General features: G+C 36.5%; 1 protein-coding gene and 1 non-coding gene across 2 annotated transcripts; both read left to right on the plus strand.

Annotated features, from left to right (window-relative positions):
- Positions 1 to 18,620: 18,620 nt before the first annotated feature.
- Positions 18,621 to 104,890, plus strand: LOC106669168. Its single transcript, XM_024229323.1, has 4 exons — positions 18,621 to 18,701; positions 46,279 to 46,383; positions 54,101 to 54,208; positions 104,765 to 104,890. Exons 1-4 carry the CDS (start codon positions 18,621 to 18,623, stop codon positions 104,792 to 104,794), a joined length of 324 nt encoding a protein of 107 aa, XP_024085091.1. The 3' UTR covers positions 104,795 to 104,890.
- Positions 83,952 to 84,025, plus strand: Trnan-auu. Its single transcript has one exon. It is a non-coding gene; the product is annotated as a tRNA-Asn (tRNA).
- Positions 104,891 to 144,179: the final 39,289 nt, after the last annotated feature.

The raw sequence follows: 144,179 nt of genomic DNA on the forward strand, positions 1-144,179 counted from the left end.
ACGGAAATATTGATTTTTTTGTGTGAGTTAGATTGATTAAGTAGGAATTGGGAATGATAAGCAATATCAAACTTTTGGAGGATCCTGCTATCCGGATTGCATTGATGATATAGTTTTACGTGATATTTAATATTTCAGCTGATAGTTATATAGAAAGAATGTTAGCAATCAGATTTTAATTGTTAGTATTTTGTTTATGGATTGTTTTGGCTTTGAGAATTAGTTTGATTATGTAGGAATTAGGAATGATAAGCAATATCGAATTTTTGGGTGATCCTGCTATCCGGATTACATTGATGATGTAGTTTTACATGATAATTTATATAAGCTGATAATTATATAGAGAGAATGTTAGCAATCAGATTTTAATTGTTAGTATTTTGTTTTTGGATTGTTTTGCTTTGGGAGTTAGTTTGATTATGTAGGAATTAGGATCAGCAATATGGAATTTTTGGATGATCCAGCCATTGTTAGATACATGTTAGATATCGGATTTTACTTATTTGTATTTTTTTCCTTTGAGAGTTAGTTTGATTATGTAGGAATTAGGAATGATAACCAATATCGAATTTTTGGGTGATCCTGTCATCCGGATTGCATTGATGATGTAATTTTACGTGATAATTAATATTTAAGCTCATGATTATATAGAAAGAATGTCAGATGTCGGATTTTACTTATTTCTATTTGATTTTTGGATTGTTTTGCTTTGAGAATTAGTTTGATTATGTAGGAATTTAGAATGATAAACAATATCGAACTTTTGGGTGATCCTGCTATCCGGATTACTTTGATGATGTAGTTTTACGTGATAATTAATATTTAAGCTCATAATTATATAGAAAGAATGTTAGATATCGGATTTTACTTGTTAGTATTTTGTTTTTTGATTGTTTTGCTTTGGGAGTTAGTTTGGTTATGTAGGAATTAGGATGATAAGCAATATCGAATTTTTGGGTGATCCTGCCATCCGGATTACTTTGATGATGGAGCTTTACGTGGTATTTAATATTTCAGCTCATAATTATTTAGAAAGAACGTTGTTTTCCTTTGAGAGTTAGTTTGATTATGTAGGAACTACGAATAATAAGCAATATTACTTATTAGTATTTTGTTTTTGGATTGTTTTGCTTTGGGAGTTAGTGTGATTATGTAGGAATTAGTAATGGTAAGCGTCACTTATGATTTTTAGCATATTGCAAACAATGATTTACATGTTCTGAATATATTAAAATTTACGTATTGTACGGATAGTATTTTTTTTCTAGGCTAGCGCATTAGGAGCCGATTGTTAACGGAGTTTCAATTGAAACATTCATACCCTACGATCGGCCGGTTATTATTTTCAAAGCGGCCGCGTTTTTTTCCACGTTGAAATGGGCAAGGGTCGTAAAGAGCTATCGATATAAACTAGTTCGCCCGCTAAGTTAATGAGCCGGGGGGGCTTTTGTTATCAGGCTGCCATTGTCCAATATGCAAAACGAGCGAGCGGACAAAAGGAATAATTATTATTTTGCAAGCCGACTCGGACAAGCCGTCGGAGGGGCCGGGTACAGGCGCTAATTGTTGATTGTCTGGACTTTTCCCCAAAACGCCACTCCAGGCTTGGATAAGTTGCCAATAAGAAAATTAAAAAAACACCCTGTTTCTATTTATAAAAAAACGATATTCGAAAACACCCTTTGACGTGAACTAAAGGGGTGTTCTAAAGAATTTTCATATTTACAGAATTTAAACCAATGCTTTAACCGTGGGAATATATGTTTGACGTTCAGTTGAAACTGCGAGATTTTCCATTAGGATCAGCAGAGTGAAGAAGTTCGGCGTTTCGGTATGTCAGAATTCTGCCAACTTCAGGGTTGTGGTATGAAATGACACTTTGGGCCCACCAACCTCTGAATAGCTCGAAACTCGTCTGACAACAAGGGAATGCCAACGAAAATGATCATATTAAACTATCTGACGGAAGTGATCTGAATTTGAGAAATGTCCGCTAATATAAATTTGTAGTATTGATCATTAATGACTTTTTTTAAGCATGGACTTTTCATGCTTCAGTGGGAATATCCTATTTCAATGTGATCTAAAGTGTACTTGCTGGATATTTTATATTTTTCATTGTTCTTTTTTCTTATTTCATAGTAAAATATTGGTTCATTTTCCATAAAGGGTAGTTTGGCTGTTATTCAGTTAAATTCGTCCGCTTTGAGTGACGGTGCTCGTGATTCCCCCTTGCCCAAATCGGCGACTGTCCTGCAGGCCTAACCTCGTTCCGTTAGGGATTGGAAAGTCGGGCCGGGGACTGAAAACCGTCCGGCAGGAAGTGACGCATGATTAAAACAATGGAGCTACGTGGGCCAATTGGCATTCAGGTGTGGGTACGGGAGCGTGAGCGACAACTTGGAATCCGAGTCCGCCGTCCAAAGGATCCCCGCCAGTTCGACTTCTCGAAAACACAAGTCTTTCGTTCCGATAATATGTAGAACGGGATGGGAAAGCCGGGGTGAAATCAGAAAGCGAGAGCTGCAAATTCGGAAACGGACGGATACCTGCTAGCTACGCTGCTGAATCGTAACAGCGGACAGCAGCTGTCACATGTTCAGTGGTACAATCGGTAGGGGGATGTGAAATTTAAGTCTTGATGGATAAAAAAGTCCTAAGAACCTTGATTGCCGATATCTCTAATATACATCTTCTACAGCAGCATTTTCAATTTTTTGCTAGACCAACTACTGTACTGTTGAAGCTGCAGTATCCAGACTGCCAACACAACATCACAACCTGCAGTAAACCTTTACTTGTAGTTGAAAATTGGTCTAAAGTAACTACAGCAAGGAATAAGTCCTAATAATCAAGACAATACCGTAAATTCTGCACCTTTGTTTAAATCTCTGGTTGTTTCGATATCTCGTTATTGAATAATACCTGTTGAAGCAGCATTTTTGACATGCAGAACATTTGTGCAAAGTAGCTAGACCGTTGAGGACGTCCTGGCTGCCACGGCAACGACCTAAATCCTGAAATAAAACTTAACGTTTTTCAAACCACTGATTCTCGCAAAGGAAAAACCATGGTAAGTAGGATTCGTGTAATGCAGACCATTGGACTAGAATCGCGATAAAAGTCCAAACTTTCAAGTCATCATCCTAAATCTTGCAATGAATCCTGGACCTTTTTTAAACGTCAGCGTTTTAGACACGCAGAGCCTTGAGCCGACTAAAGTGCTAAAGAGTTCCTACCAATCGTAAATATGACAGTAAAACCAGTACCCGTTTTAGTCCTCAGCTTGTAGTTACATGTCTCTCAAATGCCAAACCATTGAAGCTGTTTTTTAATAGGACAAAAATTATGGTAAAATAGCTAGAATCGTTGCAAAATCAATAAACTAGCATAAATCTGCCAAAAACTCAAAAACTTTTTAGACAGTTTTTAAAATATTGGGCTAAGGTAGTAGCAGAGCACAGCCCAGGCATCGTTAATTTTGTAGAAAAACAAGAAATTTTCTTTTAAACCTTTGCTTGTGGATGAATGTTTCACAAATTAGACACAAGTCTAAACTTTGGACTGAAAGAGCACTGAAAAGTCCTAGCTGTCCAACAACGTCCTAAATCCTGAAATAAAACCAGTTCTTCTTTAAACATTTGCTTGTGGTCGGACACCGCACAAATAGAAAACTCTCGTTGACGATATTTTCTCAACAGAACAACATTATGATAAACTGCTACAGAATTCTTGCCATAAAACCAGCGGATTTTTTCAAATTATTATTAATGTTCCAGAGGACAACAAGAACTAATGCTTCTCTACCTTTGTACCTAAATCCAGACTGCCAAAACACCTTGCAGATTCTGCAGTAAAAGGAAAATGTCTTTCTAATTTATGGTAATGATACAAAGCATACAATCGGATAAAGTTTGTTCGCTTGAGCAGGTTGATTAGCTGCTAACTTTAATGCTATAAGCATGAGGTTCAAAATCTTGCATTTCAACAACTGCTCTTCAAATTGTTTCCCTGTGTCTAGTTAACCCAAACTAGTTATGTTAAGCAATGTTGAGCATGAGCTTGACAATTTATGTATAATGTACTGTTTAATTCTTGTCATTAGAAGAATCGATAGCTTAAATATTAGAAATTCCGTTAGATTATATAGGACATTGATCTCATGTCACGAACAGATGGTTAAGACACTAGTTTAAAACTTTGTTTCTGTCAAATTCTGCTTTTTGCTACGACGGTTATTAAGAATAATAATAATAAAGTGGGAAGTTTATGGGACGACAAACAGCTGAGGTCGTCGCCGGCCCTCTGCGTGTTTTCCTTCTTTTTCTCTTATTTCGGGCGTATTTTGTTTTAAACTGCACCCATTTGAGCGTCTCGATCTCGTTTCTGACACTCTGGTTTTTAAATGTGTACCACGTCGATATCCTAAAATGCTAACCTCTCGAGTGTACCTCTGTTTGTCGAGCATAGAATAGAGACAAAACATACAATACATTTGTACACCACAAACATGTCTGGTATATTCACTTTCCTAAAGTACTCGATATTTCTCCGGGCGGTATTGAAACCTACTCGCTAATAACTTACTTTTACTCTCCAGACGTCACCCACGCACCCCAGAGTACTCGTTATTCCTCAGGGCGTGATTATAAGTAGCCCCTTCCTTTTACGCTAATAATTACATTCATTTCAATGAATTAACACAGACACAACTCTCGATAGAAACAGAGAAGTCTGGTCACATTCCCTCCCCCAGAGTATTCGATATCCCTCAGGGCGTGGTTATAAGTAGCCCCTTCCTGTCGCGCTAATAATTACATTCATTCCAATGAATTAACACCGACACAACATTCCATGGAAACAGCGATGTCTGGTCACATTTACTCCCCCAGAGTATTCGATATCCCTCAGGGCGTGGTTATAAGTAGCCCCTTCCTGTCACGCTAATAATTACATTCATTCCAATGAATTAACACCGACACAACACTCCATGGAAACAGAGAACTCTGGTCACATTTACTCCCCCAGAGCATTCGATATCCCTCACGGCGTAGTAGTAGCCCCTTCCTTTCGCGCTAATAAATTACATTCATTCCAATAAATTAACACAGACACAACACTCGATAGAAACAGAGAAGATTGGTCAGATTCACTCCCCCAGAGTAATCGATATTCCTCAGGGCGCGGTTATAAGTAACACCTTCCTTTCACGCTAATAAATTACATTCATTCCAATAAATAAACACAGACACAACACTCGATAGAAACAGAGAAGTCTGGTCACATCCTCTCCCCCAGAGTACTCGATATCCCTCATGGCGTGGTTATAAGTAGCCGCTTCCTTTCACGCTAATAATTACATTCATTTCAATGAATTAACACAGACACAACTCTCGATAGAAACAGAGAAGTCTGGTCACATTCCCTCCCCCAGAGTAGTCTATATTCCTCGAAGAAAACCTCTATTTTACGAAACATTCAGCTAGATGACCTAAATTCACTGAATGAACTTTTGGATGCTGACATTGTTCATTTTAATTAATTGTGTGATCAACAAACTGGTTGGCCATTTGACCTTCTGATTTTAACGACATTTTAAGGGAGACTCTCTCGTTCATACCTGAAGATTCCGAAAGACATGCGTAAGAGGTTTTCGTTTTTATTTGCACCGTCACGGAGAAATGGACAACGGGTGGATTTCACGATTTGCTGAAATCACGTGGAGGGAAACGGCGATCGAGGCGAATGACAGAATTGCCCAACACCTTTTCCTCTGGAAATTGGGAAAGGGGTAGAAAACTGGCCCACCGTCTTCTTAAATTTTTCAAACAACTGAGCCACACAATCAGGATCGGCCTTTTGTCGGGTGTTTTATCATTTGGCGAACATCTGCCTTTCCACCCTGTTTGTGTTGTGGCTGTGCCGAGGGGCAGACTGCGAGACAGCACGGATCCAAATATTCGCATCGAACCAAACCCAATGTCTTTGGGAAACTCGATGTTCAATTAAAAATGAGAGAGTACAAAAGACAATCGTTTAATTCTTTTGGATTACAGCCAAATCGGTTGTCAACCTCTTAGAAGGTTAACCTTAAAATTGCCTCATAGAGTGTGCTACATAAATAAACAACAAATCTTCAACCATTTCATTATTTTTAATTGTATGTTAAATTAAGAACTAACTAAGTGGCTCACCAAAGCTAATTTTTCAAGAAATTATGTCATTCTAAGCAAAAATAATTCTAGTAGTCATTGCAACTAATACTTATTTATTATTTTATGTACTGTTATAAATAAACCATTATATTTGGTGGTCTGATTGACCAAATTACTTTTTTCAATTAATTAATCTTTTTATGTAAGGTTCTGGTTGAAATAAAAAAGTATCACGAGCGGGATTCGAACCTACGACCTTCGGCTCAATACGCCGATGCAACTTGAGCTATCGTGACTATCGTTAAAAATAATATTGTTTATTTTAGCCCATTTGATATTTTGCGGCGAGGAAATTCCTTTACAAAACTCATCTGTCGCCACTTTGAAATCGACAGAAGAACTAATGAAGATGCCGTGTCGACCCATTTTTTTTATTTTATTTTAATGAAATTTGCTTCTTCTTCAACTATATTATACTATAACTATAATATAAATAATAACTCAGGATTTATATAAAATTTGACACTTTTAGGTTTAATGGAATATGTCTTTGAAAACGACTTTCGTTGATATAAACTAATGAAAATGACATACTTGATAAAAAAAATGTCTTCTCTAAATTAGTTCTAGAGGTTTTTAATTTAGTTCTAAAGCCTGTATTTTTCATGCTTTATGATGAAGAGGAGTTTTGTTATCTTACCCTTGACGTTTTGTGAAAAGATGAATTAGTTCATCAATGTCCTTCTTTCATTTTTGTCTGTATTCCATGTAGTTTAATTTTTGTGTTTAGTAGTTTATCGATGACTTTTGGTGATTTCAACAGTGGTCAAACTAAACCTCTATGTGATGAAATGCTTTCTGGGCTGGATAGTTGCCAGTACAGCCTGAGGGGAGACTTTTAATTAAGAGCCGAGATTTTTGTTGAACTGCACTAATGAAGATGCCTAGGTAGTTATACTATTATTGTATAAAGTTGCATTATTAAAAACGGTGGTTTCAAGATTTTTTTAAAATAATTTAGTTCTACAATTGGATTTTTTATGTCTTTGTGATGAAGACGACACGACTTTTTTTATTGCTGTTAATGTTAATATATTTTATTTGTCTTTTGTTGATGTGGTGGTATGGTGAAGAATGTCGTTTATAAACTGATGAAGATGTCATGTTGACATTTTTTTAAACGTGCTTCTGTCAGAAGCTCATTTTATTTAAATGTTTGTAAAAAAAAGTGGACACTTATAGGTTTATTGTAAGGTTTATCAAATTTAATTAAGACCCGATAATTTTGTTGATATGCACTAATGAAGATGGCATACGCGGTGGCAAAATTTGTTTTATTTTTGCAAGTTTTGTTTGTATTATTTTCGTGTTGAAATCGTGAGATGCGGTCTGGTGTGACGTAGGTTTCAGAAAAACATTTTCTGAAGATGTTCTCAATAAAGATCGAAACATTGGCACGATAAAGAAAATGTTTTTCTGAAACCTACGTCACACCAGACCGCACCTCACTATTTCCGAATAATTATTATTAATCTTTCCACTTTTCAACTCACGAATACTTACGGATTAGATGTTGTGGTCTTGATGAAAAAGCAAATTCAGTCGTTACTGCCAAGCTTTCAACTATCATCATCAGTGGAAAATATCTTCACATTGACATAATTGTTTTTCATAGACGATTTCCAAACGTCTATACCATGATCAAGAGTATTCTTGTTTTATTAATGATATGTTTTACTTTTTATTATTATTATTGATTATTCGGAAATCGTGAGAGCGGTCTGGTGTGACGTAGGTTTTAGAAAAACATTTTCTTTATTGTGCCAACGTTTCGATCTTTATTGAGATCATCTTCAGGGCCTGGGATTTACAAACACCAGACCGCATCTCACGATTTCCTAATAATCATCGACTAACGGTCACTAATCACCACACATTATTATTATTTTTTTTGTGTCTTGTGGTGAGGAATTCCAATAATAAGCTAATTAACCAATGACGATGTCACGTTGACATTTTTTGCTGAAAAATGCTTGTTTGCCAACAAGCTAATTTTATTTCAATATTATTTTTAAAAAAGTGGACTTTTTTATGTTTAATGGAAACATACATTTATTTTTACATTTAAAAAAGAGTGAAGACTATCCTTGATATTCAGTAATAAAGATGTCATACGTCATGCAAAAAGATGTTTTCATTAAAAATGGTTTCAGTTTTTTTTAGAATATTTATATCCCAAAATAATTCCTTTTATAATGAAGATGACGTATCATTCAGCCCAGACTTCATTGGTGTCTTTTTACCGATTAATGTAGATAACAGTCGCTAACTCTTTAGGTTTTTTTTTTTTTAAAGACCATTTGTAAGTATGTCGGGTTCGAATGCAGGACCGCTGGATTCGAACCCAGGACCTTTACCTTACAGTGATAAGCGCCGTGTCAACGCGTTGCTGCCACCGACGCCCCCCCTCTCTTGACTTACAAATGTTTGTTTTTTATGTTCTTATGTCCATAGTATCAGTGCTAAATATATAATTTCCATTTTTTAGCCATTATTTTTACCAAACTATCTTCGATGTTTTCAAATAAGATAGGTTAGTTACAAATTTTTGGCTGTAATCTGTCGTTTGAGATTTTTGAATCTGATACTGTTTTATTTTTCTCAATGAAGATGACAGCTTTGTTTCCCTTTCGAAGATTTTGATAGGATTTTTCTATTTTAATCTATATATTTTGGATATTATTTACTCTTATTTTCCGGTTGTTGACGTTTTATATCTCATGGGATTCTATTCAGGAACTAGACAACCATAGAACTAATTTTTTTATTGAAATTGATTTCGAGGTATCAGCGTCCCAGTCGAGTTTTCTATTTTGATGATATATTTTCGATGTGTTATGATGAAGATGGCGTTGATTGGTGCTTTTAATGAACCCATGAAGATGACATTCGTTAACTCTTCTTAAACTGTTATAGATTTTTATTTTTTTACCATGAAGAAGATGAATTGTCGTTGAAAGCATGGCGTTGGTACAAAATTTGTTTTTCTGACCACAAACCTAATTCACTCTGTTACATAGTAAAGGTTGGTCGATTGCATAGAAGATATTGTTTATTTTTATGTTGGTCATTAACTCTACCAAACTACCTTTGAGGATAGGTTTACCTATCGATGGTTTTACTTTCATTTTTAGCAGCATTAATTTTTTATGTCTAGTCCTATTGAAAAAAAAATCTAGTCTTTTTATGATTGGTAGGTTTGTCCTAATATTTGTAATATGTTTTAAATGATAAATTTTGAAATAATAGTATGTACTTTATAGCTCAATTACTTTTTGGTTACGACGTGATTACCTTGGTTTAGTCGACCAGCCGTTTTCAAACTGAAACTCATTGTGCTGCAATTTTTTTCCTGGGTTGGATAGCTGCCGTGATAAGTCCTGCGGCGGGGACTTTTTTTTCAGACACTTTCGGTTGATTCCGTAGCTTGCGCTCCCGATCTCATTGTATTTGAGAGGGCAGCTGGGCAACAAGCCTCGGGGGCCAACTATTGTCCTCTCTCCCCACATCATAGCGTCAACAATGCCACACATCACCCTCTATATGTTACATTCCCTTTAAATTAGGCTCACTTTCTCGGTTTCCAGGACGATGTTAAAACTGGACTTTCAGGGACGGAGGCGCGAGACAAACGTTTTAAACGGTATTGTAAAGGGGGCCAAAACAAACAGACCCCTTCGTTATTCCAAGACGAGAAAAAGTCAGGGTTTTGGAGCGGGTTTTGTTTTTTACAAGGTGTCAAAAACTCAACGTTTCGACCAACGAGCACTTTTATTTTTAAAATCTTGAGGATTCCTACTTGTTACCGACCTTTTCCGTCAGTCATAAATTTAAATCTATGGAAGATATACTGTCAATTAAGATAAAAATGATATGATAAAGCGATTAGTTCTTATCGATGCATTTGAGGACAATAGATTTTTAACTTCTACGGATCATTTTTACGTCATGAAGGGTTTTTATTGTCTTCATGGCCAGTCGAACTCCCTCGTAGGATTAAGTAGACAGGGGTCAATTTAAGCAAAAACGGATCTTGCGAGAGAATCTCCTCCCCCATTGTCCCTTACATGGAGGACCCCTTGTATCCACCGATAATTAAAGACAAGGTCCGGGGATCGTCCGTCTGTCGTCAATGGACGTTGAAGTCTCCACCGCGTCCTCCAGCCATGACAATGGACCCGATCCGCGTTTTCGTATTCCGACCTCACATCGCGCTTTACCATTTCGGGAGAGATGGTCCGTCTCAAATTGGCCGGCCCACTCCGCCGGCTGGAAACAGAGAAATCCCTCAGCCCCATGAATAATGTATTCGGAGGCCCTAACCGACCACCCCGCGCCCGCGCCGCGCCCCCCTTTCCGAAAAAAAATTAAATTATACTGTTCAACCCAGTTTTGACATCATAACAAACCATTACGGTGCCCTGCGCGTGGGGGGAGGGGTGCATTGAATGTAAATTTACGTTTTCGTCCTGAACTTTATCTCCCTTAAGGCTACGCCCCTGAATCCGTTCAGAAAGGATGCACGAGCCTTTCATTTGTCTATTATTACTTAATTAATGATAGATCATTTCCATGATTACCCTTAAACATAAAAATATCAAAAAAACCCTCTTACAGTGTATTTCCAATTTTTCATTTTATTATACAAGTGATTGCCATTAAAAATATTCCAAATTAATATTCACGACAAAATGTACTTAAGAATCCTCAACCTGATGGGGACGATCTGTCCGCATATATTCAACAACTCACAAACCAGCCAACAAACTTTGCAATTTAACAATCTCAACTGTCAGAACTATGTAAAGCGACAATTTCAACATCCTAACCATATTTACAAAATAATATAAAAAACTCTACAATATCTATAATTTGTAATTATTATTATTACCATCTTCTCTCTCTCTCTCTCTCTCTCTCTCTCTCTCTCTCTCTCTCTCTTCTCTCTCTCTTTCTTTCTTTCTCTATTATTTTCCTTCTCCCTTCTCTCTCGCTCTCTCTCTTTATCTCTCTCACTCACTCATTCACTCTCACTATCTTTTTTTCTCCTTTTCTTTCTCCCTTTCCTCTTTCTCTTTCTCTCTCACTTACTCTCTCTCTCTCTTTCTTTCTTTCTCCCTTCTCCTTCTCGCTTTTTCTCTCCTTTCGTTTCTGTCACAATTCCAACTTTTTCACTCTTTTCTTTGTAATGCTTGCTTAAGTAATTTAATTTTAGCTAGGGTCAGTGTTAATCTAAGAGATGACTCCCTCTCTCCACATTCCCAAACTCTTTTTTTGTCTCCCTGCATGCAGCAATGTCAGGTAGCAGTTACGCTAACATAATATTTTTTAAGAGTAGCGCAAGGGTGTCTGTTGAGTCTTGTATTTGTCAATTTTTGCAAACCATATCGCTCTAATTAGTGTTCCTCTACTTGTTCTCCTTCCTCAATCTATCACACAGTCATCCAGCAATTAGAAATAAACGGATTTGTAATTTTGGAGTAACTCAAGGATGTCTGTTGGGTCTTATTTTATCCAACTATATTTTTTATACCTTCTCATTCACTCTCTCTCTTGCTCTCTCTCTCTCTCTCTCACTCTCTCTCTCTCTCCATCTCCCTTTCGCTTCTCTCACAATTTCAACTCTTTCACTGTTTTCCCTGCAATCCTTACTAAAATAATTTATTTTTAGCTCAAATGTTATTCTGAAATATGACTCTTCCTTTTTCTCTCCAGGTACAAAAGCTCTTTTTTTTTGTTTCCCTGTAAGAATCTCTTTCTGGCACCATCTACGCTAACATAATGTATGTTTTAGGAGTAGTGCAAGGGTGTCTGTTGAGCTTTGTCGCATTCGTCAAATTTTCGCAAACTATCTCTCTCTAGTTAGTGTTGCTCTTCTTCTATTCCAATCGATCACACTGTCACCCAGCGGAATGGAATATATAAGTTTGGAGTATCGCAAGGATGTCTGTTGGGTCTTACTTTATTCAACAATATTTTTACGCTCTCTCACTCTGTCTGTCTTTCTCCTTCTCTTCTTCTCTCTCTCTCTCTCTCTCTCTCTCTCTCTCTCTTTCTTTCTCTCTTTCTCTCCCCTATCTATCTATCTATCTATCTATCTATCTATCTATCTGTCTGTCTGTCTGTCTGTATCTCTATCTATATAATTTTTTCACACTTTCCAATTTTTTCAAATGCAAAAAAAATCAGGAATAGTTCTAAAATTATTTTGATAAGGATTTAATTAATCGATTGTCATAAATTTTTCGTGTTACCCGGGTTGTAACCTTATCGGCTGAATAGCTTTTAATTGAAAAAATATTTAGTAATTAAAACTATCAATATTTAGTTTGTATATATTAATTTAATAAAGTATACACAGAAGAAATATATATCTTAGAATTTTACTGGTCAGAAAATCAGGTTTGTAAGTTTCACTATTCGCCATTATGCTGTTCACTCAAAACCATGTTCATAGAACGTTAAATGTCTATGACTCTATGCTATAGAAGTTGTCTCTTATTCTCTCAGTATTTTCTAATTTAAATTTAATCCAGACTAACCGGAGGAGTAGAAGTCCAATTTTTCTCGTGTTCTAAGCACCGTTCCGTTTCTCGTCCTTCGCCTCAACGAAATTTATGGTTGTCCGGGATGTTTTTTTTTCCTTCGCCCTTTTTTCCTTTTTCTCTCTGCTATTTGACGACTGCCGACCCGATTCCCCTAGAGACCAAGCGCAACAATTGCCATTAATTGAAAGAACAGGATTTGACAGGAAGGTCAACCGAGAGCGTGTCTATTATACTTTTAATTAATGCCCAGTCAGACATACTTTGTCGCTCGGGAACATTGTGCGCCTCTGGTAATAAAAACTGAGAAAATTAAAAATCAAATAACTCATGACAGAAAGACATAATTTCTTCTGATACGACGAAGAACTGTAATGATATTAAAATAATCTGTTGCATTAAAAATTAATATAGGCTTGTCTATGTAATAACAAAAATTTCCTAACTTCAAAAAGTATGTGTTTATATGTTTTATATCTTGTCTCCAAATACATTAAAAACAATAAAAATTTATGCTAGGCGTTTATAAAGTTTAATGCATGATCGAATCGACCGTGCTTCCTTTGGAGATGTTTTTCGATGTATTATTTCAAGGTTTTTCATTTTATATTAATTTTAATTGGTTGCATGCCTGCTCTTGTAGAAAAAGTCTTGCCCTGTTTGCCTCAAAGATGGAAAAAACCACATTACCGTCTTTTCTTCAACTGGAGCGCGAATTTATTCCAACCAGTTAATAATTCGACTAATTAGTTTTTATTTCACCTGTAGGCAAACAGGAAATGTCCGTTGAAATATCCCGAAGGCCGATAGTAAAACTGGTATCCTCTGAGACGTGGATGTCGTTTGCCTAATTGGAGAGCGTGATGCAGGCCATAGGAAGCTAATAAGACGTTGGCGATGGTCCATTAGAAATCCATTAGTTTGCCCTTTTCTCATTGTCTCTACAGTACATTGTCGGTCGGTGGATTGTTTTTTTTTATATACGACCTCACTCTTTAACGATCTGATTGACGGAAAGTTAAACACAAGGACATCAACGGGATACCTGGGTTAGTTTCTGTTAAAGATTGACTAACTGATTGATACGATAGTGGTTCTTTATCCCTCTATTAACATTGTTTTGGTCGAACACCATAATGTTGAATAATGAAGCTTAGAAACCTGATTTTCTGGTCATAAAGTCAGTAAAATAATAATTTTGAGGTTACAAACCGGGCAATATGAAAAATTAATACCATCGATTAAGTAAATCCTTATCAAATGTGATTTTAGAAAACAATTAACGTTTTCTTTAAACTCTGACAATGTTAAATAGCAGTAAAACGTAGTAGAAGTACAGTTAATTTGTGAGAATTTGACCAACTGTCAATATGAGCTAGGTTATTCTATTAAAAATGGAATCATGCCTCGCTCAACTTATAACCCTTGAGATAAATAGATAGGTAGATGGATAGTTAGATAAATAGATAGATAGATAGATAGATAGAGAGAGAGAGAGAGAGAGAGAGAGAGAGAGAGAGAGAGAGAGAGAGAGAGAATGAGAAATGAGAAAATGGAAATTGAGAAAATGTAGACAGACCGAAAACCAGTCAGGCAGAAATAGAAAGGGAGCTATATACATAAACAGAGAGAGAGAGAGAGAGAGAGAGAGAGAGAGAGAGAGAGAGAGAGAGAGAGAATGAGAAATGAGAAAATGGAAATTGAGAAAATGTAGACAGACCGAAAACCAGTCAGGCAGAAATAGAAAGGGAGCTATATACATAAACAGACTAAAAGAAAAGCAGAGAAAGAAGAAAGAGGGAAGGGAGAGAGAGAGAGAGAGAGAGAGAGAGAATGAGAAATGAGAAAATGGAAATTGAGAAACTGTAGACAGACAGAAAACCAGTCAGGCAGAAATAGAAAGGGAGCTATATACATACACCGACTAAAAGAAAAGCAGAGAAAGAAAAACAAAGAGTGGCTGAGAGAGAATGAGAAATGAGAAAATGGAAATTGAGAAATTGAGAAACAGTAGACAACAGAAAACCAGTCAGGCAGAAATAGAAAGGGAGATATATACATACACAGACTAAAAGAAAAGCAGAGAAAGAAATAGAAAGAAAGAGAGAGAGAGAGAGAGAGAGAGAGAGAGAGAGAGAGAGACAGACAGACTGACAGATAGAAATAACGAGCTGCTATTCAATTATAAATTAATTTAGTGTTAAAGGTTTGAAATTGTTCGAGAGATGAGAAGAAGTGTGAGAGAGAGAGACAGAGTGAGAAGGAGGTCAGGAGGGAGAAAAAGAGAGGGAGTGTTTGTACAGATTGATAAATAAAAACGGCTGAAAAGACATCCTTGCCCTACTCCTAAACATAAAGTATATGTGGGAGGGTGGAAAAGAGTGAGTCAGAGAGAGAAACAGACAGGTAGAAAGAACGAGCTGCTACTAAATTATAAATTCATTTAGTGTGAACGTTTTGAAATTGTGCGAGAGACGAGAGGGAGTAGGAGAGAGTGAGAAGATAAGATTTTTCCAGTGGTTTTTGTCTAAAATGTGGTCATTGCGACAAGAATCCTTTGGATATTTCAACATGTTATAAGTGTTGTTTTTAATGATAAAAACGAAAAAAAATTCAAGATTTTTGTATTTGTGTGGTGTTTAATAAAATTATTATTTGGAGATCGTGAGGTGCGTTCTGGTGTGATGTAGGTGTTATAAAAACATTTTCTTTTCGTACCAACGTTTCGATCTTTATTGAGATCATCTTCTGGGCCTGGGATTTATACACATTGTTTAAATTTTACAAATACATGTAGGATGTGAAAAAAACACATTAAATTTGTACAATTTATACAATGTGTAATCTTCCCAGGCCCTGAAGATGATCTCAATAAAGATCCAAACGTTGGCATGATAAAGAAAATGTTTTTCTAAAACCTACGTCACACCAGACCGCATCTCACGATCTCCAAATAATCATTTTTATATTTGTTGGCAACATTTTACACGTTACAGAAACCATCATTTATGAAGTGATAATTTGTTATTTTGCCTTAAATACTCTTGTTTAAGCATAAAAATGAGCCATTTTTGACTATTTATCCCAGCCTACAAACATACAAGAAATTTCATTTCAGAGGGAATTTTACCTTTTACAATTTTTATTTAGTTGTATTTTCGGAAAAAGTTATTAATTTTTGAGATATTTGCAGAAGATATAGGGGAAAACTTGTTTTTGCCCTGTGGAAATTAAATGTAGCGTTTTTGACCCTGCATCATTTCAATCACTAAGATCGCAAAGTTTAAGCCGGAACGTTTTCGAATCATCCTGTATATAAATGGTGAGAGTTTTGTTTATATTATGCTATAATAATATTCTGACGTTTCCACCCGTGCCGTAGAACCCTCTGAAGTTTGGGCCCAACTTTGCAAATTGAATTAATACGAATTTAAGCCGGCACTTCCCCCCGCAAGCCCAGAAGTACCGAGACGGTCCGTGTTTTCTGTCATGGCAAATTTGAAGTGAAACAACGTCTATAATTAGACCCAAAGCTGACTTCGTCTGTGTTTATAACGCCTGACAATCTTAATAAGGGGGCTGCTCGGACCTTGTAGGGCCTCCGAGTTCCTAATGTACTCCGTACCCGTCCTGACATGGGACAACGTCCAAACTTCGTCCAAGGACCCCTCCCCAGGTGTAAAGTCATTTAACACCATCATGTCGAAAATCCATAAACACACCTCGTCTAAATGCAGCGGTTACGTCAGGCATCAAGGGCGAGCCCGACATGGCTCTTCTATTAGCCAATGGCTTATGACTTCATTTCGCTCCTACCGTTAGGATTTCGTCTCTGTGCTTTCACCTGTAAAAGTCAACTTATGGTTATGAGCTTTATGAAAATAAGTTTCGACTTATATCGAATTTAAAGCGTGGAGGAGGGTCGCAACTCTCTGATGAACTGACAGCCCCTATTGTAACATTGTTTGACCTTAACTTAGAATATTTTTGGCTATTTACATACTCTGACTTTTAGGTTACAACGTCTCAACACATTTTTTTATTTATTAGACATGAGATTTGAACAATATTTTTCACCAATGCTACTGTCTTCTCTGTTTACCCTCCTTTCTTATTTTCATGATTGTTTATGGCTAATCATTGTGAGAAATTTCGATCTTATCTTTTCGTTCATGAGGAACTGAAGGCTTGAAGGCTAAAAGTCAAATAAGGCAAAAGGAGCCGGAAAGGAAGTGTGAAGTGCTTTTGCAGTTTGGCTGAAACTCGGCCGTGAAGCGCGTCTACACGGAAGGCGGAACGCATAAAGCCCCCCGAGCACGCCTGTTGCTTCATATCCACACAAGATAAACAGCAAAGGACAAAGTCAACAAGCTTGTTCTTCTCGGTGTAAGTTTCTTTGTTGGGTCCGCTTGTGATAAATGATGCCAAGGTCGCCGATGTTTAGATCCACGGTGGGAAGCCCCTCCTCGTCTTAATGGCAAAACCATTAACGCACTATCAATCATCCCGTTAATCAGAACGGAAGAAGGAGAAAGAATATTCACCGGGTGGCTCTAACCGGCGAAACGGGCCTCCTAATGGATTTCTAATGCTGGAAAAAAATTATAAAACGTACAATTTGACTTTAGCTCTTTTTTTACGAAATGTAAGAATACTTAAAAACAACCTAGGCATTGAATGAAAATACCACACCAAAATTGGCAAGATGTCTTATTTTTATTGTACCTACTTTGGAAAGGGGTTTTCCGTATACCGATGTCAGTATAACAAGTAGCATATAATTTTCTATTAATGCCTGGCTATAAAAACTTGGGTTATAAGCAGGGCGAGGCATGCCTCGATTTTTTTCCGAATTTGCAGTATTTGTTTATGTTGTTAATGTTTGGCTGCACAGAGAGTCGTCTATTATAAACCGTGTTCCAATGTCAATAGTCAGATGGGGCGATGTATGGGTTATAAGAAGGGCGAGGCTCAACTCAATTTTTGCGAATAGGAACCCGGGACTTTTTATACTGCCAATGCCTAACTATAGAAAGTCATCATTTAAAAACCGTATTTAAATGGGAATACTCTGATAGGGCGATGTGAGGGTTATAAGCAGGGTGAGGCACGACCCAATTTTTGCGAATAGGAACCCGGGAATTTTTATACTGCGATTGCCTAACTATAGAAAGTCAACATTTAAAAACCGTACTCTAGGGAGCGTTGACACCCATATGTGGAAAAATATGGAATCCTCATCTTCCTTTCTTGCGCCAAACTATGATTCATTTTTAATTGTCATAACATGCGCCCGAAATTGGTCCTTTGTGATAATTCTAGACGATATAAAGTGTTGGTGGAATTTTTTTGGTTTTGTTTACGAGGGTTCGCAACAGCAGAGGTCATATCAAACTTTTATTTCTTATCCTACTGTCAACAATTTAGACGTTTTGTACCAAAAATTATGTACTCAGAGTCCAGTATGGTCAGTCATAAAGGCCCAAATTTTTTCATGACCATGCAGAACTCTCGTTTCAAAAATGACATCAAAGAACCCACAGCTGGGGCGTCGGTGGCCGCAAGGTTTAGTCTTTGACACGGCGCTCATCACTGTAAGGTAAAGGTCCCGGGTTCGAATCCAGCGGCCCTGCATTCGAATCCGACATACATACAAATGGGCTTTTTTTCAAAAACACCGGCACCCTGAGGGTTTATATGATCTCTGCTGTTGCGAACCCTCGTAAAAGAAAAAAAAACCGTACTCAAATGCGAATACTCTTATGGGGCGATGTGAGGGGTATAAGGAGGGCGAGGCATGACCCAAATTTTGCGAATAGGAACCCGGGAATTAATTATGCTGCGAATGCCTAACTATAGAATGAGTCATATTTTAAAAGCCGTGATCAAATGGGGCGATGTGAGGGTTATAAGCAGGGCGAGGCACGACGCAATTTTTCCGGTTTGCATTTTTTATATTTTATCTATATGCTAGGCACACAAACACACGTAAAAAAACAACATGCTCGACACACTAGGTTGTTGCAAAAGGACTATACAAAAGAGGTACATATAAAAATAAGTTATAATAAATAATCAGATCGATGAATCAGTTTCTACAATTTTCTCCAATAAACATTTACAATATCTACACAATCATGTCGGTTTGTTTTATGATTGTGCATATAACAACATATCAAACAGTCATAGCCCTTGTGCTTTATGAGATATAAAATACCCGACATACATTCATAGTGAGGTTTGATGACGATACAAAACTTTCGATTTATCGGGTGATACTTAGATTTACATATTAGTGTGGAAAGAATCGTCTGTTCATAAAACGTGTTCTATTGGCAGTAGTCAGGTGACGGCGCGATCTAAGGGTTATAAGCAGGGCGAGGTACAACTCGACTTTTTCCGGTTGGCATTTTTTATATTATAACTTTGTGCTAGCTATAAAAACGCACATATTAGGCCTTCATCTCTGTAAAAATATACATATACAGTTTCAGTATAAGTTGTCAGAGTTATAAGAAGGGCGTGGCATGCTCGCCGCACTAGGTTGTTGCAAAAGGACTATACAAAATAGGTACATATATTGGGACAGTTCAAGTTGTCAGAGTTATTAGCAGGTGGTGGCGTGAATCGATTTCCACAATTTTCTCCAATAAACATTTACAATATCTATACAATCATGTCGGTTTTTATGATTGTGCATGAAAACGTGTCTATTGGTAGCAGTAAGGTGGGTGGCGTCGCGATCTAAGAGTTATAAGCAAGGCGAGACATGACTCATTTTCTGCACATTTCTCTATTAAAAACGCGTATATTTATACTACTTACACAATCGTACTGGTATGTAATGTTTGCACATTAGAACAACATAAAACACTCACACGACTTGTGCTCTTCAAAATATAGCTTTCGGTTTATCGGATGAAAAAAAATATCTTTTGACATATTTGTAGCATATGCAGATATTTATACAATCTTGCAGAAATTTGTTGATTATACCCCGTTTTCAGTTTATAAAACAACTTTTTTTTAGTTTTACATATATATAGTGTAGAAAGTAAAATAGTAATAATAAATGAAAATGTCTATTGGTAATAGTCAGAAGGTGTAACGTCAGGGATATAAGCAGGCCTAGGCATGCTTTCATTTCTTCAAATTAGAATATTTACTCCGTCTTACTGATTTTTTAGGGATTGTGATTGAACATTTATTGTTATTGATTAAACATTTATTTTTTGTTGTGATTGAACAATTATAATTTGTTACAGCTGTGTTCTTTCGTATCTACTCCATACCCGACTCACAGCAGTGTAGAGGTTTGGTGATCAAGCCAAATTTTCAGTTTGTAAAGAAAAACTTCTTAGTTTTGTATACGTTTATACTTAGTTTTATATAGAAAACGTCGTATAGTTAAAAAAAAAACAGTTTTCCATTGCCGATTGTTAAGATGGTGCAACGTCAGGGTTATAAACAGGGAGAGGCACGATGCCAATTCCGCAAATTTCGATAAGTTTATACAATCTTCCTGCACTTTTTAATATTTGAAAAAGTATATAATACTATTATTTGAATGTTCCTCTCCAATAAAAAACCCATAATGGACTCAGCCATATAGAAAATTGGAATGATACCAAACTTTCGGTTTTTTAGGTAAAATTTCTTATTTTACCATAAAAGTTGTATATTTAGTGTTGTCTATTAAAAACGTCTTTCATCGGTTATATTCACACGGTGATACGTGTTTTTTTTTAGTAATGGTACATTAAATGACTTGCTCAAGGTATAAGCCATACCCGACTTACAGCCAAAACCTGAATATGGTGACGATGCCAAACTGTCAGTTTAGAAGGAGTTTTTAATTTAACATATATTCCTAGTTAGAAATTGTCATCCTTTAAAAAAAATGAATGTCTTTGGCGAGAGTTAGACTGGATCACAACGTCAGGGCTGTAAGCAGGGCGAGGCATGAATATTCAGTTCAAGCCTCCACCTGATTCTAAAGTTCTCAATGTAGAAATTGGATGTCGGCACCAAATCTTTACTTTAGAGGCGTTTAATGTTTTACATACTGCTAGTTTGAAATTGTCCGTTTTTACAAGTGTCAAGAGGCCTATGATGCAACATCTGGGTTATAAGCAGGGCGAGTCACGAAGCTTCAGTTTAAATGATATTTTCAAGCAAAACCTATGCTCAGGATCATTTTCTTCTTGAAGCTTTAAGATTTCTAAGAAATAGAGTAAAAAAAAACATTTACTTTAGCAAACCGTAGATTCAAGTTCAATCCGAAAGAACCTTTAAGCCGTACCGACTGGCCTTCTGGCGCTCATACTGTTTATTAATGTTTTCATTCTAAATTAGGCCGAACGGTTGCACACATGGACCACTGATGATGATGATGTAATCTTGAATTATCAGTTCAAATTTCATTCTAGCTAAAGAGACGTCCAATATCAAATTGGGTTTGGTTTTAAATGAATCCTTAATGATTCTATAGAAGATATATATAAAGAAATGTTTCACTATAGCTAAAAGGTGTAAGATTTTATCAGCCAATAAGAAAATATTACTAAAATAAATTTTCAAGTTAAAAGCTGAATGATGTCGCCTATCTAGTAGGTTTTGAAAACGACTGCCCCTAATCCGGTTCAATTCAGAAGCTTAAAATCCTCTACGCTGTTCTGTATCATTAGATGACCGTTGTTTTTTGTTTTTTTCTCAACCTATTAAAAAGCGCCGAGATTAAGTTCAGGGAGTGTAAGCGCCCTTGTGTTCGGCACTAATGAGCGTGTTACAGTCCGAAACTCCTTGCTAATTAAAAGCAATTAACCAAAAGACATTTCCGAAGAGTACCCGGCCCGATAAGGAGTTATACGCCCGTTTCAACACTTTCACGACCCCCTCGCTTTTACAACTTTCTTCTCATGCGTTTTCAAGTTTTGACAAGAAGTCATTTCTCAGAAAGGCGATCTGCGCATGGAAAACAATTTTGAATCGTTCCCCTACGGGAAAAATCACCTTCCAATCATCCCGTGGTCCAGCTTCTAGAATTTTCACGGGGTGGACGTCGCTTACGGTTAATTCTAAAAAAGGCATAAATCAATCGGGTACGGACAGACCCGCACCGCCTTAATTGTATTGAACGCCCTGAGGAAGTAGCCGGTGTATATTCAGAGATGAGATTGCCATCTACGAGACGTGCCCGTTATTAAAATGTATCCCACTTAGGTGTCAGAGATAACTCGGAATTTAAAAGAAACAAAACAATATAATTCATTCAGAAAATATTGGTTTTGTTTTGACATCTTTCGCTGATGACTTACACTCACTTATAAATTATTCGTAAAACAAATTAATTAATTCAAGATCAACAATAGGAATCAGCATCTTTTAATGAATGCATTTATAATAGGCATTTTTTGTATTCATTTAATTTAGCAAACACGTGCGCGTAAGCGAAAGGTTTATCCACTGCTTCTGTTCGTTCAGGTATCAAAAATGCTCAGAAGTCCTCGTCTAAGCCGTGTTTTGGCGGTGTAAAACGTCTTGTTTGCCCAATCGGTTAGAACTTATTAACGTCTCTTTGACTCCCTGTTTTCGACGTCTTTAACGCTCTTGTTTTCTTCTGTCGTTAAATTGACTCATATCATTACAACGAATTTGAGGAATGCACGAAAGGAAAAGAGAGAGAGAGAGGGAGAGAGAGAGAGAGAGAGAGAGAGAGAGAATGAGACAGAGGGAGAGAGAGAGAGAGAGAGTGAGAGAGAGAGAGAATTGAATTGAAACGCTTTATTTATAATACTCGCACATTTAGGTCATATTGACCATTTTAACAGTCAATAGTTCGGTTTTACAAAAATAAACAAACAAATGATTATCGAATATATACTTATTTTTTAGTTAATTAATCTGTATTTAAGGTATTAGTTGAGATAAAAAATTCAGTGTCACAAGCGGGATTCGAACCCACGACCTTCAGCTAAATAACCACTTCAGTTATCGTGACTTCGAACGAAAAATGGCAAAAAGGAGGGAAAAATTCAAAAAGGTGAGGTTGAGATGGGAAGTCAGTGTCTGAGTGGTTCGAAGTCACGATAGCTCAAGTGTTAGAGCAGAGGAGTATTTAGCCGAAGGTCGTGGGTTCGAATCCCGCTCGTGACACTCACTTTTTTATCTTAGCCAATACCTTAAATACAGTTAATTAATTGAAAGATATTATTTGGTCAAGCGGACCACGAAAACTAGTGAATTTATTTTTTTAGCTTTAATCACTATTACAAAATTTAACATGCAGTGTGTAATTTACAATATACCTAACTTAACTGTGTTATAAACAATACAAGATTTCAACTTACAATAATTACAATTAAATAGGAAAAAATTGTGAATAAACATAAAATTTTGAAGTAGATGCATAACAGAAAAAAATTAAAAAAGTGAAAAATATTTTTTTTTAATAATTTGAAGTACATTACAACCACTTTCAAGTAGGTAACAATTTAAAACCTTTAGAATCAAAATCTAAAAAAAAGTTAATAATTTCATTCAAAATTTCTTTAAGTATTTTTTATTTATTTTCCACCTCACCAATCCTTCAACCACAGTTTTTTCTTTTCCTTGATAAATTTCTTCATCTTTGAAAAAAGTAATTAAAAAAGTAGTTGCACCACTAAAAAGGATATAAAATTGAGTACGATTTCTGAAATTTGCTGGTTTCTAGGTTTGGAAATAGTATTTTAGAATCACCAATAGTAAGTTTTAAAAAAAATATATATATAAATTTTTCTATTATATATTTAAGTTCTGACTACTAAAACGCTTATTTTACCAACGTCTACAAGTTTAGTATTGATGTCATCTTGTTGGTAATTTAACTTCAATTTTAATGGTATCAACTGATTTATCCAAAACCTTTTAGTTTTGAAGTAATCATTATTTATTTGAAGCAAGGTCGTCAAATCTTAAAATATCAGAAAAAGTGGAATAACTCCGCAACTGCTGAGATTCGGACCATAGCTAATTAGGACTTTTTGGTTCCATTTTGAATGTAGAACTATGGTCAGTCAAGAGTAGCCGAACTCCCTGTATATATATCAAGTAGTACATGGTAGAGAAAAAACTATTAAATTAAAAAACAAAATAGCAGAAAATTGAGAGAGAGAGAGAGAGAGAGAGAGAGAGAGAGAGAGAGAGAGAGAGAGAGAGAGAGAAAGAGAGAGAGAGAGAGGGAGTGAAAGCGAGAGACTGATAGATTGATAAAAAGATAAAGAGTGTGAGAGTAAGTCGGATGTAAATAGAGCACAACAAAGTCTGAGCAAAATGAAATATTCAAAAGATAAATATAATCTTAAAAATAAAGATGGGAGTGAACAAGAGAGATTGATATAGAGAGTGGCACAAATATAAATAAAGAGAGAAAGAGAAAAATAGAGGGAGAGCTGAAAACTAAATGGGAGAAAGGGGACGAAGGAATATAGAACTGAGAACGCGACAGAGACCGAGCAAGACTAGATAATTAATGTATAGATAAATTGATAAAGACTGGATTGTGTGATATAGAGACAAGCTGAGAGAAAATAAGTGGTGAGAGAGTGAGAGCATGGGAGAGGGAATGGGACGGAGAGGGAGAGAGAGCAAAAAAAAGAGAAATATATATAGAGGGAGAGGGAATGGGAGAGGGTGAGAAATAAAGAAACAGATTGATAGAGGACTGAAAGAAGAAAAAAGATGGAGAGATGAGAAAGTGAGTAAGTGAGTGAAAGAGCGGTGGAGAGAGAGAGTGAGAAATATAGAAACAGATTGAGAGATAATTGAAAAAAGCAAAAAAAAAAGAGAGAGGTGAGTGAGTGGGAAATAGAGACAGAGGGAGAGAGGTGGGAGAGAAAGAAAGAGAGGAAGTGGGAGAGAGAGAAGGAGAGGGTGAGAAATAGAGAAACAGATTGACAGAGGGTTGAAAAAAAGCAAAGAGAGAGAGAGAGAGATGAGAGATCGAGTGAGTGAGAGAGAAAAGTAGAGAAGAGAAATAATATGAAGATAGTAACTCACAAACCAGTTTGTTATTTTTCCCTACCAAATGAGCAGTTTCTGTGCCAATTACGCTTTGAAATTTGATACTTAAACATAAAATGTAAATTAGGGAGTGATTATTTCATTTTAGGGTCAAGTATGACTTTTTTCGTTCTATTTTTGCCGGTGATCTGATACCTCAGCGGATTCGTTTCGGACTTAGCTCCAGGGCGACAAGTCACCGGCCTAAGCGTACTAAGCAGGCACTGAGTGATTGGATATGATTAGTTTAAGCGGGGCGAAGTGAATGGAACGGGAGTGGAGATGGGTTCCATGTTTATCCCCGGCAGACTGTGGATATCGACCGGAGAGAGACGTCGGACGTGAGGTGACTCCGAAGAAGGTCTAACCCCCGCCGAGGATACCAATCAACCCTGCTCCAACCCCTCACCTTCACTTTTATCACAAAACTTGAACATTTTAGCAATAATACAAGTCTGGGCTAGGGGCTAGAAGCAGATCTGATGTAAGGAAGAAAGGACCTTTACAGGACACTAGGTTTTCACTTCTATAAAACCTTATTTCTTTTTTTTTATGAGATTTACCTGACAATTAACAGATAGTTTATTTGTTAGTTTAAATATAACAAGTACTTCATAGTTTCTAATAGTTTGTAATTTATTGAAAATGAATGGATAATTTTTTAGGCTAGCATAACCAAGGTGTATTCAAACCGTGGAATTTTTGTAGTTTGATCGGTTTTGGTGATCCTTCTTAAACAATCCTCTATTGTAGTCAATGAAACGCATTTTGTCATCTTCAGTAGTGAATTTGTGTGATCGACCTATTCACACGAATTTTTCGATTAGACAAAACCCACGTAAAGCTAATTATCATTATATCTTCTGGATTCATTATACCCAGAGCTTAAAGTTTGGTCTGTCCGTTGAACTTTGGCGTTTCGACAGCAAACCAAACAAGAGTGATGATCGGAAACGACGAAACAAGAGTTGCATCACCCTGAATGTAAAGAGAAATCTTCCTATTTATTTTCAATTAATTAAGGTTTGGGTTGAGATAAAAAAGGCAATGTTACAAGCGGGATTCGAACCCACGACCTTCGGCTAAATACGCCACTGCTCTACCACTTGAGCTATCGTTCGATCCACTCGGACACCAACTTCCCATCTAAACCCCACCTTTTCCCTCCTTTTTGCCATTTTTCAAATGTCGTGTAATCTATTTGCTTCTCGGCGACAAATGAAATGGACACGAAGAGCTTTAGTGAAGTATACTTGATTTTGCTTACTACATTTTATTAGGTTTTGTGGTCCGCTTGACCGAATAAATTATTTTCAATTAATTAAGGTTTGGGTTGAGATAAAAATTTAAAATTTATTTAAAATTTTTTATCTCAACCCAAACCTTAATTAATTGAAAAAAATTATTTGGTCAAGCGGGCCACGAAACCTAATAAAACTTACTATTTCTTCTGATTGCTTAAACCCTATTTGTAGTTTGGTCCTTTACGACCATTTTGGTCTGGCAATCGAGTTTCATCATTTCTCCACCAACCAAGGCAGCTGATCGGAAACGACCAGACCACAACTACATCACATAACAAACGTAAAAACAAATCGCACTCCAGCTTCTACTGATTCTCAATGGCGTAAATCCTTTTTTGCAGTTTTGTCGTTTAATTTGGTCAGCCTATTAGTTTTGGCATTTCGACATCGACCAAAACAAGGCAGATGAATTGAAACGACGTAACGACAGCTACATCACCCTTTGGGAAAAATCTTACACGTGCATCTTCTAATTCTTAATAATGAAATATTTTTTGTAGTTTGGACTTTTACGATCATTTAGGTCTGTTTGATGTTTCACCATCGATGAAAGAAGACTAAAATGAACGGAAATGGGCAAGCTAAAGTCCATCACCCCCTCAGGTGTCATGATGAAATTTCATAATTAAATGCTTCCGTTTAAGACCCTGCTTATCGTATTTCCTTATATTTTATTTGCACGATTCACCCCTAACAGGCCGAGATAGTTCTTTGCCTTACCAATCGCTAACAAGACGCAAGAACGGAAAAAGAAGGGTTGCCGTGAGTGGTCCATTGTCCTCGACCCCTTCGAAAAGTCCACCCTGCTTTATTTAAATTACCTCCCTTCCCGTGTACAGCTCAAAACGAATAAGTTTGATAACAATAATAGTAGAGATGAGGGGTGAAATATTATCCTTGAAGGTTGGTTTTGACAAAAGATGGAGAAATTAACCGAGACGGTTTTGGTAGCAGAGGAAATAGTAAAATTGCTATTTCTGTCGGGTTTAACCTTAAACTTTTCATAATTTTCCCCCCTTCGGCGTAGCTGTTTTTAAGGCTTTTTTTGCTATTAAACGTATAAATCTTTTTTTATAGCGTGACAATGGATGGTTTAATTGCGCTTCGCCAAGGCGTACCGCCGAAATTGGTATTCATTGACGGTTGCCATTAAAGCGTAGGGCACCGCAAGGATAAAATTGGGGATATGGGAAGTGTGTAGGCGAGATTCGCTATGGAAATATCGCAGATAATAAAACGTAAAGCTCGCAAAGCAAGCCGAATCGGGGCATTATGCCTCGGGGCACGGATCCCTCCATCCTCCGACTGGGAAAAACTTTATTTAAAATATCCTTTATTTTTCAACCAGCACAACACCCTCGGTGATTCCTTTTTTCCCTCTCATGCGTGCGCTGTGCCGATTTGAATTTCCGTCTAAAAATATCAGCGCATTTTGTCGAACATTTATCCGCGATTATGTTGGCCTTTTTTCGAACCCGTTCTACATGTTTATGCGCGTTGTTTGATTGGGTAAATAATGCAAAAGATGATTCAGTATCAATCAAAGAATAGTGAAAATTCCACGACCTAATATTATTTTCACTTCCTCCTTATATTAGAAACAGAAAATAGCTCCTAGTTTGCATATTCTGCCAGCATTGATAGCAATCTATTAGGTTTCGTGGTCCGATTGACCAAATAAATTATTTTCAATTAATTAATGTTTAATTAAGTTTTTCGTTGAGATGAAAAAGTCAGTGTCACCAGCGGGATTCGAACCCACGACCTTCGTCTAAATACGCCGCTGCTCTACAACTTGAGCCATCGTGTCTCCGATCACTCGGACTTCCCATCTCAACCTCACCTTTTGAATTTTCCCTCCTTTTTGCCATTTTTCAAATGTCGTGTAATCTATTCGATACTCGGCGACAAATGATATAATTAATAGCAATAGTAGGTTTAATTATCAAGTTGACAATAGATACTAATTATTCCAACGTTTAAAGGAAAAAGGTAAATCCAGTTAAAAACTGCTGCCATTGTTTTCAACTATCTCATCTCCTCATATATACATAGTGGTCGGCTACTCGTGCTACAAACTTTGCCAGCAGATTCTACATTCAAAATGGAACCAAAAAGTCTTAATTATCTATGGTCTGAATCTCAACAGTTGAGGAGTTATTCTACTTTTTCTGATTTTTTAAGATTTCAGGACCTTGCTTCAAATAAACGATGATAACTCCAAAACTAAACAGTTTTGTACAAAACCGTTAAGACCTTTCAAAAAAGCGTTAAATTTTCTTTAAGATGTAATCAATTTCAAACTTGTAAACGTTAGTGAAATAAGCGTTTTAATAATGAGAACTTTAGAAAATAATTTTTTTTCAAAGTTAAAAACTTACTATGGTAATTCTAAACTACTAATTTCAAATTTGGAGACCAGTAAATTTCAGAAAACATACTCCACTTAATATCCTTTTTAGTGATGCGATTGCTATTTTAATTACTTTGTTCAAAGATGAAGGAATTGACCAAGAAATACAGTGGTTGAATGATTGGTTAAAAAGGAAAAGTAAAAAAAATACTTAAACAAATTTTGAATGAAATTATTAAACTTTTTTAATTTTGATTCTAAATGTTTTTTTTTAAACTGTTTTCCCTGATGTAGTACTGAACAGGGTGTACTTTGAAACAAGAAAATACATAATTAATGTTCATTTATTCGAGTTACCTAATCATGATAGAATAGAGAGAAAGTGATTGAGTGAGAGGGAGAGGGAGAGAGGGAGATAGATAGATAGATAGATTGAGATTGAGAGAGAGAGAGAGAGAGAGAGAGAGAGAGAGAGAGAGAGAGAGAGAGAGAGAGAGAGAGAGAGAGAGAGAGAGAGAGAGAGAGAGAGTAGAGAGAGAGAGTGGAGAGAGATAGAGAGAGAGAGAGAGAGAGAGAGAGAGAGAGAGAGAGAGAGATCAAACGTTTTATTTAACCGCGCGAAGTTAGGTCTTTTGGACTTTTTTCCAGATAACATGAGTTATGTTGTACACCATATTAAAATTTATGCAGACGCACTTAGTCTTTATAATTTCTTTTAAAAATAGAATACAAGATGAAAATTTTACAGATTGTTTTATTAAATATTTCACGTTAGAAATTTTTTTTTGGTTTATGAATTTATAAGATAATATGAATTTACTTATGTAAAAAAAGACTTGAACTAACAATCAACTGAAAAACAAAAGGAAAACAATCAAACCTTGAACAAGAATTGTTTATAGTTAGCCATGACTTTAAATTAATTTACCATTTAGTTTTTCATTTTCGTTATGATTATCGTTATTTAGAGAATACTTATGTTTCCATGATTTTATGATGTTTTTAATGATTATTCAGAAATCGTGAGATACGGTCTGGTGTGATATAGGTTTCAGAAAAACATTTCCTTTATCGTGCGAACGTTTCGATCTTTATTGAGATCATTTTCAGACCCTGAGATATACAAACATTATTTAAATTTAACAAATACATGTAGGATGTGGGAAAAAGGGAATTTATACAAGGCAGAAAATATTTTTTATACTCAATCAAAGTATTTCTACTCACTCAAAGTGTTTCTTTTCTGCGATGTTTTTAATTATTTTCAACTTCTCTCAGAGGAAATAATGTTTGGAACATTATTAAACATCTTTATGCTGTTAATTAAAAAAGAGTTGGAGTATGTTTTAGTTCTATGAATTGGAATTTCGAATATATTGTTTTGTCTTAATATATTTTCTCTTATATTTAACAAATAGACAGTTCGATTGCTTAGTGTGTTTAATTTTAAACATTGTTGATATGATAATCATTTTGTGTAATTTATCGTAGATAGATAGATAGATATAATGATTCAGGGTATGGTATACTGCGCCCTTTAAGGGCTATTTTATCCCCTGTGCTTTGCCTAAAGTACATCGGTGAGTCCTATTTCATCAAGAAACTTGATTAATAGGCCCGGTTTCAGTGGTTGTAGTTCTTCTATGGTCACATTGTACATCTCAAAACACTTCCTCCTGCGGGCTAGTGTAGCTCCGCAGTTTGTTAGTAAGTGTGTTGGTGTCTCTTCTGCTTCTTTGCAGAATCTGCATGTGCCATCTTGGATTATTCCAATTTTCTTTAGATGTCCATTTAATCTAGTGTCCTGTCAGGAATCCTGTTAGGATTCGCAGTCTGTTCCTGCTTCCTTTGACACATTCTGTGATTTCTTTCTTGCCAAAGTTGGTTAGAAGATTCTTGGATTGTCTATGTCCAATAAGTGAATTCCAAAGTTTGCTCATTTTCTTTTTGTCCTTCTGTCTGAGGTATTCGTTAATAGTGTGTGTTCCTATTCCACAGAAGGGTTCAGGTCCTATTATCGGTGTGGCAGCCCCTTTTCTTGCCAGGGTGTCCGCTTTCTCGTTGCCTTCTACTCCCATGTGTCCCGGGACCCAGCAGAGGCTGACTTTATTCTGCGAGCCTAATATATTTAATTTGGTTTTGCAGTTCAGCACCATCCTTGAACTAATGGTATTTGAGCTTAGTGCTTTGATGGCCGCTTGGCTATCTGACATGATAGCTATATTCTTGTTTTTGTATCCTTTATTTAGATTGAATTGGATACATCTTTCAATTGCATGCATTTCAGCTTGGAAGATACTGGTGTGCTTTCCCATGGGTTCTGAGTATTTGGTTCCGGGTCCGAACACTCCTGCCCCCGTACCTTCCTGTGTTCTAGATCCATCTGTGTACCAAAGGATGGTGCCATTTTTGAGGGAGTTATTTCCCTCTCTTTCCCATTCCTTTTTGGTGCCCAGATGTATTCGGAATTTATGGTTAAATTCAAACCTCCTGTTCATGTCGTCTCTTGGAGCCATGAGTGAAGGATGGTTTTTCCACAGTTTGTTTCTGTCTCTCCATTTCAATGTGATGTAGGGGGATTAGTCCCAATATCTTTTCCATGCTAATTGTAGGACATGTTCTCATTGCTCCCGTTATGCAGATGCATGCAAGTCTTTGTATTTTTGAGAGTTCTTTCGTTTTCGTTGTTTGTTCCGCTTTATCAGCCCAGGCTACAGCTCCGTATTAAGTAAAGGTCTTACTATCATGGTGTACATCCATAACAGGGTTTCTGGCCTATAATTTATCGTAACTTAACATATTATTTTTCACAAATGTATCGTACTGTTTGTATATCAAGTTTGTTTGCTTCAGACAAATAATCCATAATAGATGTATTTTATCGCAAATGAGGTGTTATACGTAATTAACGTTCATTCATTCCAATTATGTGGTCATGATAGAGATAGAGAAATAGGTAGAGAGTGAGAGAGAGTGTCGAAACTCGAGTGATCGAATGATAGACCGTAATGACCTTAAAAAACCAAACTACCAAAAGGATTTAAGGTATAAGATATTATTACATGTTAGATTTCGCCCTAAGGCCTGCCGATGGATGTACCAACATTGGGTCGTTACGATCTTCCAGGGTGGTTTGTGCCCGTTCATCAATCAATCGTGGCTAGGTTGTAAGGGCTAATTCTTCCTTAATTTAACAATTTATGGACGACGGAAAAATTAAGATGAGGTATTAAAAAATATATATTCTCAATTAATTTTTTGTACTACGTTACTTCACGTATAACAAATACACTAAATTCTACTCTACTTCAATTTTTCAAATCAAAAAATACCTCTTTTGTTTTTTTTATGTTTCGGCGCAAAAGAAGGCTCAATATTTGAAAATCCCTTTTGTAGGATCATGGACCATCCTAGAACTTTATTTTCCCGATAAAACCGTATGTCTTTTTTCGTCTCTTTCGCAGGCAATTTTTATTTTTATTTCTCCAAGGGTTCTGGAACACGATTTGGTCTTTTTCTTATTTATTTTATTTTTTTAGTTTGATATTCATCACAAGGTTTAAACTGAAATAATATTTAAAAAATCGAGCATACCAGCATCTGATCGTTTCTAGCCGTTTACTTCTTCGTCCCCGTCCTTGTAATATTCAAAAGGGTTAAAAGACAAAGGGGTCGAAACGTATAAACGGCCGTAAAGTGACACGTCATGTATTTTCTTCCGTTCACACCACCGTAAAAAGCCCGAGGGGAGTCTGTTGTACGTAAAGACAAGAGTTTATTTAACAAATAAATAAAACAGTCAAAAGGAGATATAAATAAATTGAGTTTACATTTTGAAGAAAAGAAATATGTGAACTTAGGTTGGTTTTCGTCTGGTCATTGCGACAATAGGGGTATGACACGAAACTGGCCAAATTGGTTCAGCATGTTATGAAAAGACCAAAATAAATTTCTCTATCACCCAATGGACCTCATGGAGAACTAGCACAATTGATTAATACTGCTTTACTCAATGATCTGAGACTAGGTAGAGCACATAAGCTACTATTGAAGGTAGCAGTATGCCTGTTTACCCACTAGATATCATAGATTAGAAATATTGACCATTTTTTCACTCACGCACACTGGATCAAGGTAGAGTTTTGAACAATGAATAAAAGAATTGGATAGAAGTTAAAATGGATGAGAGAAGGTGAAAGACGCTAGGCTACGAACACCCTGGATCAAGGTGTGCTCTTGAAGAAAGCAAATTCAGTTGTTATTGCCAAGCTTTCTACCTATTTTAAGGCAATACTGTTACAATATTTGGCAATGTTGGGACTGAGTTGGTCTTCAAGGAAATTTGAGATCGCCTGTAAAAACTTAAACATGCCAATCTGTAGATGTATTTAAAGTTGTTTTTCCCTAATGATGACCTTAAAATATGTCAAAAGGTTGGCAGTACCTTGAATTTGCTTTCTTCAAGAGCACACCTTGATCCAGGGTGTTCGTAGGTAGTTATGTCTTTCACCTTCTCTCATTCTTTTTACCTTCTATCCAATTCTTTTATTTTTTAATCGCCTCCTCACGCTACTCTCTCTTACTCTTACTCTCTGCCTGTCTGTCTGTCTCTCTCTCATTCACTACTCTCTCTCTCTCTCTCTCTCTGTTTCTCTCTCTCTCTCTCTCTCACACACACACACACACACACACACACACACTTTTTTTGTACTTCCTTTCTACTTCTACTTACTTTCCTCTCTGTTTCCTGTAAACTTTTTGTTTCTGTATGTATTTTTTAGCCTTTCTACTGCTTTTCTCACTCTCTCTTTTTCTATTTACTCTATCTGTCTGTTTGTATCTCTCTCTCCGTCTCTTTCTCTCTCTCTCTCTCTCTCTCTCTCTCTCTCTCTCTATTTCTTTCTTCCCATCTCAACCTCTTTTGTCTTGCTGTTTACATTCTTCTCACGATGCCTAATTTTTAGCCAAGAAATCACTGCCAAAGTCTTATCCCCTTCTCATTCTCTCTCTCTCCCTCTCACAGACACACACTTTTTTGTTTCTACTAGGTATCTCTCTATGTCTGTATTTCTTCTTGGGTCCTGCAATGTTTTTGTTTCTGCATGTTCTTTGCTTTTCCACGGCTTTTCTCACTCTCTCTTTCTCTATTTTTCTCTATCCCTCTCTATTTCTTTCTTTCCATCTCAGCCTCTTAAAAATATATTGACAGATTTAAAATTGTTTCGCCCTGATTATGACATTAAAATAGGTCGAAGACTTGGCATTAACAACTGACTTTGTTTCTTCTTCAAGACCAGATCTTGATCCAGAGTGTTCGTGAGATATCAAGCTACGAGTTCCAGATTGCATTCAGAATTTTATTTTTAAGTTTGTCCCATGTGTTGTTGTCAGTTTGTCCATCAGTATATGTGTCACCGTATAAATTCATTTTTAACGTTTAGGTTTGAACAAAAGGGTTTACCTTTTCACGGAAACAATATGGTAAACAATTATCGACGGTTGAAGAGCGATCGTATTCCCAAATATTTATTTAAATGGAGTCCCCAGGCCGTGTGGGCATATCTCGAGAATCTCTTAAGGTGGGTCACCGCCCAAAACTTATTGTTGTACCAAGAGAATCCCTCTAATAACATAGAACAATATATAATTACAGTGCATTGACAAGTCTATAGCGGGCCATGGGTGCGGTCTTCCCCTCCATTCATTCACTTCTCCGCTTCTTTTCCGCCTTGAAGAGAGCCGCTCCACCGGTCTCTTCAATGAAAAATATTTCTCCAATTTGGTCCCTTTTTGTCCTAAGACTTCATCGGCCTCTAATCAGCCTGAGCCGCTGTGGATCTGTCGCATGAATGTCAATCCGGCTTTCGAAACTTGGGCGCATTGTCATAACGCCGCGGTCGTAATCCATTTCGAAACGGTGCGATAGTCAAATGATTATAGGCGGTTTTCGCCTCCTTTCGACCGGCGGCTTGTTAGACGGTTAGATCAAAGTAGGCCGACAAGTATCAAATAACGCCGTATTCGGTGAACAACAAAAAACTATCCGCACCATGAGCCAGGATCTAAAAAATCATAGATCCTGAAAAAACCTTCGTAAAACTCTCAAATTGCTGATATTAGACACGTGGAGGAATGCAAACAAAAAATCTTAATCGAACCATAAAATAATGAACTATTTTGCCCCTCCTCTGTTTCAAAATACAAGGAAAATCGGCAGAACCCGTCCCAAAACTATCTATATATTTATCGGTTAATTAATTAAATTTAGTTTTTCTAAGATAATCATTTTTTAAGAAAAATAATGAAATATAAGGGATACCATTTGCTTTTCTTTCGTTTTTTTTTTAAGGGACATCCGACAGCTTGGTCATTACCATCCCCGAACGCATGCGAAATATTGCAACGCACATTCACACAAATAAATACATTCACACCTGTATACATTGCATTCATTCTATTTGGTGGATAGAGTACTCAATATTCCTCCATCAAATTGCACACAATAACAAACCAATCCAATTGAGGTCGATGGGGTACTTCTAAAATATTATTAATATAAATATTCCGCCATCGACCCGTCCACAGCTCCAGGGGCGATGGGGATGCTATTCCACATCAGCCCCTCCCCATTCACGCTAATAAATACACTCACTCATACAAAACACATATCTTGACGGATTAAATTTTAGGTCATTAATTTTCGATAGAACAGGATTTTGAATCAAAATTAGAACACCCTGTATATTTTATCATCATTATAATAAATAGCTAATCATAATTTTTCATTAGGTTTATGACGACAGGGAAATTATGAACTTTTGAATGATAGCTTAACTACTCGTTGGATGTTTTATAGATTTATCCAAGAGGTCAAGTTATGCAGATAATGTTGTCTTGGTTTTTATCAGGGATGTGATCAAAGAAAATAATTTTCATTTTAAATCTTCGCCTAGCTTTCGAAACTCAGGGCTCTACAAAATAATATATTATACATTTTAATTTTGGCCAATTTAACACCAAATCAAGAACTAGACACAGGATTTTGTAATTACGGATTTTTAGTCAGAAGCTAGAAGAATTTAAAATATTTTCTTTGACCTCATCCCTGATAACTACGAAGAGAACATTACTCCTGAGTTACAGGAAAGGAAAAGTAATTTTTATACTGAGTTCATTTAATTTTGGACAAGAGGTCATACCACTTTACAATACATTTTACATTTTATTACTAATTAACATTCCATGGGTTTTGCCGGGATTTCAATCCACAACCACCAGAATAGCAAAGAAGAGGCAGAAAAAAATTAATAATGGAAAATTACGCAAAACTATAGATAAATAAATGTTTGTATAAGGCTTTTAAGCTGAAGAGGAAACTTACTGAATTTTCGAAACGTACACAAATAAAAAACTAAAATAAATTCACTCATTTCGTGGTCCACTTGAATTAATATACTACAATTAATTAAGGTTTTTAGTTGAGATAAAAAAAGTCAATGGCACGAGCGGGATTCGAACCCACGATCTTCGGCTTGATACGCCGCTGCTCTACCACTTGAGCTATCGGGACCTCGATCCACTCGGACACCAACTTCGCATCTCAACCCCACCTTTTGAATTTTCCCTCCATTTTGCCATTTTTCAATTTTTTTATCTTAACTAAAAACTAAAACAGTTGAAAAGAGAGATTAATAAATTTACCGAAAGAATAATTTTATATTGAAATTCATACTAATTTTAACTCCCTGTACTATTTAGTCCAAATATTAGTACATGGCACGACAGTGGACGTCATCCGGTATTTTCCATCAGGAACAAGCATTATCTTGTAGTATGTGGAAAAAATTGAAGATTTTCAACTTACAAGACGTGGTATATATACGAGATAATATATAAGCATAAAATCACAGTTTTATGACGTTTGGCTTCCTGCTCCATTTTTTATGATTTTTTTATTCCTGTAAAAAAATTGTGCAAAGTTCACATTATTTATACGAGTAATTGATATATTTAAAATTAATTGTAAATAATTTAATTTATTTTTAATTTTCTCAACTTTTTTTTATATTTTATATATATATATATTTTTTTTTTTTTTTTTTAACGGATACGTTTTATTAAGTTAGGTATCATAGACCTTACTTCTACTTGTGAGTGGTAGATTTTACATTTACAGACTACTCTGGTCTGTACAATTTATTTTACAAATGTTAGAGATGGTTAGGTATTTTACAACTAAAATATAGAACTTTTTAAATACATTTTTACTAAACAGAACGTGTCATATAAATTTTAAATAAAATAGGTAAATTACAAAATTGTCATATGTTCACTCAACATGAAACACCTAATTCGCTACACACCGAAGAAACGTTTACTTGAAGATCCATTCAGCAGGTTCACAAGGCTTGTTGAGTTGTAGTTCCTGCCCACGCCAAAATCCATGTAAGCAAGTCGGAAAGATTCATAAATTGGGCAATGGAATAAAATATGTGAAATATGGAAAAGTCCTCCTTTCGGCTAAACGGCGTAGTGAGCAAAACGAACCAGGATGAATCTTGCATAACTGCTAGGAAATAAACAAACTGTAGGCAATATTTACAACAAGGAAAAAGGCTGTTGTTTTCTCAAAAGGAGCCCTGTTCAATAGGTCGTCAGTAATCTCAACAGAATTATTTTTAAAAAAATTTACAAAAGTGGTTGGCTGTTTTTAAAGTTTGGAAACTGTTTCCTAATATGGTGTTTGTACTTTTACTATAACTATTAGGTAATTTTCATACTATTATCAACAAATATCAATAAAATTATAGATAATTACAGATTTCAGGAAATTTACAACTAATTTTAATCCTGTTTGTCTGTCTGTCTCTGTCTCTCTATCTCTGTCTCTGTCTCTGTCTCTGTCTCTCTCTCTCTCTCTCTCTCTCTCTCTCTCTCTCTCTCTCTCTCTCTCTCTCTCTCTCTGTCTGTCTGTCTGTCTCTCTCTCTCTCTCTCTCTCTCTTTTTTTTTTCTCCATTTCTCGTTTTGTCCCCTAAATGCTGCTTTATCTCGCACCAATTATGCTCATATAATTTATGTTTAGGTGTAGGGCAAGGATGTCTTTTGAGNTCTCTCTCTCTCTCTCTCTCTTTCTCTCTCTCTCAATCGCTCCCCTCCACCTCTTATTCGATTCTTCCTTTTTCGACCTTTCATCACTGACATTTTCTCCAACAATGCATTCAAAAATTAATTTCTAATTTAGGAGTAGCGCAACGATGCCTGATAAGGCTAATACTATTCTACCACATTTTTCTAACTCTGTCTCACTGTCTCTCTGTTTCATTTTTATATTTAATTTTATATCTATTTTAATTTTAATTTTAATTAATTTTTATGACGCCATAGGATGAAGTTGTAATTTAAAGAATTTGACAAAGAATAAGGACATAATCTACATTCCTGATTGGTCTAAAGATTGTAAAATATTTCATTAAAGGATAGCGTTGTAATTTAAAGAATCTTGATTTTACGTCTATTGCTATTATTCTGATTAAATCAACATTAAATGTGTTATTCGTGAAGGAAGAGTGTTTTTCCTATGTAAATTTTGTATTAGCCTGTAACATATGCTAGCTTTTAAATTATTGCTGTTGCTATTATTCAAACCGGCTTTCCTAGATTGAACGGGATTATCCTGAATTAAGAACTCGCTAGCCCGTTAGAAAATGAAAAGTAGTCCGATTAGTCTTGAAAAAAGAGGGAATCCGTGTCCTTAACCCAATCCGGAGTGTTTGTTTTGATTAAGTTGGGAACAGGTGAATTAATTAAGATTTAAAAAGAGCGGTTTGAGGGTGCATAAATGTATATATAAATATTTAATTAGGGCTAGGCACAATACGAATCTAGTTTTTAAACAGGTCGAAGCTCCCGCGAGGAGCGATTGTTAATAAGCCGTAGGGGGTGCCCGAAATGCGCACCGCACCGGCCGTTGTTTGTTTCTATTAGTCACATCCTCAGCTCGACGGTGTATGGCACGCGCCTTTTTATTAACATATTTCGCTTTACGACGCCCTGGGCCGTAAATAACCGCGAGTCGTGAATAATTACAACCGGCCGTTAAGCGGCCGGTGGGGGCCAATAAACGGAAAACCAAATATCCGTGTCGGCAGGGAGAAGAAAAAGGGAAAAGTCCTAGGCCAGGACCACGCGATTTGATTTTACGACGTCCATAACCGCAAACTTTCGGACCTCGGATTTCCCGGCTGGAAGATGAAACAAGTGGAAATTCTAAGAAGAAACTCGGCTTCGATCCGATGACTCACTTCTACCTGAGGTTTTGTGTTTAAAATTCTTCCGGACCGTGTTTGTTTTAATTAACTCTTCCCAAGCCCCTCATCACATTTCAATGTATTGGATAATTAATTCACAGACGAAGTTGCGGCTTGCATTCTTACCCTTGAATCTTTATTGCTGCCATTTCGGCCGGCACCGCACGCGACACGCGTAAAAACACCCCACTATCGCGATAATATATAATTAATTGCCTGTTTATGTCTGACAAACCGGCCTCGATTCACTGATAGTTACATAAGTTGATCGCAAATAGGAAAACCTCTGATAGATCCTGTCAGACGTAACTTTTTTAATTAATTTTTTACGAGGGTTCGCAACAGCAGAGGTTATATCAACCTTCGGGGTGACGGTGTTTTCAAAAAAAGCCCATTTGTATGTCGGGTTCGAATGCAGGGCTGCTAGATTCGAACCCGGGACCTTTGCCTTACCATTGCGACCACCGACGCCCCTAGACGTAACTTTAATTCCTCTTTTTAGACTAAAAGTGGCTGTTACTCTCAAAAATGACGTTCACAGCTGAGGCTGTTAAACGACGAAACTTTAAACCATGGAGACAATTTCGCACTTAAATCCACAGAAAACCTGCGATATTTCCTAATTTGTGGCCAAGTTTAAATAAGTCTGCAGTTTTATATCCGTTCTCATCTTTCTGTCCGCGAAATCTCGTCATTTTTTCCATTCCCTTTTACAATAAAACCTTCCATATGCATCACCGAGCTGATTATATAAGGAAACATTCCAGACTATTTACTTTTACATGATAAAATTGTCAACAAAATAAAAAAACAATATTTCATCTTTTTTTTCTCAATCTTTCCTATCTGTCCGCCTAGTCTCGCCATTACCTTAAAACCTTAGACGAACATCAATTAATTAATCTTTATGTAAAGCATTGGTTGAGATAAAAAAAGTCGATGTCGTGAGCGGGATTCGAACCCACGACCTTCGGCTAAATACGCCACTGTTCTACCACTTGAGCTATCGTAATTAATAGTTATTCAGATATCGTGAGATGCGGTCTCACGATATCTGAATAACTATCGATTAACGGTCACTAATCTCTACACATATCGTGATTAACTTCGATCCAATCGGACACCAACTTCCCACCTTAACCACCCGAAAATTCGAAAGGTGAGTACGATCACGACAGCTCAAGTGGTAGAGCAGCGGCGTATTTAGCCGAAGGTCGTGGGTTCGAATTCCGCTCATGACACCGACTTTTTTAATCTTATCCAATACCCTACATAAAGATTAATTAATTAAAAATACTTATTATTACCGGTTTCCCAATAACCAGACTTCACAAATCCCACACCTTTTAAAAAGCAATAAATAACGCAGTATAATATACAAGTTTGTCGAAACGCTTTGTTGAGAAACAAAGGACGAAAAGTATAACCGAAAACGTAATTAGTAGCCCTATTATTATAGACATTATTGCGAGCTTGAATTATTAATACGATTTTACACTTGGAAATAATTATATTATATTAATTCCTAGCTACACTTCATTATTAATTAAATTAATTCGCTTTTAAATGTACACTTTTTGTCAGTAATATATATGTGATTATTTTATGCGATAATGAGAAGAATAGTAAATCATTCTTTTATTTAATTTTATGGATTAAGTTAATTTCCTCCTGTGATCTCATGTTTTCTCTCTTTCTTTCTCTCTCTCTCTTTCTGTGTCTTTCCACTCACTTATTTTCATATGCATTTTTTCTGAATAGCTTATTATCTGTGTTGTAATATCATCCTTATATTATACTTTTATTCTTTTATTCCTTTCACTGCCTATTAATCTATTAATTTCTTCCTCTCTCTCTCTCTCTCTCTCTCTCTCTCTCTCTCTCTCTCTCTCTCTCTCTCTCTCTCTCTCTCTCTCCCTCTAGCACTGTCTTTTTCTCCACTTTCTTCTTTCTTTTTCTCTCTCTCTCCCTCTCTCTCTCTTCCTCTCTCCCACTGTCTCTCTCTCTCTCTTTCTCTCTTTAGCACTCTCTTTTTTCCTCTTTCTTTCTTATTTTTCTCTTTAAATCTATCTTGTCCTCGCNTCTCTCTCTCTCTCTCTCTCTCTCTCTCTCTCTCTCTCTCTCTCTCTCTCTCTCTAAGTCATATCCATCAATTTTATATATTAACAATCAACAATCAATGGTCCAGCCATATGATAAATTATAACGAAAAATCCAACCACCGGAAACCACGTACGAAAAATAAAAGCCTGATTATTAATGGGCCTACCTGGAGGCAAGACTAGTTCCTCGGACCCTCCTATTTTTTTTCTCTTAGCATTCCCGAAACAACTGGCACGAGCCAAAATGCAATTTATTGTTGTTAATCAAATGGCTGCCACAATCCGGCTAGTTGAAATGTCAAAGTATGATTACATGATGACCACGTTGGCCTGTTGAGACGAATCATGACGCATCAATAAAACAGTCAAAGTTAATGTATGTTAATGACTACTTGAAAAAGTAACTTAATTTTCATAGTAAATTTTCCTTTCTGTTCTTTCAATTTTAAATTTAATTTTTTTATTGCTAATAATTCCTGTGAGATAGAAGTGATTGAAAAAGCTTTGAGTGTTGGGTCTAGAGACCTTTTAAACTGACAAATTTTGAATTTTCTGTCAAATTGCTGTTTAAGTTGCATAAAATCGCCTTGTTTGCATCAAAACACGTCCTTGACATTAAGAAGTATAATTGGCCATTGTTGTGTTCGTGCACTAGAATTTGAAAGTATTAGAATTAATTTAAAATTAAAATTAATTATGAAGCCCTTGAGTCACCGCAAAGGTTGGCTCGTGCTACTTTTTTATATGCTCGGTACTGGTCCTAATACAAAGCTGGTCCGTGGTTTTTTACCAGCCCCCGGCTCTGCGTAAACCAGTTTTGTTATGCATCTGTAGCCGAAGGGGCGTTAATTAAGAACAAGGGGCACCTTGTAGGAATTCAGATTTCGCCATTTCTACCGATTTCGTATCCGTTGAGGCTTTGAAAAACGTCTTCTCCTCTGAGCGATCCGTGAAAATCCGTTGTGCATACTCACAAAAAGGATTGTCGTCCTTTTCTTTTCTTCGTCGGCGGTTGAAGACCAGACTGAAAGGATAGGAAGTTCACGATGAACCCAGGTAGTGACACCGGAACACAGGACATTGGGTAATGAGAGACACCCCTCACCCCACAAAAAAAGCGCATCCTTACCCCCAAAGCACACAGATAAAAAAGTCCCTTACCCCTCGGGCCGATATACATATATTTGAATGCGGACTATAAAAATTTTCATACGGTGAACCTCTCACCCCTTCCGGGTCGGTGGGAACCTCTCATCCCCCTGTCTACCTGTATCTGTCCGACCTGCTTCAACCCTTCCTCCGGCGCGCAACCCGGCACATTATTCAAAATAGGGTTGTGTTATTTAAAATAGCTGTCTTCCCTTCCTTTTTTTCTCATGGTACCTGAGAGAGATCTAGGTATCATCAGGGGTTCCTTTGCATAGACTCCCCTATGCAAACTCTATGCAAAGGGGTCATCCTTGAGGGGTGGCTCTTTTTTCAATGCGACCGTCTATCTGTGAACCCGTTCGTAAAAAACGTTACCTATCAAATACGGGGATTTAATATCGATTATTAAGTACCTGTTGCGGAAGGGTTCCGTGTGGGAAATAGACGCATCCGATAGATAATCGGGGGACGGCTAATTTCCCTACGATCTTTCTAACGTAACGTACCCCCCGACCGTTATCCGGCCAAGAGATTTAACCGTTTTTCCGTCTTACCCGGCATAACGTACACGATTGAGCCTTGTATCGCTGGAACGGGAAAAAAATTCCACTGTCGGTATGATTTATCTCTTGAAGAGAAAGAGAAGAGATGCGTGCAGCAAGAAACCACACTTCAATTGTCCCTGCGATTTATCATCGAGCTCTTCTTTTTCGGGATTTACCAGCCTTATTAACATAACAACATCGACCCACCTGTTTTTCTTGTATGTTTGTTTTAATTACAACTAACAAGTTGTATATTTTAGTATATTTTACCAAAGAGGGGTGCATATAATCGTGCACGGTGGCCGGCCAAGGCTTCCGAGACGCCCGCTTAAATTATTCACTTAGAAAAGAATAAATCTTCATATAAAAAGCTTATTTAAACAGGCTGGGGATGTTTGTTTTCATTGAGCTCTTATTATGAATATATGGATGGTATGGAGGCGTTATACATAAATATTAAACGATCGCGAATAAAATTGTAATATAAATTAATAAAACCAACATAGTCCACCCCGTAATTCGAATGGGTACAGGTAACAGAGTGTACGAGAAAGGGTACAACGACAATTGCTCAACACGAGGAGGGTTGAATAAAGGGTCGACGGTTCAAAGGTTATTATAGGTCATCCATCCGACAATCCTGCTGTTGAACTATTAACTAAAAGAAAAAAAAACCTATAACCACTATTGAAACTCGTTTTAAAATTACAAACCGTGAACACAAGTTTTTTCCAAAAAAAAATTCTTCAGAGTTAAAATTTGATTGCTCGGCATTTTAAGCATCCTGGAAAGTTCAGCTTGAGGGAAATTTTCCATAAGTAAACAGCAGGACGGCTTAGTGGCCGAAGAGATCGCAAACCAACTTTGAATAACGACGCTTTGAAGGTGTTGCGATGTCCAACCCTAGGTGGACCGTGGTCCATTTTTATATCGTACTGAACAATTAAAAATTTATTCTTTGTAATAATTATAAATGGCCTTTCCAGTTAATAGTTGATGAACAATATCTCATTATCAAGTGATCACACTAAAAAAGAGTTGGTGTCTGGTACTAAGTCCTAATGTCAACAATTTTGCGCCAAAAAGTGTATCGTCATAATACGTCATTGGCCAAGAGTTCATATCTCAAAAATGGCATCACAGAAGCACATAGAACTTTGATTTTAAACAATTAATCAGAAGTCGTGAGATGCGGTCTGGTGTGATGTAGGTTTCAGAAAAATATTTTTTTTATCGTGCCAACGTTTCGATCTTTATTGAGATCATCTTCAGGGCTCAAAGTGTTTGTGTTCTGTGTAATTGTGCCATTCTTGCGTGTCGTGTTGAGAGTGCCCATTTGATTTTAAAGTTCTTCATAAACATCCAACTTACATCCACCTTACTAGCCTAGCTATCTTTAACGATTTTTCATTTATCTCTCATCTGAAGTGCTTTATTAGAAGTAAAAAAAGGTATGAAGATGACGAAGCATACAAAGGAGGAAACCAATTTTAGATATGTACTAATATCGTGAAGCCAACCCATATAACATAGTTGGGGGGAGGGTGTTAGCAGAATCTGGGATTCATACTTCAACCATTTCCAGACATTCATCATAAAAAGGAAAATTGACACCCATATGTGAAAAAATTTGGAAATCACATCTTCCTTTCTTGCGCCAAACTATGATTAATTTTTTAATCATCATAACATGCGCCCAAAATTGGTCCTTTGTGATAATTCTAGATGATATAAAGTGTCGGTGACATTTTTTTGGTTTTGTTTACGAGGGTTCGCAACAGCAGAGGTCGTATCAAAGGGGTGCCGGTGCTTTAAAAACAGCCCAGTTGCAAATATGTCGGGACCATTGCCTAAAAGTAGTGAGCGCCGTTGCGGCCACCGACGTCCCTGGTGAAAGTTTGGTAGTCAATGAAGAGGGTCATAAGCTTTCTGAACACTACGGAGGCTTTATTTCTTCTCCCACTGTCAACAATTGTTTTGTACCAAAAATTATGTACTCATAGTCCAGTATAGTCAGTCATAAAGGCCCAAATTTTTTCATGACCTTGCAGAACTCTCGTTTCAAAAATGGCATCAAAGAACCCTGAGCTGGGGCGTCGGTGGCCGCAACGGTTTAGGCGTTGATACGGCGTTCATCATTGTAAGGTAAACGTCCCGACATACTTACAAATAAGCTTTTTTTTTCAAAAACACCGGCGGGTTGATATAACCTCTACTGTTGCGAATAAAACTCGTCTATCTCCTACGGATTTTCATTACTTCGTTCATCGAGAGGTTAAAAAACAGGATAGCAGCTTCCTGGACAAAGAAGGTCACCAACGAACTTTGGATAGCGACGCCTTGAAGATTATCCTGAAGTATAACGCAAAATAAAGGGGTAGAGAGATGTCAGCAGAAGCTGGAGTTCATGCTTCAAACATTTCCAGACATTTGTCAATATGGATAGATAATAAAGCTCTATAAATTTGATAATTATTCAGAAATCGTGAGATGCGGTCTGGTGTGATGTAGGTTTCAGAAAAACATTTTCTTTATCGTGCCAACGTTTCGATCTTTATTGAGATCATCTTCAGGGCCTGGGATTTACAAACATTGTTTACATTTAACAAATACATTTAGGATGTGGAAAAGTGAATTTATACAATGCAAAATATATTTTTTATATTCAATCAAAGTACTTCTACTCACTCAAAGTGTTTGTCTTCTGTGTAATTGTGCCATTCTTGCGTGTCGTGTTGAGAGTGGTCACGATAAACAAAATGTTTTTTTGAAACCTACATCACACCAGACCGCATCTCACGATTTCTGAATAATTATCGACTAACGGTCACTAATCTCCACACATTTCTATAAATTTGATTTGTAGATCTTGCGTGAAATTATATCTATAACGTGCGATGAAAAGATGAAGTAAGAAATGAAAACATGGTGGAGGAAACCAAGTATTAGCAAAGGGTGCGTTGGCTATTGGGCTACTGTCCAGGATGTCTTCGGTCTTCTTCAAAGTTCGGATTGATTCACAAGGCGAATAAATCATGGCCGAGTAAATCATTATCCCAGCTCCCGGTATTAATAGGTAACACGTACTGATATAAATCTCGATCTGCTCAATCAAGATATGTAAATACGGACACACTTCGCTACAAGAGTCCGCCCCCTCCCCCGTCCCAATTACTTGGCCCGTTCTTAAATTTTGCCCACTTGCGGGTGTAAACTTTGCTTTTTGTTCCCCGGTGATGGAAAAAAACGGTGAAAATCCCCTTTTCTAACACATGCTCGGAATTTGTATGAGCAGTGGCGTCGTGCCGATTCGGCCGGATTAACCTCCGACATCTAGACGTCATGCAAATCCCGATGCTAAAGTTTAAATAATTTTTAGGCAAAAAGTTTGAACATAAAAACATTTCGTTTGTTTCGTTGTTAATTACAATAATTTGCTTCATCACCATAATAAACATTGATTGCCTTTATTTTTTACATTTTGTCATAGTTTGTCAAACTCGCATTATGAAAGCAAATCTTAATTCCTGGAAGTAAAATAAATTTTACAATACAACATGGTAGTTTGATTCAGTATCCCATACAAAATGAACCGAAGAGCAAATTTTTCTGATCAACAACTAGTTAATATGAGCGACTGTTTTATTGACAGTGGTGGTGGTATTGCGCGTCGTGCAGTCGAGTTGTGCTCCCGGAAATTTCCTGATCGCCCCAGAGTAAACCACAAAAGGTTTATTCGTATTGGTCGCGATATGTGGAGAGATACGGATTAGTTGCTGTTCAATCACCAAGAAACCGGCAGTGTAATTTCGACGAGGAGGTGAATATTTTACTGTATGTCCGGGAAAATCCCAATTCCTCTCGCCGAAATGTTAGAAGAATTTGAGGTTTTGCAAAAAATAAATTTAGAGAGTTACAATTTTAAGGCGTATCGCTCTCATATTGTCCAAGGATTCCGGGACTCTGATTATGACAGGCGTCTAACGTTCCTTGCACAAATGTCGATTTTGGAGGCTGAAGAAACCGTTCTTTCATACATCCTATGGACTTAGAAATCCAACTTCAGCCCTAATGGCATACTAAACCGTTGGAATTTTCGAAGTGTGCAGAGGAAAATCCGAGAATTTTGTATTCTTGTCGTCATCAGGCGGTTCACAGTATCAACGTTTGGTGTGGCAATAAATTATTTGGGCTTTTTTGTTAGGAAATAATTTAAATGGTGCTCAGTTCCTCAATTTTCTGAGGGAGACTATTTGGAGATAGTGACGTAGGTTTTAGAAAAACATTTTCTTTGTCCTGCCAACGTTTCGATCTTTAACGAGACCATCTTCAGGGCGCAAAGTGTTTGTTTTCCGTGTAGATGTGTCATTCTTGTGACTCGTGTTGATAGTGCCCACACGTCACACCAGACCGCACCTCACGATCTCCAAATAATCATTGCCTAACGTGTCACTAAACACCGCAGATTTTTGAATGAGGTTTTACCAACACCGTTAGATGATGTTCTTTTTCATCAACGACAGAGAATGATTCTCCAGTTTGATGCCTCGGACACAATTCTTTGCAGGGAAGACGTTATTTGAATCGTCTCTTCCGGGATAGGTGGAAAGGACTTCATGATCCGATTTGTTGGCCTCCTCGATCGCCCGATTTAACTCCACTTGACTATTTTCTGTCGGGCCAATTAAAAAACCGTGTCTACACCAACCATAATCGGCAAACTCAGTTGAAGAACTGCGGCAAGGGATAGGAAATGCTTGCCAATCCATCTCCCCTCACTCTGTCGCTCTGACCACCTGTGAAGAGTGGTTAAAAAAAGTAAATCTTTCTTCTTTACGCAAGGCAGGCAGTTCGAACATGAAATTTGATTAATAAATAGAAAACCAAATGAATAAAACCCGATTCCACCATTGTTTTCAGCGTAAAAAAATCCTTTAAAATGATGTCAGGATGTATAGGAAACGTACTTGAAATTTTAAAGTTGAACTGAGCCTGAGGTACCCTTTATAATTTATCTCAAAAATACAGAAAAAAATTTAAACTAGGCTAAAAAATATTAAACACGTATGCTTTGTTTTTTTGATAGCCTCATTGGTTCAGGAGAAATTCAGCCGAGCAATCAAAAAAGGACATCCTGTATAGGAAAGCGTCCTTTGAAAATCTATCCTTGGCCCTTTCTTCGATTTTTACTTTAGTCCACTAATTTTCGCTAAAATTTATTTAGAAATCGATTAACGGTCACTAATCACCACACATTTCGCTAAAATATCTATTTTTCTCTTATTTCTATCAAACTTGTTCCTATACAGTTCAATTAAAGTTTTGTAGTATGTTTTCTCTTTAGAATAGTCCTAATTCACTTTTTGCCATAACTTTGTCATTTTTGACCTATTTAAGATCCGATTGCCCGATTGTTTTCAGCGGAAAAGTCCTTTAAAATGTCTTAGATAGAAAGCTAATATATTTTTTTAGGTCGAATTCGATGGTATTGACAAATTCTTTGTACCAATAAATGCCTTACCCTTAATAAATCATCACAATTAAAGACAGGTTTTTTTTTATAATTTACTAAAACGAATCCTAGATTTCCATAAATGCGAAAAGTTTAACGATTTTCTCGTGAACTAAGGCAATAAATTAAAGTTTTTAAAATCGAATATCTTCACTAAACTGGCCACAGGGGACAATTAGCTTATGTTTCATCTGGATATCAGGAAAATCTCTCAATTTTTATTTTTTTCTGTGACAGTTTGACCATGATCCTCCTAATTTTTCTTTTTCTTTCTTAATAAAATATTCCTGCTTTTTATTTCTCTTGAGCATTAAATGTCTTAAAATTGATCTATCGTTGTAAATATTTTCAACTTACCGTTTTTCATGTTTTAAATTTTTGGGAATGTATTATACCCTTAGCACTATTGGCCAGCATATTTTTACCCAAAAATTATAACTTATAAAACTTGTAGCGTAAATGATCTCTCTTCATAATATTTATATTTATAGTTCAGTATAATATTTTAAAATTAAGTGTAGTACTAATTAATTTAATTGAGCCATTTCGTTTAACTAGCATTCTTAATCTTATTTATATCAAAAGAGCAAACAGTTAATTAAACATCCAAGATATGATCACATAAACGCTGTCTTGAAAGCTACTTAGTAAAGGTCTTCTATATTGAAAAAAATTGAATGATTGCGATTAAAGCATGATTTTCTGCAAAGGACTTATTATTAAAATGAACCACTTGACCTTTCTCGGATATCCATTACGCTGATCAGATTTTATGAGCTGATGAATGATCGGTTTAAATAGGAAAAAGCTTTTCAAACGGGAGAAAAAAATAGAAAAATATAAAACACCCACCCGATCAAGCCGGGGAAAAGTTTAACGGTACGCCATCGCCGACATATTTATTTACCGGTGTAGCCACATCCATGAATTGCAAATTTATTCACCAGCGAAGCCTTGAAGGAAATTGCAAAGTGCATTCTTTTTACAAGTTTTTATTTATTTATATCGCGTGCCGTTGGAAATTCCTGGGGTCGCTTTCTTCGTACGACGAAATTTTAAAAGGGGCGAGTGTGTGGAAAGTATGGGGTAAAATGAAAAAATTTGAAAATCCAAGATCAACGATGATAACCATAGTCTTATTTATCCTTAATATAACCATTACGTGTAAATGCTGGGTATTTTCTTTATTTATCTTTCTCACCGCAAAACAATTGTGTTTTACTTTTTTACACGATAAATTTATTTCTCTTTTAAATCATTCCGGCACTTAATGTAAATTATTCGCACACATTCTCATGTTACACCGGTTCAGTTTTATTACAAATTCTTTGAGATATGTTTTTGTTAAAACACGTTTTATAGAAGACAAACCAGGCTGTAAATAAAGTTGTACGGATTCAGTATACGGCAGTGTAAGACGCTCTAGCTTTTTTATGAATAATTATTTATGATCTTTGTCGGTTGGTGTATTCTTACTGTTTAATGTGTTAGATGCACCGACCAATTTTTCACTCACGAATTCTCAGGATCCCCTTACGGTCTGGATAGAAAAAAAAATCTATCGTGCTTTGATCTATTTTAAGTTCATCGGGAAAAACTATCTTAAAGATTTGTACGAATTGACACAAAAATATTAAAAAATTAGGGCACTGTGAACACGACACACAAGAATGGCACAATTACGCAGAAAACAAACCATTTGAGCTCTGAAGATGATCTCAATAAAGATCGAAACGTTGGCACGATAAAGAAAATGTTTTTCTAAAACCTACATCACAGAGACCGCATCTCACGATCTCCGAATAATCATTAAAAACTTAATTATGTCATGTGCATTTTTATTGACTTGAATTTTTGAGAAAGTAACTTGGGGCCACACTTAAATCCTTTCTGACTTGCAGTGTAATACAAAGTTGTTGGATGATTAATACGAAAAATAGTATCTGACACTCAACTCCGCAAACTTTGTTGAAATTTATATTTAATTTTTTATATGATAAACTTACTTCATAAAGATTTTAGGGAAAAAACAGAATCGCCCTAAAAATCCACCGGTTTATCGAAAGACTGGGTGTCAAAACACGCCCGGATGCATTAATTTCGACCACCAATTAAAATTTCCATTAGAACAGTTTTTTTGTAGTTTTGAACATTGAAAAATTCGTAAATTTTACCTTTCCATCCTTCACATTGAATCCATCCAAGGTTGTGTCGTGGAGGGGGTTCCACCTGCATCAGAACACCTGTGTATACTCCAAACTTCTTCCAGCGTCAGGCACACACAAAAAATTTAATAAAAAAAGGTTGAAAAAAAATCGTCTGGCCCATATTGGAGCGTTGGTAGTTTTTTTAAAAAATTAGTATCAATTTTATCGCGGCAATAAGCTTGTAGACAAATTAATAAGGAAATTGAGTATTGCGTTTGTGACAACCGGCCATTTAAACACAATAAACAGTTTATTTCTATGTGATGATGTGTGGTATTTAGTTTATTTATGTTTTAACTAGCAGGTTATTGTGTACTTTTATTTTGCGCAGAAGAATGGCTCTCGTTGGAGAAGCCTGGAAGAACACATAATGTGAATCTTTCTGGAAGTTCTCAACAGTGATTTAGGTTGTTGTTTGCACACGCGTACTCTCTCAATACTTGTTTTTTATGGTACAGACTCTTTTTACCTGCGAGTTTTAAGATGATGACCGTATTGGGCAAGTTTAGAGGCAGATAGACATGTTTAAGGGCAAGTGGTATTATGAACTGCAGATTGCCTGAATATCGGCTGATATGAATTTTTCTGACAACTCTCAGCAGTCTTTAGGTAGAGGTCATTGGGTACTCAGAGATTGGGGATGCACCAGGATGCACTCTAATACTCAAGATCCTGTATCTGGAGGGTCTGGATACTTTTCACCTCTGATTTTTAAGCTGATGACCATACTAGGAAACCTTAGAGGCTAGGTCAGTTAGTATTATGAACTGCAAATAGCATACCATACTATGACCTTTCTGGCAGGCCTCAATAGTCTTTAGGTTGAGGTTGCTGTGTACTCAGCGATTAGGGATGTACCAGGGTGCACTCCATACGTAATACTCTGTTTCTGGAGATTCTGAATTCTTTGCACTAGTGGGTTTGTACCCTACGACCAAATTGAGCAACTATAGCACCTGATACGCCTGACTTTTAGCAGTCTTTAGGTAGAGGTCGCTGTGTACTCAACGACTGGGGATGCACCAGGTTGTATCCTAATACTCAATATCCTGGTTTTGGTGAGTGGGGATTTTTTCACCAGTGAGTATATAACTGACGACCATATTGAACAACCTTAATTCTAGATAAACCTGATGAAAGAAATGAACAGTTGATGATTACTGTCAAGTCCATTATATTTAGTGGTCTATTGAGCAAATTACTTCTTTAAATTAATTAATCTTTTTATGTAAGGTTGAATTGTGAGCCGTAAGCTTTCTATTACTTACCTAATGCTTCAACTACATGTAGAAGATGTCTCTTCCAAAACAGTATTTTATTCAGCTGATCTCTAGGTACTTCATCGTAAAGGGTTCGACAATTAAAGTTGGAAGTAAGTTTGAAGCTGATGACAATATTTGGCAATCATAGATCTAGATAGAACTGATTATGGACAGTTATGATAGCTGTATAGAGTTATGTTATGGCTTCAAGTTTTTTTATTCTGCACCTAATGCTTTGACTATATATGGCCGGTGTTCCTTCCTAGTCAATATTTTATCCTGCTTGATCCCCAGGTACTTTATTGATTCTTTGATTTCGCTTGACATGAACGTTCGTTGATGTGAAGCTTTCTGGCTGCTCTCGACTGTCTTAAGCCTGATGGCTGTGTAGTCAGCGATTACAGATATACGAGGGTACACCCTCACACTACTACCTTTGAGGGCCTGGACTTTTTTCATCTTTGAGTTTGAAGCTGAGACCATATTACAACAGTAGAGGCAGATAGCCCTGATTATGAACAACAAAGTAGATGCTTAGAGACAAGGGCTGGATTGAAATTCTTTTATCCTTTTGCCTTGAAGCTTTCACGTGTTTCTTCCAAATCAGCCTTTCTTCCAGAGCCTGATCCTTAGTTTGTTGACTGTTTGACCTCAATTCGCTGCATGGAATGGTGGAAGCCTGATATTTTCTTATGCGTCAAGCAGACTGATAAAGCATCGTGGTAAAGTATGCAGCTTTATGTGTGACTCCTTTCCCGTAAGCCGGGCAAGTGTGCAATTCTTAACTCGTTGTCTTGAGCGAAGTCGTGATTACATTATACAAGAATGGCCCGATTATACTTCCTTGTGGCTGGATTTAATTGGCTGAATCGACTCTTTTTTTGACAAAGGAAATAATTATTTAATTGCTCTGTGTAAGGTATCGGTCACGTACGGTTAATGGTTTGTCTTTCAAAATTCATGAGGTTTAAAGTTCCTCGTTTTCACCCCATGGATGGTCGGACCTTTTGAATAAAAGGAATTTCGTAAACTCCCATCGGTCCAGGTATATTCTTGGCTGGGGGGGGCTTTACAAAAAAAAAGCCCTGTTTATCAAGTTTGGCATTTTGGTCAATGTGTGGTGATTAGAAATATTAGTGAATAGAAATACTTTGATTGAATATAAAAAATATATATAGTTTTTGCATTGTATAAATTCACTTTTTTCCACATCCTATATGTATTTGTTAAATTTAAACAATGTTTGTACATCCCAGGCCCTGAAGATGATCTCAATAAAGATCGAAACGTTGGCGCGATAAAGAAAATATTTTTCTGAAACCTACATCACACCAGACCGGATCTCACGATTTCTGAATAATCATTTTGGCCAATTTTTAGCTCATGATAACCCAACTAATATAAAAGTAAACTAAACTTCTAACAGGAAGAAAAGACCCTACTTGAAAATTTACAAAATTCACGTTTAAACGCTAATTGTCATAAATAAATTAATTCATATAGCTCATTAAAAATCCCGTGTATGGTCTGTCGTTCCGTTTTATAGATGAAAAAAGAGAAAAGTGTGAATCAATGTATTATTCATTCATTTTATCATCTAGCAATTTAAAAACGGTGGTAATAAACTGAACAATTTTTTTCGAAAAAATTATCCATTAGGAAGATATGGACTTTTTTCCTCGTGTACTTATCGATATTAAGTACCGGCATAGACGGAAAGGGAAAGCCGTCATCCGTTGTGATCCTAACACAAAAGAGGCTTAAAAAAAATCATTTATTAGGAACCGGTGACTCGGCAAAGGCCGTGACAGCCTTCGCTTCCCGATGTTATCAGCCTTCCAGTCCTGGGGATACTCAGGTTCCTGGAACGGGCGAAGACGAACGGCCGATTGGAAGATTTTATTTCCCAGATTAGGCCAACAAAGTTGGCAGTCATCTATCCACACACATGGTCCAAACTCCTTCTATATGAACATAAGCATTAAAAATCCAAAGGACGAATCCAAAGCAGACTAGTAATGAGCCAGTGAGGGTTCGGGCGATTAATAATCATCAGCCGAAGCCGCGGATGAATGGGCCGAGCCCATCAATGGGACCTCATCAATGGCCCCGACACGCGCACCAACTTTCATGCACGGTCTGAAATTGAGTCCGTTTTACTTAAACGGTCGGGCGGTAACAAAAAAAAAGTATAAAAGAAAACGGATGTTTATATATTATAAAAGGACATTGTACGTGGAGAAAATAAGAAGAAAAATGTTTTCTTGGGAATGAGCAAGATACTTCAAAATTTGAGAAAATGGACTGTGGAAAATAAAGGGGACAATAATTGTACTAATGCGTATTAATTAGCTTAGTAAATTAAAATGTCATAAAAATCTTAACTATATAAAAATTAAAACATTACAATTAAAACCGTTGTTTTGAAGTTCCTATTGAAAACATGAACATAGCAGTAATTTTATTTTGTTCTATCTTCTTGTAATTATTTCCCGATGGCACTTTGCCGCCTGTCCGGCTTGGCTTCTAATGGCACACGTATCGGATTGGTTACAGGTGTACCAGGGGTCAAACAGTGCCGAGGACCTACTATCGCCTGACCTCACATCGTCCCTGCTTGTAATGCCTACTTTCGACGGAACCCACCCACGGCAACAATTAAAGGTAAGTCCTCCATCAAGTAATTATACGCTTCATCGGTCTGGAAAAAAAGGTTTCCTTTTTTTTTATATGTACAATTTTTCACGATAGGCCGTTGTCGGTTCGACGTGTTTATCTTACCACGTCTTTGTCCTGAGAGATAGAAAGGCCAGTTTCGTCGGCACGCACATGGACGAGAAAGAAATGTGGATAGATAGATTGATAGTGAGGGAGTGAGGGAGGGAGAGGGAGAAGGAGAGAAAGAGAGAGAGAGAGAGAGAGAGAGAGAGAGAGAGAGAGATAGAGAGAGAGAGAGAGGGAAAGAGAGAAGGGGATACGATTTTGGCAGTAGTTTCTTCGCTAAAAATTAGGCATCGCGAGAAGAATGTAAATAACTAGACAAACGAGTCTGAGATAGGAAGAAAGAAATAGAGAGAGAAAGAGATAGAGAGAGAGGCAGAGTCAGATAAAATAGAGAAAGAGAGTGAGAAAAACAGTGGAAAGGCTAAAAATACATACACAAACAAACAGTTTACAGGAAACAGAGAGGTAATGCACACATAGATAGAGAGAGACTTGTAGAAACAAAAGTGGAAACAAAAAAATGTGCGTGAGTGGATGTGTGTGTGTAGAGAGAGAGGGAGAGAGAGAGAAAGAGAGTGAGTGAGAAAAGCAGTGGAAAGGGTACAAAATACATACAGAAACAAAATGTTTACAGGAAACAGAGAGGTAGTATACACATAGATAGAGACCTCGTAGAAACAAAAGTGGTAACAAAAAAGTGTGCGTGTATGTGAGAGAGAGAAAGGAAGGGAGAGAAAGAGAGAGAGTGAGTGGGAGAGAGAGAAAGAGAAAAGGGAATACGATTTTGGCAGTGGTTTCTTGGCTAAAAATTAGGCATCGCGAGAAGACTGTAAATAGCTAGACAAAAGAGGCTGAGATGGGAAGAAAGAAATAGAGAGAGAAAGTTAGAGATAGAGAAAGAGACAGACAGGGACAGAAAAAATAGAGAAGGAGAGAGAGTGAGAAAAGCGGTGGAAAGGCTACAAAATACATATAGAATCAAAATGTTTACAGGAAACCGAGAGGTAGTATACACATAGATAGAGAGAGACTTGTAGAAACAAAAGTGGTAACAAAAAGGTGTGCGTGTGCGTGTATGAGAGAGAGAGAGAGAGAGAGAGAGAGAGAGAGAGAGAGAGAGAGAGGAAGAAAAAGAAAAGGGAATATGTTTTTGGCAGTGGTTTTTTGGTTAAAAATTTGGCATCGCGAGAAGACTGTAAATAGCTAGACAAAAGAGGCTGAGATGGGAAGAAAGAAATAGAGAGAAATAAAAAGTCTAGTTAGAGATAGAGAAAGAGACAGACAAGGACAGAGAAAATAGAGAAGGAGAGAGTGAGAAAAGCAGTGAAAAGGCTACAAAATACATACTGAAACAAAAATTTTCCAGGAAACAGAGAGGTAGTACACACATAGATAGAGAGAGACCTCGTAGAAACACAAAATTGCGTGCGCGTGTGTGGGGGTGTGTGTGAGAGAGAGAGACGAGGCATAAGGAGGCGATTAAAAAAGTATAAATAAAAGAATTGGATGGAAGGTAAAAGAATGAGAGAAGGTGAAAGACAAAAACCCGGATCAAGGTGTCCTCTCGAAGAAAGCAAATTCAGGGTACTGCCAAGCTTTTGACCTATTTTAAGGTCATCATCACAGCAAAACAACCTTAAATACGTCTACACATGGGCATATTTAAGTTTTTACAGGCGATCTCAAATTTCCTTGAAGACCGATCCAGTCCAAACATTACCAAGTATTGTAACAGTATTGGCTTAAAATCGGTCGAAAGCTTGGCAGTAGCAACTGAATGTGCTTTGTTCTTCAAGATCATACCTTCACTCAGAGTGTTCGTAAATGAAAAAGTGTAGATACTTCTAATACTGAAGACACAGCTAGACAGCTAGGTAAATAGAAATTAATATGAAAAACAGATAAAATCAGTGAGTGTGAGTTAGAGAGTAAGATGGGCAGAGAAAAAGTAAAAAAGAGAAAATGAAAAAAAAGAAAAGTTAGTAGCAGTTGTAGATATAGCGTTAAATTGATAAAATTTACGAAATAATTTTTAAAAGAGGAAAGGGCTGTCATTGAAGCCTGCTTAAATTCATTTCAGACGCCGAATGCTATCTCAGGAAGCTTCGAGTTGACGCGAAATTAAAACGAATAAATCGTCTGCCTTTCTGACGTTGGACTCAATTTAACTCTTCCCAATCGTCCAAATGATTGGAAAAAATTCCCCTACGTTTCATCATCGGCGAGTTGTTACAAACAGGTTGCAAATCAGGACCGAATCCGGCGTGGAAGAGACGCCGAGAACCAAAGTCAGAAAGAAATAGAGAAAATGAGAGAGAGAGGGAGAGAGTGATTGGGCGTGACCACTCTGCTTGTCAACCCGGCTACCGGTTTTAGAACACCCTCGGTCACAAACTAGAATTGAAACTGTAAACCAGAAAGGAACGCTTGTATCGCTGGGTTTAAATCTTCGTCTCGAAGGATCGAACCGTGCAGAACATCGCGAAGGCCGCTCCTCCGTTTTGTAATCCTCCCAAGGTATTCATATGCGGAACTGTCACCGTTGTCAGCGCGTTGCGTAACCGCGAAGGTGCAGCAACAGCCAAACGGGTCTCTGCATGTAAAAAACCGCTCTATTCGCCCTTTACCTCTGCGAATAGCTTTTCTGAGCGAGAGAGGGGATCCAAGGTGAGAGAAAGACAGGGAAGTGATAATAGAATAGCCTAACCTCTGTGATCGACTTGTCTCAACTATAAATTGCTCTAGATCTGTATTCTGTCAAAAATTCTTGAATTCCTGAATATAGTCAAAAATAATCAAAAATATCATAAAATCTGTAAATTAATGTACTAGAATGGTGACATATCACAATGAAAAAGGCCTTCTCGGGTTTCATATTTAAGAAATTCTGTTTGGATATCTATCAAAACAGGTTCTACTAGAAAATTAATAGACCGGACGTAAGTGTTATTGATTATGTCTCGAATTGGGAACTTGGCGAGACTAGAACGTCGCCATTCACGACCAAAATGACCTCTAAAAAACCGAAGGTATGTAGGATAAGGTTTTGTTTCTGATTAGACATCGGGTACAGAAAGATGTTATATTCTAAGATTATAAATATGACGAACAAAGTGTGGACTTAGTCATCCCAAAAACAACAAGAGGAAACCTTACATTTAAGTCGAAGTGTTAAAAGATAGTCAAGAAAATAATTATAGCGCATTGCAAAAACAAAAGTAGGAGAGGAGAGAAATAGATAGATAGATAGATAGATAGATAGATAGAGAGAGAGAGAGAGAGAGAGAGAGAGAGAGAGAGAGAGAGAGAGAAAGAGAGAGTGAGTGAGTGAGAAGGGGATACGATTTTGACATCAGTTTCTTGGTTAAAAATTAGGCATCGCGACAAGAATGTAAATAGCTAAACAAAGGAAAAAAACAAAGGAGGCTGATAGGAAGAACTAAATAGAGAGAGAAAAAGAGAGAGAGAGAGAGAGAGAGATCCAGACAGACAGACAGTGACAGAGAAAAGGGGAAAGAGAGAGTGAGAAAAGCAGTGGAAAAGCTAGAAAATACGTACAGAACCAAAAAGTGTACAGGAAACAGAGAGGAAGTACACACATAGATATAGAGAGACCTCGTAGAAACAAAAATGGCAACCAAAAAGTGTGCGTGTGTGATTGTGAGAGAGAGATGAGAGAGAGAGACAGACAGAGAAAAAGAGATTGAGAAAAGCAGTGGAAAGGCTACAAAATACGTACAGAACCAAAAAGTTTACAGAAAACAAAAGGTAGTACTATACACGTAGATAGAGAGAGACCTCGTAGAAACAAAAAAGTGTGTATGTGTGGTGAGAGAGTGATGAGAGAAAGAGAGAGAGAGAGAGTACTGAATAAACAGGAGTATGTGGATATAGCGACCAAAAACAAAACAGGTAAACAGAAAAAAGAAGAGACAAAAAATAAAGATATGGAAGGAAAAAACTACAGATTCAGAGAAGAAATACAGACAAATATGGGGAGAGGCATTGTAGAAGCCAAAAAAGTTTGTGTGTGTGTGTGTGTGTGTGTGTGTAAAGAGAGAGAGAGAGAGAGATTAAACTTTTATTTAACCGATTTGTGTTTAATGGTCATAATTGACCATATTAATTATTCTTCTCTGAAAGAATGATTAATTGAAATAAGTTTTATTTAACCACGCTAAGTTAGGTCTCGAGAATTTTGTTTCCACTTAACGTGAGTTATGTTGTGCATTATACATTATACATACAATTTAATGCAGATTCTTTTGATCTTTACAATTTATTTTACGAAGGAAAAAACGTTTTACATATTTTTATAAAATATTTCCCGTCACATTTTTTTGCTTTATATAATTTATAAGATAATGTATAAAGAAAAAACAATGAATAACAATCAAATGGAAATGAAAAGATAAAGAATAAAAACTTTAACAAGAATTGCTGATAGTTAGACACGTCTTTAAATTAATTCACCAAATAGTTTATAAATTTCGTTATTATAGTTATTTAGAAAATGCAAAAACACAGAATATAATAAGTACATAAAAATTAATTAATTTATGTTTCTATAATTTTAAGATTTTTTAATTATTTTCCATCAGATCTTGTAATTATTTTCTTTAGAAGAGAGAAAGTAAGAGAGAGCGAGTAGACTAATAAAAATGAAATTATTAGAGATAGAAAAAGTTCACAGCAAAATGTAGAAAATAATGAGTGGATCGATCGATCGCAAGATTGATAGAAAGTAGAAGTGTACAGACAGATGGATAGATGAGCAAAGAAAGTTAGTTGACATAGAAAAAAAAAAAAAAAAAAAAAACAGGAAAATAGCGAGCAATAAAGCACGCTTCAGGTAATTTTGACATTCATTTCTGTGGTCTGTGGGGTGATGAATCTTTGGTCGTACGCTATCATTTTCGGTCCTTACATCCTCAGTGGTTGGCTTTCTTGTCTTCACTGAAGATGACACAAGCCTGCATCTGACCAAAGTGAGGTTAAGTATTCGAACGTCAAAATACAGATTAGTCACCTCTAGAGATCAATGTAGAGTGTATGCAGATTATGTGGAAATATGGAAATATAGCGCTTTGGAAAAACAAGGGAGGAAGAGAGAGAGAGAGAGAGAGAGAGAGAGAGAGAGAGAGAGAGAGAGAGAGAGAGAGAGATTTGAAAGAAAATAGGTCGAATAGTTTAAATGTTTTCTAGTAAAATTAGTACCATTTAATAAATTAAATTTATTCTCTAAAGGCAACAAGAACCGAAACTATGAACAATTCAGGTAAATGATTTTATTGAGGATGACTTGAAGAGTGTGAAAAAGCATTTCTATCTTAACTCATATGGCAATTGAGAGTAAGTTCGGGGTAAACCAGCGAAACTAAGCGGACCTTCATCGTTAATGTAAACCGTACGCTAGTATGAAAATTTTTTTTTTGATGCCACTACGTTCATTGGGGTTTTTTCCATTCGGCCCAGCTTTGATTATCCATTTCGCTCTGTCCGTCGAAAACGGTCGTTGTATTTATTCATCATTTTCCAGGTAAATCGACCAAGGCGGGGCGCGATGCTACCATGTGAGAAGTGATGTTTTTTGTCATCATACGCGTGCTGCCAAGGCCCCCAAAGGCCTAACAAGTCTCAAAACGGGTTCTCTCGTCCCCTCTCGCTTCCTCCCTCTTCTCTCTCCATCTCTGGAATTCCTCTTTAAGGCTTGCGTAGGTAGGGCTGACTCCCAGATCCAACCCTAACACAGACTCACATCACAGAATACGTCCCAATAACGGAGGAAAGTTAGTAAGGCAGGGCAGGTCGACACCCCGTGTAAGATGTGGAAAACGGTGTACGGCGCCGGACGTCTAGCTGGCCAAGGTGAGGCCGGCGAGAACCCTTTCGAAAAAGGATAAAACATCCAGAGAATGAACGTATAACATTCCGGTTTAAAAATAAAAACAAATCGATGTCAACTATGGCAATTATAAATTAATTCTATAACGTTATTGTGTTCAATCCGACGATTTCTAAACAGCCATATTTCCATAAAAACACCTCTTATTCCATTATATATCTTAATCCCAAATTCATGAAAGTGATAAAAAAAACATAAAGAAAAAAAACAACAACAAAAAAAACAAAACGAAAAGGTAAATTACCAATTCGAAAGTTTAGATCCTGACGGGCGATTATGATAATTCGGCACGGGCCGGCTAATTACATCAATCCTTCTAGAGATGTTTCCTTTCATAATGCTTTTCAATTAAAGATTTTTTTTATTCATCTTCCACCAAACCAATTCAACATTTATATGTAAATAAGCGGAAAAAGGAGATATACGCTAGGAGAACAGTCAAACAATGGCAATTCTGTATTGTCGCCCAATCAAACTGTAAACACCTTAGACATGACCTCCTACGAATTTAAATAAACAACGCGACTTTTCATTTTGTCATCACATTGTTTCAATTAAGATGTAAACCATTAGCATATGCACATATGTATACATTTTATACACTCATTTGAACGGTCCTGCAGACGGATAAATGAGCTGAAAGAGAAAGGTAAAGAAATAGATGAGGGATAGAAAGGAGAACGAGTGAGAGTTTTGTGATAGCCCTTGAAAACGAGAAATATAAGGAGGAACAAAAAAAGAACAAACAAAGGGTGAGAGGAAGAGAGACAGAGAGAAAGAGAGAAATAGGAAGAAAGAGATATACAGATAGAGAGAGATAAAAAAGAGTCAGATAGATTAGTAGATGACATATAGAAGTAGATACTTAAGAGAAAGGACAGAGAATTCAGAGAATCAGAAGAGAGATTATTAGATAAAAAAAGAAATTACGAGACAGCAGACAGTAGTCAGAAAACCAATCAGGTAAAGATAGTAGGAACATGCTAAAAAGAAACAGACCGACAGAAAGAAGAGAGAGAGAGAGAGAGTGAGAGAAAGCGAAAGGCAGTAGATAGACAGGTAGAGATAGGAAAAGAGCTATAAACAGAAACAGACTGGCTGAAAGACAGACAGGGAGAGAAAGAAAACGATAGGTAGATAGTTACATAGAAAGAGAGATAGGGAGATACAGGAAAAGTGAAAGAGGGAGAAAGAGAAAGAAGGAGAGGGAGAGAGAGAGTGAGTGAGTGAGAGAGAGAGAGAGAGAGAGAGAGAGAGAGAGAGAGAAAGAAAGAAAGAGAACGAAGGAGACAGACAAAAAATAGAGAAATAATCAATCAGGTGGAAGTAGAAAGGTAGGTAGAAACAGAAAATCTGAAAGAAAGGCAGAGGGAGAAAGAGAATCAGTAATAAAGAGAGACAGAGAGAGAGAAAGAGAGAGAGGGAGAGAGAGAAAGTGAGAGGCAGTAGACAGATAACCAGTCAGCTGGAGATAGGAAAAGAGATATAAACAGAAACAGACTGGCTGAAAGGCAGATAAGAAGGGAAAAGGGAGAGAAAGATAAAGATAGGTGGTAGATACATAGAAAGAGAGATAGGTAGATACAGGAAAAGGAAGAAAGGGAGAGAGAGAGTGAGAGAAGGTTAGAATGAAAGAAAGAGAGACGGAGTGAGTGAGCGAGAAAGAATGAGTTATTTGTATATCAGTAAAAAGAAAATAATGATGTTTACTTATACATCGTCGTTTTTTATTGAAGGATGCGTGTATTAACTGATGTTCTTCAATGATAGTCGATAATAAATCAATTTTCTCCAATCGTATCCATTTTCGACCCAGGTTTTCAACTAGATGTAATTTCGGGCACGTCGGTCCTCAAGGAGGCTTGTGATAAGTTCCCGCCAAAATTGTGCGGAGATTAAAAATCGTCTGGATTTGTAGAGCGGCAGTAGTCAAGAGGGAGAGAGTGATAGAGAAAGAGAGCAAAAACCCGAAGGACGTGAAAGAGAGAAGAGGAGAGGAGAGAGAGAGAGAGAGAGAGTGAGAGTGAAAGGCATAGTGAGAAGAAAAGAGAATATATAGGTAGATAGATAGAAGAGAGAGGGAGAGAGAAAAGAGAGAGAGAAAGGGAGAAAGTGAGATACAGATAGATAAGAAGGGAGATATAACAACAAACAGATCGATAAAGAAATAAAAATAGAGATGAGAGAAAGTATGAGGTATAGATAGCCAGATAGAGATAGATAAATACAGGGAGTTAGATAGATAGATAATGAGATAAATAGATATATAGGTAGATAGATAGAAGAGAGAGCGGGAGAGAGAGAGAAAGACAGACAAGAAGGGAGATATAACAACAAATAGATCGAGAAAGAAATACAAATAGAGATGAGAGGAAGTAGGAGGTATAGATAGATAGCCAAATAGAGATAGATAGATAATTAGATAAATAGATATATAGGTAGATAGATAGAAGAGAGAGCCTTAACCTTAAATTTAAGTAGAAGTGTTAAAAGATAGTCAAGAAAATAATTATAGCGCATTGCAAAAACAAAAGTGGGAGCGGAGAGAAAAAAACAGAAAGATAGATAGATAGATAGGTAGATATATAGATAGATAGAGTGAGAGAGAGAGAGAGTGAGAGTGAAAGGCATAGTGAGAAGAAAAGAGAATAAAAAGTGGAACACTTGACAAAAATCCTCGAAATTCAGGTAAAATCTCATTTATTATTTTCATTTTATTGCAAATCTTAATCTATAACTTTTTATTGTAAAATGAACCTAAATGTTCTCATCTTGCTCATTTTGCCGACGCCGGCAAAGCTCGACGACATATCCACCTGAAAAAGGGAAAAATTTGACACTCTCTTTTTCAAGAAATTATAACCCCCCCGGAGCTGAATTGTTAAAAAGGTCAATTTACGCTTGGAATGCAATCCAAACGCATTAGGCGTTAAATGTTAGTACCATAAAATTTTGATATGTTAATGCGAATAACGCACATATCAATTTGCATAGAAAAGGAACGGAACGAGATTGTCGCTCGGTTTTCAACTTAACCACATGACAAACCGTGTGATTGTATTTTATTGAAATTGCATTTATATTTTAAAAAAGAAATAGTGAGGGATTTGGGCAAATTAAGACTTTTAAATTGTTTATTACCATAATTACAAGCTAACATGCAAAATTGTTACAATCGTAAATATAAGTCTAGCACATGTCTGATTATAAACTCGTAAGGCTTAAAAGGTAATAAAATACGTCGTCATTTTCACTATGACCATAGGTACAATTTGTAATTTTACAAAATAAACCAATAGGTCAAGTTCGTTTTTCAAATGTATCCATTTCTTAACATACGGTCCTGTTTAGTCCATATGGATTCCATTACAATAAATGACAGTTTGTCTTTTTTCTCGCCAAAAATTTGCATCAATTTTTGAAATAAGCGCGGAAAAGAAATCATCTCGTCGTTCAAGAGAAAATGTTGCATGTTGAGACCGGACTGATAATTAAAACTGAGAACTCAGATAGTGACAATTAGTCGCCACATGGTTCAAAAAACTGGAATATTGAATTAAATGACAGGTATTAAATTTTTTTTCCTTCAAGATTTTCCTGATATCCAGATGAAACATAAGCTAATTGTCCCCTGTGGCCATTTTAGTGAAGATATTCGATTTTAAAAACTTTAATTTATTGTCTTAGTTAACGAGAAAATCGTTAAACTTTTCGCATTTATGGAAATCTAGGATTCGTTTTAATATTTATAAAAAAACTGTTGTAAAATTGTAATGATTTATTAAGGGTAAGGCATTTGATAGTACAAAGAATTTGTAAATGCCATCGATTTCGACCTAAAAAATGTATTATTTTATTTATTAGCTTTCTATCTAAGACATTTTAAAGGATTTTTACACTGAAAACAATCATGAGATCAGATCTTAAATTGGTCATTAATAACGAAGTTATGGCAAAAAATGAAAATGGACTACTCTGAAGAGACATGCTGCAAAATTTTAATTGAACTGTATTAGAACAAGTTTAATAGAAATAAGAAAAAAATAATTTATTTTAGCGAAAATTAGCAAGGATAGATAGGACTCAGGTAAAAATCGATGAAAGGGCCAAGGATAGATTTTCAAAGGAAGCTTTCCTACACAACAAAACTTTAATTGAACTGTATAGGAACAAGTTTGATAGAAATAAGAGAAAAATAGATATTTTAGCGAAATGTGTGGTGATTAGTGACCGTTAATCGATTTCTAAATAAATTTTAGCGAAAATTAGTGGACTAAAGTAAAAATCGAAGAAAGGGCCAAGGATAGATTTTCAAAGGACGCTTTCCTATACAGGATGTCCTTTTTGGATTGTTCGGCTGAATTTCTCCTGAACCAATGAGGCTACCAAAAAAACAAAGCATACGTGTTTAATATTTTTTAGCCTACTTTAAATTTTTTTCCGTATTTTTGAGAAAAATTATAAAGGGTACCTCAGGCCCAGTTCAACTTTAAAATTTCAAGTACGACCTTATACATGCTGACATATCATTTTAAAGGAATTTTTACGCTGAAAAAAAAATGATGCAATCGGGTTTTAGTCATTCGGTTTTCTATTTTTTAATCAAATTTCATTTTCGAACTGCCTGCCTTGCGGAAAGATTTGCTCTTTTTAACCAATCTTCACCGGTGCTCAGAGCGATAGAGTCAGGGGAGATGGATTGATAAGCATTTTCTATCCTTTGCCCAGTTCGTCAACTAAGGTTGTGACACTGTTTTTTAAATAACTTCAGAGAAAATAGTCAAGTGGAGTTAAATCGGGTGACCCAGGAAGCGAAAAGATCGGGACATGAGGTCCTATCCACCAATCCCGGTGGATTCAAATAACGTCTCACCTGTAAAGAATTGTGTGCGGGAAATCCAACAAGCTGAAGAATCATTCTTTGTCTTCGTTGCAAAAGGAACATCATCTAATAGTGTTGGTAAACCTCCCTCAAAAATTGAAGAATTGAGCACCATTTAAATTATTAAGAAGAAATAAAGCACAATTAATTTATTTCCAACAAGTCCACACCAAACGTTGATACTGTGCACCGCCTGAGGATGACAAAAGTACAAAATTCTCGGATTTTCCTCTGCACATTTCGAAAATTCTAACGGTCTAGTATGCCCTTAGAGACGAACTTGGATTCATCAATCCATAGGATGTATGGAAGAACGGTTTCTTCAGCCTCTCAAATCGACATTTGTTGAAGGAACGTTATACGTCTGGCATAATCAGAGTCCTGATGTCCGTGAGCGATACGAGAGCGATACGCCTTAAAATTGTAACTCTATAAATCTATTTTTTGCAAAACCTAAAACCTAAATGAAGAAGAACATCATCTAACAGTGTTGGTAAAACCTCATTCAAAAATCTGTGGTGTTTAGTGACACTAGACCGTTAGCCAATGATTATTTGGAGATCGTGAGGTGCGGTCTGGTGTGACGTAGTGGGCACTATCAACACGACTCTCAAGAATGACACATCTACACGGAAAACAAACACTTTGCGCCCTGAAGATGGTCTCAATAAAGATCGAAACGTTGGCACGATAAAGAAAATATTTTTCTAAAACCCTACGTCACACCAGACCGCACCTCACGATCTCCAAATAATCTCCCTCATAAAATTGAGGAGCTGAGCACCATTTAAATTATTTCCGAAGAAATAAAGCCCGAGTAATTTATTTCCGAGACGTCCACACCAAACTTTCATACTGTGAACCAGCTGATGATGACAAGAATACAAAATTCTCGGATTTTCCTCTGCAAACATCAAAAATTCAAACGGTTTAGTATGCCATTAGAGGTGAAGTTAGATTCATAAGTCCATAGGATGTATGGAAGAACGGTTTCTTCAGCCTCCAAAATCGCCATTTGTGCAAGGAACGTTAGACGCCTGTCATAATCAGAGTCCCGGAGTCCTTGGACAATATGAAAGCGATACGCCTTAAAATTGTAACTCTCTAAATTTATTTTTTGCAAAACCTAAAACCATCTCAACATTTCGGAGAGAGGAATTCGGATTTTCCCGAACATACGAGCAAATATGCAGCTTCTTGTCGAAATTACGCTATCGGTTTCTTGGTGATGGAACAGCAATTTATCAGTACCTCCTCATACTGCGAACAACGAATAAACGTTTTGTGCTGAATTCTGGGGCGATCAGGCAATTTCTGGGAGTCTAACTCGACTGCACGATCGGAAAAATGTGTTCTTTGGTTCATTTTGAAAGAAATGCTGAATGTAACAAATAGGCACCATTACAAAATGTATTTATTTCCAGGAATTGCGGTTTGCTTTCCTAATGCGAATTTGACAAAGAATGACAGAATGTAAACATTAAAAGAATATTAATGTTTACACTAATGAGGATCAAATTATTGAAATTAACAACGAAGCCACAGATCGTATTCAGTGAAGAGTATTGCCAAGCCATTAAACTACAGATCGTTACTTTTCCAAAAAAATCCAAATATCCGGCTCCTAGTACAGTTCGTATATAGCTGTGGGATAACACTAAGACTAGAATTAGATCAAATATTATTTTTTTGTTAAATAATTTATTTTATTTAAATGTATCTATAAATGTATCTAATTATTAAAAGTTTATAATCTCATCTCAAATCAGCTTGAAATATGGACGTCTGAATGTGTGAGGAAATGTCTAGTTCTATGAAAAGGATAAAAAATGCGTTTTTTCAAACTTTTTGCATTATCGATTAGGTTTCGTGGTCAGATTGACCAATTAAATTCTTTTTAATTAATTAAGGTTTTGGTTGAGATAAAAAAGTCAGTGTCACAAGCGGGATTCGAACCCACGACCTTCGGCTAAATACGCCGCTGCTCTACCACGTGAGCTATCTTGACTTCGATCCACTCGGACACACAACTTCCCATCTCAACTCCACTTTTTTTTTAAATTTTACTTCCTTGAATTTTTTAAGAATTCAACCATAACTTTGTCATTTGTTGACCAATTTAAAATCCGAGTGCACTATTATTTTTAGCGTAAAAAGTCCTATAAAATGATGCGTAAGGATGTATAGGGTCGTATTTGGAAATTTTGAAGTTGATCTGGGCCTGAGGTACCCTTTATAATTTTTCTCCGAAAAAAAGGTAAAAATTTAAAACTATACTAAAAAATAGTACACACAACACGTTTTTTTCCCCAAAAGGGCGCCCCCTATAACTAATTGAGGGTCGATGGGAACTGAATATTCCGCCATGATCATTCATTGTAGTAAAAACATTCATCCTCAACACGCTAGGGCCACATAATTATATATCATAAAACAACCATGAATCCCCCAAAAATCGGTACTGGGACCAACCCTCCCTGTCGTGCTCAATCAACGCCCTTTTTCCAGGATATATCGAGCAACCTTTCTCTACACATTCGAGGCCTTAGCCGAAAAATCAATGTCAGTAGTAAACCTTGTACGGCCTATTCTTAATCTTCCTTTATATCTACCAATCAGCTTTTGATGCGTGAGAGCTTTCTGCAGGTTCACTTTCTTTGAACGTATATATTGGTATTCTTACTCAGCAAAAATGTATATATAATTTATTACTAGAATTCCCTCTTAAACAGAGTAGGAAAAATGTACTTTCAGGGGTTTTTGGGGAGGGAAAAAACGAATATTAACTTGATGCCCATTGAGTGTGAACGGAGGAATAAAAACAAACAAAACTAGGTAAGAATAAAAATTTAATAAAAGCAGTTTTAAATTCTGGAGATAATTTAAGATCCTCATTAGCTCCATGTCGGATGACTAAAAAGTTCAAATTTTTTAGTTACTTTTTTCTCGCAATTTAGTATATCTTTACAGGCAAGAAAAGCCTTTTCTTTTTAGTTATAATCATTATTATATTAATGTGTAGAGTTTAGTGAACGTTAATCGATAGTTATTCAGATATCGTGAGATGCGGTCGGGTGTGATGTAGGTTTCAGAAAAACATTTTCTTTATCGTGCCAACGTTTCGATCTTTTATTGAGATCANAGATGATCTCAATAAAAGATCGAAACGTTGGCACGATAAAGAAAATGTTTTTCTGAAACTACATCACACCCGACCGCATCTCACGATATCTGAATAATTATTATATTATATACATTTTTTTAAATTTTTAGTCATGATTTAGTAACAAAATCCGTCCTAATAGCCTGTCGTTAAAATTCACCCGTAGGAATATATTGCAAAATATAATTGATAAACAAACAGCCATATTTTGTTGTTTACCTTTCAGTTCCAATCATTAATTATTTCTCTGTCTTCGTTATTATGTTAAAATATTTATTGTTTATCGACTCTATGTTGATTTAGTGTTAATTCGATCCAATTATCCTCGTTGGTCAAGGGAAGGCCGAGAGGTCCGATCATAAATGATGCCTCGTGCCTTTTTTTTATTAAGCATTGTCGTTTTTTTTCTTCTTTTTTTTGCATCACACAAAGTGAATTTATATGAGAAAGCCAAGTGAAAAAATGATAATAGCTTATGTATGCAACATAACAATTGTGTTTTTTTATCTGCTTCCCATGTCAAGGTAAACTTGAAAAAATATAGTTTATATAAAAATTATTAAAATATTAATAATTGAGAATGTTTGAAATTATTGTCTAATAATAATAATTATTATTGTTGATCTACATTTCGACTTGTAAAAAGAGTCTATGGACGAGGGATCACCGATACTTTGTGTTGATTATACTAGGATGATAAAAATAAGTGTGTGTCCGAGCTTTCTTGACAAAGGGCCTTAGGACTATCCCAAACTATTTAAAGTAATTCAAATAATTTGAAAAAAAAATGGTTTTCTGCCTTGGTGGTGTGGTGAATATATTTCAGTCATTACATTTGGCTAGAAACAGTTTTTTTTACATATGTTGAAAAATGATATCTTCGAATGAGAATTGGGTACATATCACGTTCTAAAAATCGTAAGTCGCTCACAGAAACGTAGAACAATTTATTTTTGAAAAAATAATTTAAGATTCGTTTGAAACACGCTTTAAAGCCATTGAATACAACTGTTTGAAAACATAGACTTTGTTGGCTGGATAAAGACCAATTTTTGTTTCTCTGTTGGCTAGTTGCACTTCACAATACCTTTGGATTTTAACCAAATTCAACGTGATTGCTAAGTGATAATAAAGTACCCTCACACTCTCTATCTTTCTCTTCTCTCTCTCTCTCTCTCTCTCTCTCTCTCTCTCTCTCTCTCTCTTTCTCTTTCTCTATTTTCTCTGTCACTGTCTGTCTATCTCTCTTTCTGTCTGTCTGTCTCTCTCTCTCTCTCTCTCTCTCTTTCTCTATCTCTTTCTGTATTTTCTCTATCACTGTCTGTTTCTCTCTCTCTCTCTCTCTATTTTCTCTGTCACCGTCTGTCTGTGTCTCTCTCCCTCTTTCTCTATTTTCTCTGTCACTGTCTGTCTGTCTGTCTCACTCTCTCTCTCTCTCTCTCTCTCTCTCTCTCTCTCTCTCGTTAATTGTAACAGAGATCAATCAATCCCATTTCAGTGTGTAGGGTGATATTTTTCACGTAAAAAGGAGGGTTAACGAAATTTCTGAAGACTTGTGACTGAAATCAATGTATTCTGTGATGACTCTCAAAGATCGAACCCATATAGGTTCGGGAGTCATGGTGATATATTTTTATTTAATTTCTTTTTTTTATATTGGGGTCGTTTGTCGAGAAATGGTGATAATATTGATAACGTTGGTAAAGTTCTTCTTTTGAACGGATTCCAAATATTTACTTTATCAAAATGAAGTCCGAAGTAATGTACTCGTTTAAGGAAGGGTAGTTAAATTCCGTTGAAAAATAATATCCACTATCATATTGAATGAGATTGGATACATAAAACGTAATAAAAATCGTAAGACGCTCTGAGCTAAGTAGAACAATTTTTTTTAAAATAATTTATGATTTGTTTTAAACACCCTTTAAAGCCCTTGTACACAAATTTTTGTAGTTAACAAAAAAGTAGAATTTTTGTTTCTCTGTTGGCTAGTTGCACTTCAGCCTAAAAACCTCTGGATTTTATCGAAATTCAATGCGATTACTAAGTGATAATGAAGTACCCCTCTCACTCGCTCTCTCTCTCTCTCTCTCTCTCTTTCTCTCTCAAACAATCAATCTCTATTTCAGTTTTTTTTTCCTAGAAGTGGTGATAATAGTGATAACGTTCGTATAGTCATTTCCGTTTTAGACTTTTGAACTGCTACCATATATTTACTTGGTCAACATCAAGTCCCAAATAAAGTCCTACTTCAACGAAGGGTAGTGAAATTCCGTTAAAATAAATATCTGAAGGCGTAATTTGCCTGTGCTGGAATTTAATAGATTGGTCCTTCTTGCATTTATTTTAATTTTCACTTCATCCATAGATCATAGGTTTTGTAGGTAGGCAGGCTTCTTGATGGAGTGACGGGATCCTTACGCGAAGAAAGGATTGCTGTTTTTTTCAGCAAAAAAGGGATTGTTTTGGGGGGAATGGAAATGCCAGCAGTATATAAAGGAGTGGTCTAAGAATGCACCCTTGTGCGATGCCAGCATTGATAGAACAGGAATATCGCTTTGGCCAAAATAATCTCAACTTGCGAATATGATCGAATAAAAAATATATAGTAATAAATTGAAACTTAACCTTAGACTGGTTATAGAAACAATAATTACTATTGTTTTTGTAATTGAGATTTTAATGTTCTTCAATAAAAAAATCTTGCGGGTAGACAAGTAAAAATAGTTCTGGCGATGGACATTTTACATCTACTAAACCTGGTAGAAAAAAAGTACGTATCTCGTAAAATCACACTTAGCTCGTGGCAATTTCAATTTCTCTCCCTCCTCTGACAACAAATTACAGCGGACAAGTCTTCGGCGCTTTTTGCGTCACGGTCCGCGTTCCGACGCAACCGACTCCTTTCCCTTTAATTTATAGTTTAATTATGAACGAGGAATATGCTCCATGCCGGGGTGACTTTTAACACCGTCTGGAAAAACCTCGGACAGGACTCGTAAATTACAATCGCCCCGCGCAATTCATCCTCGACCGGGACATTTGATTTCACGGCCCTTATCAAGGTGGATGTCTCACTCGGAGGACGGTATATTATTAATGACGTGGACTAATGCACGTCGCCCCTACGTTAAATCATGTTAGATCCGGCCGAAATGTGCTCACTGAGGTGGCGGATGCACCTACAGAGATAATGCACTATTTTAACGGCTGACCCTGTAGACCATCATCAGCTCAACTTCACACCATAAAAAGAAACAAAGAAAAGTCTTCTTGCCAAAAGAATTTTTTATGCCAATAATAAATAACAGCCATAAATATAAATACAAAAGATAAAGTCATTTAAGGTAAACTATATACCAAAGAAGAGTCAAATGCTAAAGACCTATAGTTCTATTTTACCTTGATATTACTATAAAAAAATACTAGAGTTTAAATTAACACAGTCAGTAAAGTTTTGGGTGTCTGCATGGTGATGAACGGTTACACTGCTTACCCTTGTTGTCTCGCCCTGTTTATAACCCAGACCCAATCAAAGTTGTAAGGCAGAGACGCGTATGACGGACCCGAGAAGTTGGAACATGCAGGCTGAAATGTTCCCAGTCAAAGGTTTAAAATGCCGGAGGCAAAAAGGAAAAAAAAGACAGGATAAGACGCCCAACGAGAAAACAATAAGCGGATTATCTACCCTAAGATGACAACGGCTTATCTTTATCAAATGAAACAAGCATAATAGAACATTGTTCTGTTTGTATTAGCATCATATTTCGAACCTCCTGAAAATAAAAGCATAAAATAATAAAAAAATTTTAGGCGATTGGTTTTTGAGTATGAATAAATGTAAGGATTTTTGTTATTATTGAATTTTTTATTGATTATATCTACTTTGATAACGTACTAAAATTCAGGAAAACAGCAGTAGTTTAAACTTTTAATTAATAAATTACTTGTGAACCCCAGTAAATTTATTATTAAACAATTAACGTTAATTTAATAACTATTTTTCTTATAAAATTAAATTTTTAAATATAATTTCTATTTAAAGAATAATTGAACGGTTGATTTTGTGAAAATGCAATTTTCCCTGGTTGACTTGTGTTTTTCAAAAGACCAATTTTTCCCCAGAAAAATATGCATTTTTTTTGTTTAAATTTGGCCACATTTCGAATTCCTCCGAGGTGCCGGAGGGACGAAAAAACGAACAAACAAGTAATTTACCTTGAGAAAGAATTGTGACGAGATTTCCCCGTGTTTAATCCTGGCTTTACCTTGGGAGACTTTGGTTCGTGGCCCATTCTTAGAATTCTTTTTGCTCGATATTCTTCTGTTGATAAAGATTAATTCTTCATTGGAAAATAGAATAATTTTAGAATAATAAATCTTTTTGACGGTACAGAATATTCCATTTTAACAAAGTACAATAATTTTATGGCCAAATTTTAAATTTTTTTCTCAATATTTACATTGCTCTAAGCATCTAAAATTAAAGAACTGCCACGTAATCGAAAAAAGTATTTATTCCCTCGAGCAATTTAAACTTACTATTTAATTTACAAAAAATAAGCCTCTGTTATTTGGACAAAGTAAATAATGAAAAATAAATAAATAGGGCAATGCAAGATTAGACTCCAGGTCAAGTAAATCAAGCCCGGAGAGAATTCGAGCCCAAGTTTATCCAGTTGTTTGATCAATAGAATTTTTTTAACGTTTAAATTTAACGAACGTAGAATAAAAAAAGTAAAGTAATTCCTTTCATACAGGATGGCTTAATTTTAATCTGGATGGTCATACCTTGGGTACTGCGGAAGTGAGGTCGTTAGATTTTTTCCATATTGTTCACTACTAAAAGCCCCGGAACATGTGAGGTGATGAACTTGTAGTTTCGCCTTTTCCGATTATACTGGTAGGCTTCACGTCATCTTCAGTGTGGGAGTATGAAATGACCTATAGAAAGTCCAAAGAAAAAAAAAATGCCGAAACGCTTTTGAAAAATCAAGAAAGCAAGGATTTTCAGATCAAAATGGCCTTATTAAACTGTTGGCTATATATGACCAATTTGATCTGAATTTGACTTCTTTGTCATCTTTCTTAAATTTAAAATTGTTTGTAAAATTGTATAAATATAAATTCTCTTGTTATAAATGAAATAATATCATTTTTGACACTTTTATATTGAATCAAATTATTTTAAATTTGACAATGAATATTACTTTATGAATGGACTACCAATGGGATCTTTACTATCCCCACTCTGTGCTCGTCTCTTTATGAATCATTTTGAAAATAATCTTCCATTTTCAAATAATATAAACATAAGCAGTAAATTAATATTTATGAAAGGTATTGGTTGAGATAAAAAAGTAAGTGTCATGAGCAGGATTCGAACCCAGGACCTTCGGCTAAATACGCCGCGTACACGACATTTGAAAACTGGCAAAAATGAGGGAAAATTCAAAGGTTGGGGTTGAGATGGGAAGTTAGTATCCAAGCGGATCAAAGTCACGATAGCTCAAGTGGTAGAGCAGTGGCGTATTTAGCCGAAGGTCGTGGGTTCGAATCCCGCTCGTGACACTGACTTTTTTATCTCAACCAATAAACATTAATTAATTGAAAAAAGTTAATTGGTCAATCGGACCACGAACTGTTATGGATAAGCAGTGAAGTAATAAAATGGTTTATACATATCGACGATATTTTTTTGGTCGGGAAGTGAGGAGGAACTTTTAAGTTGTTTTTAACTTAAATTTTCTAGACTAGCATTGACCAGAAATAAAGGTAATACTGCCCTTATACATTTCCACCCAAAATAGCAGGCTTTATTACCCTAATTGACAGATTATTAAGAACATCGTTGAACCCAGAAATATACAATAAAAAAGTAAACATAATCAAAACCCTAGCAGTCAATAACGGGTACAAAGACTCATTAATAGACGAATTAATCAAATCTACTAACAGAAAAACTACCATTATAGATTATGCAAATTTAAAATATGGAAGAAAAAATAAGCGTAAATTCATTTGCCTACCATATTTGGGAAAAATAACTGAGAATATAATATACATAATGAAAAGCGATGTAATAAAATTAGTCTATAAAAATTGGAACTCAATAGGTAATTCCAATTAACTATTCTTTTCATTAAAGTTTTGGTTAAGATGAAAAATTAGTGTCACGAGAGGGATTCGAACCCACGATCTTCGGCTAAATACGCCGCTGCTCTACCACTCGAGCTATCGTGACTTCGATCCTCTCGGACACCAAATCGCCAAAATTAGCATCACATACTTTGTAATATATCTTGCTAAAACCCATCACTTATGATTACGAAACATGACCAAGGGACAAAATGAACGGTTGAGAGTTTCAAAACGACAAAACGCAAAATTTATATCGTAATATTAAATATTTTGTTATAAACGTAAAGATGGCCATCTGGCTGATACGGCTGACAGTGAGGATTTGCCAGACAAAAATGATCAAAAACGACCAGAACTAAATCACCCAGCAGAATCCAATAGAATCCAGAATCCAATACCTAATAATTGTAGTAAAATTTAAGGAATTATTTTGGCGAAAATTCGGAAAGGAGCGGACTACAAGTTTCATCACAGTTCTGGACTTGGAGAAAATCTCAGTATGTCTCATAAACTATGTCATGCTGAGTTTGAGATATTTTGTTAAAACTCAACATAGAAATATCACTAGGCTAGTCGGACCTGGTGATCAAACTAGATTCCTCACCTCGCTGACTTTAGGACACAAATTCACGATTTAAAATTTTCAAACGTACAATATTAGGTTTTTAATTGCTTTTGTGCCATTTATTGTGATATCTTTCATAGGTCGCGATTCTGTTCCCTTTTCTATCTGGCGCCTTGTCACATGTCCCATCCATTTCTTGTGTTTTCGGACCAACAGCATTCCCAAGATGATATAATTAAAGCCTATGGGGACCTGCTTGAAATGCTGCACTTTATATCTGTGAATGGAAGTCCTCCCGTGGACCGTTTTTACCTCTGGAGCATAACTTTATCATCATTACGCTAAGCGGATCTTACACGCCTGTCACGCTGATTGGCCTGGGACATGAATAACGCCGTAAAGGGATTTTCCTCCTTCGATCTTCGCTAATTCAGCATACTACCTGCATGCCAGAGTAGAAAACCGTTCACACAATTAATAACGTCGAATTTATCGGTTATTGTTTTGAGAACGGAGAAAAACTTTGTACAAAATAGAAACTTAAAATAAATAAGAATTGATTAGGTTTTGTGGTCCGCTTCACCAAATAAATTATTTTCAATTAATTAAGGTTTTCAGTTGAGATAAAAAAGTCAGTGTCACAGACGGGATTCGAACCCACGACCTTCGGCTAAATACGCCGCTACTTGAGCTATCGTGACTAAGTTCTACTCGGACACCAACTTCTCATCACAACCGACCGATTTTCTCTCTTTTTGCCATTTTCAATTGTCGTGTAATCAGGATTGGATTCTCAGCGACTTATGAAGTGGCCACGGGGAGCTGTTTAGTAAAGTGATACTTCTTTTACTTATTAAGTATTAATCCATTTACGATTTAATGGTCAATTGACTAAGTTACTTTTTTCGGTTAATTATTCTTTCTATGTAAGGTCTTGGTTGAGGTAAAAAAGTCAGTGTCACGAGCGGGTTTCGAACCCACGACCTTCGGCTAAATACGTCGCTGCTCTAACCACTTGAGCTATCGTGACTTCGATCCCCACCAAATTCCCCTCACAACTTACAACCGTTCCAATTTCCCCTCTTTTCGCCATTTTTGAGGCAGCGGCGTATTTAGCCGAAGGTCGTGGGTTCGAATCCCGCTTGTGACACTGACTTTTTTATCTCAGCCAAAACCTTAATTAAAGATTAATTAATTGAAAATAAATAGAATAAAAATTCCTTTAAAATTATTTATTTATAATCAATAAAAGAACGGATATTTCTGATTTCTAGGTGACTTTATAAGCCTTTAAACTCCTTAAGCTATAGTCAGGCGACTCCATCAACCTTCTTACATAATATTCTTATTATTTTGTTTTCTTCTAACTTTTTGACCCGGTAATTTAGGAATTTTCCAGGCTGTGTGAGCTGGCTGGAGCTCGTGTCGCCCCGAATTTGCATCACCCTTCTCCCCGAATCCGACATTCGGGCAAAGTTCCCACAATAATGTCGTCCATTATGTTAATTCCTTGACAAATCTTACGCCCGTGGCATCTAATAAGAGGCCGATTTGTCCGGGCATCGGGAATACATTAAGTATCCCGAGTGAAAGAGAAAGAGAGAGGTCTGAGGAATGTCTTACTTAGATAAGTCCTCCCCCCTTTTTACTGCCAATCAGTCCCGATAGGAAATTCACAGGGTTCATTTGCGTCCCCTTTCGGCGGGTACCTGTTACCCCCATGGGCGGAGGGTCCGAATCAGGGGTGGAAAACAAAAGAAAACACTTTCCCCCGTTAAATTTAGTAATTTCTCACGCGATCCTTATAACGATTTATATATGCAGTATTGTTTAATTGAAATACATCTTTCATACAAAATTAATTAACCAATTGGAAGAAAAAATATTAAAAGTAGACCAAATTTTACTGAGGATGTCCATATATATGACACAATCAGACTAAAGATTCAACTAGATCGGGCTATCTCAAAATTCGAACATGACCGCCTCCAAAATAACAAAAAAGCGAATCAGATAATTCATCTGGCAATATTAGAAGCTACTGCATAAACTGCACTATCATATAGGTGTAGATAAGTCATCGAGCATAGCGTCTTCAGATTTTTTTAACACAAACGGTAGGTTCAAAACTGTTTGGTACAAACTTACCTAGATGTAAAAGACTGTGGCAGAAGTATACTAACATAAGCTCCTTACAAGCTTACAAACTTCGCCTAATAAGTTTCAGCCAACCTTCACTACCTCAGCACCTGTCAGCAGACGGATATAAGTCGGATGTAAAGACTGCAAGATTTCTTATTATTTATTCATCATAAATCAAATCTATTTACCAAACCTGCAATGATTCCGTTATCCGTCTTTGATGGAGCAGGTTATAATTTTTAGAGGGAGTGTTCCTTGAACTGCAACTTTCTTGATCGAATTTTTTACCTGTCTCTTTTCACCAGGTGTGACTCCTCAACTCCTTAGGAATTACTTCCATTCAGGACGTTTGAAATTTTACTTAAGGGTAAATTCGTTTATTAAGTTTCAGACAACTTCCACTACAACAGCACCTAACCAGAAAAAGTAGGCCGTGATGCTGATGATATCTGTCTAGTCGGCCTTTTCGTTACCACTATGTCCTGTGTATTTGGACCGAAAATAACGATACATGTTATTTTTTATCAGTTCCATTATGTTTAGTGCCTATTGAGTCGGCAATGCAACAGATCTGCAATGATCCTAAATTTAATCTTGATACAGCAGATTGTAAAATTTTCTTGATCAACTCTCTTTCCAACAAGTTTGAGTCTTTAACAGGACTCCTTGGTCGTCCTTTTGTGAAAGTTCGAAATTAAGGATGTGTTATAGTCCTACATGTAATGCTGAGCATCTGTGGCTACCGCTCCAGCCTCATCGTTACACTTATATCCTGTGTGCTTGGCAGTATTAAGCACAATGAAGGTTTTCTATTGCAATACTCATTTTACATATTTTAACAATAATATTAACAAGTCTGCATTCCGAAGAGCTTTAATATAAGTTTAGGCGAGAAATTCTTAACGATGCCCGATGACACGCAATGCTACCCTAATCTAGACTACGCGATGCCCACTGTCCAGATTTTCGTCGGGTAGCTTCCAGTACAGTTGAAGACAAAAAAAAATTGGACACTCATATTTTTATTCAAACTACATGTATTGTCGTTATATAAATTACAGCATACTTATTTTAACATAAACCAAATTAACCGAGATCAAAAATTCATTAGTTTTTATTTACAAAAAAAATATTTTTAATGGTTTGGTAGAACATTGATCAAAACACCGGAATACCATTTTTTGGTATAATGAATTTAACTAAAATTTATCACATGAGTTTCCTCATAAAATTTAACTAAAATTTATTACGCGATTTTGCTCATGAAATTTAACTAACAATTTATGACGTGGATGTGTTCATAAAAATTGATTAACTATTTATTACATGGTTTTGTTCATAAAAATTTATTAACATTTTATTATATGGTTTTGTTCATAAAATTTGACTAACAATTTATTACATGGATTTGTTCATAAAAATTGATTAACAATTTATTACATGGTTTTGTTCATAAAATTTGACTAACAATTTATTACATGGATTTGTTCATAAAATTTGGCAAACGATTTATTACATGGTTTTGCTCATAAAAATTGACTAACAATTTATTTCATGGTTTTGCTCATAAAATTCACCATTTTCGTCGACTATCGTCAGAACCGGACACTCATATTTTTTGTAGTTTATTTCGAACTAAGTATATATAATTTTGTCGTTATATTAATTACAACATTCCTATTTTAATGTAAACCAAATTAAGCGAGATCAAAAATTCATAAGTTTATATGAAAATTATTTAATTATGATGGTTAGGAAGAAAATTTATCAAAACACCGGAATAAATTTATTTAAAACAATTAAGTTTAACTAACAATTTATTACATGGTTTTGCTCAAAATAATGCATTAAAAACAAAAGAGGCGTGCGCTTGACGTCGCATACATATGCATACCCTACCAAAAGGTGAAAAGGCATCGGGTAGCGTCGCGTAGCGTTGCATCGGGTATGTGTATTGCCTGCTTTTGTAAGTTCAGGTAATATATTATTATATTATTAGCTAAATGTTTTGCGTGGCTTTTTGTGCCACCCTTTTTTGCTGTATGAATTTTTAACATGGTACATATGATGTTGGTGGCGATGTTGCGAATCCTTGGTTAGACTATCGGCCTTTTGGTTATTCTACTTTCATCGGTGCCAGATACCCTAGATATGTTTATTTTATTCCTACTACACTAGTACACCCAAGCAAAACCATTCTGTACTTTATTTTACCTGAAGTGAAGCCAATACTCTCAACGCAGCTTGGCTATCAGGATTGATAGCTTTTGTAGTCTTTTTTTGCTTTCTAGCCCCAGACTATATCTTTTCTGTGGAAGCCTAAATTTTAACTGTTTTTCCGTGGCGTGTTTGGTTTTTGAGCCGCCTAACCAAATAGAGTAAGGAACAAAGGTCGTAATAATGGCAAGTCCTTTTGTTGTTGACTGAAGTCTAAAGGAGTAAGCTCACTTTAAGTAATACCAGGCGAAGTCGATAAGGCCTAGCGATAAGATATCTTTTCCCGGCCAATTTTTTTCCTTATCATAAAGCGTTTTTATTTTTTTTTTGCTCTTAAGCACCGAAGCTATAAAAGAGCCACCCGGCCGTGACTTTGTTGTTAGGTAAACAGCCAGGAATCCCATATAAAGTAGTGATTGTTATTGCGAGCGATTAGGCAAGAGTCGGTTTATCGCGTTATGTCCGTTGAAGAAGGAAAGAAAAATCGAAAGACAACACCGAGCCGAGTCGCTGTGTCGAAATACGTGAGGTCAGCGGGGGGAGAGGATTTTACGCAACGGATGTCATACCGTCTTTTCCAGATATATTTCATGACCGTTTAAGGAGTAGTTGTATTAGGTCTCGAGTTTTATCAGAAATGGTGTAACGGGTTCTATTGGGACCGTTTCGTTTCGCACCTTATCAACTCTCACTCCACGACCAATGTCAAATGTTAGGTATCAGAGTTCATCGCTCCCGTATCACTTCAAATAAAAAATTTCGCGAAAAAACCAATACAAAATGGACATGTTGAAAAACTAAAAAAACATCTTTGATTAAAGATAGCTTTTTAAATTACACGCTTTTATAAGGTGAAATTATAAAGTAAAGATGCTAAGGGCGATATGGTTTGTATGCTGTACGGGTTAGTCACTTCCTGTCTGATTGAAAAGACACTGACTGGGTGAAATCCCACACAATCGGCCCATTTCAAAAGGGCCACATACTCCAAACGGCAAATTAATGGCCACTTGAAAATTCTGAAGCCCCACCTCATCTCCGGACCGGAATAAACATCCTCGACGTACAACAAAGTTTAATTACTATTTCTTTTTTCTCTTTTAATTTGCGTTTTTTTTGTCTTAATATTTACTTTCTCTACAAGCGTCATTAGTTCAAGGATTTCCAAGGCATGTGGCCGAAGGATATTTTAATAATATTATCGCATACGATCATATGACATTATCAAGATCCGCCTTTCCTAAATTATGCACAATCCATATTTCCGGAATTTTCAGCTCGTTTTATCGTTTACATCTAGCCGTGAAATAACACGCTTCGTTATGATTTTAAATATCGTTATTGTTTTAATAATTAAAGTATCTTCTAGTTGGACGATTTTGAAAAGCCCTATCGACTGGCCACCCAAGCCTGCTAATATTTTTCCCTCGGTTCAATGCAGTTTCTTAATAAGTCGATTTGACGTCCCCCCCGGGTAAAATAGTTTATATTTCTATTCACTATTTAAGCTCCATCTATCGGGTGGCGCGATAATCAAATAGGGGTTGCTGAACGGTACGGCGAGCCAGGTGCCAAATTACATTGGGCGGAACTTCAGACATAACGGTCCGCCTAGTCTCAACAATTCTTTAGAATTGAAAAAAACTATGGCAAAACATGAATTTGAATAAAAAATACATAATAAAAAATAAAATAAAAACTACCTTCTATTTAAAAATAATTGAAAAAAATGCATGTAAAAAATGTGAAGTTTTCAAAATTGTTCATATCTGTGATTAGTGATCGTTAATCGATGATTATTCAGAAATCGTGAGATGCGGTCTGGTGTGATGTAGGTTTCAGAACAACATTTTCTTTATCGTGCCAACGTTTCGATCTTTATTGAGATCATCTTCAGGGCCTGGGATTTACAAACATTGTTTACATTTAACAAATACATGTAGGATGTGGAAAAAATGAATTTATACTATACAAAATATATTTTTTATATTCAATCAAATTTATATATATATACAGGGTGAATTGCTACTCGTGCTACAAACTTCTCCAGTAGATTCTTCACCCTAAAATGAACAAAAAAGTTCATATTGTCCATGGTCCGATTCTCAACCATTTCAGAGTAATTTCGCTTTTTATCGATTTTGAAAGATATCACGTCCTGGCGTCGGAAAATCGTGATATCTTTTAATCTAAACATTTCTCTGAAAATCTAATAGCACCGTTGAAATTCCCGTTAATTTTTCAATAAGAAGATGACGGTGGCAAAATGTTTGGGCTAATTTTTTGTGTTTTATTTCAGCCAGAACTACAAAAAGAGTGGAAAATTGTGTAAATCGGAAAGTGTATAAAGTAATCCAGAGTTTCTAATTTTAGTCTCAGAAGGCAGCAAATTTGAGGAAAACTACCTGATTTAATAACGCTTCCAACGCACTCGTCATTTTCTTATTTAGTGGTTGTGAGACCAAGATGTTGATGACAAAAAGAGAAAAAATGGTGGTTCAAGGATTGCTAATGTTTGAGAGTGACTTGCTACTCGTGCTACAAACTTCACCAGTAGATTCTTGACCCTAAAATGAACAAAAAAGTTCATATTGACCATGGTCCGATTCTCAACCATTTCAGAGTAATTTCGCTTTTTATCGATTTTGAAAGATATCACGTCCTGGCGTCGGAAAATCGTGATATCTTTTAATCTAAACATTTCTCTTAAAATCTATAAGCACCGTTGAAATCCCCGTTAATTTTTCAATAAGAAGATGAAGGTGGCAAAACGTTTGGGTCTTTCTTCCTTGACCTTCTAGCTGTTTGTAAACTTCTTAAGCATTACATACTAAATGGGCATTAAATTAAATTAAAAAATTTCAATGGAATTATGATTTTGATTCTCTCTAAAAATTAACGGGGATTTCAACGTTGCTTATAGATTTTAAGAGAAATGTTTAGATTAAAAGATATCACGATTTTCCGACGCCAGGACGTGATATCTTTCAAAATCGATAAAAAGCGAAATTACTCTGAAATGGTTGAGAATCGGACCATGGACAATATGAACTTTTTTGTTCATTTTAGGGTGAAGAATCTACTGGAGAAGTTTGTAGCACGAGTAGCAATTCACCCTGTATATATATGTATAAATTCACTTTTTTCCACATCCTACATATATTTGTTAAATATATTCTCTATATATTTTTATTTTGCTTAATATAAATAGACGTTAACATAAATAATTGTTGAAAAAATAAGTTTTTAAATGATAAAAAATATAAATGTGATTAATAGAAACATAGCGTGCTGGAAATATCGTCATTATTTGCATGCTTTATATTTTTTCTGAAGGCCTGAAATTAAAAATAAAAATAGAACTATATTTATTTTAGTAAAATTGTGGAAGTATCGACCGATTAAGTTCATGTACTTTTACTTACGACTAGTACTTTTTTATTTTATTTTAGTTTTTGACCTCCTCATTTGGCCATTTGGTTCTACAGAACATTAAGAAACGATAAAAGAAAATACAATAGTTGTAAAATTTTTGGATTCACAGTTATATTTATCTACGGAAGCTGGTAATTTAATTACAATGTATATTTTTATACAAGTTAGATAATAGTCTAAATCATGGCTGAAGTGTTAATTTCACAACCATGTACTTTGGTAACGTGCACCTTACAATAAATAAATGACAACATCCCAATACTCTAAAGAACGTGTCACGTGCGGGATTCGAACCCACGACCTTCGGCTAAATACGCCGTAGCTATAGCTCAAGTGGTAGAGCAGTGGGCGTATTTAGCCGAAGGTCTTGGGTTCGAATCCCGCTCGTGACACTGATGTTTTATCTCAACCAACACCTTACATAAAGATGAATTAATTGAAAGATGTTATGTTGACGATGTTAGGTCAATCGGACCACGAAATCTAGTGAATTTGAAAGAACATTATATTTAATCCATTATTATACTAGTTTTCTCATCAAATATTATGCTCAAACATCCATGGACATACACTGAGATATGAATACTTTTAAACAACAAAAAAAGGGTTCCTCTAAAAATCCAGTAAAACCATTGTTTTAGAAAAACTTTAGGTTATTTTATGGGAAAATTTGTTTTATAATTATTTATGTATATTTACTATTAATTTTTTCTATTCATTATATTAGAACAACTTGGATTTTATCTTAGAAGAATTTTAGGTTTAGGTTAATTTAGGTATCGCGAAATTTGTTTAATAATTATTTATTTATATATATTTACTATTCAGTTTATTAGACCAAGTTGGAGATGGAGTTGTATTTGGTCTGGTGAGAGGAAGATACTTCCTGTTCTCCGACGATCTTCTCCTGGTTGTCAATAGCTTTCATTCTCTTCAAAACAAGGTAATTCAATTAACAAACTGCAATCAGACCAAATTATCAAAAAAAGGCAAGTCGACGAGTTTAGTTAGAAGTAGATAGACTGCTTCTAAATGATTTCCCTACAACGCGTTGGTCGAAAATGATCAATAAATAGAATTGTTATGGAATTAGTTTAAATTAATTAAGGGTTTGGTTGAGATAAAAAAGCCAGCGTCACGAGCGGGATTCGAACCCACGACTTTCGGCTAAATAAGCCGCTGCTCTACCACTTGAGTTATCGTGACGTCGATCCACTCGGACACCAACTCGAAGTCACGATAGCTCAAGTGGTTAGAGCATAGGCGTATTGAGCCGAAGGTCGTGGGTTCGAATCCCGCTCGTGACACTGACTTTTTATCTCAACTAAAAACCTTAATTAACTGAAAGATGTTAAGGTTTAAGCTAAAAACTTAACGAACTTGCAAAATGCGACCAATATTGGTCTTTAGGGCAATTTCCAGTTTTGTTAAGGGCTCCCGTGTATCCTTCAGGACTTTTCTTTCCTCAAGAGTAGGGAAGTCAAGTTGCGTTGGACTTGTTGGCCAGTTTCCTCTTCTATCTAGGCGATGAACAGGCTTTTTCTGCCGCCCTCGTCTTTAAATATGCCTCCAGAGTGGTATCCACTGAAAAAGTCCTGATTAAACAGGAGATTATAGTTCCTATATAGGATGGTTCGTCGTATTCATCATACTTCTTAACCTTGTCAATTATTAATAATAGTTTTAAAATTCTGACTAAGGAGAACACTGAATTTTTAAACAAATTTATAATATCGAGATAATCCGATTATTCCTTGAAATTTGAAGGATTTGAGCAGTTTTACTAAAATTTTACTTCAGACAAATTCTGTCAATTAACCGGATTCAAACGACAGATTTTATTTTTGTCGTTTTACTTTTTCTCTCATGAGTTATTCAAATTTACCGTATACCATGTAAAACGCCTCCTTGGGGAGGGCACCCTTCTTCCCCCTTCTTCATTGTTAATAATTCAACCCTTTGTGTTCGGCGTCTGGTCTAAGAGGGTGCGAAAGACGTAGGAGAAATTATAGTAGAAAAAGGTGGTTAACGAGAGCCAATTTGTATATTTAATTTCAGCCTTTTAACGAATTTATTTCGAATGACAGGTCTTAAAGTCAGAAGATAGGTCAAGTAAGATACTCAGTGACTCACAAAGTACACCACGTTTCGTTATTTTTTACCACTTTATACTTAAGCACATTGGGGGAAAGATTTAAATTTAAATTTAACTGATTTTGAACGCGAGTCTACCCTTTTAATTTGTTTGGTTCAATTTTTCAATTCGGATTTTTGTTCAACAAATTTAAACTTTAGTATTTACGCAAAATATTTTTTACAGTTGCTCCCAGATTTTGAAGAAAATTTGATCAGATATTATTATATAAAAAGCTACGAATAATAAAAATTAATATTTATACCTATAATATTATAAATATATTACATTTTTCTAATGTGTTCATAATTTTTGGCTTTAACATAAAAGACAATAATTTATTTACATTTTTCATTCTGATTAATATTTATTAGGTTTATTAATGCAAATTGTTACGTATGACATTTAACTGATTTTTTACAGCCTGAGTGGTTGTGCTAGTGGTAATACTCCCTTAAATGAAGAATTTTTGAAAAATTCTGTTTATTTTCACTCTCTCTCTCTCTCTCTCTTTCTCTCTTGTTACCCTTTCTGTCTCTATTTTCCTCATTTTCCCATTCTAGTTCTCTCAATCTCTTCCCTTCCCCTCTCTCTCTCTCTCTCTCACCTCCCTATTCTCACACTCTTTGTCTTTCTTGTTTTCACTCTGTTTTATTGTGTGTTTTTACCTGTATTTATCTACGAATCAATTTTCTATTTCTTCTGTATGTCTCTTTATTTCTCACACCCTCTTTCCTTCCTATTACAACCCTTTACTTTCCCTTTTTTCACCTTCTTACTATCTATCATTCTTATGCTTTTTCTCATGCTCACACTCTCTACCAGCACTATACATCTACGTCTTCGGTTTTTTTATGTTTCGTTTCTATGCATTGCCTTTATTTTTTTCTCACTCAGTATCTCTTTACATCTGCATCTATTTTTATTTGAATTTTTAGTTTGCTTTCTTTCTCTCTNCTCTCTCTCTCTCTCTCTCTCTCTCTCTCTCTCTCTCTCTCTCTCTCTCGCTCACCGTCTACTCTCTCGAACCCTTATAAACACACACACACACACACACACACACACACACACTCGCAGTGCAACTTATTTGAGAAACCTGGCATCACAATTTTTATCTAGCTTTTTTTTATCCAGCAACAAGCTGTAGAACATAATTTATAAGCTTGTGCTGTAAATAAAGCGGATGTGTAAAAATAGGCAGATTATAAAAAAGGAGTATTTATGAAGAATATAACGCCATATAAGTATAGTCTATGTTGTGATTAGAAAGATTTACAATCTGCCAGATAAGACAACCGATTTGTAATAATCAAAGGTGTTTTTCTGTCCATTCCCTTATGTAATTTACGATCACATAAGCGCCTCGACAAACAGGGGGGAAGGGCTATGGAATACCTTTCTGGTTTGACACAGGCAGGGGGGGAGGAAGCTTTCATTAAATGGCCATTCTCGAGATCCTTTCTGCAAACGTACCGGACCCCATGTTTGCCCCTGAGGCAATAACAGGACGAGTCTTTAGCCGGGACGGTCCCATATGTCTAAACAGTAGGTGACCGAACCGGGGTGGATATTGGCCGGCACAAATAGAGGGTGCGACCGGGCGGAACCTTTTTAGGAGCCGAGGGAAGACAGATGACCGTCGGTGGTCACTTATTGGGCCCATCCGCCCTACTTGTTGCCCCCTTCTAAGTGATAAACACCCCCGCATTTCCCACCCCCGAAAACCGGATCCGCACTCACACAAACACTGGGACCTGCCGTAGTTTATTGCCGAATAATTGCTACAACCGATTCTTTCTCCGATTTCCCTTCTCACCGACCTGTTGGCTCATCCAGACCCCCATCTACGATTCAATTAATCCATTCTTAAATCACTACAAACAATGCGATTGAACAAAAACTCATTTATTTTATAACTGTTGGATTTTCGAATTCGATTTCCGGTTCAGTATAGAAATAATTTTTCATCAATCTGGCAGGTCGACGATTTTTACATATGTTGTAAATAATTTTCAAGAATGGCAAAAACACGTTTACAGATTTGAAGGGATGATAAATATTTTTGAAAGGGCTCTTACAGCGAGTAAATCACGTTTCTCCACGGCTAGACAAATCGGTTTAGCGAACGGGCGAGGCCCCATAACGTCTCGTCCCCGCATTCTTAACGATTCATCACGGCCGAGAAGACATCTTTCAGCGAAGATCCGCCGGGGACACCGTTTTCAAAGTCCCATGCGAAAAGTCCGGCGGAAAGATTTAAAACGAGAAGCAGAAGAACCGATACACGTTATTAAACACTCTCAAGCCGAAGGGGATGCACATCGAAGCAGTCATTCCGCGCTAATCCGATCATCGGTTATCTCCTGGGGCATTACGTGTGTAAAGGCGCTAACGATGCTGCAAAAAGTGATTTATCCGTTTAATAAATAGGCGCTGCGTCAAATCCTCCTGTAAAACGGTTTCAGTAGCGCGTAAGATAAAACGTAATTGTCTCCACTTATCCTTCGGACGACTTACATACAAAAGGTCTCATTTATCCGTCTCCAAGTGCCGCGGACCTCTAAAAGGCGTTAATTTCCCCGGAGATTTTTCCCAGGAGTGCTGCGTCTTACCCGGCCCCCTAACGAGGTGACACTCCTTTCACAATTAGTATCTTGTTTTCACATTCTCCACGGATAATCTTCAGCTCTGGGCCCCGGCCGGGAAATTAGCGCTCATTGTAGCCCAGGGGAAGGATTTAGGAGGCTGTTTATAATTCAGACCGTTTATACGCCTATAGAGAGGAATCCCATTGTCCGCGGGCCGCGTCCGGAGAAATAGCGGAGACGTTAATGGCTTGTCGTTTTATCTGGGAAGCCAAGGAATCCGACACAACCACCATTGATAGTCCACTGTTAAACTCGGCTCCGGCATCCGAGATGTCCAATCTCGAAGAAAGGACGTCTACCGATAATTACACAACAGGACACACCGATACAACCATTTATACTGATCTAGCCTTTTCAGTAAATTAATTACCCGAAACTTTGGTAAACTACACTAGTGGTCCAAACGAAACAATGAAAGTAGGACTCATTTGAACAAATTTCTCGTCTCAGATTTTAAAAAAAGGTTAACCCCTTTCTGCAGCATTGCAGACTTTCAAGCTTAGCCTACCTTGTAGGTAATTACCTAGGGTTAAATAATTACTCCAGTTCAAAAATTCTCCAAAAACTCCTCACCTAATACTAACATATAAGGGTGTCTTTTCTAGATGGCCCAGCTGAATTTTCCTTGAACCAGTGACGCACATAAAACATACGTGTTTAATATTTTTTATGTCAATTTGTTTTTCTTCTTTTGGGGGAAAAATTATGCGGGGTACCTCAGGCCTATTTCAACTTCAAAATTTGAAATACCCTATACATCCTGACATATCATTTTAAAAGATATTTTACGCTAAAAAACTGGTGCAATAGGATTTTCAATTGGTTAAAAAATGACCCAGTTATTGTAATAAGTTAGATAAAACTAATTTTTTTTATCACTTTCATAAAACTAGACAAATAGAAATTCAGCTGGGCCATCTAAAAAGGACACCCAGTATATTATGAATTGTTTTAATTTAATTAATCTTTAAGTAAGGTGTGGGTTGAGATAAAAAAGTCAAAAAGGTGGGGTTGAGATGGGAAGTTGGTGTCCGAGTGGATCGAAGTCATGATAGCTCAAGTGGTAGAGCAGCGGCGTATTTAGCCGAAGGTCGTGGGTTCGAATCCCGCTCATGACACTGACATTTTTTATCTCAACTAATACATTACTTAAAGATTAATTTATTGAAAAGAATTTATATGGTCAATCGGACCACGAAACCTAATGGATTATGAATTGTTTTAATCCAACGTGTCTCATATTTTCTGGAATCGTCAGACGTCTTTCTGGCCTATACGTCTACGCTTCGCATATTTAAAAATTCATTTATTATGACCCGTGATCTCCAAGAATCTCACATTATCTTTTCACGTTCAAACAATTCACAGGAGAAGAAACCGTGGTTCTCATTCCGAAGTGTTACAAGGGCAAACATTGCTCTGGATTAAACCTGTGAATTGATACGCCGTTCTTCCCATGACCGGATATGTCTGTGTTGTCTTATAGCTATTTTGATGCGTTACTTTTGTGAAGTTCTTTGTAACAGCTCCTTTTAGAAAGACTGCCCAAATATGTTACCAGTTCATTTTTGCGGTGTAGGTTGTTGGTGAGCAGATTGCTTACCTACCATGCCCGCCATTTCTTTATACACCTTGAACCATAATCCAAGCATGTTTATGTTAGAATACAGTCTAATTACATCTGACAGGAATATTTTTAGACAAAATAAAGCAACCTGTGTCCTTTCTAACAATGACTTGATTAGAAAACTGTTTTTCAAATGTATTACCCTTGGAGAAAAAGGCACTCCAAAACCTTTAACATTTCTGTTTTGCCTGGTTTTTGCTGATTTCCTCTCAAAGTTGGTACTGTTCTAGTTTCATAACTTGAAAACAACCACCAATTTTTTTGGATGTCTTTTTTGTATGCTGCCCTTGTCTCAGCCAAATCCTCCCCCTTTTCAGTACTATTAGGATTGTCTTCCAAATCCATAATTTCGTCGGGGTGCATTCATTTTGCTGAATCGTTTTTATAAGTTACCTCCTAGAGATCATTAGATGTAAACGTCAGAAGTGCCTCACTTGTTGACTCTTTATCTATTTATCCATCTATCTATACATATCTCTCTCTCTAAATTTTTCTATCTATCTATCTATCACTCCCACTGTATTTCTATCTGTCTATCTACATATTTCTCTGTTCCTATTTCCATCAATCTATCTTTCTTTGTTTATACTTTTCTGTTTACCAAATCAATATGCTTCCATCCATCTCTCATTATCAGACTGTATGCCTGTCTGCTTGTAAACTTTTCTATCTGCCCGTGTCTGTCTATCCCCCCAATATATATCCTGCTATTTCCAAATTTTCTAACTCTGTCAGTTTCCCTCAATCTGTTTTATTTCACTGTTTATGTTTGTGAATTTTTTCTTCTCTCTTTCTTTGTCTATTTTGTAACCCCTCTCCTCCTCCCTCTCATTCTCTCTCTTTCTCTTTCTCTGTCCTAACAATCCAGTTCCACCACCCCTTTTTAATCCATCGCATCCACTGTTATCGCCCATAAATCCTGGACGGTAATTTTTCAAAATCTCCCGATTTCCGCGAGCCACAAAAACAAGGAAAACACTGACGGAATTAATTACAACTTCAGCAGTAATGAAATAAATCGGAATGTATTATTGTCCTTGATTTAAGAAAAGCACTGAGTATATCGATTATGAAAATAATCAACCCTATCAATTAACAAAAATTTTTTTTTCAATCAGTCAGTCAACTAGCATTATTTTTCATTTTTCCTTCATCTTACCTTGTACCTGTGTAATTGTGGTAATCTAAGTAGGAATAGTATTTGTTCCATTAATCATATCGGCAATTATAAATTTCTAGTCTGCAAATCTTTAGACTTTATAGTACTTTCTGTTCTGTGGTTATTTAGTTTATTGCTGCTACTTTTTGCTATTACATGTTTTTGTTATTTTTTTCTGACAGAACTTCATTGCATCCTAGTAGTTCCTATCTCGAAACAGGATCACGGTATCACGGGGTTGTGAAGGAAATGATGATACGATAAAGTTTGAATCCACCAGTCCAAAGTTTATCCTGTAATTCACTCGTGACGATAAATTATCCGGTCTCGTTTTGTTTTATTTAATTTATTTTCACACGAGCCGTCCTAACCCTGAATCTTGCTGGGGCGAGGAGAGACGAAAGTCGAGCCCGGCGATTTATCGAAGGAGGTCTCGGTCTCCGTGGCCGACTCGCACGAAATATGACGAAAGAAAACCTGACGCAAGAGCGATACGCAGCGGATAACGAGGACGCGCAGAAACGGCCAAAGACACAGTGGCTTATCGATACGTAATCGCAAGGAAAGCCGAGCATAATAACGTTTTTTCTTCCTTAGAATATTTCATTTTCAACCCATCGGACCCACCGCAAGCCCGTTAATGCACTTGCGTCACCTTTACGCTCTTAAGGTCATTAACGGACTTTACCTTCGTATTAGTGGGGAAAAAACAACGAAGGAATGCCCATTCGCTTATTTACCAGTCTTATTTCTGCTTCTTTTATAAAAGTTTAAAACACGAGGAAATTAATGAGAACGATTCCTATTAAAAACTGGCTAGACTGGATTTCCTGGAATAACAGTTTAAAAGTCGATGTCGGACTGTGGGGGCTGAGTATGCGACTGGAAAGATGTTTTCGATCGCCTCCTTGGGTCCGTGGATTTTCGCTTTGTATGCGTATCGATATATAAGCTTAAATAGTAAATGCAGAGGCGGACACGGTGTCGGACAGTAATGGCTCATTTCGTTCAACTACCAGGTCATCAACCTGCGACGTTTCTTCCTTTATCTTTGGGTCCGCCTCCTCTCGCGGTTTTTATATTAACAAGGTGTAGACGAATAGTGATATTGAGCTGAACACTTGTCACTGTAAATATAAGCACTGTTTGCATGGTGCACATTGTAACACAAATGACTATAATTTCATGATCGTAAACGTTTATGCATCAGAGATCATTCAGATTAAACGGAATGTCTTAATATGAGCTACATTTCTCTATAAAGTCTTCAATTTTCTAATTTTCTAAATTAATCCACATTTTATGTTGAATTTTTTATCATAAAAACAAAGATAAAATTTACTGGTAGAAAATAACAAAAAAAATTTTAACCTAGTGTTTACACGGGTTTAAAGTTCCGTTAAAACTTCCTGCTTAGTAGAATTGGACAAATAAAATATATTTAAAAAAAATAAATTACAGTAATCCTAATAGCAGGAAAGTGGCTTAGAGACTTAAAATAATTTCAAGTTTTTTTATGCCCTAACCACTCGGCCAATGAGATTGCAGTATGATGAACCTGTAGTTTGGTGGTTTCTGATGATTTTGGTCTGTTATCTTCGCTAGATCCGACTTGAAAACGTGGAAAGGCCAAACATGTCTGGCAGACCAAACTAGCAGTGAAATTTGTAAAAGTGAATAAAGTCTCGTACAGGAGAGCTTAACGTCCAAGTACCCGTTGGAACGGCATGCCCGTCCGTGGGCTATCCCAGGATTTGAACCCAGATCCTCTAGCGGGACACAGCGATGATGGACGCCCTAACCACTCTGCTCCGGGGTTGTGTATGGGATTTACGGGTTTATGAGATATTGATGAGCGTATGGTCGTTCTTGATCATTTTGGCATTTGAAGATAAGGCAAGGCTATCAAACCAGCAGAAAAACTTGTAGCAATGAAGTACAGACCTTTTGGTAAAGTAAACCGACCATGTACTCTACCATGGGTACTGTAGACTACTACCATGGCTGTTGTAGACTATACAGGGTGAATTGCTACTCGTGCTACAAACTTCTCCAGTAGATTCTTCACCCTAAAATGAACAAAAAAGTTCATATTGTCCATGGTCCGATTCTCNACCATGGACAATATGAACTTTTTTGTTCATTTTAGGGTGAAGAATCTACTGGAGAAGTTTGTAGCACGAGTAGCAATTCACCCTGTATATATATATATTATGCAGGGTGGGCGACCAAGACCCGAGGGGTTAAATGCCTGGGTAGACTTGTACCCCATCTCTAAAAGGTCCGAGACTTGGTCGGCTCACGTGTCCTGCATAAATCTCTTGGAGTTGTTCACGAACCCGAAGATTTTGGACCATTTTATCTCGGGGAGTGATTTGGTGATGTCCTCTCCTTCAAACATTTCAAATCTAGACCTAGCATACCTATCACACTCTGCGAGGTAGTGCCTTGCCGTTTCTTCTTTTATTTAGCAAAAACGGCAAAAGGGGCAAAAAATACCCATTACGAAGAGGTGTCTTCTCAGTGTGCAGTGGCCCGTCAGAATACCTCCTAATTCCTTTCCTTGAGATTGAGAATAGCCATTTTGATTCTGGTGGATTGATCGCCTTAACAAACTCTTTCGATTGCCTGTGTCCGGGGGATAAATTCCACTCCCTAAGGAATTGTTTCATGCCCCAGTTATTAATACTCTCTTGCGCTGTGTTCATAGTGTGAGGTAATACCGGTTGTGGCCCAACAAACGCAGTATTAGAACCTTCTTTGTCTAGGCCATCCGCCTTTTCATTGTCATGGTGTCCTTTATGTGTTGGTATCAAAATAAGAGTTACCTTGTTCTCAAACCTGAAAGAGGTGTTGTAGACTAAGGGTCTGAACCATTTTAAAATACTTATTCCGATGTATGCTCCTAATTGAAATTCCATGAGTTATGACCGGATTCGAACCGAAAACCGCTCGCGTGGCTAATACGAACTTTACGCGTCCACTTAGCCACCGTGGTCTCTATGATGTCTGCGTGGTGATGAGTGGTTTGGTCGTGTCCGACCTTTTGATCATTAAAGCATCATCAGCAGCATTCCTTGTTAGAGTATAAAACTGGTACTAATGACAGACCAAACAATTTAGGTTGTGAAGCACTTCTGACAAACCAGAAATGCAAGGCAATGTAGTCCAAAGTCATATTAGCTCTATCTGAACAATCTGATTCTTCTATACACTCAAAATTAGAGAAATAGCGAAACGCCTCTGTTTGGTCAAACCATAACGAAAAATTCTCTTGCGTGTTATCCTTTACATATTTTATATTGGATGATATGAGCTGATCAAATGACCTGGTATATCATGTAGAAGGGGAGGTAAAAAAATTTTTTCTAGATAATCTGAAAATATTGCTATGACCAGCTCAATAAAAAGTAGCTACTCAAACATTAGGCACCATACAAAGACTAGCAAACTTATGCATCACAGGGGCAATGAGAACAACCCCTACAAACGCATTAGAAACTTTGCTAAACCTACCTCCACTGGAAATATTCATACAAGGAGAGGGTAGGAAAAGCTCACTTAAGCTCCAGAAGCAATTAAATTGGAAAAGAACTAAACAAGTCGGGCATACAACCATAATCAACAACATCAGACACCCATTATTAGAAATGGGAACTGATTATATGATCCCGGAAACAATATTCACAACTTCCTATAAAGTCTCAATGGACTATAAACGAGAGGAAGAACATAGGGGAGCATCAGATACAATGATATGGTACACAGATGGCTCCAAAACAAACGAAGAGACCGCAACAGGCGTTTTCTGTACAAGCCCAAAACATGAGGAATCAAATTCATTAGGGAAGTACACTTCGGTCTTTCAAGCAGAAATACATGTCCTGGAAAATCTTAAAAGAGGTTACACTGGCAAAAAAATCCTCATAAGATCTGATAGCCAAGGAGCCATTAAAGCATTAGCATGTAAAAAAATCACATCAAAATTAGTCAGTGAACGCATCCAAAATCTCCAAAACCTGGGGAAACACAACAACCTCATGATATCTTGGGTGCCAGAGCACAGGGTAATTTTGGGTAAAGAAGACAGACTGGCCATAGGAGGATCTGCAAAACCATACATAGGCCTTGAACTTGGGATAACTAAAACTAATATAGAATCGCACCATCGCAGAATGGATCCAAACAAAACAAAAGAGAAGTGAATAAACTCTAGCGGTGCTAGACATTGTAAACTTATGATGAAACAACCCTCACCGAGACTGGCAAAAACACTGCTGCAATTGGAGGTCACTGGCATATGAGAAAACATCTACACAACATGGGTATATTCAGCGATGATCCCATTTGCAGATTATGGAATGAGGAAACAGCTACTAATATCATCTTCGAATGCGAACCAACAGCTCAATGGAGGTTTAACCTAACGTACGGAAAAGACTTAGGGAATCAAATTGCAGCAGCAACAGTCAATGAACTGATACTTCTAAGAAGAAGGATTGATTCTATTGACTGAACTAAGGAACTAGGAACGTATGATAAGCCAGAAGGCTGAAGTGCCTGGGAATACAAACCCCGCTTCCTAGTATCCTTTTCCACCATACCATACCATACTTATGACCAGGGATCTTCACATTATAGGCGTCAGCAGAAATCTAGTTGCAGATTAGTTCAGAGACTAAAATTAAACAAGAAATTGATTACGACGAATATGAAGCGCCATAAAAAATTCCTCATCATGTATCAACATATGTATGAAAGAAGTAGATAGTTCTATTCCTGGATGCTGTTTTTCCTGCATCGATCTGCACTAATTGAATAGAAGTCTCTGTGTTTATTTAATGGGTTCTGAGCTAACTAGTGACTCTGCTGTGTACCATCTCAGAATTGGGCTAACGGGTTTTGGTTAAAAGTGATTAACTTTCGTCAAGAGGCGCAAGTTGCTTCTTAGATTATTCAGAAATCATGAGATGCTGTCTGGTGTGATGTAGTTCCGGAAAAACATTTTTTTTACTTTTCTTTATCGAGATCAGCTTCTTAGAATGAGATTTAAATCATAATAGTTCATTTCTTATCAGGTGTCAATCCGAAGCAATTGATAATGTCAGTTCCTATTTAGTGAACTTACTTCAGGCTTACTATCAATTTTTTGAAAACCTTTGTTCTTCATGGCTTTATTTTGCTTTTGATTTAATTTTATATTGAAGGTAATATTGAGGTTATCATCGCAACGGGCTGGTTCTTTGAACGGGGAAAAATGTTTATTACATCCGATAATTCAACCCCGAATCCCATCAGAAGAGTTACATGGTTGGACAATGACGAATTTAAACGTGGTATGAAATTAATTATTCTTTCTGTGTAAGGTCTTGGTTGAGATAAAAAGTCAGTGTCACGAGCGGGATTCGAACCTATGACCTTCGGCAAAATACGCCGCTGCTCTACCACTTGAGGTATCGTGACTCGATCCTCTCGGACACCAACTTTCCATCTACACCTACAACATTTCTAATTTTCCCTCTTTTTGACATTTTCAATTAATTAATTGATTGGAAGAAGTAACTTAGTCAATTGACCATGATGACCTAAATGGATTTAAGTAGATGAAAGATTCTGTGGTTAAACTGGATCACCTGGCTTAGGATTTATGCTCGGTCTGTTGGCGGGATTAGTCAAAAATGATCAACGTTCGTTTAGGCCGAAAACGGAAGTCGCAGATTCAACGGCCACCTGGTCCGCCTGTCCGCGCTTTTCGGCCGTTTAACCGTGGAAGAATAACGGCGATCATCTTTGATACACACCTCTGACAGGAAAATAATTAATTTGGAAGAAATATAAGGTTTTTTTCTTGTAATTCTTCTCCCCCTCCCTTCGGGCAAGTGTTATTATTCTCGACCGGTTCCCTGTGTCCACGGGCGAATCCGTTTGTTCGAGGATTTTTAATCAATTATATACCGGGGGTACCGGCCCAGTGAAAAATAGTCATTAATAACCAGTCAGATAGAATCTTCGGCCTCTGTTGGGCTTAGACAAATCGTTGCGGGAGTCGTAGATAATGCGCCTCCACCGGCCGGGTGAAGATACCCTGGGTAACAATAGGTCGAAAGGAACAGTATGAATAGAACGTCGAAATAAAGGAAGGACTTGGTTGATAACAGTGAAGATAACAGACGGCTATATTTGAAAAGACTTATGACAACCCAGGCTATTTATAAGTGGAGGATAAGTCAAAACAAAACAGCACGAAAATTCTTCACACTGAAAACAACTTAAGACTGCTTGGTCTAAGCTGCTTTTCGGGGTTCTGTTCGTGGTTGAACAAAATTCCAATCTAACGTTTGCATACCATTCTGAATGGCAATTATTGCCACTGGGTTCTTTTGCTGAAGCCTTTTTCTCATTTCCGTCGGTGATGAAGCACTGGCAGAAACAACGATTAAATATTTAAAAGCTCGATGTTTTCCCTCTCTTTCTCAATCAACTATAGCTTTTCTGTTCTCATCTTCTATCTTTCCCGACCTTTTTCTCTACATAATATGTCTCTTTTTGTTTCTTCTCCCTCACATTTTCTCTGTCACACGCACACGATCTCCTTCTCCCTCACATTTTGTCTGCCACACGCACACGATCACTCTCTCTCTCTCTCTCTCTCTCTCTCTCTCTCTCTCTCTCTCTCTCCAATCTTACTCTATCTCTATCTTTTCCTCTTCTTTCCTCTCTCTTATTCTTTATATATCTCTGTCTCTCCTCTATCTATCTTTTTATCTCATTTGTTTACCATCGATGATGACGTGTTTTGAAAAACAACTAGCAGTATTATATATATTTTTCCAATATTGTTTTCTAGTTAACTATGTGACTGTCCGCCTGCTTTCTGCCTCTCTCTCTCGTCTCCCACAGTCGCTCTTTCTATTCTTCTTGTGATTTCTATCGATCATGATGAGCTTTCAAATGCAACAAGCAAAACATTGTATATATTTCCAATATTTTTCTAGCTGTCCCGTCTCACAATTTACTCTTCATCTGCGTCTGTCTGTCTCTCTCTCAATCTCTCTCCTTCTCACACTCTCTCTCTCTCTCTCTCTCATTCACACACACACACACACACACACACACACACACACACACACAGAGAGAGAGAGAGAGAGAGAGAGAGAGAGAGAGAGAGAGAGAGAAAGAGACACACACACACACACACACACACACTCACCCCCCTCTCTCACTCTCTCACTTTCTCTCTCTCTCAATCTCTCTCTCTCTCTCTCTCTCTCTCTCTCTCTCTCTCTCTCTCTAAGCAGTATCTAAATATGTATCTATTTGTTTCTATAACTCTTACTAACTCCTTTTCATGCCGACGAATGATTAAATAAAAATCTCTAAATATTTAATGATGGAGTTGAATCGGTTAGTACTAACACATTTCGCCAATGTTCAACAGCGAGACTAGCCGGACCCATTTTTTATAGAAGGGCTTCCAGTTACCCCCGATAAGTATTGATATTTTATGCCCGATTTCGCGAATGGAGAGCTAATTAAACGCCCACAGAGTTGGCCGAGAATTCATATCGAGAATTGGAAACAGGCTGCTCGCCGGGAATTAATTCGCTGTCAGCTAATCAGCAGAGAGTTAGCTACTTTATTCAATCCTAACACCCATCAGGTAAATCGTTGTTTATTTAAAACTTCCGTCTGAACCGAGCCACGTGTCATCCCGAGTACATAGGGAACATTGTCTATCGCATAACCGCATAACATAAATTTACATGCCCCCGCAAAATTTCCGCTTCGTGGTGGCCCCAAAAGCTGATCGATGTCCGACGCCACATTGTTTTAAACATTTTAACAATTCTTTCCAAATAAGTTACAAAACAAAAAAAAAAATTTCTAGGATAATCAATAACACATACTGATAGCAAATTTCCTTAAAGTTTCTACGAATATTACTTAATGCATCGTAAACATTTTTAATACAAAAAAATGGGCACCTTGTAGGAATCTCGAAGTGGAAAATCCAGAAGTTTTGCCGAGGAAAGCATAAAAACCCGTTGTCGCTGGAGAAGATTTATCGACGGACGTTTTTATCAAGGCCTCCGGTTCTCTTACTTTTTACAACCGGCCAACAAACAACTTTAACTGCCGGCGATAGTTTTGAAGAAAACAATTCCTTTTCACCACTTTCTTGCCTCGAGACACGTCGGACTATTCAGTTTTATTTACAAGAGTTGAAAAGACAAGAAGATTTCCCGTTATAAAAATTATCAAACGTGCTAACGTACAGTTCTCCTTCGTTGGCAAATATCAAATGTTTTCAGTCTTGGTTTCGCAGAGTGAGAGTTGGAATATTTGATCTTTTTTCCTGGTGAATGGCACAACTGTTGCGTTTGAGGGTTTAAAGATTCATATAATATAAATATTTCAGCTTAAAATTTAGCTTTTCGAACCAGTGATCTGATTTGAAATAGTACACCTTGATGGTAGCCTATCGTTGGTTGGCTTGTAAGTTTTTTCGGCTAATTAGCTTGGTGTGATCGACTTCTATTGCCAAATTTTTGCCTTCGGGGGTTAAATATTCATAGACTATTACTATTTCAGCTTAAAATTTAGCTTTTTGAACCAGTGGCCTTATTGGAAATAGTACACCTTGAGCGTAGCCTATCGTTGGTTGGCTTGTAAGTTTTTTCGGCTAATTAGCTTGGTGTGATCGACTTCTATTGCCAAATTTTTGCCTTTAGGGGTTAAGTATTCATATACTATTACTATTTCAGCTTAAAATTTAGCTTTTTGAACCAGTGGCCTTATTGGAAATAGTACACCTTGGGCGTAGCCTATCGTTGGTAGTCTTGTAAGTTTTTTCGGCTAATTAGCTTGGTGTGATCCATTGTCGATGGTTCTATGGCCAAATTGTTGCCTTTGAGGGAGATTTTTACACCATCATTATTTCAGCTTAAAATTTAAGATTTTTGAACCAGTGGATTGATNACCACTACTTACAACACATAATATTCAAAAATCAAACGGAACTGGAAAATGCATTTATTGACTTTATCAATTCTAAAATTCTGAATTCTACTCAGACGGAAATTAATAAGTTACCAACACGTTGGGAGAAATGTATTGAGAGTATGGGAAATTATTTTGATTAAAGAACATTGCTTTAAAGTAACTAGTTTCTTTTTTTTGTTTAATACCAAAATCCTGCATTATTTTCCGGACAACCCAATAGCATGTTTTGATCCAATATTGATCGTTCTATTCCTTTATTTGTAGATTTGATCTATTCATACGAGGTGTTGTCACATGCTCTGTCTAAATCGATGTAGCTACAATTTCTTGATTACAAATTGAGTTTTCTATTTTTTCTTAGGTTATGTGATAGGTTTGTATCTTTGTGGAAACGAACTGTTTTTGAAGTTGCGTTTTTTTTTTTTTGAAGTGGACTTTATAGGACTTCTTTGGAAGTCTTCATTTCTAGGTTGAGAAGATTGGGCTTCTTTTTCCTGATGAATGGCAAAAGTATTGCTTTTTGGGAGGTTTACGTTTAAACCTTTATCCTGGAATCATTTCAGTTTTAACAAAGCCTCGTTGGGCGTCGGCAGCCACAACGATTTAGGCGTTGACACGGCACTCATCACTGTAAGGTAAAGGTCCCGGGTTCGAATCCAGCGGCCCTGGACACACACACAAATGGGCTTTTTTTTCAAAAACAACGGCACCGCGAGGGTTGATATAACCTCTGCTGTTGAGAACCCTCGTAAAAAAAAAAAAAATAAAAAACAAAGGCTGGTCCAATTTGCCTCTGATTGTTGTGACTATGTTATCTACATAACATTGCCGGTCATAGCACATTATGAGTAGCATCCTAGGAGATCTACCATTACCAATGGCAATAAGGCTGGACTTCCTTGGGACCAATTTTGTCTACAAAATATACTTTTTTTGTCCATAGAACCAATTGTGCATTCACACTGCGCATACTATTTTGTTTACGATTTTCATCTTTCGATGATATTTTTATATTATCATCATATTACGATTATTCGGAGTAATGCTACAGCGTTTGAATGAAGTAAAAAATTCAGAAAAAATGTACGGAGTTGTTAAAACTATTCCTAGCTCCTTGGGAAGGTTTCATGTCGTAAAAATTAATAAAATATTAATCCTGTCGCGTGGCCGTTCAAAGGAGCCGAGTGGCATTTCGGGAACGGCCGGGTCCGTATTTCTATTTTTTTTTTTTTTTTAATTCTCCAGCCGAAATCCCATTTTTTTCGCCCGTTACACCGGACTGATTTCGAGCGACCCGTCGGCCGGACCAGTTCCCTTGACACGGACGGTCGAAATGTGGACGTCCTGAATGAGGACTGGGCCCGTGGAATGTGGACCGGCCCACTCGGCCACTGGCACAATGGGATGGAAGGCTGGCAAGTGAAAAACTCCGCTTTCTCCCAGTTTCTATCCTCCGCCCACAAACGTTTCGAGATGACATGGCCGATGGCACCGACGGGAAGAGGGGAGACAATAGATAATAAGGACGGTTCGAAACGGCTACCTTGCCGGCCACCGGACATATTCTACAGAAAATGTCCTCACAATTAAAAACGGAATTCTCCCTGTTCAGATACAGACGGAAGTAACCGACTTAAAAGTCAAATTACAAAACGAAATATTTTACATAAACGTCAAACTGCCTGGTGAAATTTTTCTTTACTTCAACTCCGTCACAGAAGATCTGCTTTGACAAGCCTAGAAGCAATTGTATGTAATCCACGGAAACACGAGACCCACGGCTGCGGATAATTGATATTTTATGTCCTTTTTCGAAACGCGACAAGATTTTTTCAAACTGGCGGACTAAGATGCCCATCGCATAAACACCGCCTTTTCCTTTCTCCGTCTTGACTGACACCACAATTGCCTCGATAAACCTTAGCCTCTGATACTGATGACGGCTTAAAACAATCGACTGCCTCAACACAAAGGATATTAACCTATCACACGACGATTTCAGAAGCTAAGTCTTCATCACAATAGTGACATACTCGATATCTAGAATATTGTCTGTGGCCCCTTTTAACCGAATATGACAATATCGTATCTCAAAAATGCTTTCCCTTGTTATTTATAGATTAGATATACAAAAAACCGATATTATTTTTTAATAATCAAACGAAACTAAGGATTTTATAGTTCAAAAACAGTCACTGAGCATTGCAGGAAATTAAAAACAACCAAATAGAAGAAATTACCAGACTCACCTTGTCAACGGTCCAAATTGGTTTAAAAAAGAACCTTGGCTAATTTTAATTTATTATTTTTTCAATTTTATCACATGAAACTGATCAAACAGAGCTAAAATACCAAAGATGGAAATTGTTGAAAAAAAATTGTTTGGAAAAAAACAACCTTGGCCTATATTCTGATAAAAATTTTGCCGATGGAACGACTGGCAGGGTGAAAAGAAGCGAAAATAAGCGGACCAATCTTATTTTGTCAGCCATCTGTTCGAACTTGATAATCGGTTGTATTTGATTTTTTTTTAATTTTATTTATTTATTTTTTTATCAACCCTCGGGGTGCCCCGTGTTTTGGAAAAAACAGCCCATTTGTAAGTATGTCGGGCTCGAATGCAGGGCCGCTGGGATTCGAACCCGGGACCTCTAATTTACAGTGATGAGCGCCGTTTCAACGCCTAAACCGTTGCGGCCACCGACGCCCCTTTTTGTATTTGATTAAAAATCATTATTATCACAATGATCATTCTATATAGAATGGAAACAAGACCAAATAAAACGATAATAAGCGGACCCACATTTTATTTTATTTATTTAGAAATCGTGAGATGCGGTCTGGTGTGACGGTATTGAGCCCTGAAGATGATCTCAATAAAGATCGAAACGTTGGGACAATAAAGAAAATGTTTTTCTGAATCCTACATCACACCAGACCGCATCTCACGATTTCTAAATAAATATCGATTAACGATCACTAATCACCACACATTTTATTTTATTTATTTTTTGTTTATTTATTTATTTTTTATGAGGGTTCACAACAGCAGAGGTTATAGGCAACCCTCGGGGTACCGGTTTTTTTTTTTTTTTTTTTTAACGCCCATTTGTTAGTATGTCCGCTAGATTCGAACCCGGGACCTTTACCTTACAGTGATAAGCACCGTGTCAACGCCTAAACCGGGGCGGCCACCGACTCAACGTTCGTATTCTTCAAGTTCGACCTTTTGATCTTTCTTTTAACACCCCATAGCCCGTTAAACTGTTAAGGAATTTGGAAAATATAGCGAGACCATGCGGACAAACCTACTCAACAGTCGAAATAAATAAAACAAACCTGGGCTTATATTTAAAGAAATATTTCCATACATATTACCAATCGCGTTAAACAGATCGAAACACGTAGAATCAAATAAAGGAAGACTAAACGGACCCATCTTCTCATAAAGATCTCACTAGATCGTACTTTAATATTTTTATTTGCACTGAACTGTCGATTTATACTGTACAATGTCTGATCTAATACAGCGAGACTAAGCGGACCCAACTTTTCAAGGTCGAAGCTGTTAAATAAAAATAAAACAATCTTAACTTACGTTTAAGTAACGACCTTATTAATTTGCACTTGGCTGCTACATTGAGGCTTAATAATCAGTTAAATTGTGAGATGTTTGATCAAATACACCGAGACGAGACGGACCCACCTTCTCAAAACAACACTCCTAAATAAAAGAAACCTAGACATATATTTAAATAAAAGTCTAACTAGATCGAATCTATAATACATTTAATTGCATTTAAAATTCGCATTATTCTGAAACCCTTTGATCAAATAAAGCGAGACTAAGCGGACCCCACCTTCTCAATGGTTCAAGATGTTAAATAAAAGCAACTTTGTCTTATATTTGCATAATGTTCTCACTAGATCGAACCTTTGATCGTTGTAATAATGCTTACCAATTGTGGTAAAGTGATCAAATACAGCAAGACTGAGCGGACCCAATACGAGCTTCTTCGAGATAATTTTGACCTTAAACAAATAACCCCCCCGTACAATTTTTTGAACACGAATTATTAATTTAAATGCTAATAAATGCGGTTTACTTTTCAGTACATAAATCAGTATTTTTCATTTTCCAACATTAGCGTTAGGGTATAAGCAGGGAGAGGCAAGTCGCATTACATATCATTTCTGAGACTTTCACCTGCACTTTTTGCATTTCCTAACATCAAATTATCCAACAAATTTGTATAAAGTGTAAAACAACAGAATCAAAAACTGGTATTGGTCATCCATTTGAAGTCAGGGTTATAAGCAGGGAGAGGCAAGTCGCATGACTTATACCATTTCTGAGACGTTCACCTGCATTTTTGGCATTTACTAACACCAAATTATCCAACAACTTTGTATAAAGTGTAAAACAACAGAATCAGTAGCTGGTATTGGTCATCCATTTGAAGTCAGGGTTATAAGCAGGGAGATGCAAGTCGTTTGACTCATACCATTTCTGAACCTTCCACCTGCACTTTTTGCATGTAATATCAAATTATCCAATATATTTTTATAAAGTGTAAAACAACCGAACAGTAGCTAGTACTGGTTATCCTTTGACGTCAGGGTATAAGCAGGGAGAGGCAACTCGTCTGACTCATACCATTTCTGAACCTTTCATCTGCACTTTTGCATGTTATATCAAATTATCCAACATATTTTTATAAAGTGTAAAACAACAGAATCAATAGCTGGTATTGGTCATCCATTTGAAGTCAGGGATATAAGGAGGGAGAGGCAAGTCGCTTGACTCCTGCCATTTCTGAAACTTTTGCCTGCGTTTTTTCCATTTAATATCTACAGATTATCTAACAAATTTTCATAAATTGTAAAAAATCAATTAGATTTAATCGGCAATAAGCACATCAGGAAAATACATTAAAACATGGCCGGACCGAAATACGTTTGTACAAATCAAGGCTATAATTTGTTTGCTTTATAGTTCATAATTTTGTTTTCGGTAGTGTAGGTTTGTGAACATTTTGTTAACATTACTCGTGCTATGAACTGGCTGCCAAAATATTTTTACAAGAATTGTTATGTTTTTAATTATGTATTTTTGAATCAAAGTTGATTTAATAATATATAATGAAAAAGTTAGTGTCACGAGCGGGATTCGAACCCACGACCTCCGGCTGAATACGCCGCTGCTCTAACCACTTGTGCTATCGTGACTACTACCACTAGGGCACCAACTCCCCATCTCAACTTTGAATTTTCCCTCCTTTTTGCCATTTTTCAACTATCATTGGGTTCGAATCCCGCTCGAGACACTAACTTTTTCATTTCAACCAAAACTTTACATAAAAAGTTTAATTAATTGAAAGAAGTAATTTGGTCAATAGACCACTAAATATAATGGATATAATATATTGTTTGTTAGAATTGCGATTATTCCTAAAATATTTTTTTTTATTACAGATTTTAGACTGCAGTTTATGTGGATGTTGACTGCAGCCCCCAAGACGAAACGAGCTTAGACGGCAGAGAGAAAGAAAAAAAATGTTGTAATCGTCTTTTTTTGTATAAATAAACTTTTATTGGAAACCGTTCTTTTCTTAAACCCCGGGCCCGGAAATATTCATTTGGGAGTCCTGCCGCAGAGTGAATTCTCTCCGATTGGCTTTTACACGCAAGGTACGAGAATCGATTCGATCCGGGCATTGTTTCACCGCGGCATGGATCGTCGGCGCATCCCAAAGCCGCCGGCATAAATTTTTACAACGCCGCGATTCTTCAAAGGCTGCTGGAAAGAAAGTCTGCCTTTTACCGGCTTCGGCATCCGGAAATCGTCGAACAATGGTCTCAATCCTGTCACGGCCGTTATCCTTTGACTCATCGGTGAAAAGGGTTTAAATTGGAAAATGGGTGAACGACGGAGCATAAAACACGCAGCATTGTTCTCAGAAGAATTATTGAAACACTGTAAAAATGTTTCTATTGTACTCTTACAGTCATAACCGAAACCAAAGTTCTTAATTATCTACGTTTATTTGAACAGTAAATAAAATCCGAGTGAGGAAAAAATAAGATTAATCGTTTACAGTCTTAATTGCGTTTGAAACTGGTTCCCTTTCAATTCAGGAGTCGGCGATCCTGAAACGTTCCAGGCGTAAACGGTTTCTCAAATCGCAATTAATTTCGTGTCACGGTGTCGCCTACTCCGTGATAGGGCAAATAATGACCAAAGCCTCAACGCCTTTTTCGACTGACTGTCAGGTAAAGAAAGTGCTGGACGGTCCTGGAATTACATGATACAATAACAGAAACACTCTGGTCCATATGGAAACTTGATTTTCTTACGGAATGATAAGTACAGAGCTCCTATACAACATATAATAAAATAATTAAATTTTTTAAATCCATAAAAATATACTCAATGGAACCCAAATGGGGAAAAAAAAGGTAAAAAGTGTGTGGTGTTTAGTGACCGTTAGCCAATGATTATTTGGAGATCGTGAGATGCGGTCTGGTGTGACGTACGTTTTAGAAAAACATTTCCTTTTCATGCCAACGTTTCGATCTTTATTGAGATCATCTTCAGGGCCTGGGATTTATAAACATTGTTTAATTGTACAAATACATGCAGGATGTGAAAAAATGAATTTATACAATGCTAGACATTTTAGATAAAATAAATAAAATGACTATACAACGCTCGAAAATTTTAGATTAAAAAAATTCTTAATTTATACAATGCTAGAAAATTTTAGATTAAAAAAATGAATTTATACAATGCTAGAAAATTTTAGATTAAAAAAATGAATTTATACAATGCTAGAAAATTTTTGATTAAAAAATGAATTAATATCCTTTTTTTGGGGGTGATTTATAAATATTATTTAAATTTTACAAATACATGTAGGATGTGAAAAAATGAATTTATACAATGCTAGAAAATTTTAGATTAAAAAAATAATTTATACAATGCTAGAAAATTTTAGATTAAAAAAAAGAGTTATTTATACAATACTAGACATTTTAGATAAAATAAATAAATAAATAAAATGACTATACAACGCTAGAAAATTTTAGATTAAAAAAATTCTTAATTTATACAATGCCAAAAATTTTAGATAAAATAAATAAAATGAATTTATACAATGCTAGAAAATTTTAGTTAAAAAAATTATTTATACAATGCTAGAAAATTTTAGTTAAAATAAATTATTTATACAATGATAGAAAATTTTAGATATAAAAAGAATTATTTATACAATGCTTGAAAATTTTAGATTAAAAAATGAATTTAAATTCTTTTTTTTATCTAACATTTTTTAGCATTGTATAAATTCATTTTATTTTTTTATTTTATCTAAAATTTCTAGCATTGTATAAATTAATTTTTTTAATCTAAAATTTTCTAGCATTGTATAAATTAATATATTTTTTAATCTAAAATTTTCTATCATTGTATAAATTAATTTATTTTATCTAAAATGACTAGCATTGTATAAATTCACATCCTACATGTATTTGTAAAATTTAAACAATGTTTATAAATCCCAGGCCCTGAAGATGACCCCGTCAAAGATCGAAACGTTGGCAACTCAACTGCACCTCACCATCTCCAAATAATCAAGGGTAAAAAGTTTGAAAAAAATCCCTAGGGCGAAACTGGAAATCAAACCCAAGACAAATGAAAACAAGCGTCTCCCCCTGACAAACTCAAGCAATATTAGATTCTATTAATAGTTCAGTAAACAAAATTTTCCAGCCTAATAAAAATGGATTGAATATAAGCCAATCACAGGCACTAATTTAATCATTATTCTTCAATTATTGTATTGCAAATATAGTCATTAAGGTAAGTATATTCTCATTATTCATGAATGCACTCTAGGCATGGAAATGTGATAATAGACGAGCTGTTGTTTAAACTATAATCGGACGAAACATTTTGGTCGGAAAACCTGACCAAAGAATTCAATATCTGCAATATTATATAGATCATAAATTAAAAAAACACAAAATATGACATCCAAATACAGCAAACAACAAAATTTATCGTATTCTGCTAATAAGAATCCTATTCCTTGTAAAACGTTCGGAATACAATGATATGGCTGAAAGAATATTTATTATTATTATATATAATAAATCAGTAAACCTGTACTTTTTCTAAACATTTTCATGTTATTATACAAAGCCTGTTAATAAGTCACTATTTTTTATTTGTAATTAAAGTTCGGCTGACTGCAAAGAAATGCTACAGTCTATTTTCTATTTTATCAGTATATGCCTAATCATTGTACGCACTCATTATACATGAAATAATGTCTATAACGTTTGGCTATGCAATTGTGATACATGTGAGACCTTTTTAGCCATCTCTCTCTCTCTCTTTCTCTCTCTCTCCCTTTCTCTTTCTGAATCTGTACATCTATCTTCCTCTACCTCTATCTATCTTTCCATTTATTTCACTATAAATTTAACCTCTGTAAGTAAAAACGTAAGTATTAGTAATACTTGGGGCACAGGTAAAAGTTCAACGTCCAAGTACCCGTTGGGTGTCGCGGACGAAAGGTCGATTTACAATATTTTTTTAAAAATAATATTCTTAATCAAAAATCCATGTTTACGCCTGGATTCGAACCCAGAACCACTTGTGTGGCACTTTACAATCGGACGCCCTATCTACTCGCCCACCGCGGTTATGTAGTCCGAGGGATGATGACCATTTAGTTCCTTGATTCTATTTTCGGTATCAGAAATATCTACCACTTTTTCACTCACGGACACTCTGGGCCAAGGTATGGTCTTGAAGAAGAAAACAAATTTAGTTATTACTGCCGAGCTTTCAATCTATTTTAAGGTCATAATCACGGCAAAACAATCTCAAATATGTCTACAGATTGACATATTTAAGTTCTTTTATAATTGATCTCAAATTTCCTTAAAGACCGACTCAGTCCAAACATTATTTACACATTACATTTTCGTAACTGTCTTTGGCAATGTTAAAAAACTAAATATGTCAATCTGTGGACATATTTAAGATTGTTTTCCATGATTATAACCATAACATAGGTTGAAAGCCTGGCAGTAACATATGAATTTGCTTTCTTTTTCAAGACCGGAATGTTCTTCCTAGATTCCACACAGAAGATAAGAAAATGCAATTTCGGTTTGTTGTACTTGGCATACTAGGCTAATGTATGTAGATCAGATATCCTAGTACAGCTTGTGGAGTCTGTTGGGAACTCAAGAATCTGTACTTTTTCTCTGTACCGAGGCGGTGTGGGTCTTAGTTTGATCACCAGCACAAGGACGTCCCGTATTTCCCCTGAGCCGTTAAAAGGTCATGAGGATCTTTAACGTCCATATCTAGCCTTCAGGACGTTTTGATTCTCTAGATGAGAGATGAGGCACCTCTGCTCGGGACTGGATGGGTGTTACAGCAGCAAGTGTTGGTGTAAAAGCCGCCCCGGCTCCGAGGTGCCGAGACGGACCTCACTCTCCGCTTGTCCATTCCGAGAGGATGGGGCTGCATTAAGCACCAGACCGGGTGCCGCTCGGAAAGGGTAACCCCAGCTGGCTGAAATGCATCAGCCTGGGTCGTCCCGCCGAGCTCGCTAGATAGAGAAGGCCTATCTCCCAGAGTATTGGGGCTCCTCCAGCGTAACTTCCGGATCCGCTCCGGCCGTGATTTTGTTTAAAGTGGAATGTCTAACCACACCCTAGAGGAACACTGCCCTCGGAAGGATACCGCTAACGGTACCTCGGGCAACAAGTTCACACTAAGTTTTCGCCAGGAGCCTCGCCACTAAGCCACTACGAGTATATTTTCTTCCTGCCTTGGCCACACTGTACCACCCATTGTCACCGTAGTCCCACATTTAATGGGGTATGGCTCCTCTGGGTGGATAACCAGCACAAGGACGAAGAAGGTAGAGGCACAGGCTTTATCTACTTATAGATGACTTATCAATAAACAAGCTGGAGTCTTCTGGCAAAATTAAAAATACCGCCAGTTGTAGACTCCAATTCTAAAGAATACGAAATTGATTATCTTAGAGTATGGCCCGCAGGTGCTTTTACAACATCGATCTGCACTAATGGCACAGTAATCTTAGTTTTTGTTTATTTGATTCTTATCTTACTAGTTGCTCTGAAGTGTACAATATTAAAGAAGAGTAGATGACAACTATCCATAACTTTCTTACCCCAAGACATAAAGCGTATTAGTCGATTAGTGAACAGTCAAGTCCATTTTTTTTCCATTAACTGTCTTTGTCTCTTCATTGGTTTAGTTTTTCCATTAGCAACTGCATCCAATTTCCTAAAGAAGGTGAGTACGGCAATATTATAAGCGTAAAGGGTCAGTCGTACGTTCTTTGACCCTCTCCCTTGCCAGAATAGAAAATAACACGACAGTGGCAGATAGTTTCATCCCTGCAACCTACTTGTATAGTATTGGTCTGAACTTATGAAACGTACAGTCACATTTTTTTCGGTTGGTTTTTCTCTTCCATTCATCGTTCAATTTTTCAACCCCGAGAACCATAAAGTCTATTCTACTTAATGCAACTGCATAATACCCATCTGCACTTATAAAACTGAAAATGATCTGCTTGCTGGGTTTGGCGAAAATGATCAAAGCTCGTTTAGTGAGACTAATTGGGTTAGTTTAAAATATGAAGGCAAATAATCCATTTCTAGTCAAGTACCACCCCGAGGCTGATTGTCCCATTCTTCCAGATTAGGAATAGTAAAGTCTTAAACTGTATGACTGATTGTTGGGTTCAGATTTTTTCAAAACCTCTCTTTGCCTTTCATTATCATCATTGTTTGTATCCAACCTTTTAAAGAAGGCATAGCAGTGTTGTGAGCGTAAAGAACCAATACAATAAACCTGACTTTCTGCAGAAGCGTTTAGAGTTGGGATAAGTAGCAATTAAATGCGGTATAAAATTTTCTACTGCTTAGATAGTCTGGATCACGTAGATTAGGTGTAATTCGTCTGTTCGCCGGATCTGCCTAAATGTATCCACTGTTCGTTTAGGATCCAAAACGGAAATAAAATTTTTCTCTCTTTTCTCTTTCTCTCTCTCTCCCCCTCTCTCTGACAGAAAAAAACAAACAGACAAGATGTGTAGACAATAAAAATGATGCTGTTTTCAACATCCAGTACGATTAGGGGTGTTAATTCATGGGTATGTGGTTATGTTACCATTAACAAAACATACATGTTGGTAAAAAATACTACTTTCTGCTATACCTGGTATTGTATACGGTTTAGTGGGACACCCAAAAAGAGAGAACAGATCGCATAAAAATAATAGGAACCTTATTCTGAAAAATTCAACAAGCCATTTATTTACTAAATATTTTACCCTTTTTTGTAATTAATATTTATTAATAAGGTTATTCTGTCAGGACACTTTCTAAGCCTTTTCGTATTCTCACTTTCATAAATAAAGGTCGATCGGATACGAATCAAAAAAGAAGGTCACAAATTCTGTACTGGTAACAAACAGGTATTTTGTTTATATATGTATATATTATGCGGTTTTATGAAGTAAAGTCCGACTGGGGAAATAAAAACACGATTTAAGATGGGAAAAGTAGAGCACGCATTTGTGCAAAAGCCAGTACTTGGTTTTATTGTACGAAGTGTCTAGTTTGGATATCCCGTTTTAAAGAGCGAACAGCCATGAAAACTTGGTTATTATATCAAAAATCATAAATAAAATTTAGTTCTTAATACATTTAAAAAAATCAATTCATTATTTTTGTCGGTTTCGATTTGAGCAGTATTTTACTTAAGCAGATTGTCATTTACTTTCTGTTAAGAAGATCGAAGTTCCCAGTTATGACAATGATAAAGTCCCGGCTTAAAGACGGTCGATTGAAGCGTAAGCTGACACATGTAAACCACCGTTTAAATTACGACTTTGAACCTCTCTCACTCTCTCTCACTCCCTCGCTCCCTCTATCCTTCACTCTTTCTCCTATATCGAGGCCATATTTCATTCCGCCCCCTCGGTTTTATGGGATTCTAAAAACTCTAATTCCAGGAGCACTTTCTTATTGGGTTCTATTGAATAGCCTGACTAGAGAGGGAGAGCAGACCGAGCAGACGAGCAGGCGGAAAGTGGAAGAGGGAGATGCCATTATTTTAAATTAGACCAGGGTATCTGCGAGTTCCCTCGATGGATATTAGAGCATAATCTCCAGGAGCGGAAATACGGTTCGAGGATAATAGGAAGGCCGCACTTCCAGCAGGACGAAGCGCACAGCTCTACATAGCAACGAAATTTTTTATTAATTATATTTAATTAACCTCTGCATTTTTATTTGGTGCGTAACGTGAATTTATAGCATTGAACACAAGAGGGGCTGTATTTTTACAAACCCTCTAAACTCCCTCGATCGTAAATAACTCTAACAAAACCAATTTGTCACGAATACCCCAAACAAAATCCTATCAAGTACTACTAGAAAAGTAAAAAAACAAATATACTTATATATATTTTATCTAGTAGTAAATCCTTGTATATACATAATTTTTTTAACTTTTCAAGTAGTACTTGATAATGATTACTTTACTAAAAAAAAGTAGTAATTTTTTGGTAATATTTTCTCAAAATCTTTTTGCTCTATGACTACCAATCACGTTTTGTTTGATTTTTTACAAGTTTGATTTTTCTTAGTATTACACGACTTAGTAATACTGTTTAAAAAAAAAATGGTTAAATTTAGGCAAATAGTGACCGTTAGTCGATGATTCGGAAATCGTGAGATGCGGTCTGGTGTGATGTAGGTTTTAGAAAAACATTTTCTTTTTCGTGCCAACGTTTCGATCTTTATTGAGATCATCTTCAGGGCTCAAAGTGTTTGTTTTCTGCGTAATTCTTGCGTGTCGTGTTGAGAGCGTCTCTCTTTGACTGTGACACTCTCAACACAATTCACAAGTAATTAAGGTTTTTAGTTGAGATGAAAAAAAGTTAATGGCACGAGAGGGATTCGAACCCACGACCTTCGGCTAGATACGCCGCTGCTCTACCACCTGACCTATCGTGACCTCGATCCACTCGGACATTAACTTCCCCCCTCAACCCTCTATGAGTTTTCCCTCCTTTTGCCAAAAAACTCACAAGAATGACACATCTACACGAAAAACAAACACTTTGAGCACTGAAGATGATCTCAATAAAAATCGAAACGTTGGCACGATAAAGAAAATATTTTTCTGAAACCTACATCACGCCAGACCCCATCTCTCGATTTCTGAATAATCATATTTTAAGCAATAACTTAAAATTGTTAAATAATTAATATTATAATAATATGTTTGAGCAATGACTCAAAATTCTACACCTTTTCCTTATAAAAAAACATTCATTTTTCCGATTCTAAGTGTTTTTGAAAAAAAAAATGTTTACGATAATTATTTTACTAGTGTTGTTCTACAAAATAAACAAACAGTCTTATCGGATTATAAATTAATTATCTTACCGTTTGGATACAAGTGTACCGAATGGTGAAAAAACATGAATTTTGAGGGGAAATTATTTTTTCATTTAGATCTTAATTTTTCCCTTTTCCTCCCTAATTCCGAATAAGTTGATAGTAGATAAACAATATTTGAGATAAAATGGTCTCCAGAATATACGTAAAATTCGAGAGGTTCATAGAGTCCCAATCCATCTAATGAGTGTATCCATCAATTTCAAGATTCTCAAGTTTTAAAAAATATTTGAAGAAATTTTGAAACTCAAATTTTCATTGGGCTAGTTTCACTTTGTACAAACAGGTTTTAGTTTAATAAAACAAATAGTTAAGAAAATATTTTAGACAGGAAAAACGTTTGGTACTTATTTGACGAACGAAAACCAATGGATAAATTCACGTCTAATTTATTACTTTCTGACCCTCGCGAGCTTCCCCTTCATTGTTTTTTTTATTCAAGAAAGACTACATTTATTAAAATCACAATCTATAAAAAATGTGTTTGTTACTACTTCTTTAGTCGGAAGTGCCTGACATAAGACCAATACAAGTCGGAGTCCCGCAGGGCAGAATTCTCGGTCCCACCTTGTATTTTTACTGCTAACGTTCCTAAACATCTAAATAATTTCACTAAAACCTGGAAGATACCGCAATGTGGTCTGCTAACCTGAATCCTCGCGACTACAAACAACTCGAGGTTATCAAAAACTGAAGCAAATATAAAGGACAATACTGAGAAAATCCTTATTACCTTATCCTAAAATTTTGTTCAAATACTGCTTCTTCAGATTCGTTAGATATTAAAACAATAGAGCACGGAGTCCCACAAGGACGCATATTATCTCCCATCTTGTATACCGTTTATACTACTGGCTATGCTAAAACCGTTCCAAAAAGTGGAAAACAAAACTGTTTTATCCTAGAATTTTATTAAATTGACCAATGGTTGGATATACCACGAGCAACATATTAAAACAATACAAGCCGGAGTCCCACGAGGAAGCATACTTTCTCCCATCTTGTTTAAATTTAAATTAATCTCAACAGCCTTGTTTCCGCGGATGTTACCGTACTTTTTATTCTTATTCGAATCATATTGAAATTCCATCCATGAACACCTCGAGCTCATCGAATATTGGTGCAAAAAGTGGCAAACAATACAGAAGGTGGAGAAATATATTCGATGTAAACAGCGTACGAATTGCCAAATGATTTTTCACTCTGTTCCAATCCACTCAGATTGCCACGAACTCATAAAGAGAGTAAGTAACACTTTCACCCTGTAGTTTCTTTTGTTTAAAATGTATACTGGCTTATAAAAGCAGTTTGGATTTCCTCAAGCACTGGCCTTCTGCCTAATTATGTTTCTAGATCCTTTGTTCAGTCAAATTGGCGCGGTCTTTTTTGAAAAATACAAATTGTCATACAAATCTGTTTCTTGGGTCATCTTGACTAAAATTTTAACTCGGAGAAAAAAAAATTACGCCCGACTAATTCAGCCCTAAAAATGTATAAATTTTATTTTTAGGAAAATTTGTATTCAAGTGGCTTTAATGCTTAAAATGATATGGTGAAACTAGATACAGAAATATTACAAATAACCACCTATAGTTCTAGTAGCTTGATTCAAGTAGCGAGACAAAACGGACCGCAGTACAAATTTAATTAATCAAAACTAAACATCATTAAATTGACCGAATAACTTTTTTTAAATTAATTAATTGAAATCCAAAATGTGACGAAAAATGGCAAAAAGCAGGGAAAATTCGAAAGGTGGGGTTGAGGTGGGAGGTTAGTGTCCAAGTGGACCGAAGTCACGATAGCTCAAATGGTAGAGCAGCGGTGTATTAGCCGAAGGTCGTGGGTTCGAATCCCGCTCGTGACACTGACTTTTTTATCTCAACCAATACCTTACGTAAAGATTAACTATTTGTTATTGTTATATCGCTTTCAAAGCAGGAATTAATTAAATGAAAAATTGTTCATAACAGCCAGAAAAAATTGTATAATTGATCAAATTGAGATATTTATTATTAAACGAATATCATTAAATCCTTAAGGATCGATATATTATAGCAACAATATAGCTATATTGTGTTATACTGTACCAGTTGGGAATATTCGTCAATATAAATAAAAACTGCCTGAGAAGGCGGACACGGAAAACATTCTTGTCATTTTCTATTTAAGGTCTTACTCGAGACCATTATTTTTAATTTGTAAAACTGTTCCGTTTAGAGAATGTGCGACTGACAATACAAACAATGAAACTGCAACTGTCTAGACAGCTTATTGATATGCCTTCCCGTGTCTATTATGACATAGTTAGAGTTAGAGAGAAGGGAATAAAACGCAATCTTGAGATCTGATGTGTAAGAGATTGTAATTAATCAAATTTGGCTAATTGTGTGGCTTTATATACAAAGTAACTCTTTTTTATAATAAAATGTTAAACAATCTCGGTCCAGATTGTTTCATTAGTTTTAATAACGAATTTCTTAATTTTCATTGTCGTTCTTCTATTTTTGACCTGACATCTAGATTTCGAGGTGTTTGTTATTTTTTAGTTGCTTAGTTTGGGCATTCTGCAAATATTGAGGTACAAGAACAGGATACATATGTTTGAGGTTACATTTTTTTAAAACTATTGTCATAAAAAAATAATCATTCAATTCTGAGTGCCATATCGCCTTCACTAATATTTATGCCAGCTTGTACTTAAATTGGCCTTACACTCTTTAGTCTTATGTAAGTTCAGTACTTAATTTAGATTTAGTACGAGCTCAAACGATTAGTGGTTTTTATGAATGATTAATTTTAACAAAAGGCTGAAGGAGAAGAATGTTATGTCATTTTGCCTACACACTCCTTATATAGTCACTAGAAGCAAAAAAGTGAATCCACTATTTCGATAATTGTAAGTGGATATTTGTACCGATTGGTCAAAATTAGTCCAACTGGGTCCGATTGTCTTCGCTACTGTACAGGAGTTATGTGTGCCAACTAAACCTTAAATCAAAAAACAAACCCGTTTTAGATGTATACTTTTTAGAAACTTAGTTAAACATGGATCAAAAAGAATGTTCGGACATAATTTTTTGAGGGGAGATTTTTTTAAAACATTGTTGTCATTTTAAAACGTTATCTTCCATTCAGAGTCCCATACCGCATTTTCTAATATTTACGCTTGTAATTAAATCGGTTCTGCTTTATTCTTTATATTCTAATTGTATGTTTAAGTGACGAGCTTCGTATACATTTAGTGTAAGGTCAAATACTTAGAAGTAGCAGTTATGAATGATTAATTTTGAAAAAAGGATGAAGGAGAATCATTTTGCCTTCACGCTCCCTATACAGGCGCTTTTCTTCCTAGATTTCATTCTAAAAGATTGTTTTTTAAAAATGTTTTTGGGTTTTGCAGATTCTCGTCTGGCTAGTTCATCTGCTTATTCATTCCCAAGAGATGACATAAATCTGCTTTGTCCCCTGGCATCGAAAATTTAGATTGATCTGTTTTCTTAGGTTTTCGAAAATTTGGCTGCTTTCACTGCTTTACACTTCAGTTAGGTTTATTAGGAAATAGAGAGATTTTGTGTACAGAATTGTGGCTTATTTTACTTATTCCAGTAGAATCCAATTGAATCCAATTCTTGTAAAAAGGAGGTTATTGACTGTAGTAGCTATAAAACCCTCGTCATTCTTACTTAAGTATACCCATGCCGTATGAGGTGGTTTCCTAGATGACAGAGCCCCTGTATGTTTTATTCTCTTTCACTCTTGAATTTTTCCACTTCTCCTTTGGTTTTTTGTGGTCCTATGGTGGAGGCGTCTATGTTTGATAGGTTCTGACCTATGTATAATCTTTCAGGTATCTGGCTAATTTGTGTGATTGTACTTTAACCAAAAATTCATTTGGACTCTAGCAGATTATCATGCATTTCATAATAGATGCATCCCCTCTCCTATAAAGTTGTAGGCTGTTAGAGGTTAGGATACAAGTTAGGTATATCGGCACGAATTGAAGTATCGTATGTCATTTGTCAGGACATATCGTGTGCATAGATAGCATTTTGAATGAAAGAGTTGGTAAATTTTCCTTTTTTATTAACTTCTGGCACCTTACAATTTTAAACAAAATAAAACAAAAACAAATAACAACAAGCCTTCAAAGACTGTTATAGCTTTATTTTTGGTTCTACCAGTCGCCACGCGTAGCATTGCCGAAAAATTAACGTTTAACATGCTAAGAATACAAGAGGGCATTCACGATCTTACTGGACATTTCTCTATTCGAGTTAACACGAGTTATCATGTTTTTCCAGGTTTGGAGTCTTTGGGTGTATTCACTGACAATTTTGGGTGTTACTTTATACTGTGCTAGTACTTTCTGTGCTTCTTTGTATAAATTGCCGCAATTTATTTTATTGTTTTAGTATCTTATAACATTACTTATCGTTTTAATAGCACAGGAATTTATTTCATTATTAATCTTCATTTATTTCATTTTTGTATAAGTTTTATTACCAGAAGAATCTATTTTGTTTGAACTTGGTGTTGGGTATTTAACAGTCAGGGTTGTTATTGAGGACTAATGCATTCCACATCTGGAATTATGATAATGACAATAGATTTATGTTCGGTAAGAACTTTTAGTTATTTTGAAACTTCCTGATCGAATCCTTTTAGGATTCATTGTAATGACTTCCTTCCTCTAAAGGGGGATGGTCACATCTTTATTTAGAAATATGTGCTGCATAGTGTCGGTTAACCAATTATTATTTGGAGATCGTGATGTGCGGTCTGGTGTGACTTAGGTTTTAGAAAAAACATTTTCTTTATCGTGCCAACGTTTCGATCTTTATGTAGATCATCTTCAGGGCTCAAAGTGTGACAGAAGAATGACACATATACACGGAAAACAAACACTTTGTGCTCATAAAATTTACCTAACAATTTATTGCATTGTTTTGCTCAAAGTAATGCATTAAAAACAAATACTGATTTGTGATAAACGCTGTGTGACTGTACGTGGCGTGCGCTTGACGTAGATGTGCACACTACCAAACAAGGCATCGGGTAGCGTTGCATCGGGTAAGTTTGTTCCCCGCTTAAGTTTATCTTTCCAACTGTCGCAGTTTATTTTTCACGTGAGCCTTAAATTGTTAGTTTTTTGGATGTTAAAGCAACGTTATAATTATCTAAGTACTATGAGTCAAGGCAGAGACCGGTTCAATTATTTTGTCTATTCATTTGTAATAAGTTGACCGATCGGCGACTGGAATTTGTATCGTATGCGAAGGCCGGAAAGGAAGAAATCGGTCCATTAAGGGAGTAAAAAGAGACTCGTGCTACTGTAATTACAGGAAAGATGAAATTGTTAACACCGAGCGTGTCTATCAATCAGAACCGGCCTCGGAACACCACGTGCTCCCTTAATTACACAATTAGGTTTGCTTTTTGGTCCAAAAGGGACCAACGGACCGATGAGATGTCCGCCGAGGAATGCAAACGGCCAAAGACCTGTTGGGGAATTTATTAACAACACCATTTTATTCCGTCGCAACCGTCCCTTGTCGGACAAGTGTATTAGCGTGTAATAAACGCTAGGACGGCTAGATATGAAATATCTGCGTCATACTAACACGCCGTACTTCCCTCGGAGATGAATGGTGACGGCCACTCGACAATACAAACGGAGGAACCGTTAGCCAAGGACCGACTATGATTTACAAGCGGTGACGCTGTTCCATCTAACGGAAACTATTTGGTGTATTAATTTGCTAAAATAATCCCAAAAGAATTCACTCATAAACGATGTATCCTCCTTCCCTCGCTGTCTCTCCACTCTACCAACGACTTTGAAATTATAAATTTCCACAGTGTATAAGTTATTAGTTACTAGTAAAAGGGCTAGAGAAAAAATCTAGAATGGGTAAAAAATATATAAAATAATCAGTTAGGTTTCGTGGTCCTCTTGACCAATTAATTAAGGAGCATAACTTGGTCGATCAAATTTTTTCTTTTATTAAAATTGGCATAAAATAAACTCTAAAATCGAATTCTACATTAAAAATATGGGATTCTTATTTAAAATGACAAATTTAGTGTCATTTCCCAGTTAGATGTGAAAGTAATGTTAAATTTTTTATTACAATGCGATTCCTAGCTAAAATTAACTTGGAGTTTGTATATAACCATTTTTTGCTAAAGTTAATCGTTTCCAAATTAAATGGTTGGACTGTGAACTTGATACACCCTGAAAATCTGACCTATTTTCTTCGCTGGTTTTGGAGTATACTTTCTTCTCTTTTTTCATTTTCTTTGGTTCTTTCAGGTTCCATTTCCAGGAATGGGTTCTGGATTTTATTATTATATTATATTTAAGTAAGGTATTAGCCGAGATAAAAAAGTATACTTCATTTAACTTATTAAATTCACTAGTTTTCGTGGATCGCTTGACCAATTGATATGTTTCAATTAATTAAGGTATTTAGTTGAGATAAAAAAGTCAGTGTCACCGGCGGGATTCGAACCCACGACCTTCGGCAAGATATGCCGCTGCTCTATCACTTGAGCTATAGCGACTTCGATCCACTCGGATACTAATTTCCCAGCTCATCTTTTGAATTTTGGATTTTGAATTGAAAAAAAGCAAAAAGGAGGGAAAATTCAAAAGGTGGGGCTGAGATGGGAAGTTGGTGTCCGAGTGAATCGAGGTCACGATAGGTCAAGTGATAGAGCAGCGGCGTATCTAGCCGAAGGTCGTGGGTTCGAATCCCGCTCGTGACATTGACTTTTTTATCTCAACTAAATACCTTAATTAATTGAAAGATATCAATTGGTCAAGCGGTCCACGAAAACTAGTTAATTTAATAAGTTAAATGAAGTATACTTTTTTATCTCAGCTAATACCTTACCTAAATATAATATAATAATAAAATTCAGAACCTATTCTTGGAAATGGACACTGATTATACAATCCCTGAAAGAACCAAAGAAAATGAAAAAAGAGAAGAAAGTATACTCCAAAACCAGCGAAGAAAATAAGTCAGATTTTCAGGCTGTATCAACTTCAACACTCCAACCATTTAATTTGGAAACGATGAACTTTAGCAAAAAATAGTTATATACAAACTCCAAGTTAATTTTGGCTAGGAATCGCATTGTAATAAAAGATTTAACGTGTGTAGAGATTAGTGACCGGTAATCTATAGTTATTCAGATTTCGTGAGATGCGGTCGGGTGTGATGTAGGTTTCAGAAAAACATTTTCTTTATCGTGCCAACGTTTCGATCTTTTATTGAGATCATCTTCAGGGCCTGGGATCTGTTTGAATATAAAATATATTTTGCATTGTATAAATTCACTTTTCCACATCCTAAATGTAATTGTTACATGTAAACATTGTTTGTAAATCCCAGGCCCTGAAGATGATCTCAATAAAAGATCGAAACGTTGGCACGATAAAGAAAATGTTTTTCTGAAACCTACATCACACCCGACAGCATCTCACGAAATCTGAATAACCAAAAGATTTAACATTACTTTCACATCTAACTGGGAAATGACACTAAATTTGTCATTTTAAATAAGAATCCCATATTTTTAATGTAGAATTCGATTGTAGAGTTTATTTTATGCTAATTTTACTAAAAGAAAAAATTTGATCGACCAAGTTATGCTTAACGGAAGACACATCAGGGGGGTTTGTATAAGACTATTTTTAGCTAAAGTTGATCGTTTCCGAATTATTTGGGTGGACGATAAAAGTTGATACAATCTGTATTCTGTTCAAAACCAAAATCTGAGAAATGGAACTCATTAGGGATGCAAACTTCGGTCTTTCAAGCTGAAATACATCATATCAATTATTGTGCCCTAGAAAATGTTAAAAACCCTAGGAAAAAGCACGCCTCAGACAAAAAACCTCATATGTCAGACTGCAAAGCAGCCATTAGAAAGGTAACATTAAATAAGTCAATGAATGCATTCCTTGATTCAGAATGTTTGCGAGTGAAAAATTGGTCAAACCTCTAACTTTATTTATTTATTTTTACGAGGGTTCGCAGCAGCAGAGGTCATATAAACCCTCAGGGTGCCGGTGTTTTTGAAAAAAACAAAAAAATATTTGTTATGTCATAAGTATGCCGAATGCAGGGCCGCTGGGTGGGTAGTTTTTAGTGAATCTGTGAGGTTAATGATATCAACAATTTGATTTTTTGGGGAAAAAGGTAACATTTGGTTAGGAACATTGCTGGGCCACTTTTACTGTTCCTGTTCTAAATTGAGTTTTTCTATCCGACAAGAGAGAATTAAATTTTTTGTCATGTCCCAAAACATCAGTAATACTGATTGAATAAGGAGTGAGAAAACAGGTTTGACGAAATTGTATTTGTTTTGAAAAACCGTCCCTTAAAGGGAAAATAAGGAAGGTTCGGCAGTGATTGTCTAGGAACATCCCTTTTAAACGCAAATAGCCCCGAACCTCCACAATTGCCAGAGCCGGGTGGAGTTTGTTTCTTATTTGTTTTTATTCTTATAAATAGGCATCCCCAGATCTTTGCGAGCATAAAGGGAGGGGTTCAGGTTTAATCTAAAGTATTTCACGCAATAGCGTGTGTTCCTCAGCCCCCTCACGGGGCCGGGGTCCCAAGCCGCGCATAAAACTAAATGGAACAGTATCTTAAAGAATTTAACTCCACCCCAGCTCTCCGTGAGGGAGCCGAATCGTAAATGTGATTTATAAAAATTGCCGGCTAACCCAATCGAAGGCTCATGAGTACCCGGGGTGAGGGTTTTTTCCTTCTCTCCTTCGCCCTCGGGGGTTTCGACCGACCCCCACACAAGACTTTAATCTGTGACGGAGTTCTAAAATACGGGGTGCCTCACCCTCAAGCTCCCTATATTACACTGGCGAGCCAACGCTAATCGAAACGGATTAATTTTTTAAACGATTCCCTCACCCCTCAGGATCCAATATCGGCCTCTTTTTTTATGGGTATGAGACCCCTGGAGTAATTAGAATCGCTCTTGCCTTGGCGATATCCTTGAGCAAACAGTGAAGATAAAATATTATAATAGAACTAAATCGACCCTATCAATTCCAACTGCTCTCCCATTTATAGCTTTTAATTCGCCCTCGCCAGATAGAAACTTCAGTAATTTTTTTTTAACAAAGCTCATCCGAGAACAAAACGAACTTCTACCTGAAAAGATCCTAAAAACAAAAATAAACTTCGAACTTTACTAATACTCTAATAAATTCGGATCCACTGACTCTTAGCAAACAAAAACATATGTATTTTTATATACCAAGTTTATGCATTTGTAAAAGGCTCCAAATCGTAAACAAACACATCACATGAGTAAAGTTACTATCTCAAATGGTATTATAGCCCATAATAATCTCCAGTTTATCTCTTTCTTAAACGGCCACGGATAAAAATAAAATAACCACGCTCTTCATCATCCCTTTAACCCAAAGAGAAAATAATTATTACGGCATATAGTAAAACATAAATTTCAATAATTTTTGAATAATTCTCACTCCACCTTCTCATTTTCTCTTTCTCTCATTCTCTGTCTCTATCTCTATGTCCATTCTCTCTCACTCCTTTTTTCTCTCTATGTCTGTCTGTCTGTCTGTCCGTCTGTCTGTCTGTCTGTCTCTCTCTCTCTCTCTCTCTCTCTCTTTGACCTCTGTATTTATCTGTCTGTCTGTCCGTCTGTCTGTCTCTCTCTGTCTCACTCTCTCTCTCTATCTCTCTCTATCGCTATGTCAATTCTCTCTGACTCTCTTTTTCTCTCTCTTTCTATCTGTCTGTCTGCCTCTCTCTCTCTCTTTTCTTTCTCTCTCTTACCCACCCTCTCTCCCTTCACACACACTTTATTTATCTATCCAACAATGAAGACGAAAAATTACATATATACAACTCCTCTGTGTTTTTTTCATCGTCTTTCTCTCTACCCACTTTCTCCTCTGACCGTCTGCCTGTCTCTGTCTGTCTGTCTGTCTGTCGGTCTGTCTGTCTGTCTGTCTGTATGTCTGTCTGTCTGTCTCTCTCTCTCGCTCTCTCTCTCTCTCTCTCTCTTTGTCCTCTCTATTTATCTGTCTGTCTGTCCGTCTGTCTGTCTCTCTCTGTCTCACTCTCTCTCTCTATCTCTCTCTATCGCTATGTCCATTCTCTCTGACTCTCTTTTTCTCTCTCTTTCTATCTGTCTGTCTGCCTCTCTCTCACTCTCTCTCACTCACTCTCTCTCTCTCTCACTCTCTCTCTCTCTTTTCTTTCTCTTACCCACCCTCTCTCCCTTCACACACACTTTATTTAACTATCCAACAATGAAGACAAAAAATTACGTATATACAACTCCTCTGTTTTTTTTTTCATCGTCTTTCTCTCTACCTACTTTCTCTTCTGACTGTCTCTCTCTCTCTCTTTCTTTCTCTCTCTCTCTCTCTCTCTCTCTCTCTCTCTCTCTCTCTGTCTCTCTCTTCCGCTATATTTTTACTTTTCTTTCTATCTTTGCATAATCCTTACAAATTTGAAAGTTGTAAGTTGGTAGAACTGAAGTTTGAACTGAATTTTCTATGAAAATGAAAACAAATATTATTTGTATTTTTGTATTATATTTTTTATAAATTATATATTTATTTATAATTTTATTTATTTATTTATTTATTTATTTATAACTCCAACAGAGTGAATCAAAAAACAGAGTGAAAAAGAAAGGAAATGTTATAAAAATAAAGGAAATGTTGAAGGAAATGGGTAAATTATTATAACAGCAATATATCATTACTGTTATATTCTCAGTTTTCAAGCTTTTTCGCATTGTTATTTTTCTAAACCCGTACCAGTTCCAACGGAAGTTTTTTAGACAGCAGTTTGCAATTTATAAAGTTAAGGAGGAATTAGGTGCTTGTCGGGGTTTGCAGGGTGATAACCCTGAGGTTTGGACGATTTGTGTATGTGTGTGTGTGTGTGTGTGTGTGTATGTATGAATTTGTAAACTAGTTTATAAGACACGGTCGACCAAGTACTCACAAAAATGCAGCACTGAAGATGGAGAGTAACAGATCTACGTGGAAACTACTAATCCACCGAAAGTTTTGAAGTCAACTTGATTCCACGGAGATCTAGTTCGTAACATTTTAAGGAAACCTTGCGAAATGAGGGTATAACATTTTTAACATAGTTTATGCGAGGTCATTTGCTTATTCTAGGTACTCACAAGTTTATAAATTTATATTCAGAGTTTAAATAAAAAAGCTATTTTATTTCTTTACAGGATTTTATATATATATTTCAATTGCTTTATGGTTTTAGCCGAGGATTATCTTGCGTTATGTCCTTGGTGAAACGCTCCGGGCACAATGGCTCGCGAGAGGGACGTCGCAATTTGCTGCGCCAAGCCAAGTCACATCCTCGAATACGGCCCAAACATGGTTTGAATATAAATAAATCATTACGAGAAGGTCGGCGATAATTGCAATTCCGTTGAAAATCCCGCGGAATCCTAGGCCAGCCGGGGAAAAGTAAGGAAAACGACTCGTTCCGTTCCGAGGTGACCCGTTAAGTTTTCCCGAGGCGATGGTTTATACAATTACCCGATCCGTCTTACGGTCTTAACCCAATCGCCGTTTCAGCAATACTCGGAAATGGTCGGAGATTGCGAAATTGCTGGGCACAGCGTGCCAAGCATCGACGGAATGCCTGAGACTGTATCTATTTAATTCCTTCCCTTCTTATTTTTTGCATCTTCGGCTCGAATCATTTCGCATCTTTTAGATTTTGAAGATAAATACCATTTCCCTAAACCCAATCAAAAGTGCAGCTTAATCAAGCATAAATAGATATTAAATAGAAGCCTGAGATGAAGTATTAACTAATACAACAATGTGACCTAAAACGTGACTACCTGATGTATGCTTAGGTCGTAAAGAACTGTGCCAACCCTCATGCAAAGCGGCTTTTATTGGACGTAAATCCCACGAGTTTTCTATAAACGCTTTAACTTTTTTCTCCTCAAAGTAGTAAATAAATAATAAACGTTTATTTACAATATTTTACATACAAATGTATAATACAATATTCGTAGCATCAGTGACCTAATTCCTTTTTCCCTCTTAAAAGTTTTTATGTACAATTGACATAGCAAATGATTAAATCCATTATATTTCGTGGTCCGATTGGCCAAATAACTTCTTTCAATTATTTTATCTTTAAGTAAGGTATTGGTTAAAATGAAAAAGCTAGGGTCACGACCGGGATTCGAACCCACAACCTCAAGTGGTAGAGCAGGGGCGTATTTAGCCGAAGGTCGTAGGTTCGAATCCCGCTCGTGACACTAGCTTTTTCAGAATCGAATCCTGATTACACGACATTTGAAAAATGGCAAAAAGGAGGGAAAATTCGAAAGGTAGGTTAAGATGGGAAGTTGTTGTCCGATTGGATCGAAGTCATGATAGCTCGAGTGGTAGAGCAGCGGCGTATTTAGCCTAAGGTCGTGGGTTCGAATCCCGCTCGTGACACTAGCTTTTTCAGAATCGAATCCCGATTACACGACATTTAAAAAATGGTAAAAAGGAAGGAAAATTCGAAAGGTAGGTTGAGATGGGAATTTGTTGTCACGAGCGGCATTCGTACCCACAACCTCAAGTGGTAGAGCAGGGGCGTATTTAGCCGAAGATCGTGGGTTCGAATCCCGCTCGTGACACTAGCTTTTTCAGAATCGAATCCTGATTACACAACATTTGAAAATGGCAAAAAGGAGGGATAATTCGAAAAGTAAGTTGAGATGGGCAGTTGGTGTCCGATTGGATCGAAGTCACGATAGCTCGAATGGTAGAGCAGCGGCGTATCTAGCCGAAGGTCGTGGGTTCGAATCCCGCTCGTGACACTAGCTTTTTCAGAATCGAATCCCGATTACACGACGTTTGAAAAATGGTAAAAAGGAAGGAAAATTCGAAAGGTAGGTTGAGATGGGAATTTGTTGTCACGAGCGGCATTCGTACCCACAACCTCAAGTGGTAGAGTAGCAGCGTATTTAGCCGAAGGTCGTGAGTTCGAATACCGCTCTTGACACTAGCCTTTTCATTTCAACCAATACCATACATAAAGATTAATTAATTAAAATAGCTCATTATTCTACACGGTCTTATAATCATAGAGGAAAATCGATTTTCAAAACGATACATCTAAATTTATTTTAGATTAGGCATTAGACCTTTGAGCCTCTAAACCAGGTCCATAAGAGTTTTATGCTTGGGTCTGGTTTTTAGCAGATGCAGTGGAAAGCAGTGGAAACAATACACAAACAACAATTGTCATGAGCTGTAAAAGTTTGAAGTCCAATCGAACACCGAGGTACCTTTAAACGGAGACCAGATTAAGTCTTAGTGAAATTTTACTTTATGGTCCATGGTTGGTCGCCATTTTGTGAAAATTATGACTTCGGTCTTGTCCAATGTACACTGATTTGCTATCTCGCTACCCGACAATCCTCTTCACAGCCTTGCTGAGTCGGTTCGACGTGGCATCATCCATGATAAAGTGTAGTGGGTGCAGTGTCGTCCGCGAACGCCGATTCAACATCTGGAATTTTCAGAAAATCATACGTAAAAATCAGGAATAGTGTTGGTCCCAGAACAGAGCCTTTTGAGATTCCAACAGCCACGTTGCCTTGTTCACATTTTGGACTGATACTATGAATCTACGAGGTATGATTCGATTATCTTAACACTGTAATAAGGATGTTGATCATTTTCGCTTTTATATATCTGTTGTTTTCTATTTTTCTTATACTTTTCTCTCCTCTCTCTCTCTCTCACTCTCTCTCTCTCTCTTCGTTATCGTGTTTTACCCTTTCTCACTCTTTCCTTCTATACATCTTTCGGTCACTCCTGCACTTCCTTACCCTACCTCCTTTCTTTATATGTGTGTACCCTTTTTTGTTTATAGTTTTGTTTATTCTGTTCAAAAGCAGGTAATACAAAAGCCTTCCCTTCGTTAGTGCATCTGATGTTTTCTTTCATTAATAATTGCAACTATATGACAACACAAGTCATATACGATCTTTTGGTGTCCGATTGGATCGAAGTCACGATAGCTCGAGTGGTAGTAGTTCGTAATTTTCTCTCATAGGTTTTTGTTTACATTGTACTAGCTAAAATTCGATGTGACATAAATATTATTATGGTGGTTTTATTAAAATTTTCGATGGAAATCAGAATTACGCAAAGGTTTAGAATTAATATTGGATCCAGTTGGCATTTATCACTTTTAACTGACAAATCTAAGTTAGACCGGTCGAAGAACCGCGAGATTACCCATCATCTGAAGACATAATCGCGCTACCGACGGACCCATTATTAGAAGGACTTTGGAGGAAAGCGGTAAAGAGCGGATATTAGTGATAATTTAAGGGAGGACTTCTGATCGTGATTGCTCCCGATGACCGTCGCCGAGAGTACCGCAGTGTCAAATTACGACTAATCCCTCGTACATGCTAGGCCCTCCTCCACTCCCTATAATTAGGGTTATAATGTTTGTTGAGAAATATTTAAACGGGATGAGGACGGGACGAGTGGGCGATCTGGTACCAGTAGCCTTTTCCATTAGTGAGTTTAACCCTATAAATAATAAAAGGAGGCAAGCCTACTCATTACAGTTTGAAAAACAATCAGGGCTAAAGAGGCTGGGCTATTATTTAGTGGTTGGGGCTACCGTGGGGCCGGTAGCCCCGGGAGCTGCTCGGTTAATTCTCTTCCGAGGGCCGATTCTATTATATTTACCGGTCTCAGTTGATTGCCTCTTCTCCGCCAACAATTAGTCAGACGCGATAAGTAATCATTACCGAAGAAAGTCGACAAAAACCATTTTGTACCTTGGAAAAAAAGAAGAAGAAAATATATTGGAACTTAACGTGTTTTAAACACTCATCCTTACTGAACGAACAAGCCTTTCAGATTTTTAACATGCTTACTACTCTGATAAACTTTAACACAACAATATATATACTTTTTTATGTAAATGATACTAAAGTATCGCAAAGGGTGTGTATACATAATTTACGTGTGGTTATGTCACAAAATCCTTCTTTGCCTTTTATTATTTTCCTCACTACACACTATTTCCCGCGCTAAAGCGGGTAACACACCCGATGCAACGCCATTCGACGCTACCCGACGCCTTGTCACGTTTTGGTAGGGTGTGCACATCTATTCGAGGACAAGGCACGCCACATAAAGTCACACACAGTTTATCACAAATCAGTATCTCAATCGCAACGCCTCTTTTGCTTCTTAATGCACTATTTTGAGCAAAACCTTGTAATAAATTGGTAGTTAAATTTAATTGTTTAAATAAAGTTATTCCGGTGTTTCGATAAATTTTCTGCCTAACCATTATAACTAAATAATTCTTACAAAAACTCCTGAATCTTTGATCTCGTTTAATTTGGTTTATTAAAATAAGCATGTTGTAATTAATATAACGACAAAATTACATATACATATTTCAAAATAAACTACAAAAAATATGAGTGTCCGGTTCTGATTCTACTCGATAAAAATGGTATAATTTTATGAGCAAATCCATCTAATAAATTGTTAGTAAAATTTTATGAGCACAACCATGAAATAAATTGTTAGTTAAATTTTATGAACAAAACCATGAAATAAATTGTTAGTTAAATTTTATGGACAAAACCATGAAATAAATTGTTAGTTAAATTTTATGAACAAAACAATGAAATAAATTGTAAGTTAAATTTTATGAACAAAAAAATGAAATAAATTGTTAGTTAAATTTTATGGACAAAACCATGAAATAAATTGTTAGTTAAATTTTATGAACAAAACAATGAAATAAATTGTTAGTTAAATTTTATAAAAAATGAAATAAATTGTTAGTTAAATTTTATGGACAAAACCATGAAATAAATTGTTAGTTAAATTTTATGAACAAAACAATGAAATAAATTGTTAGTTAAATTTTATGAGCAAAACCATGAAATAAATTGTTAGTTTAAATCTTATGAGCAAATTCATGAAATAAATTGTTAGTTAAATTTTATGAACAAAACAATGAAATAAATTTTTAGTTAAATTTTATGAGCAAAACCATGAAATAAATTGTTAGTTAAATCTTATGAGCAAATTCATGAAATAAATTGATAGTTAAATTTTATGAGCAAATCCATATGATAAATTGTTAGTTAAATTCATTCTATCACTAAATGGTATTCCGGGATTTTGATCAATTTTCTGCCAAATCATTCAAATAATTTAACAAAATTAATTAATCTTGATCTCGCTTAATTGGTTTACATTAAAATAAGTATGTTGTAATTAATATATCGACAATAATACATGTAGTTTGAAATAAAAACATCAGTACCCGGTTCTTTTGTATTCGATTGTACTCGACCCGACGAAAATCTGGACAGTGATGATCGCGTAGCGTAGATTAGGGTAGCGTTGCGTGGCATCGGGCAGTTGTGCACTGGGATAATACAATCTTATGGAAAATTAGACTTTGGATATGTGTCGGGTAGCATCGGGTAGCGTTGCATCGGGTGTGTTCCCCGCTGAACATTCTTCTGTAGTATGTTTGGCTATGTTTCTCTTTCTTACACTTTCTCCTTCTTTGTGCCTCTTTCTTTCTGGTTCGCTTTGTTTCCTTTCTTTCCTCCTATCATACTCACGTCTTCCGTCCGATTTTGCTAAAATGTCCATTTGTCACTGCATCGCCAACACATCTCTCTCTCTCTGTCTCATACACACCCTCTTTCTATATATCTCTATCACTTGGTTGTAGTTTGCTTCTGTGATTGTGCTTATTTGTGTTTATCTCATTCACTCCGTCCCTATTTTTTATACATTTATGCGTGTGTCTTTCACCCCGACTATGTCTTTATTTTCATCCTTAATAACAATAATATTTGTTGAATATTTATCCTACTTATCTTTTTCTGTTCTCTCTCACTCTCACTTACTATCTCGATTCCCTGTCGGGGAGTATTATCTAACATGTAATCGTAAAAGGGAACATGTAGAAATATAAAAATATACTCCCCATTACAGGGGCACCGTGAGAAAATCTCTCTCTCTCTCTCTCTCTCTCTCTCAGTCGCTCTGTCGCTCTCTCACTCAATCTCTAACTCACTTGTTCTCTTTCTCACTTGCGTTTGTTAGTTTACTCTTTCAATATCCATCTATCTCCCTTTACGCAATCCATCTCTCCGTTTCTCTTTTGTTTATGTTTATCTGTTTCTATTCTTAATCTCTCATTTTTTGCTTTTTCTATCACTTTTCTCTCATTCTGACTCACTGTCTCCCTCTTTCTCTTTCTCTTGCTCCCTTTCTCAATATCTATCTATCTCTAGCTTTATTAATCCATCACTCTGTTACTCTTTTCCATACTCTTTTTCTCTTTCAGTGGCTTGTGGGTTGCTTCCTGTTTGCGCTGTTTTAGTATTCTTCTGGATTGAAGAAGCTCTGTCGATTAATGATTAAAAAAAAGTAACTTAATTATGATCATTAAATTTTAAATTCAACAGTTTAAATTAGCGTAGCGGTAAAACCGCGATCTCATCCTAACCTCTAAATATACAGACGTCCTTTACCATCCACGGCTCTGATGAAGTTTTACGACCTATTTCCAGACAGGTGATAAAAGCGATAGTTAGCCTCGGATGTTTTCCAGTCGTTATTATCACCATAAAATTATGTGTTTTTTTTCTCTTTCGCTTTAGGAAGTTTTTGTATCACTAGATTCTTACGGGGAGTTTGTGCGACTTGAAAATTCAAAAAAATTGTCATGCTGTAACTGGGAAAATTGAGAAATTTCTTTTGGAAAAAATCTTTTACGCGAATGTGTCTGTTTCCAAGGAACATTGAAGGGGTTCTTTCAATATTCCATATACTGCCAGGTTGGTCTCATGTTCTGATATTTTAATTAGGAGTTGGCCCAAGTATCAGTCAATAGCATCTCAGACACGACGTCCCTTCACGACCCTATCTAACAATGGAGAACAGAACAGAAAAACACTATCTCCCCGAGGACATTTCTATGCTCTTCATTGTGTCCAGGACAGGAAGGTAGTGAACTTTGACTCCTCGATAATCTGTTTATTGTTCGGTTTGGGGCTATTATTGCCCGCTGGCCTTAGCCGTAACCCTCACCGCACTTCATACGGATGCCCTCTGCATTCGAACAACCGCCATGGGAATTGGTGAATGTCTTAACTTTGTTGTAGAAAAAACAAAAGGGACATGAACGCATTGGGAGTAAAGCTTTCTTGAACTGATCAAAAAAAAAGTCACCGAAACGCTTTTCATCTTTTCATTCTCTTCAGTAAGGAACTCAAGATAACAAGAAAGATCTTCACTGAACATAGCGCAAACCTGAGATGCGTTTAAGTGACCTGGAAACTAGCGAGTATAGACGGACGTTCAACATTGTTATAGATAATTCACTAGTTTTCGTGGTCCGCTTGACCAATTAATATCTTTCAATTAATTAAAGTTTGTAGTTGAGATAAAAAGTCAGTGTCACCAGCGGAATTCGAACCCACGATCTTCGGCTAGATACGCCGCTGCTCTACCTCTTGAGCTATCGTGACTTCGATCCAATCGGACACTAATATCTCCACTAAAAACCTTAATTAATTGGTAAACCTTAACTAATTAGTCCAGCAGACCACAAAAACCAGTGAATTTAAAGGTAAAATGAAGTATATCTTCACTAAAGCTCTCCGTGGCATTTCATTTGTGCCCGAGAGTCAAATGAACACGACATTACAAAAATGGCAAAAAGAAGGGAAAATTCAAAAGGTGGGGTTGAGATGGGAAGTTAATGTCCGAGTGGATCGAGGTCACTATAGCTCAAATGGTAGAGCAGCGGCGTATCTAGCCGAAGATCGTGGGTTCGAATCCCGCTCGTGGCACTCACTTTTTTATCTTAACTAAAAACCTTAATGAATTTAATGTTATACATAATGTTCTGTAAACAACGAAATAAGAAAAAACAATTGACCGTGGTAAGAACAAAGTAAGTAAATGTTATTACAAAAAGGAAGCTTTATTTTTCTATCTACGAGAACATTGCTGGAACAAGTATAAACAACATATCATTTACATATACAAATATAATGTAACATATACCTATTCTAAGGAACATATTGTAAGAAATTAATCATTTTCGAGTGACCACCTGGTTTCTGGACGAACTGGATTTTCTCAGCCTTTTAAGCCACAGACATGCTCTAAGTCTCATTTTGGAGAAACTTTTGCTCTGAACAAAATGGCTTTTTTACAATGTTTTTGTAGCTTCAGTCATTCATCACGAAATTAAAATTCCGGAACGTGTCAATTTTTGTTCTTTTTACCATAACTTCAAAATGAGCTGAGGATCTCCTGGAAATCGTCCTGGAGCGGCGACCTATAGCAACCTATAGCAATGTTAAGTAATTTTCATAGGCTTTTAATTATTCACCTTACACCTTGCCAGATTTTTCAACCGTTTTCGAGTTATTCGCGACTTTTAGGGAAAAACGTAGTTTTTACATGCTCATGGATAAAACCACTCTCTCTTGATTTTACCATACATAAACCTATTGTTTCAATACGTTATTCGAAGCCAAACTGCCACAACACCTGTGAAATGGGAAAGAAAAGTTGAATTTCCGTGATTAGGTTATCGACGAGAAGAAGCTAAGAATTGTCGCTTTCCTGTTCACTTTTTCAATAAGTCCTCAGAACAAAAGTTGTAGAGAGTAAAATTTGGGAAATCACGACGGTACTAGTAAACACGTAAAGAATCAAGATTTTTGCCCAAAAATCGCCAATCATGGTTGGAGAAATCGGGCATAGTGGAAGGTGACCAATTGAAAACTGATTAAAATATCTTATCGATTGCTATTTTTCCTGGCTCCACAGCTCAATTTGAAGTTTTCGTAAAAACTGCCACAATTAACAAGTTTTTGAATACTTCAATGAATAACCGAAGCTAGAAAAACATTTTAAAAAGCCATGTTATTAAGCATACAATTTTCTAAAAGATGAGACCTAGGGCAGCTCTGTGACTTTAAAGGATTTTTTTTTCTTTTTTTAAAATGGAGAGTGTAATTATAGTTACCCGTGATAAGATTAATCACTGCATACCCAAAACAATAAATCATGAGAAATAAAAACATTCAAAATTACATATTAAACCTTAGAGAGTTGTTTAAGAATGTGTCTTGAGCTAAAATTTATTTTTAACGCCTTCGATTTTTTCTATGTTAGTTGTCCCTGTGTCAGTATCTCTATCCTCTCTTATTTGTTATCATCACCATACAGACCAGTTTTTAAACTTTTTTTATTTTAAATTAACTAGTTTTCGTGGTCCGCTTGACCAATTAATATCTTTCAATTAAATAAGGTTTTTAGTTGAGTTAAATAAGTCAGTGTCATAAGCGGGATTCGAACCCACGACCTTCGGCTAGATACGCCGCTGCTCTACCACTTGAGCTATTGTGACTTTTTTTAAATTTTCATTGCTCTCAAATATAGTAGTGCAATTGTTTCATTTTTAACTTGTTGAAGAACGTACGTTAAAAGCCATCTTATTAATTAGCCATTTTTTTAAATTGTGCAGTGTATATTGTAAATTAGGTCATGACTCGCGACAACCCAAACATGGTTAATTTCTTACAATGTTCCTTAAACTTTTTCCTAATCATTATGTAAGGTATTGCTTGAGATAAAAAAGTCAGTGTCACGTGCGGGATTCGAACCCGCGACCTTCGACGCCGCTGCTCTACCACTTGAGCTATCGTGACTTCGATCCACTCGGACACTAAATTATCATCTCAAAATGAAAAATGGAGCATTGGCGTATTTAGCCGATGGTCGTGGGTTGAATCCCGCTCGTGACACTGATTTTTTTATTTCAAACAGTACCTTACGTAATGATTAATTAATTATGATTATTTGGTCAATCGGACCTCGAACACTAGTGAATTTTTCCTAATACTTGTTCCAGCAATGTTCTTTGGGCAGCCTGTAGGTAGCTTCCTTTTTAATAACATTTTCTTACTTTGTTCTTACGACAGTCAATTTCTGGGTTATACAGGACATTATGTATAACATACGTTGAACCGGGATTGGGTCTATACTTTCCAGGTCACTTCATCGCATTTTAGCTTTGCGCTTTCTTCAGTGAAGATTTTTCCTGTTTTCTTGGGTTCCTTACTACGAAAGGCGTTTGAGAGAAATCAAGATTCAGCAATTGACCCAGTGCTTATAATTTTTAAATATTTCAGCGCATACTAAGAATATGAAGCAACGCTGATTTTTAGTAGACGATAGATTCTGAGCAGTGTTATGCCGGAAGTATCAAAGGTGTCACAACTTCATCACTTACTGGAATACCTTGGAAAAATGATTTTTAACCATTATGAGTCAAGGAGGGTTATGAACAGATGTTGATATGTTCCGATGAGGTTTGATCAAACCGAAGAAATAAAAAGCAATATCTATATGACAAGAACACCCAACAGATCAGAGTAATTATTTTCTTACGTTTCGATACGTCCTTACGTTTCGGAAATCCGGTCTAAAAAAATCCTCCAATGGTCCAACCTTTATACGTCTCCATCTAGCTTTAATAATGGGGAGGAAGCCGAGGGTTTGTGGGAGCACCTGAGGGCCCAACAATGCAGTCCCGCTGGGCCTTTTAGAACAATTTATCAATTGTGCCAGGAGTGCAGAGCAGACACTGCTCAGACCCTCGAAAGCCCCACTACCTGGAAATGAAGGAAGAGGGAGAGAAATGATGCTACAGACCTGTGTCATCACGCCCATTACCGCATTAAGACCCGTGTTATTACCTTTATTCGGTAATCTAATCATCATTATTGTCATTTATCATTGCTCTAAATAGAGAGATTAAGTGCGTCTTTTAATTCACTTAGGAATCCGGCCGTGATTCATCATCTCTTGTTCAATACTCTTACCAGTACGGTTATACCTTGATTAATGTGGACGAGCTGAAAAAGAACTCGGCGCACAAAGAAGGCCTTAAATCTCAATTATGGCCAACTCTTGTTTTTATCCTTGAATAGAAAATCGTGCTTCGTAAAGTCTATATATGAACCAGGGAAGAGGTACATGCGAGCCATCTTCAAGAAATTTAAGCCTTTAAATAAAATCTTTTCAATTAATTAATCTTTAATTAAGGTTTTGGTTGAGATAAAAAAGTCAGTGTCACGAGCGGGATTCGAACCCACGACCTGTCACGATAGCTCAAGTGGTAGAGCAGCGGCGTATTTAGCCGAAGGTCATAGGTTCGAATCCCGCTCGTGACACTGACTTTTTTTATCTCAACCAAAACCTTAATTAAAGATTAATTAATTGAAAATAATTTATTTGGTCAATCTGGCCAGGAAACCTGATAAATGCTTTAAATAAAAGATCTCTTTAAAATATGTCAGTCGATAATTGGTTAATACTTCGGTGGCTAGACGTCAAAAATTTAATAATGTAAACTCTTCCTAATAAATTGATGTCAGACAGTCTTACCAATCGATTGTAGCATGATTTATAAATCATAACCTGTTTTGTTTTATTTTGTTTACTATTATTGTTATATACTATTATGCATACGTTACATTTCGTCCTGTCAAAGTTTAAAATTGACATCTAAAAATTTAAAATGCTCAAAATGATCACAACATGCATAAAATACACATGTCGTGTTTATGTCGGAAAAAATAGAGCGGAAATATCGGTATCGGGAAAAAAATTAAAAAATTTCCCGGATTCCGTTTGACAGGGACTTACGGTTGGTTATTCGACACCTATATTCCATTTCTGCAGTAGCTTCCTTCGGTATGCCAATATGAAAAGTAGTGTTAGACACGTAGCTTTGATATGTTCTTTGACGTTTAATTTTAAAAATTCCTTCTACGTCGGTCGGTACGGCGACATGTTCCGGAGGAACCGCGTTTCCGCAGATCCGATGGGCTGCCTTCTTGTATTTATTTACTAGCTTTTACCCGCGATTTCGTCCTCGAGTGACTCTGTTTTAATGTTTTCTTTTCTAATGTGATGCACAATCCTAGTATGGCTTTCTAATATGTCTCGTTTCTCAAATTCTTCTCGTCTTCGGTTCACCTCGGTATATATATACATGGTAAAAAAAAATTGTCCATCTCCAGATGATGAGGGATGGAATTTCAAAAAATATTTTTTTTAGCGTCTATCCTTGTTGCCATAGCTGACAGTCGGTCATAGAACTGTATATATATATATATATGTTTAATTTTTTTTTCGATACCAAAATTATCTATACCGATATATCGTAAGAAATTGCTGGTCCCTTGAAAAAATCTCGTTAAATTGTATAAAACAAATGCATTTCAGTCTCGGTGTAATTTAGGGAGAGAGAGAGAGAGAGAGAGAGAGAGAGAGAGAGAGAGAGAGAGAGAGACGTAGATAGGCATAGGTGGATACAGAGAGAAAGAAAGAATGAGAGGGAGAAAGAAAGAGAGAGAAACGGTAAGAAAGAGACATTGACTGAGAGGAATAGAGAGAGAGAGAAGGGGAGAAAGAGAAAGGGAAGAGAGGTTGATTTTGTTAGTTGAGGATAAAAAATAGAGAGAGAACAAAAGGTTCAGTTTTTTATGGAACGCTTATAAAAAAATTAAAAGAGAGAGAAAAGGAGAGAGAATGAGAAAGGAGAGTGAGAGAAAGAAAGACAGAAAGGGTAAGAAAGAAACATTGAGTGATAGGGATGGAGAGGAGAGAGAGAGAGAGATGGGAGAGAGAGAGAGATGGAAGCAAGAAAGAGGGAGAGTGAGGTCGATTTTGTTATTGGAAGATTAAAAAAACAGAGAGAGAAAGAAAGGTTGCGTTTTTTATGGAACGCTTATAAAAAAAAATTAAAAGAGAGAGAAAAGGAGAGAATGAGAAAAAGTGAGTGAGAGAAAGAAATAGCGAGAGGGTAAGAAAGAGATTGTGTCAGAGGGATGGAGAGGGGTGAGAGAGAGTAAGCGGAGAAAGAAAGAGGGAGAGCGAGGTTGATTTTGTTATTGGAAAATTAAATAAATAGAGAGAGAAAGAAAAGTTGAGTTTTTTATGGAACGCTAATAAAAACATTAAAAGAGAGTGAAAAGGAGAGAATGAGAAAAAGTGAGTGACAGAAAGAAATAGAGAGAGGGTAAGAAAGAGTGATTGAGTGAGAGGGATGGAGAGCGCAGAGAGAGAGAGAGAGAGAGAGAGAGAGAGAGAGAGAGAGAGAGAGAGAGAGAGGAGAATGAAAGAGGGAGAGCGAGGTTGATTTTGTTATTGGAAGATTAAAAAAATAAAGAGAGAAAGAAAGGTTGAGGTTTTTATGTAACGCTTATAAAAAAAATTAAAAAAGAGGGAATGGGAAAGCGTGAGTAAAAGAAAGAAAGAGAGAATATAAAAAAGAGTGAGTAAGAGAGAGAGAGAGAGAGAGAGAGAGAGAGAGAGAGAGAAAGTGAGTGAGTGAGAGAAAGAGAGAGAGTGAATAGGAGAAAGAGTGGGTGGAGGAAAGGGACAGAGAAAATGAGAATGAGAAAGTGAGTGAGTGAGTGAGAGAAAGAGAGAGAGAATATGAGAATGAGTGAGTGGAAGAAAGAGAGAGAGAGAGAGAGAGAGAGAAATGATATGATATAAGATTTTACTTTCCCACGAACAATTCGAACTCTTCTATCTCTCTTCCATACAGCTATATTTTTAAGGGACTCTTTCAAACAATCCCCAAACTCTTTTAAACTCAAAATAGCGTGAACTCTGACAGACCAAGATAGGTCTGGACGGTAAAATTCGAATGCAACGACCAAACTACAGGTTCAACATCCCGCAGACCTCAGGAGAGAAAATATATTTAGAAAAAAAGGAAAAATGTGGCTGACTAGTCTGACTCCATTGCCAGAAATTCAGTGAGGAGTGATAAATTATGATATTCTATTGTTGGCTCTATCTGACCAATTTAAGGCCAATTCCTGATTTGAAAATTTATTTAATCCGCCAAGATTTGCCATTGGAAAGAAAAACGGAAAACTATTTACATTCCCGACACCATCGAAGGAGAAGCTAAGTGAAAAAAAAGGAAAAAAATTAAAGGCCGCGCTAAGGTGACAGGCAACAGTTTAAACCGTTAAGTTATGTAACTTAAACTTGGTGCCGAGCCAATCACTATAAATCCGACTTTAACATCGGGGTCTTAATAGATTTTCTTGGTACTGGATTTTATCTATTTCTTTCTAGTTTTTTCCTTTCTTTTTTGAAACGCATGGGCGTGGTGAAGATAAGGTGACCTAAAATGTCCCCCGGCCAACTCGACTCGCCTGGTATCGCATTTTGATTATAAGGGGGGAAAATTACATATTAATTTACCCTACATACATATCAAAGATTTTTCTATAAACCAAGAAATTATGAAGTTTATGGCTTGAAGGAAAAAACATATACTATTGAGATATCGGAATAACTAATAGAAAACAATAATTCAACAATTTTATGATCAATAAAAAACAACACGATATTTATTATATTTCTTGTTAAAATATGGATAAATACAAATATAAAATTGTGTAAAAACATACTTTGACGACTTCTCCTTGCCAGTTCAATCCAATCATTAACTATCAAATTATAGCAATTATATGTTATTAATTAATTGTTCTTTTAATACTTATATTCGAAAGTTGACTTCGGCCCTGTCCCTATTAGTTTCCAACTCCGGGTGGACATCACCTGGAGAAAGTGGACGCCTGGACGGGCAACACCTGTATGCGTTTTCAAATTCCCTATCACTTCAAGGCTCTCCCTTCTCTTTTTCTTGGCTGACTGGAAGGTCGACCTCTTCCCTATATGAATAAGAATTCTTAAAATACAATTTTGGAGAAAAAAACAAAATAAAATAGGACGAGTTTCAATCCTTTACAAACTACTTTACGGCATCTCTGCCTGCGGCTCAGTCACGCACTCCCTCTCTCTCTCTCTCACTCTCTGTCTCTATCTCTATGTCCATTCTCTCTCAATGATTTTCTCTATTCTCTCTCTCTCTCCCTCTCTCTCTCTCTCACTCTCTCTCCCTCTCCCTCTCTCTCGCCCCCCCTCTCTCTGTCTCTATCTCTATGTCCATTCTCTCTCACTCATTTTCTCTATTCTCTCCCTCTCTCTATCTCTCTCTCACTTTCTCTCTCTCCTTCTCTATCTCTATGTCCATTCTCTCTCACTCATTTTCTCTATTCTCTCTCTCTCTCTCTCTCTCTCTTGTCTCGCCCCCTCTCTCTCTGTCTCTATCTCTATGTCCATTCTCTCTCACTCATTTTCTCTATTCTCTCTCTTTCTCTCTCACTCATTTTCTCTATTCTCTCTCTATTTTTCTCTCTCTCTCTCTCGCTCGCTCTCTCTCTCTCTCTCGCTCTTTCTATTGTGAATTTTGTTTACAGATATCTACAGATAATTTGTCTTTCTTTCGCCGTCCCCATTGATTTCTATCTTTTCCAGTTGCATGCTCATTATGCTTTTTGTAAGATTTTTTCTAGGGGGGAGATGCACTTATATTTTGATGTTTTCAGATCATTTTGGTCTCCCTAACCACGCTTCATTCTTCTTCCTCTTACCCTTTGAATCCATTGCAGTCTGTCCAAAACATCATTTTATACCGATCATTTTGTGTGCCTGTCGTTTATGTTTAGGTCCGTCTGACGAATGTGGCTTCTCCCCTCAGTTCTTTTTCCTTTTCGTTTCTTGCTTCAGTCACACTGACGTTTTTTCTTTAAATAGATACATTTTAACGTATTTAGTATATTTTTTTAATCATATTGAGATTTCCTCTTGAGATCGTCCACTCAAGATGTTGAGAAGTCTAACAGATCAAAAGAACAAGTACAGTTAAACAAAAATAATCTGATACGACCAAACTAAACATTCATCATTCAGCAGACCCAAAGAGAACACTCACTAATCCTAGTTATAGCAGTTTTAACAAATTATTTTAGCTACAGTAGTATCCTTTCCTTTTGAGATCCTCCACTGAAGATGTTGAGAAGACGAAAGCGGCAGAATTATCAGGCAGACCGAAATGATCGGATACGACCAGGACACAATATATTCATCACACAAGTTGACCTGTGACCTTGAATCAAGGACAAGCGTCTGAATGGATCTACAAGATTTGATCAAATCGATGCATATGACAAACATATTTTTGTGCAAAAAAATGCAAAAGACATATACATACTATTTCTCTCTGATTGTGTAAGGTTCATAACATATCAAGAAGGTCTTATTATTGATAATTTTGTGTTGCATAGGAAAACTAGTCTGGAGTTGCACTACATTTCCCGACATCAGTGGATTTTTAGTATTGTAGAGCCCCCCGTAATAAACCAGGAAACCAGAAACAAAACACCACCTCGTGTTGAACACTTCTCAAAATAAAAATCACCTATTTTTGCCAAATCGGTCTCACCTCGGCAAAATGCGCTCTTGCCACGGATTTATTGCCGTAGGTGAGGCACAAAGGCCGAATCCGTTGCGAAACGCCAAGTGTCCACATCATCATCACCCACACCCTGGCCCTGAAAGTGGCTTTGAGCTAAAATAACAATGATTTTGAAAATTTTTCTAACAACAAACATAAGTTTTATCAAGGAGAAGGCGCATTTTTATATTAATCGATCTGTGCTGATTGATCCAATGACACATAGTTTTAAAATTTTATTTATTTCATATTTTAAAATTGTCACTATTTTTCTGCTAACGCGATAATTGCTGGACCAAACAAATACACAGAAACGAAAGCGATTCCATCAAAACACGACTTTAATATTCAAGATTATCCTTATCTCCTCTATACAGTCAAATAGAGTTCTATTTTTATAAAGTGAAAAGCTCAACTAACTTGACACACACACACAAAAAAAATCCAATAAACGTAGTGAACAAAAAAAAAAGTAAAAGAGAAGGAGCAAATGCTACCTTAGACGGCAGAATAACGAACAAAAATTGCAAATTTTGAATCAGGCTAATGCAGGGATAGGGATAAAAGAGGCGGCCACAAAGCGTACTGACCCTGAATAGATCTATTTTGCTCCCGTTATTTATAACTCACTAGCTAGCTTCAGGTTATTAACCAGCCTCCACAGCTTTGCCAGCGGCTCCTTGGTATAGGATCTTGTTTGAGGTTTTTCTTGCCCTAATTGGAAGAACCTACACCTACATATACCTTCACAGAAACATAAAATGTGTTCTGCAGTCTCCTCTTCTTCCTGGCAGTATCAGCACAGTGTTTCTTCTGTCTGTACTCCTATCCGCATATGCTTTCTTAAGTGGCAGTGCCCTGTCAGGCGCCCAACCAGAATCCTGGTTCGGTTGCGGTTGCCTTACAGTAATTCTTTGTAAGTTTTGCGGATGGTCCTTCTGAATCTCTTCGCGTGCCTCATACCTGTGGTATTATTCCACCAGGTTTTGAACTCATTAAGGATCCATTTTAAGATGTATCCTCTTTTGTGGCAGGCTGCTAGGCTGCAGTATGGTTCTTGGCCCAGAGAGTCCATGTTGGCCCTCTCTTTGGGCAACATGTCGACCTTTTCGCTGCCGAGTGCCCAGGGACCTATGCCAGGGTAAGGTCATTAGTGTCGCTGTCTTCCGTCAGGGCTTCCATGTAGTTCCAAACACTCTTTGCCTTTGCCTCCCATGAGGCTAAAGCCCTGAGTGCTGCCTGGCTGTCAGAGAAAATTGCTATCTTCCGGGAATGTATTCCTAGCCTTTTAATTTCTCTGGCACATTGAGTCGCTATAATTTCAGACTGGAAAGCTGTGGCATGCTTGCCTAGTTTTACCGTCAATTCGGTCTTGGGGTTAATACCGAAGATGTACCCTTGTCGGTTTTGGAGCCGTCAGTATACCAGTAGGAATTTGCCTTTAGTGGTGTTACTTGGGCCCATTCTTCCCGTACTTCTTCCCGTACTTTGTACTTCTTGGGAAAAATGTATTTTGGAGTAGTGGCATCAATTGGCATACTTAGAATGGCATCTGCTTGAATTTCCTCCCTCAGTTTCCATTGTTTATTTACCTGACCTATTCTAGCAGATGGTTGTCCATTTATTAGCCTGTGGCTGCTGATCTGGCTTCTTCTTGGATTAAAATGTGAAGTGGTGAGAGATTTAACAAAACATCCAGGGCAGCAGTTGGCGTTGTACTCATGGCACCAGTGACACTGAGTCAAGCTTGTCATTGGGTGCCACTTAATAGCCTTATTGCATTGGCCCGAAGAGTTTTGGTCCACCACACCACAGTCCCATATGTCAACGTTGGTCTTAGGACACAGGTGTATAGCCATAGGGTCATTTTGGGGTTATAACCCTACTTCTTGGCGCAGAGCCTTCTGCACCTACCCCAGGCAACAGGCTAATGTAAGTATTTTGCTAGTGTCAGTTCGTCCTGTTAAGAAAGCCCATTGTTAATCAGCGCCATTAGACGGACCCAGTCAATATATTAACTAATCGTAATAAATTGTATTTTTTGAATTTCGTAGGGTTTCATTTCTTCTAATTACAGTTTTTCTCGTCAAAAATAGAAAATAATATGCAATATTAAGAACACCCACAAAGATATCTTATTTCATTCACTTGGATCAATTGGTACAAAATATGGCAAAAAAGGTTTGTTGAATTTTAATAAATGTTCATTTAAATCTTTGGAAAAGCAATTTTATGATGAAATCTGGTCAAATGGTACAGCAAACGGGTCAACGAAAATACAATATTAGATTATTTCACAAAGGTTAGAAATTATTTTAATTCGATAGATGATTTATGAAATTAGTCGTTTCTGATGGGACTAACAAAAATAAAAACACGTTTTAACAACAATTTTCCTCCATTTTACAGGCAAAATTGGGATAAATGAATTAAAATTTGCTGATTTTTACACTCTATTTTTTTAAATCTTTCTTCAGCTCTCCTATCCCTTCTTCTTTGTGCTAACTACCTATCTTGTCTATCGACCTACTGCCCTGTTTTCACCCCATCTCCCTACTGACTCATCGTACTACACAAACAGCGAAAACTGAAAAAAAATTTCGGTAATTTTTCTCTCTCTCCATCTTATTTTTTCATTCATCTTTCTCTTCCGCTCTCTTTCTTTCTCTTTTTATCTCATTCCCTGTTGCCGGTCGGCTATCTCGGTTATAAACTTTCTCTCTCTCTCTTTTTTTTCCTTTCTCTTTCTATATTGCTCTCCTTCTTCTTCTTTTTATATTTTTCACTGTTCATCATTGCTTATAACTTGCTAGTCTGTTATAAACTCGTACTCTTTTTTTCCTACTACTCTGTCACTCTTTTCTTTCTCATTTTCTTCCAGGCCCGTATGTTTTGCCTATAATTCTGATAGTTTCCCTTTATCTTTATTTCACTGTGTCTACTTATTTCGTCTCTATTCTCTCTCTCTCTCTCTTTCTTCTTCTAAAATGAGAAGAGTAAGAAAGCAAAAATACGTTTTTATACTATCTAGCCAAAATATTTTAACGGCGAGCTTACACGAAATATATTGATGTCTGACCCATGAACAATATTTAATTTGTTTATTCATTCAAAATAATCATGCCAACATGCTTGCCATGATATTTTCATAATTAAATCGTTTAATCATCTTAGAAAACTAACGGTTTTACGCTTCATTAAAATAGTAAGTAAACAGTGCAATGTAATAAAGCACAAACGTTACGATAAATAATTAATTAAGTGACCGGTTTGCCAGTTGGCTTGAGTACCCATAAAAACTTGTTTTTATTTTTCTTAACTTTATTCGCTTTCATTAATTTCCGATGTTAATAATATATTTTATACCTGAGGAAATAATTAAAAAGCTATTAATTACGATGATTTACAAGCATTTTAATTTACATATACAGACGTAAATGTTTTTATTGGATTTTTTATGAAACCGTATTCTATACCGATCGTCTCAGGGAGTGACAAAATAATTACGCTTGTTTATATATTTTGTTAAGAATCACTCAGAATGTTTAAAATCCCGCCGTAGATGGGAGGAAGTGGTTGGTTATTAGCATATTGAAAATTTATGAACGACAATATAAACACCCATTTAAGCATAATTTTTGAAATATTGAATCAACGATTCGCCTCATTAGATATTCAATAAGCGTGTATTCCGTGTTTACAGCACATTTTAATTATGGCTCACTTCATCTTTATCCCGATGAACTCGATTGACACAGCGTCATTCATTAACATACGGGATCTATGAAGAGAAAACGCCATTCATGCTGGTTTTTGTTGTAGAAAGTAGTAACACCCATGATTCATTTATTTTTTAAATATATTTTGCACAT

This window comes from Cimex lectularius, unplaced genomic scaffold (assembly GCF_000648675.2).
Source record: "Cimex lectularius strain Harlan isolate CLEC.00 unplaced genomic scaffold, Clec_2.1 scaffold145, whole genome shotgun sequence".
In the NCBI taxonomy this organism is placed as follows: Eukaryota; Metazoa; Arthropoda; class Insecta; order Hemiptera; family Cimicidae; genus Cimex; species Cimex lectularius.

What these genes read in the sequence shown, in the direction of transcription:
- LOC106669168 (XM_024229323.1), top strand. Translation starts at nt 18,621, where the DNA reads ATGAGTCATATTTTAAAAGCCGTGATCAAATGGGGCGATGTGAGGGTT. An exon ending in GGCACGACGCAATTTTTCCG is followed by an intron (nt 18,702 to 46,278) that starts GTTTGCATTTTT and finishes TGATCGCCCCAG; the next exon opens with AGTAAACCACAAAAGGTTTA. An exon ending in AGTGTAATTTCGACGAGGAG is followed by an intron (nt 46,384 to 54,100) that starts GTGAATATTTTA and finishes GATTGGTTACAG; the next exon opens with GTGTACCAGGGGTCAAACAG.